This window comes from Pleurodeles waltl, chromosome 3_2, assembly GCF_031143425.1.
Source record: "Pleurodeles waltl isolate 20211129_DDA chromosome 3_2, aPleWal1.hap1.20221129, whole genome shotgun sequence".
NCBI lineage: Eukaryota > Metazoa > Chordata > Amphibia > Caudata > Salamandridae > Pleurodeles > Pleurodeles waltl.
The window spans coordinates 171,064,789-171,208,967 of NC_090441.1; the positions used below are offsets into that span (position 1 = coordinate 171,064,789).

A 144,179-nucleotide genomic window follows, 5' to 3' on the forward strand; every position below is an offset into this window, starting at 1 on the left:
GCCACTGAATAATGTATGATTGGGCCTTGGCCACCCCGTCCACGTCGCATCCCAGGCGTCTGTACCCCCCACAAGACTTCGAGGCGCTAGCCTGAGCTATGACCCCCTCCCATGCACCTGTACGGCTTCACCCATGCCACTGAATAATGTATGATTGGGCCTTGGCCACCCCCAGGCGTCTGTACCCCCCACAAGACTTCGAGGCGCTAGCCTCAGTCACGACCCCTATCCCATGCACCTGAGCCACGACTCCTACCATGCACCCGAATAATGAAGGATTGGGCCTTGGCCACACCGCCCACGTCGATTCCCAGACATCTGTACAGTTACTCCCCCACTCCAAGACTTCGAGGTGCTAGCCTCAGTTACGACCCTCCCATGCACCTGTACGGTTTCACCCCTGCCACCGAATAATGGATGATTTGGTCTTGGCCACTCCTTCCACGTCGCATCCCAGGAATTTATACAGGCTCCCCCCGAGACTTCGAGGTGCTAGTCTGACCTACAAACCCTCCCGTGCACCTGCACCGCATCTCGTAAGCCTTCAACCCCCTCCTTTGCACCTGAACATCCTCTCCCGAGGATTCGAGCCGCTAGCCTCAGCCGCGACTCCTACACTACGCCTGTCCGTCTCCGGCGCCTTAGCGCGCTAGCCTGATCCACGACCCCTCCCATGCACCTAACCACCCTCTCCCGAGCCTTGCGAGCCGCTAGACCTAGCCACGATTCCTACCATGCACCTTTCCACTCTCTCCCGAGTCCTCGAGCCGCTAGCCCGAGCCAGGACGCCTCCAGTGCACCTGTGCATCCTCCCCCGAGCCTTCGAGCCGCTACAGTTCCACGACACCTCCAGTGCACCAGAAGAGCCTCTCCCGGGCCTTCAAGTCGCTAGCCATGACACCTCCCGTGTACCTAACCACCCTCTCTCGAGACTTCGAACCGCTTCTGTTCCACAACACCTACAGTGCCCCAGAAGTGTCTCTCCCGGGTCTTCGAGTCTCTAGCCTCAGCCACGACCCCTCCCATGCACCCATCCACCCTCTCCCGAGCCTTCGAGACGCTAGCCTGTTCCACGACCCCTCCATTATTAGACCTTGTAAAGTCCGTGTTACACACACATCTCCGCAGCAGGTGCAGTAACCAGCAACACCTCCACCGACAAAGGGTCTCTTGTTGGGAAAGCGGCTAAATGTGAGGCGGCGGCGCTAGCCGAGGGCGCTAGCCTAGTAAAAGGCACCTTCCAGGCTCTGGTTTCCGGGAGGGGCCAATCGGGTATTGTCATTGGAACACAATATCTTTCTTTTCAGGGGAGGGATCCTCCTATCGGGCACTGAAGCAGCAGAGAAGGTCTATCTTCCTACCCCGGCTAGGCTGTGTGTGTCCCGCGCGGGGGGGGGGGCGAGGTGGGGTGTTGGAGAGGGCTCAAGCGTGTCGACACATGTGGGAAAGACGAAGGAAGAGAAAAACGAAAAAATGTCACGAAGGGAGAAAGTAGAAAGCTGCAAGAGTGAGCTAAAGGGGCAGGGAGTGGCCGTACATGGATTAAAGAGGAACGAGATGGCTTCAGGATTAAGGTGCCTCAGTTTTCCGTGTTCGCACATCTAAATGCAGCAGCCGCGTGTTTGAGAGGAGGGCTGTGGGCACCGGCACGTTTTCATTTACAAATTAACCACTGGTTTGAGGGATCCACGGAACGCCAACCACTGTCATGCCACCTCCTCGGGGAGGGCCCGAGATGAATATTCCACACACTCCTCCACGGGCGCGGCCTGTGCAGATCTGCCCAGGTGAGTCTGTCCTCTTACTGCCTGATTGGTCAGGTGCTGTTGCAGGTGTACCCTGGCACGCCCCGAGGCTCCAGAGACGCCCCCTCTCTTATGACCCCCCCCCCACCTGCAGCAGTCCTGCAGTCGGAGCTGCTCCGCCGTCCTTACTCCTGAGAGACGCCTGTTCTGAGACATTGTACCTCACCTGACAGGTGCCCCCTCGCACCGAGAAGCTGTACCTTACCTGACAGGTGCCCCACACACCAAGGAGCTGTACCTTACCTGACAGGAGCCCCACATACCGAGGAGCTGTACCTTACCTGACAGGTGCCCCACACACCGAGGAGCTGTACCTCACCTGACAGGTGCCCCCACACACCGAGAAGCTGTACCTTACCTGACAGGAGCCCCACATACCGAGGAGCTGTACCTTACCTGACAGGTGCCCCACACACAGAGGAGCTGTACCTGACCTGACAGGTGCCCCACACACCAAGAAGCTGTACCTTACCTGACAGGAGCCCCACAACCGAGTAGCTGTACCATACCTGACAGGTGCCCCCCGCCCCCACACACCGAGAAGCTGTACCTTACCTGACAGGTGCCCCACACACCGAGGAGCTGTACCTCACCTGACAGGTGCCCCCACACACCGAGAAGCTGTACCTTACCTGACAGGTGCCCCACACACCGAGGAGCTGTACCTCACCTGACAGGTGCCCCCACACACCGAGGAGCTGTACCTTACCTGACAGGTGCACCACACACCGAGGAGCTGTACCTTACCTGACAGGTGCCCCACACACCGAGGAGCTGTACCTCACCTGACAGGTGCCCCCTTCACAGAATATCTGTACCTCACCTGGCAGGTGCCTCCCACACCGAGGAGCTGTACCTCACCTGACAGGTGCCCCCCACACTGAAGAGCTGTACCTCACTTGACAGGTCCTGAGGTGGTACTCTGAGAGCTGCTCCCAGGCCCTTCCGGTGGCCCACTTCTAGGAGCTGCCCCACACCCACCACGAGTGCCCCCTCATTTTGAAGAGCTCGCACCGCTCCTGACAGGGCCCCAGCCCACCCAGCTCCCGGAGATGAGTATGTACGGAAGCCGCTATGGCGACGGGCGCGGCTTCAGCAGCAGCTCCCAGGGGTCCCTGTCGGGGCGCCCCTGGTCCAGCGGCGGGGTGGTGGGCTACCAGCCCGGCCTGCAGAGGACCACCAGCGCCCTGAGCCTGACTAGGAACGGGCCGGGTCTCACCCGGACCACCCCCGGCTTCCTGCTGTCCTCCCTGCCCACCCTGGACATAGACCCCCAGCTGCACCAGATCCGCTCCAGGGAGAAGGATCAGATCAAAGGCCTCAACAACCAGTTCGTCTCCTTCATCAACAAGGTAAGGCTGCGGCCTGTGGGGCTGGGGAGAGTCAGTCACATGTAAATATAGCGCCTCGGAAGGCTAGTAGCACTGGGGTGAAGCAGTCACATTTAAGCCTGGGGACGCAGAAAAGCCGATAAGGTCGGGGCTGGGTCAGACTCGTGTCAAAACTCTGCACCAGGAAGGAAAATGGGGCTGGGCAGGGTCGGTAGCGTGCACATCTGGCGTCTCTAAAAGCGTAGGGCTGCGTAGAGTTAGTCACGTATACGTAACTATGGCACCCCAGAGGGTCAGGCAGAAGCAGTGCTGTGCCTGATTTAACCATTCATCCTTCAGAGGCCATTAGAATTAGAACCTCTGAGTTGGCTGATAGAGTGGTCCGTTTCCAGGTAGACCACTAGTTCTTAAAGGATGGCGGGGATAGCTCAATGCTTGGCGTGGCCGACTCAGCCATTCATCCTCCTGAAAACTATAAAACGAGCGCTATTGACCGGAAATAACACAGGGCTGACAGTCCCCGCAGGCCAATGCATCTGAACCGAGCTGCAGAGATATTTGTGTGTTCAACAATTTTGAAGGGATTAATATAGCGGTAAGATGATATCAGTGGTTAATGCCGTTCTGGGAGAGTTCTCTCTTCGTCCAAGCACAGTCTGACTCAGGCAGCACCAACGAGGGTTAATGTGCCTGCTGCGAAGAACATTGTCCAACATGCTGATCAGAGATTTGTATTTTATGCAGGTAGGTGAGGCCTACTGGTTCTTCTGACACTGACATCATTTTGTTACTTCCAGTTCATAGGTCCCAATTCTTTTAGTATAGCACAGTGATCTATTTACCTGCATCAAGGCGCTACACGCAAACTGTAGGTTCTGGGTTTAGATACTCATTTTTTCTCAATTTGGTGTTACTCTAGGGTTGCAAAGGAGGGCTCGTCTGGAAATGGATAAACTCTTGTTAGCACAGATAACCCCAATCCCTGCATTACTTTCTATATCCGGACTTTGTGTTTCTCCCAGCTGTTCACTCTTAACATATAATGCCTACAAGTATGAACAATATGTGATCCTACACTGCCCTCATTGTCCTGGGTAACATTTTTTGCACATTGATTTGCACACTTGTGTGAGTTATTGTGTCTCTGTGTGATGCAAAGCGCTCTGACGCCTCACACTGAGATGAGTACTGCTACTAAAGAACTGAAGCAAAACTAAACTAGTAGGCGGCGTTTCATTCATTACTGGTGTCGTTACTCATATAGACAGACGCATCTTGCATTTTTACGGTACATACACATCTCTTCCATAGTGGATTCGAACAAAGTCAAAAACCTGCCTCCAGGACAGTTTCTCTACAGTGATCAGCTGCGTGGCTTTGTTTCCTTCCATGGCATTGGCGTCTAGGTTTAGGCTCCAGATGGCTCCCAGCCAGGATGATACTTGAATAAAAGAAGGGCTGATGAACCTTTAAATCAGACCTTTGTTTTGGGCCTAGCCGGAAGTGATAATAAGGAAGCCCTCTTGCTGCCCACAAGTCGCAGCATCACATGGAATGTGGAGGACGTGCGGGCGCTGCTACATTGTGTCCTGGTGTCAGAAAATGACACCAGGACAAATTCAGCATATTTCCCAGGGTCAGCCAGAACCCAGATCTGGCCCAGAAATAGTTGCTGGAACCAGGATCTGGTGCAATCCCCCTACTTTCCAGTAGTGGGTGCTTATCAAATGTCATTTGGGCTGGGGGTACAGCCAGTTCTGTGTCAGACTGGGGCCTACGAAGTATTGTTAAGGTTCGTGGAGAGACATTGCATCTGGAAGGTCGGGAGAGCTGGTTTACAATCAGTCTCATGTCAGGCCGGTGCCTTCCACAGGCTCTAAACGGTGCATAGTTCTCAGGTGGAGTTAGTCCCATGTCGGGCACATGGTATGTAGTTCTGTAACTAAGTCAGCCCCACACCGGGCCACTGCCCCCGAAAGGTCTGCGGCCGTCAGCTCCTCCTCAGGCTGGAACTCCTGAAAGATTCGTAGAGTTGGGGCTTTGAGCCAGGCTGGCTATAGAAGGTGTCTGAAGCTGTAGTAAAATCAATCCCATGGCTGGTGCTGCTGAAAGGCCTGGAGTGGTGGAGTCGAGTCAGTTCCACCAGTGCCACTGAACGTACTGTAGTGCTGGGACAGTCAGTCACAGACTAGCTGGTTCCATGGTAGCATTGTGCGGCAAGGGTATCTAAATTATGGCACAAAAAAGACAAATTATGCACCACACTTTCTGGCAGTATTATTTTTATCTGATTGAGCGAGAAACAATACTTTTTTGTGACATTTGAAAACTATGCAAATTGTGTTGCAAAAGTGATAAATCTATAATTCTGTGGTAAGTGCTGCTGGCAAAGAATCGCATAAATTCACTGACCCTCATCATTGTACATCGTTCAATAAATGTTTTATTTTTGGAAGGAAAACATAAAAAATATATTTCTAATCAACGCCCCATTGTTTCTCAAGCGAAAGAAGTTATATATAAATACATAATGGGTACGACGTGTAGTATGTTCCTATATTACCATCTCTGGGTTCAGGAGATCTTTACAAACCATTTAAGTAACTATAACTCACAAATGCCATGCGATGCTTATGACCTTGCATATTACATCACTCCTGACATATTCTGTGGCATGATAACACGGTATCTAAAATGACATAATTGACGACAACACTGTGCCTGGCGAAGGGAGTGAGTGATAGTTAATTTAGTTATGTATAACTGGGGAATCTAATTTTTTTTTAGTTTAAAATGTTATGTTAAAAGTGACCTTTTCACCTATTACATCAACTTAACCTTTGTTTTTTAGGGAACAAATATAATGGAAATAGCAAAAGTTAAAAGTAATGTGCTAATTAGATGTTCAAATAACAAAAACTAACATTTAGAAAAATATTGGAAATTTTCCATGACCCCGGAGCCTATACACAGTGCAGTGCTATGGCTCAGTTGGTAGATGCACCAATTCTTACCTGTGTGCATGTTTGCTATCTTGGAGGTTCTAATCCAAAGGTGACATATTTTTCTTATCTAAGTAATAAGTGGAACCTGTCAAAACAAATGACAGCATTAGTGTAGAAAACATTTGGAATATTTTAGATATATGCTATACACTGGCCTATAATGGCTTACTCACCGCCAAAGAGGTCTCCGTGCGGAGCCATGCGATGAAGTTTGGTAGCACACGCTATAGAAATGTAGCCTCTCTGTCACTCAGAGCAGATTTGCTAACATTTGATTAGCATTTGATGCAGCACAACACAGTAAGACAACTAGCTGAGCTGCGTGAAATGGAGAGAGCAGGAATGCACCATATCTACCAAGATGGCGCATTCCTGCCCTCTCTCTGCCCTGGCGCACTAGTGGCAGCCAATCGCCAATGCAGACACCCTTATGTCATGGTACAAGGTTTTTGCATTGCAGACAGGATTGTTTTTGCGCGGAAAGGGGCACCTTACTGCATAAAAATAATCTTCAAAGGCGTTTTTCTCTTTCTATGTGCTCTGCAGAATGCAGCACTCGTAGAAAGGAAAAAAATGTGGAGAAATAAACATGCTTCCCCTAGTTATACCTCACCTGGGATAAACCTACAAAACTGAAATAGCGTGGGTCCTTGTTTATTGAGGGGAGCTCTGTGTATGTGGTGGAAACTTATACATATCTGGGGTTTGGTTGGACCAAAGGAGCCACACTTCAGCTCATATCCGTGCCCAGCAAGCAGTTGCAAATTCATTGGCGTTGTCCTTTCGTAAACTACGGAAGTCATTGGTGAACCCTGACTTAGGACCAGTGCTAAAGGTGATGGGTTGTAAACTACTCCCAACTATAACATATGGTGCAATCATATTCAGACAGAGAATGGCAGATCGGCTGGCAGGACACAATCAATCTGCTACCGCAGAGTATTCTCTCTACCTAATTGCACGGCGCATGCTTAAATTCTTCAGCAGTTCTGTTTGATTTCCCAGCATTGGGCTCTCAAAGCCAATTTTTTAATTCACTGTGGGAAAGCTAAACAGGTAAAAGAAGGCACATTAAAAAGTGTAATTTGAGAAACAATAAAATCCCATCAAACTAATTGGCATAAGTACTTTAACCAAGCACTAGATACTCTTGAGGCTAGGGAGATCTGCGTAAGTGGTCCTCCAGTGCCAACAGTCTCTAGATAAATAACCAAGCAAGCAAAGGTAATATCCAGGGATCAGGACTTAAAGACAATTAAGAAACTCACTCACAGTACGCGGGCGTCCACTCTTTATGAACCAGGGGTTTTGTCGATTTATCTTTCCCTGCCTTTCAATTTGGCCCTAAAAAAGGAGTTAATAAGATTGCGTCTGGGGCTCATTCCACTAAAAATATACTGGTATGGCCGGAGACATTTTAAAGCCCAGTATAGGCATTGTAGATTCTGTGCCAGGCAGGAGGAATCACTCATCCACATCCTTTGTGCACGTGAGAAGCTGCTCCCACTTAGAGTACTCTGGCTTCGCCCAGTATGGCGCGCATTACATATTTGCACTTGCAACCCGGCCATGGAAGCATTCTTGAAAAGCGAGTATTCACAATTGGCAGCTAGATTTATAAAGTTCCTGAAAGTGGTGGGAACCCTATCATTAAACGCATCAGATACTATGGGGCATATTTACAAGAAATTGCGCATCATAATGATGTGCCACTTTTCGGGAGCCCCCCCTACCGACACCTAACGACACCATGGTTGTGCCATATACAGAATACGGCGCACCACTGCAGTAGTTAGCACAACAGCATCAACATTTTTGAAGCTATTGTGGCGCTTTGCACACTAGCGTAAAAAACTTGGAGGCCAGTCCAGCAAAGCACAGGGAGGTCCATTGAACATAATGGGTGCGTCATTTTAACGCCTGCTCTGAGTAGATGTTAAAAATGCTGCAAAAAACGTGGCGCAGTGTAATGTTATAAATTTCATTATGCCATTTTTTCAGGCTCCCCCAAAGAATGAGTAGTACAGGAATTAAGATAGATAGATAGATAGATGGATCCTAAGTACAATAGAATATTCAGTTTACCTTTGACAAAGATGGTGCTATTTATACAATATGCAACGATGGTGCTCTTCAGCATGTTCTGATGCTTCCATTACTTAATTTAATTGCTGTTCTGACTCACATAGGCGCCGATACATACGTTTATTTCTGTTTGTTACATCTGCGAATTATGGAAATTAAATCCGGATTTTGACATTTATGAGAGCTGGTTTTAGCCTAACAAATATGCATTTTGCTTTAGAAATGTGCTTGAAGATGTGTCAACTAGGTACCTCGTTAGGTTGAGCACTTGCTGCGTAGATCTCTTTACAGTCTGTATGTCATTGGTGCAAATCCTGGCAAGACTTGGACCTCTCCTTAAGTATAACATGAACGTATGCGTGACAATTTGATATTTCCCATTGCGTCAAACACAAAATTATACTTCTGCCTAATGGCGCCCTCGTGTGGTTGAAAGGCTGTACTTCAGTGCCAAATATATAAAAGTGCTTACAAAGCACACACCCGAACAGGCTGTGTGTAATCTGGAGGAGAGAGACTTGAACAGCTGGTGAGGTGTTCAGACATAGCTGATTTAAAAAAAAAACTATTCTACTACTAAAATTCCAAACCTGGTAAAAAAAAAAACACCTAAAAAAGCAAAGAAAATTTGTCTTTTGTGTTCCCGTTTTTTCATGCTATTTCGTTCATTCCATTAGCACAAACAAGAATCATCGTTGGCTCATGTCACTGGGTATAAATAAAACCAAAACATGCATTGAAATAGCAAGCCGGAAGCCTGGACCTAATCCGGCCTGGAGTCAGCAGTGGAAGAGAGACAGATGTGTGGAAAGCAGTAGACGTACATCAGATAAGATGGGAGCAGAGGGTGTAGCGTGGCTGGGCATGCTGGACAGAAGAAACCCAGGCTTCTGGTCTAAAAAAGCATTGGCTTAGCCAATAGGTCTCGCCTTTGGGACCTTACAAGTGTTTAGCCAGACCTATTGCATTGAAAATGACTTTAAACTCTGTTGTAAAGCAGCGCAGCATGTTGAAAAGTTATAATAAAAAAAGTGTTATAAACATTTTTGTTACCTGATATATAACCAATAAGACATTATGTACAACTGAACGGCCCTTTTTTTAGTAGCAAGAAAATGTGAAAAGTGTTGGCGGCAATCTCCAAAGGTAGTCGTGAATATTTTGCTAATTTACATTCTAGCTTGTGGACCGTTGAGCTATTAGAATTATTTAGTGTTTTTTTATGTGTGTGTGTGTGTGGGAGGGGGAGAGGGAGTCAGTGTTCTGAGGTATGCAGACTCTGCAGCTGGGGAGGTACTTCGAAATGTGCAGCCCTTATCCTGAAGGTTTGGGTTTCACTTTGTAATGGTAATCTGGAGTCCCTGTAGCTGGAGCCGCTGAATTACGGCTGGGATTTAAACAGCAGAACATGCCCAGGCATAACACACTGCAAGGAGGAGAAAATACCCCGAGACTGCTGGCACTTAAACTTAGGAATGTTTTACATTTGTGTTTTTAAGGCCCAATTAAACTTTATAGGATATGTAGAGTTAAAAATGGTATCTGTTAAATACATTCTTGCTGCCTTTGTAATGCGCTAACAATCGCCACCAGGTAGCTTCAAGGCACAGGTATATCTAACCAATTAAATGCAGATCATAAATATATTAAAAAAACAACATAAACAGCCTGACAAGATGAATAAAAAGAAATAAAACTGTGAGCAGAAATCCATTTAGAATTCAACGAGAATCTCAAAATGTCGTCAAATGGTAGTAGTTATTCAGAAAAATACTTTTAAGTGTCAATAAACAAATTGTTGGAGGTTCCACTGCCATGCAAAGGCCGGCAGAGACGGGGTGCCAGGGGCTTGGCATTGGCAGCGCAGGGGCCCCCATAGGCAGCCCCAACGCACTTTTCACTGCTTGAATTACAGGCAGTGAAAAGCGCAACGGGTGTTATCACACCCAATGCAGCACAACATTGCAGCCGGCTCGATTACGAGCTTGCATCAATGTTGTGGGTAGTTTCCCAATGGGCCAGAGGGAAACTCATAATAGGGCCAGCGAGCGGAAGACGGAACTGGCCGTCTTCCGACCTAACGAGTTTGGCGGCAGCCTCCTCCGCCGGCCAAACTCATAATGAGGTCCTTAGTGTGTGAAAGGGAGAAAGAGCAGAATGCCAGTACTCACACTGAAACTAGCCAATAGCTGAAGTGCACCGACCCACTGCCCCATTCTCTATGCTGCACTGGGTGGAAACAATGTGATTTAAACAACAACAGACCAATGGATGAAGAGGGCTGCCTGAAAGTCCCTATAAGAATGCATAAATGTATGTATTTTTATTTACAACATGTTTTATTACCTGAGGATTGTGAGGTGTATCTGTTTTTCTTTATTTCTTTATTTTATTCAGTTGTACAGTGCTCCACCAAGAAGGTCTCCTGACACTGGCTAGAAGAAAAGGGGTCGTTCAATTAAGGGACCAACCAAGTTATCAAGGTTTTTGTGAAAGCAAGCAGGGAGTCTTGAACCCTGAGATGGAGGGCAATGAATTACTCTAGAGCGTATCTGAAATACCACCTTTGCCTTCTGTCGGCAGCTTGCCAGGAGTGGCACCATGGCTGCAGCTCCCATGGCACGCTAGTCGCCAGGCTGCGGCAAGCACTGGCAGCAGAGCCACTTTCGAGAACCAGAGGGATTGGGCGGTCACCAGGGCTCGTATGAGCTACTGACAAGCAACTAACACAGCCCTTGCCTTCTGGTAATAGCTTATTGTTTCAGACAGCTCTAAAACGCCTTGATACGTTACCTTTGCAACGCCCCTTTGCATACATTATGCCTGGCACAGTCATAATGAAGCGCAAAGGGTTACAAAGTGGCACAGTGCATTAGTTGTGCCACTTTGTAAGTATGGCGCAGGGATTTTGGCCTCATTTGGCCACATTAGCATAAAATAATTACGTTTATGTGGTGCAAGGAGGCGCTAGGGGCTCTTGAATCAGCCCCTATATTTTCAGTTTTGAAACCCAGAGATAACAATGTGAGTTCATGCTCCTGATATGGCTCTGTCGGAGACCACCAACCCACGTCACAAATAAGCAAACCCAGGATTTCATTTTTTATGAGGCTGATAAAATGAGTTTTAGATTTTAATTAAGTCAGCAGTGTGTAAGAGATTATTCATAAATCATGCCAGAAAGGAATGTCCTGGCAGCTGTTTATGCTATGACAACAAAAATTAAATCTGTGAATTTACTGCAGAATTTATAACAAAAAAAACACCCAGGTCAGCGTGAAGTTCAAGATTCAAAACCACAACTAATAAATATTCTTAATAAATATTCTTTAAGGATCTTTGATACAAGATGTTTTTTTTCATTTTTAAGACAAGTTTTTGAGTCAGAAGTGCCACATTTTGAGTCTTGCGTTGATTCGTGTTCTGGGCAGTTAGATAGCCGAGATCGGAGTTATTTACAAAAAAAACCCACAAAAAATAGAAAAGGTAAAATTCTACAAGAGCTAAAACGTCGCGGACACAATTCAAGTGGCTCAGACACTTCAATCTTCGAACATTGGTCGGTGTAATTACAATAATGCAGGCTTCTCCCGGATGTTGCATCACTTATTAATGTGTGTGTCATGTTCCTCTTCTTGTACAGGTGGTTCTGTGACTTTGTCGTGATCCTATCTCCTCACAAGACACAAGTGCACGCCCTGTCCGGTGTCATTAATGCTTGTTATTCCTACTACAACCTGCTTTTGATAGTGGACACCTTCGGCAGAGGGAGGACGTACCTAGAAGAGTTGAGGGGGAGAGGAATAAAAGTATTAATGAACAAATTACATCCTGGTAATCTTCATTCTTGTGAGTCTTTGTACCCCTATCACAAGCTGCAATTTGTAGTATGTAAAGTTGCACTACATTTGTATTACTCACATACTACAAAATGTTGTTCACAAACGTAGGACCGAAGACCTCGGCCTATCGTCTTTCCTGTGCGTCGGGCTCCTCCGCGTGTAAGAAGTTCCCCACGTACATAGGTATACATTTTTGTGCGAGAGACAGGAGGAAGCAGCTGGAAAATAGAGAATACTTACTACTAAATCAGAGGGGCTTAAGAAGACGTAAGGAGGGGTTGTAAGTCTCCAGCAGCCCCGTCTTTAATTCATGAAGGTGAGAAGCTATCCTCACAAATTAAGAACTGTGGTGAGAAAAATGGCAGAGGTTGTAATTTGGGATGTGGAAAGTCCTAGTGTCCTTTCAATACTGAGTATTTCTTCCAAAATCAACCAAAAACTTGCAAAGGTTTTGTATGTGTAATTTGAATGAATAGCATGCAAGGCGTGCCCTTGTGGACAAAATGCATGGAGCTCAGTGGTGTGTCAAGGTTTCACAGTCCTTGCGAAGACCTCAACTTTCTGCACCAACCAACAGTTCTGTGAAGAAAACTCTGCTCGGAGCAGGCAGAAGAAAAGTGAGCAACTCTGAGAAATATATGAAGGCCATTAAGTGAGAACCATACAAAACCCGACTCACTTAACAAAGTTTAGGTTTATGCTTTATTGCGTAATTACTTAAAATAAATGCAACAGTGCAAGAGACATTAAAAGCACCATGTAATGATGTAACATGGCTCCATGCCAGAACACTGGGCATGGAACCAGCTTGTTCTGAGGTTCTGTCATGCAGGGTTCTCTGTATGACAGTTGATATGCTGGCTGTTGGTTGAGGCTGTAATAAATACCTCCTACCTTATATCTTCATCTGGTGTGGATTCACTTTATTACACTGGCGACGCTTGGGCGGAGAAAGGAACACAGAGGAAGGGACAGCCTCAACAACAACAAAGAAGGAAGAGCTTGGATTATTTAAGAGAAAAACGGAGATAACTTACAGAGACGTGCTGGGAGAGGATCGAGCGTCTTGCAGCATGTTCTAGCGGAGAAAAGTGTGAAATTGCAGTTGTAGGGGCTTTGTGGAAAGCTGTTTGAGCATTTACTGAGGATCAAAGTGGTCTCTGTATGCTTCACGACGTCAGAAGGTCAGTGAGCAATTGGAAAAGGACTGAAAGCTGTGGGAATTGTTGGCGGCCATCTTGAGTGTGGTGGAAGGAGAAAAACAAGCCAGATTGACTGAAGAAAATAGGCTGGATGTTTGGTTGCGGCCATTTTGAGTGAGGAAAACGATCCGAGATTGCTCAAAGAGAAAGCAAGCCCAACTGCCTGAAGAAAACGGACCAAATGTTTCGTGGCGGCCATCTTAGATGAGGAAGAAGGAATTTTTAATTTTTTTTTTTTTTTTTTTTTTACAGCGCAATTGTTGGAGGACATCGAAGAAGAACATCGACGGTCTATTGGAAGTTGAAACTTAGACGGAGACTGGATAAGGATCACTATATTGGTTTGTGGTCACGGGAATATACATTTCTTTGGAAACTTTATTGCACTTGTGGAATACAAGTATTGGGCGTTGTAAAATGAATTAAACTGAAAAGGTCGTCTCTGCGGTGACAAACACACCTGAAGACATAGCGGCATCGTGCTGGGACATACAGTGACTGGCACACCTTTTGGACTTTAAGTACTTTTAGCAACTAGTAGGGTTTGGAATATATTGTGGGGAAGAAGTGTTTTACACCTCTTGTGAGTATGCAGAATGTTACGGCGCCGCCGTTTTTCTTGTCAGATCCAGGAGAACCGGTTATTAAGTGGAAGAAATGGAAAAAGATTTTTGAGAATTATGCCAGGGTGTGTGGTACGAATTTGAGTGGTGAAAGGAAGCAGGCACTTTTGTTACATTGTTTAGGGGGTGATGGACAGGAGGTGTTGGAAAATCTACCTCCATTGTCGCAAGCTGATCAGAGGGGGTTGAATGAATATGAAATATGTGCAAGACAACTAGATTTGCATTACTTGCCAAAGATTAGTACTATTATGGAAAGGTACCATTTTGGTTTGCGGGAGCAAGGGAAAGAGGAGAGTGTTGAAGAATATATTACGGCTTTACGGAAGTTGGCTTCAAGTTGTAAATTTGGGGCGTTGGTAGAAGAAAGGATTAGAGATCAGTTTGTGCTGAGGTGTTGCAGTGATAAAGTGAGGGAAGAACTCTGGCTAAAGGACGAGCCACCGTTGGATGAGGTTGTTAGTATTGCAAAAAGGGTAGAGCATATGTTAAAGTGTGTTGGAGAACTAAGTAAAGCACATAAAGAAGACAAGGTCAGTGTAAAAGCACAAGAAGTGGAGTGTCAAGTCATAGAAAAAGATGAGAAGGAAAAAAAGTATGAGGGTGTCCGTGAGAAAGGTGTTGTAATAGAAAATAGCGCAGGAAAGACACAGGTGAATAGAAGGTTTGCAACACCTTTTCAAGGAAATTGCTACAGATGTGGAAGATTTGGACACATGGCTAATGCAAGTGAGTGTCCTGCTAATAGGATTACTTGTAATGTTTGCGGAAAAAGAGGACATTTTGGAAAAAATTGTAGGATGAGGAATAGGAGAGATTCTAGATCAGAAATAAAGGAAGTCAGTTTTCAAGTTAGTGAGAGTGAGGTGGAACATCCCTCTGAGTGGGTTTTGGTGGGGAATGTTAGAGTCAAAATGAAATTTGATTTGTGCTCTCACATCACGTTTCTCTCAAAGGATTTTTTTATGAAGAATTTTCAAGGAAGGAAGAAACTGTTAAAACCTAATATTAAACCTATGGGTTATGGTGGGTTGCCAATTAAGTTATTAGGTTATTTTGATGACTGCATTGAGTACAATGGTAGGTTCACTGATGCTAGGATTTATGTTGCTGAGAGGGGTGATAATTTGTTGAGCTGGAGTCATCAAGCACGCTTGGGTGTCATTCTCAATCCTAATGCACATCCATCTGTTCAGGTACAATCTATTGAGGGTGACGAAAACAAGTTTGTGAGAGCTTTTGGTGAATTGTTCAGTGACACCTTGGGGTGTTTAAAGGGGTACAATCACCATATTAAGTTGAAACAGGGCGCAGTACCAGTTGTGGCAAAAGTTAGACGCATTCCCATTTGTGTCCAAGACGCTGTACAAAAAGAGATAGATAAATTGTTGTCCACTGGTGTTATACAGCCTGTAGAGGCAACGGAGTGGTTAGCTCCCATTGTTGTGGCACGTAAACCAAATAATGAAATCCGTCTATGTGTGGATCTTCGTGCCTTAAATAAAGAAGTGGTGGTTGACAAGTTCCCACTTCCCAATATTGAGGAATTAGTAACATCGTTGGATGGTGCTTGCTATTTTACCACTCTGGATATGGCATCAGCATACCATCAGGTTCAGTTGAGTAAAGAGTGTCAAGAATTAACGGCTTTTATTACGCCAATGGGGGCCTTCAAGTTTTTGCGTATGCCGTTTGGGCTGGTTTCTGCGGCCTCAGTATTCCAGAGGATTATGGAAGATCTTTTTAAAGGCATTTCAGGCGTAAAGTGCTACCAGGATGATGTATTAATATGTGGGAGAAACGTGAGAGAACATGATGAGAGGGTGCATGCTGTGCTTAAAAGGATGCTTGATGCTGGGTTATCTCTTAGGCGAAGCAAATGTAAATTTGGAGTCACTGAACTGGACTATTTGGGTCATCATATTTCACGGCAGGGGGTGAGTCCTAAAAAGGATTTGGTGGACACTATCGAAATGTTAAAAGAACCGTGTACAAAAGATGAGGTTTCTTCATTCTTAGGTATGGCAGAATTTTATAACAAATTTATACTAAATTTTGCAGATAAGACAGTAAATCTAAGGAAGTTGATGTGTAAGAATGCAGAGTTTGTTTGGACGGAAGAGTGTGGTACAGAATTTAAACAAGTAAAAAATGATCTCAGGAATGCACCAAACTTACAAGCTTTTGTGCCTGGGAATCCCACTTTCATTGTTACTGATGCGAGTATAAAGGGGCTGGGTGCTCTTCTTTTTCAGATCAGGAAGGGCCAAGAGGTGCTAATAGCTTGTGCTTCAAGATGCTTGAAAGGGGCAGAGATATGTTATTCTGTTATAGAGAAGGAAGCGTTGGCAATATTCTGGGCCATAAACAAGTTCAGAAAATTTGTGTGGGGATCTTCTTTCGTAGTCAGGTCTGATCATAAACCCCTGAAAGAAATTTTTGAGAAGAAGGGTTGGACTTGATTTCCTCGAGGATCAGGAGATGGGTCATTTCCTTACAGGAGTATAACTTCATGTTTGAATACATTCCGGGAAAGACAAATGTAACGGCAGACTGTCTGTCGAGATTGGTGGAGGTGGTAGAGAATGATAAATCTCAGGATGAAAATGATCAATGTGATGCTGAGTGTGGCATAAGAGTTTGTGATGTTACGCTGGGGGCTGTAAAGGAAGATGAATGGAGGGATGAGTTGCAAAAGGATAGTGAATTGTGTTCTGTGATGTCTCTTTTGGATCAGCATAAGTCTCGAAGTCTGGTTAAACCTTGGTCGTTAGTTGCGAATGAGTTAGCCGTTGTTGATGGTGTTCTAATGAGGGGCACAAGAATGATTCCCCCATTGAGTTTGAGAGAAGTCATCGTGAACATGGCTCATGAAGGGCATATGGGCATTTCTAAAACCAAAGAGCGCATCCGTCAGGATTTCTGGTGGCCTGGATTAGATTTGATGGTGGAACGTACTGTTAGGGAGTGTACACCTTGTCAAGCTAGTGATAAGGTACTCAAACCAAGATGTTCACCTATGGTTTGTAGAAGTTTACCAAAAAGTCCATGGGATGAATTAGCTATCGATATTGTGGGGCCGTTGCATGGAGAACATCAGACTCCTTACCTGTTGGTGTTGCTGGATTTGTATTCACGATGGGTGGAGGTGAGTTTGGTGAGAGAGATCACTTCTCAATCTGTGATCAGTTTTTTAGAATCTGTGTTCAAACGCGAGAGTTTTCCTAACTCTATTCTTTCTGACAATGGTCCGCAGTTCTGTTCTGCTCAGATGGAGGAGTATTTTGTAGAATGTGGAATTGTACATAAAAAAATTGCGTTATATCATCGAGAGGTGAATGGTGCTTTGGAGAGATTTAACAGGACTTTAAAGGAGAGTATACAATTAGCAAAGGTAAACTGTTTAGATTGGAGAAAAGAACTGCAGGGTCGTATAACAGCTTACAGGTACACTCCTCATGCATCAACGGGGAAGACTCCTTTTGAACTGCTCAGGGGAAGGTCTCCAAATACTTGTTTGTGTCCTGGCTGGATGGTTGCTGGGAAGGGTTTGAAAAACAATGGTATTGGGGAATGGAGAGACAAAGAAGTGTCTCTGCAAAGCAAAAGGAAGATTTATGTTGATAAAAGGAATAATGCGAAAGTTACAAATTTTGAGGTTGGAGATAAAGTAAAGGTCAAAGCTCCTGTTGGGTGTCAAAATTGGTCAAAATATACCTCTCCAAAAACTATCATTAAGCTGTTTAAAAATGCTGTCAAGACGGATGATGGTCGCATCTGGAATCATAGTCGTGTAGCACATTTTGGGGGGTGTGGTGTGGCCGACAGGAGAGATGATACTTCTTATCGTTTTCCCTCTGACATTGATTTAAGGTCTGATAATACTCGTAGGAGTGTCAGAACACGCAGGTTTCCTTTACATTTGCGTGATTTTGTGTAGTTCTTTCTACCCTCTTTTTCTTTCTGTTCAAATGTGTTTTTTGTTCTCATGTTATTTCTGTTCTAATGTAAAGAGGAAGAAGTGTAATGATGTAACATGGCTCCATGCCAGAACACTGGGCATGGAACCAGCTTGTTCTGAGGTTCTGTCATGCAGGGTTCTCTGTATGACAGTTGATATGCTGGCTGTTGGTTGAGGCTGTAATAAATACCTCCTACCTTATATCTTCATCTGGTGTGGATTCACTTTATTACACACCATAAAACAATTAATACTTTCTTTGAGGTTTTTAGTCCAGGTAAGCCCTGTTTGTGTGTTAATCGTCTTGAGATGTATGATCTTGCTTACTGGAACACTGAGTTACCGACTGTTAAAATTAGACTTTTCACAAAGTGGATCCAGAGCTTTCCACACTCCTGGGGATAATGAGCTCGAGTGTATTGAGCTGAGCATCCTAAATGTAATCATTCACAGGGTGGCTACAGGCTCTCTAGAGAACACTTAGCTCTCCCTTTTGGTAGCCCGGCTGAGCGTCAGGCTTAATCCTGCAACAGGAGTTGAGAGATGCAGGCATCAGCATTTACAAAGTAAAACAGCGAAGTGATAAAGGTTGATAGGTCAAGACAAAGATAATTATACAAATTGTAAACACTTTGAGGTTGGAGCTCAATGGAAGTTTAGCTGTAGAAAAAAAACAATCTGGCTAGGAAGCATCTTAAGCACGCAACAGGGTTAGCGTATGCAGCATTCATCATAGGGTCCTATTAAAGTCTATAGAAGGTTACAAAAAAATCCTTTTTAATGGCACCGTAATTTTGAGGTAGACCTGATCATTCTGCCCCTGGAGGTTTGGCCTCGTGAAAAAGTTAGGAGTTAGAAGATATTATTGAGCTAAGTTCATTCAAGCTGGATCAGGCTGGACGTGGCTCCCAACACATAGTCGTTGGTCTTATAACGCTGCAAATGGACATTCTGTTGAAGCTGAAGGTGAGAAACAGCATCTTCCGACGCCAAGTCCGCGTCCAAGACTACCTGGTGGTCCATATGGCTGGTTGGCCCAAGTCGGTTCTTTTTTTGTCTTTTTGTAAACTTATAGGGATCAAATTTCTCTGCTGTGGAAGTTGGTTATGTTATGTAGCCAAAGAGGAAAGGTATGGCTTAATTCACTTGGCAAAACACATTGGAAAACATAAAAGTGTTTCTCATCAAGGAAAACAAAATACAAAATCCACATTAGATTCCCAGGACTTTTGCACGGTCCCTCACCAAGACCCAAAGGGGAGTTTGTGGCTACAATGTTCTTCTTTGCGAATTACCCCCATCTGAGCGACCTAGTTATTTCATGCATAATTTACACCTCATTAAAATGGCAAAATATACAAGTTAGAAAAATTATTTAAATTTGCGCATGGAGTTAGTTCTGAAAATTTCCATGAGTGTTTGGGTCTTTATTTGTTAACTTGCCAACCCCTACCAATAGGGGCTTGAGACGTGTCCATGGCATCGCCTTCAGAGCATGCAATCATTGCAGTGAAAGCAGTGGGTTACAAGGGACCGGAAGTGCTATTCTCGGGCTGCACTGCAGAGGAAGCTCTAGGACAAATAGTGAGGGGTCTAATTAACATATGTATTCACAATGACATCACAGAAAGTGACCTCACAGGAAGTAATGTCATACTCTTATATTATTCTTCGCCTAGATTGAATAAGCCTATTTTATGAAAACAAGTTTACATAATCACATATATACGTAGAAATAAAGTTTTTTGTTTTGTTTTACTTTTTATGAAGCACATCTGAGGCTTCCACACAGCAATGAGCAACTGAGCTCAGGAATGCCTAGACAACATTTTAAATAGTGGAGTCGAACTTGGTTTAACATCATTGAAGTGGTGTTAGAGATCAAGGACAATTTGCTGGATATATTGTCTTTAAACCGTTTTTATCCAGCTTCAAACCACAAAAGTCTGTGGATTTGGAATTTGTGCGGCCTAAAAGGGTTAATGGTGTGACGTGTGAGTACTCGGTTACATCTCAGCTAAGAGCAGAAGTTCCCCCTTTAGGGTTCCAGGGCTACGCCCCCTTGGTTTCTGGCCCATTTTTATTATACCAAGAGTAAATAATATTAAATAGTAAATAAAAAAAAAAAAAGTACATTCGGCAACAACCTGAGACAGCTCGTGGCAGGCGCAGACGCACAAAGATGCCTGCATCAGAGGTTGTCCGGGGCGTTGAAACCCCCCAGCCCTGGGCTCGGGCCCCTCGCAGGCCTCAGTGCCTCCCCACCTGTAACGTGGTCAAGTTTCACAGCTAAAGGTAACCACGGATGCTGCAGGCTTAAGCCCGGAAGTGCCTGTGGCCACACGTCAATCAGCCAAACACACCGCCCTTTCTCAACTCATCACTGAGGTGGGCGAAAGAGCAGAGACTGAAGCCTCGAATCAGTGACCAGACATGTTCGCAGTTTCAGTTTCAAGCACTAGAAGCAGGAGGCGGTAACAGGGGTCCAAGTGGGACCTACACAGACAGTGAGAGGAGTACAGATGTTTTTAAATGCTGTGTGTGCATGCGTGAGACTGAGTGTCTGTGAGAGAGCATGAGTATGTGTGAGCATGTCTGTGTCTATGTGTGTGCGAGTGAGAAAGTGTCAGTAAAGGAGTGAGCATGAGTAGTAGGAAGAGTGAGGACAAGTGAGAATGAATGATGGAGACAGAGAATGACAGTGAGGGTCATTGTGTGTTAGAATGAGTCAGTCATAGTAAGCCTTTGTGATCCAGAGAATGAGTGAGACAGTGAGTCAGAGAGAGTGTGTGACTCTGAGTAAGCCAGACTGAGTGAAAACGAATGAGGCTAAGCAAGAATGATTGAGTCTGAGTGAGTTAGAGTGGGGTTGAGTCAGAATGAGTGTGAATGAATGGGAAAGTACGAGTGAGTCAGACTGACAGTGAGTGTATCAGAATGAGCGGGTCTGAGTGAATCCACAAGAATGAGTAAAACTTAGTGAGAATGATCGAGACTGACTATGAATGAGTAAGAATGAGTGAGTCAGAGGGAGATAGAGTGTGAGAATCAATGGGATTAAGTGAGAATCAGTGAGAGTGGCTGAATATCAGTGAGTCAACGTGAGATTAAGTGAATTTGAATGAGTGGGACTGAGTGAGTCAGGAGAAGACTAAGGGAGACTTGGGGAGAATGAGTGAGACTAAGTGGGAATGAGGGAGACTGAGTGAAACTGAGTGAGAATGAGTGAATCAGAAGGAGTGAGAATGAATGGGCCTGAGTAAGAGTAAGTGAGATCGAGTGTGACTGTGTGAGTCAGTGAAACCGAGTGACTCAGAGTAAGAGTGGAATGAGAGTAAGTGACTAAAACTGAATGAGAATATCAGAGAAAGTAAAACTGAGTGCAAGCGAGTGTGAACGAACCCTGAACCCTCCGAGCAGAGGTCAGGCTCTCTCAATGGAATTCAAGCCAAGGATTATGCCCCACCACTTTTAAAGGCCACCAACCACCATTGGATAGGAGATTGAAAGATTGCTCCCTCTGCAACTCTCTCTAAAATACAAGGGATGCTACCAGTCGGGCGAGGGTTTCAAAAACACCCTGAGGCCTGGTTACAGCATAGAAGTGTGTATGCATGCAAACAGCTGCAGCTCTGGGCACGACGTGACACCTCCCAGTCACTAGTAAGGGGAACTGAGTCCCATTTCTAAAACTAGTGGGGGGGTCTATACACCCGCACCCACCTCCACCCTGTGCCTGCTGCAGATGCTGTTTTCTGTGCTGCATTTGCGTTCAGAAAAATTCAAACAATCGCTGTCCCATTAATATTATTGAGGTGGCATTTTTGCTCCAAATCAGACTGTCTGCAGATGCATTATTGGAACTGCAGCAGCAATACTTAATTGTGGCACTCCAGGCCATAAAAGTGCAAAGAAAGCAATCAATAACATTTACATAGATCAAGTCAATGTAAAACCATGCGCAATAAAATTAACGAGGATATCTAAAACCTTTTCCGTAAAAAAACAACAGCTGTTAAAAAACAGAGATCGAGGTTTACAATTAGGAGCAGCTGTAACATGCTACGTTGACCGCCTACTCCTGGAAAATTAATCTAAGCATGTAACAATTCCAAGACTAACATAAGTTCTGGAGACTATTTTCTAAAAGCCCAATATTCCAGCTCATTCTAAAGCCGGATGCATCATGCACCCACCTCCACCTCCATCCTGAAATAAAAAACAAATATTATGCATACCATAAAATCCGAATGCAACATGTACCATAATAATTTACCAGATAAGAACCAAAATGTTTGTACAAGCCATAGACATATATATATCAGAGTTCATATCAGCCCACCACCCTCTTGCTTATGCACCAAACCTTGAATAAATAACTAGAGGCAGCACAGACAATAGGCTGGTCAGTATTTGTCCTCAAACCTGTTAGTGCCTCAGAGCAGCGAGTAAATCCAAGAGTGCGACAGGCTTGGGATTATCCATGGAGAACAATACCTCCTACAGACTGGACAAAAGAAGAGAACATGCCCATCTGTCTCTCCCCGCGTCCACATGATGGGCACAGGCTGTCCACCATCAGCTGTCCCTTCTGACTCCACTTACTTATGAAGGAACTAATTGGGAGGATGCTGTGCCTAAATTGGAGATATTACTTTCTCGCCAGAGCCGGATGAATTACATCAAGGCATCTTTCCAAACAGTAAGAGTCCTTAAAACATAAGAATTGTGAGTTCAAGTTGCCTTGAGAATGCACCTTTAACAAGTCAAGAAATGTATAATCCCTGTAACATTTAGTGAGTTCAACTCATTAGAGGGCTTGACAAGCCTCTCCGAAGTTGTCCCACAGATGGCGCTTTCTCATCTGTTCCCAAGTGATCTTGACGCATCTCAGCCAAGGCAATCGATTCACCCCAACAATCCCTAGCACCTCCTCAAGGGCAGATCTATCGGAATTTAGATCCAGAGAAGCCCAGATTATCTGCCAAAAGAGTATAGGCCTAAATCTAATATCCTCTACTGGAGGTCTCATATCCAAATCTAATCCAAGGTGCAACAGAGGGCTACTGGCTGGGAGATTCAACAGCTGTCGCATAAACCTATTCTCAATACTCAAACTCTACCAGTGGTTTATGACCCCATAGCTCGACCCCATAGCTCTGCCCCATACATGGTCGCGCCTACAACTTACCTTCTATAGATCTCAATTACAGGGCTAACTGATTTGAACAGTGACCCCCCGTGCACCTTCGAGAGCCCACCCACAAACTGGCCCATCCTAAATCTTTGTCTTTCCATATGGAAAAGCCAGTCCATATGCTCACTGAGAGTAATCCCTAGATATTCAAAGATTGAGACCCTCTCTAGTGCAATCCTGTTCAAATTGGGATTGGAGCGTGTAGTCTTTGCAGCATTCAAAATTATAAATTTTATCTTGCTCCCATTAATTTCTAGACCCCTTTCCCTGCAAAAAAGAGTTGAAGCTATTGATTACCCATTGAATTCCCATAGAGGTCTTTGAGATTAAAAGGGTGTCATCGGCGAACATAAGAGCTGGTGCCTTAATGTTCGATAATTTAGGGACATCATTGAGTATGGCTGACAAGCAGTTAAATATCTCGTTAACATACAAAAACAATATTGTGGGTGCCAGCACACAACCTTGTCAAACCCCTTTTAAAACTGGGAAAGGATCTGAGAGTTCTCCTAGTTGGCAACAATGGACCTGCGCAAAGATCCCTCCCTGGAGACTTTGGAGAATGAGGCACAGATGGGGGGAACCCTAAGTTTGCCAAAATGTGCCAGAGCTTGTCCATAGGGACCTAGTCAAAGGCAGAGCGTAAATCAACACAAATCAAATACAGACTACCTCCCCCCAGAACGACGTACTTCCAATACAATAGCTGTGGCCTAAAAATTTGATCAATGATCGAGGTATGCTTGCGAAAACCTGTTTGAAATGGGCTAAGAACGGCCAGGTCCTCCATTCAGCCATGTAACCTCTCTAGAATTACTCAATTTGTTGCCGGACATAAATTAGACTAATAGGCCTGTAATTACTAGGTAACAGGGGTGAGCCTTTTAAAAAAAAATAGGAATAATCTCCGCTCCTAACCATGTATACAGAATAAGCATCCCCTCCATAATGGCATGATACGGTCCCCAAACTTCGGGGGCTGCCCGAAGGAGGTCCCCTGGAATTTTATCCATTCCTGGTGCCTTTCCTGGGGCAATTGAATTGATGGCCCTCTCAACCTTCTCAAGGGTTATAAAATTGAAGTACCCCGACCCTGCATGGGAGGACCCCCTCATGTCAAACTGCTTCAGTATCTCTTCCCCCACAATCTTCCAGCACCATTCCCTCTCCATACAGGGAACAAAAATGTTCTTTCCACAGGTCCGCCAATATGTTCTCAATCTGGGGACATGAGTCTGGGTGACCAGTGGCTACTATGCACCAGAATGCTTTAAAATTCTTATTTCTGAGAGCAGTAAGCAGAGACTCCCACTTGTCTTGTTCCAAATCTCTTTTGGCACAATCAACAGCATGTTTGTAGGCTGCCGTAGCTAAACTAATCACACCATTATCTTTAGATCTTAAAGCCTTTAGGAGAGAGAGCTTAGCTGCACGACCCTGGCTATTAAACCAGGTCAAGTTGCATTTCCTCCTGTCCCTGGGATTCAACAAAGAAGAAATTGCCCGGAGTGCTGTCAACTTCTGAGCTGTGGCCACTATTGCCCTTCGGCCTGTGTCACCTTCAGTTCCAGTAACCTTCCACAATTCATCAAGTGCAGCTCCTACTGAATTATACAGTGCTTTGATAGTGACAGATGATTGCTCCAATTCACTCCATTTAACTCTCCTCTGGTTTGGGACCAGTGTGAGTCGGTCATCCAGCGAGGCAGACTGCCCTCCTGTAGCCTTATCGAGAGGAAGCATTAGCTCTAGAGAGAGGACAGTGTGATCTCTGTCCTCTCTAAATTTAATCTCAACATCTATTAAACAAGACCACAACCTTATACCCACCAAAATATAATCTATCAAGGAGGTCTGCTCAGCACGATTGAAAGTGTGGGTCCCCTGGCGGTCAGACTTGGTACGCCCATTTCAGGTACGTAATGCAAAGTTTAGTGTTAGCGAATTAAGTTGTAAGGCCAGTGGAGCCCCCTTTTTGATTGGGAAGGTCAGAAGCCTTGGGATAGCCCAGATCTCATCTTCCATGCCCGATGTATCATCTCGCTCCATACCCAAAGGCTCATATTGGCATTTAAAATCACCTGACACTACCTTATATGCACTCACTGAGAGTGTGGTAAGAAGTTCTTCTAGATGTTCCACCACACCTGACTTGCGGTTCAAACTGACCGATCTCGAATAGACATTGATCAAATACAGTTCTACACTGGGAGGAAAAGTAAGTAAAAGACAAAGGATGACGTTGGAAGAGACTTCAAACTGGGGCTACCCTACATCCCAGATGGGTAGCAACCCAAATTGAAATACCCCGACGGTGTTCCTCGCCTTCCGCTACTGCTGCTTTCTGAGAAACCGCAAATCCTGGGTGCTGAAACTCCTGTGTCATCCAAGTTTCTTGTAAGAAACAGATATCATACTGTTCAATGAAGTTACCCCAATCTGGACAGGCCAGCTTGTTCCTCAGGCCTGCAACATTCCATGAGGCTATTTTGAGAGGCTTTGTAGGCTTGCTCCTGGCCTCCATACCATGCGACCTGCCGGATCGATGGGTAGGCCTTGAGCCTGGTTCAGCTTCTCAACCTCAGGATTCCTTCCACCATTTTTAATAAATTCCCCTAGGGTAAACTTTTTTCTCCACAACCAACTTATCTCCAACCGCCGATTTGGAACCCATGGTTGTTTTAGAGGCAGTTTCACAAGGTTTAAGTCACCCAACTAAACCAACAAGGGCGGTGTTGAGTGCCAAGGTAGAAAAACCAGGACACTTCTGTGCCCTGCCCTAAGAGTTAGGGCCCAGCCCACCACTATACTGATTGACCTCAGACAAGGCCAGCCCTTTCTTAGACCTGCCCAACTTAACACTTTCCTTCAACTTGTGGCCTAAAAGGGGAGCTGATGCCCAAAAGTCAATCCACTTCATCCAGAACTTCATACCGGTTAGAGGTAGGAATCATAAATTTGAAATGGTTTATCCGTATTGAGGGAGGGAAATTTCCCCTGTGAACTCTCCCTATGTGGGCAGGCCTATGAAAGTGACCCAAGGGAACTGCACAAATGGAGGAGCCTAACGCCTGCACCGTAGGGGCGACCAATAGAATATTATGGACCAGCCGCGGATCTCTGAAATTTACAATTACACAATCACCGGCCCAATCCAGTGGACTTTTCGGGTCATAATAATAGTACTGTCCAGGTCCAATGGAACGTTACCAGTCTTAGCAAACCAATGTAGGCATTTATTGTATAGCTCTTGCTGTGACTCCCCTTCAATCTGGGAACCCCAGCCACAACCACAATATAGGGACAAGAGGACGGCGGGAGGGTGATGCCTCCCTCATTCTTGGGCTCCAATTGGGCAACCACTGGCCTAGGCTAATCACCAACACTCCCCTGGTATTGAGCCATGCTCCCCTCCACTGCCCCTGATTGTCTAAAACTGGGTAACAAGCAACCAGACCCTCCCTCCTCTCCCTCCCCTTCTCATTAGTAGTCGGGGCTTAATCCCGTCTGTGTTAATAGCAGGGGTGAAATCTATCTGTGACCCCATATTCTTTTGCACCCTCCCCCTCGTAGAAGCAGAATTTATTGTGATCCTATTGGGAGGCTCCACTGATGACAACCGATCTACCAAACGTCAGAATCTCAGCCGCCAAAACAGCCCTGTCTTGGGCCAAAATGTCCCTCAGAAGTGCGTTACCCTCTGAGGTGACTGGACTTCCCCAGTGATCCCCTCTTCCTCACGGACATTCAGACCCACAGAATGATGATTTCTTGGGACCAGCATTTCCCTTTCTGCCTATCTGATAGGGATAGGCTGTCGTAAGCTTTCTTTTTCCCCCAGGACTCTGAGCTGAGCCGGAAGTCTTTAGAGACAGTCTATGGCAGTATCCAGTCTTGGAATGTCTGTGTCACTCTGAACCTCTTCCCGGAGTTCTACACTGTCCAAAATGGCTTAGGGACAAGCGCCTTTCTGTAAGTTCGATTTCAGAGGCAACCACCCCGATGGCCTTTTTTACCATCAATCAATTGATGTTGGTTTTGGCACAGGTAGCTGGGACTCCCCCTTGCTGGGACCCTTGCGCTTCCCCATTGCTAATAGCGTACCGGCCAACCCCCCCCCCCCACCAATTATAGGAAACGCTATTTAATGCAATTCCAAACAACTCCCCAATTCCGTTGCAGCTGTCTAATTACCCACAGAGACACCCCAAGGGTGAAAGGTAATAGCACTATCTTAGAAATTATACTAGAGCATGACCCACAGGACCCAAAACCCAAGACAACGATGGCTAGCAGGACCAAAGACGAAGAGCAAAAAAGAAACAGGGGAAGGAGATCGGGCCCAGCATCATCCGGGCTCTGACGGGCCCGCTTTTGGCCCCGTCTTTACCTGGGCGCCTCCCACGCACGTTCTGCACTGCGGGGGATAGGCAGAACTATGTAGCGCAATTTGGGCGCCTCCCCCTATCAGCAGCTGTGTCCAGTTGATGCACAGCGGAGGGCCCAGGGACACCGAGTCCCACCAGGGTAACCACCGGGCAATTCAATATAAGCAGGAATCCCCATGCTGCAGTGGAGAGGCAGTGCTATTTGCAATATGTGAGCACCTCCCCCTATCAGCAGCTGCGGCCAGTTGATGCACAGCAGAGGGCCCTGGGACACTGAGGGGCATATTTATACTCCATTTGCGCCGAATGTGCGTCAAACATTTTCACGCACATTCAGCGCAAAACGTGCACCATATTTATACTATGACGCCTGACCCTGCGGACGTCAAAATTCCTCCGTGTGCGTCATTTTTTGGATGCAGGAAACTGCCTTGCGTTAATGACATGCAAGGCAGGCGTTCCCACCCAAAAAATTACCTTAAGGCCTGTGCGCCTTATTTATACTCCTGCGTCATTTTGACGCACAGGAGGAGGTGGGCCTTAAAAAACAGCGCCGTTTTTTAACGCCTGGGTGAGGGCAGGCGTTAAGGGACCTGTGGGCTCACTTCCATGGTCTCTGACCATGGAAGCAGTCCAGAGGTGCTCGTCCCTGCCCCCAGGGACACCCCCTGCCACCCTCGCCCACCCCTGGAGGACACCCATGGATGGGGGGACTCATCCCGGGTAAGTTGAGGTAAGTATTAATTTTTTTTTAAAGTGGCATAGGGGGGCCTAATTTGGGCCCCCCTACATGCCACTGCTGCGGGGGAGAAGCAGCACGATGTAGCACGAAGTGGCGCCTCCCCCTATCAGCAGATGTGTCAAGTTGATGCACAGCAAAGGGCCCTGGGACACCGAGTCCCACCAGGGCAACCAGCGGCCAAGCCAAGAGAAGCAGGAATTGGAGTTGCAAAAATTGGTCCCCCCGGGGGAAGTAGAGCCCTTGACTTCCACAGCAGTGGTTGTTTCACTGAAACCCTTCAACTTGGTAAGGTTCATCAAGTATTTCATCCACTTTATTATACGTAACCAATTCCAAAATTATACAAGTCAAGCACACCCTCAATAGGGCAAAACTTATTAATATTAGGTGCTCCTAATAAGTGACAATGCAGTTCAAGTAAATCAAGTGAAATTAAAGTGCATTGATGTTATTTGCAAAATAATATATACAAATGTGGCTAAAAATCATGTAGTCTTCTTTACAACACCCCTGATACAGGTGTCTAGAATCCACTGACTGTTTCAAGACACAACCCACATTTAAATTTATGTTGAAGTTTCAACCCAACCTATGAAACGTTTTCAAAATGCAATCACTACTTCACCCACCTCATAGTGCAAGTTACAGAGTAGAGTTCATGCTGATGACGTGGCTCATGTTACTGAGAGCAGGAGGTCAAGGTGCCGGTCTAAGCCTTCTGTGGTAAGACACATTTGTACATCATGTGGTGGCATTCTGTAGGGTTTGTGAAACCTGGCATGTCACCCCATGCTGCACTGCAAAATTACTAGATGTAAGTCACATCTTTCCCAAAGCAGTAAGTATAATTGTGTGTGCGTACTTGTATGTGACAGATGTACATATAAGTGGTATGTTTAATGTACTCATTCATATATAAATTGCATACTTTGCATTGTGGGCATTCCAGGAGGTCGCCAGAGAAGATTTAAATAGATTCCCCTGAAAATACACGTTTAGTCTGGTAATGCACACAATGCTGAAAGCAAGAGTTCTAAAAGTAATACTTCTTAATTAGTAGTTGTTTAAGAATAAATGCTTCAGAAAAGGATCAGTTTGCACAGTATATCTTCCCAAAACTTTCAGAAACATAGGGGATCATTCCAACTTCGGCGGGCGGCGAATTGACAGTGTGCCACCTTAGTGATCCTTCTAAGTGATGGTTTGCCACTGTCTTGTCCGCAATACAGCACAGGTGCAGAGGCAAAGAGATTACCTCATTTGCATGAGACCACATAACCCATCCAAATGAAGACGTGCCCTCTGAAGATAGCACTGGCAGTACATGTGCCATCAGTATTACAGAAGGGGCTGCACAAGCACCTGCAGCCCCTTCTGTAATACCAAAGTGACCAATGGGCACATAAAGAAAGTGCACTTGCCCGTTACATGCCCAGGGGTACTTTTTATAATGCAGCCCCAGGAGAAGCGAAAAAAACGTAACACAAGATGTGATACTTTTTCCTGTAAGGCTCCAAGTGGAAATTCACCAGGCTCCTTCCATCCTGCTCTTCAGAAAACAACTCAAGACCCTTCTGCTCAAGAAACACCCTCAACAAAGTGTAATACAGTTCATTCTTCACCAACACACTTCACTCATGTTCCCTTCCTTCACTCACCCAGGAGTTCCTGCCCTCCTTCTCCACTTCCTCGTTGCATCCCCTTTCCACCTCTTTCTTCCTGCGCTTCATAGGTCCATGCTGCTACTACAGTGCCAGCATCACAATCCCTTGTACCAGTGTGGACCACTTTACAAGGGATGTTGATGTGAGTGATGCTAATGACATATGCATGAAGGGGCGTAAACTCAGGTGCCTGTGCGTCAATGCCATTCAGTTCTACCTACCCGAGGCCACCTTTTCCATTCTGCATAGGTTTGTTCTACAATACATGAAAGCTTCTCTGCTAAGTGGTTAGTCATCCCATCAAAATCATTTGCTAACCAGTATGTTGTTATTGATATATTGAACGGGTGTGTTTTAAAAAAAAAAATCGTACATTTTTTTTATTTTTCAGGTTCGTGATCTAGAGCGTCAGAATAAAATACTGGAAGCTCAGTTGAGCCTGCTGAAGGACAGTGACTCCTACAAGGCCAACATCGACCAGATCATGTATGTGTCCAGCAACAACCTGAAGCAACAGATCGACACGCTGCTGCACGAGAAGGAGAAGCTGGAGGCGGAGCTTGCAAACATGGAGGCCCTCCTCAAAGACCTGAAAAACAGGTGTGTGGACCAGCATCCTCTGCTTTCTTCCTCCTCTTTACATCTCTGAATGCCTGTTGCATCACCTCACCAATCATGCAAAGAACCTGACGCAAACTGACATTGCAACATGGTGCCGCACTACTAACTCATGCAAGGGGATTGGTCGATGTTATTGCAACAGTGCCCAATCTTCAGAATCAGTGCTGTATCTTCTGTAAATTTAACCCATCATCACATTAATAGCACCATAATAGTAGGTAGAGATACCGGCCCAAACAGCAGGGGTGTAGCTTCAGCGAGGGGTGTTTGGGGTGTTACACCACCCTAATATTTTTTTTTCTAATAAATAGCCGGGTACAGGTTCTTTCAGTCGGGTATGGTGAGGTGTCTGACAGATTCCACCAGGAATTTTTATACATAGGAGAGGATGTGGCATAATGGCCTGAGCTGCCAACTTCGGAGCTGGGGGAACCATGTTTTGAGTCTCATCGTCGACTCAACATCCTGTGATTCTGGGCAAGATCAGTTAGGACATGATTTAGATATTGGCGGATGGGTTACCCTGTCACAACGGTGACGGGATATCCCTTATGCCGAAATCTAAATCCCATAGTAAATAATAGGATCTAGATTTTGGCGGCCGGGATATCCGTCACCGTTGTGATGGGGTAACCCTTTCACCAATAAGTAAATCAAGCCCTATATCTCCCTGTGCCTACAATTCACCACCTTGAGACCTTCACGGGTGATTTGCAGTGCTTTACAAATCTTGGATTTATACATACACTGACACAAACACACACACTCTCTCCTGTATTGAAAGCCCTAAAAAATGTTGATTATTTTACAAAATAATGTGTATTCTCTCACTTAGTACCACTACCAATCCTCATTACTCTCCCTTTTCACTGTCCCTTAAGCCTATCTCATGTACCTTCCTTGATGTATAATGTTTTTTAACATTATGTGCCAGTGTGGAAAATTGTGACCTCCCCCTTCCCCCCCCACCCTAAACAATCTTACTGACCAAGCTACGTCCCTGCCAAAAAGAATTACGCTTCAAGGCTAGACACAAGAGTTCTGCAGAACAGCAACTTCTGAGACATGCTAAGGAAATGGTTGCAAACCTCAGAAAACGTAATGAACCTTGCACTGTTTAATTTTTAAAGTATTGGAGAAAAAAGGCTGCAAAACCAGTCATTGTGGGTGATGGTGTCCAAAATCGACATTTTCTTTTCAACAGAATAATTGAAGCAGCAAGACGAGGTGTTTCCTTCGTTTTACTGAACATAATCTTACAAATTGAATTTACCTGTAGAAATGAAAGAAATTCACTACAGGCATAATAAAAAAAATACAAATTTCCAATTTCCAGAAATTGCAAAATAGTGCATTTTTCCTATGGGTTAAGCTGGTGGAACTCACTCTTCTGGCTCCACCAGGTACAGGCTCCCAGACTGCCCGGCGGCCAATCCTAACGCTGCTCTCATGCTGTTGTCACAATTTGAGCAGTGTAAGGATTGGCCTGAGCGCCCTCACTTTGCACTTCCAGACAGGCTGGGAGCCTGTGCCTGCTGTCTCCAACCCGGCAACACATCTTGCGGTGGAGGGAGCTCAGTGCGCATGTATATTTGGCTGTCCTGAGATGGCCAGACAAACCCACATGCGCACTGACAGCACTGCACACCACTCTCCAGTTTCTGCCTGTCATCCCCCATGGCCTCGCCCCCTAGAAAAATGAAACGATAATAAACTTAATGCACTAGCATTTTATTTTTAAAGTTTTGCCGCTGCTCTTGCTGGCAGGAGTGTGATGCTCCTCCCCCATAGCGGAGGAACCGCCACTGGTGGAACTAAACCGCAAGCTCCTATTGTCACGACCACGGAAGGCGTACAAAAATACGCTATCTCACCACAGACGGTGCTTAACATTATCATGATATAAATTAAGAATGAAGTTCATTCACATTATTGTACGTGGGCAGAAATGTACCAAAATGGAGACACAGAAGAAAAGAAAAAACACTTGCAAAAGATGGCTGCTCCAGTGCATGTTTGGAAAGCAGGGCACAGAGGTTTCAGCCTCTTAGACCCGCGCCACTCCTGTCTGTGGTCACAAGGAATGATGCACCTCTGCAAGGCAGGTCATAGAGAACTCAAGCAGAATCAGAAGCAACCAGGAGGTGACATGGCACTAGCAAGACACAGCAAAATGTATGAGGTGTAAACAGGAAGCAAAGTAGAGCTGTGGATTACACTTATAGCAAACATCGATCAGTTCCTGTGATCCATAAGGTCTGATCGTCCCTTTGAAGTAAGTGTCACAAGGTCTACACTTACTGGTTAATGCAGTAGTCTTCAAACTTTTTAATGCCGTTTCCCCTCACCCCCAGTGGATAAAAAAAAATAATTGGAGCCCCCCTCAGAAGTTTTTACAATTATTTTATTACATTGTCAATGTTAAAAATGTCTAGACTTAATTATACATTGCAGTTAATTTCTGTTGGCTCTTTAAAAAATGCAATCAAATACATGTTTGCCAAACATACCATTCTATTTAGCTAGGCTTTATTAACATGTATAAATATCCACCGTCTGATTATCAGAAATGGCGGGGTAGGGAGGAGGGGGAGTTTGAGGAATATTTTGAGTCCCTTCTTCGGCACATACTCCCAGCCAGATATAAATGACAAAAGATGTTACTGATGGCCCATTACAGAGTGGCTTAGTGATGCTAATTTCTTTCAGTTTAAAGCAAAGCACTGCTTTTGGCCAGAGCCTGGTGCCCCCCGGATCAGTTAAAACTCCTTTACGAGGGCCCACCTCCTAGTTTGAAGACCCAGGGTTATTGGAAGACGGGAGCAGCTTCATGTGTCAGTAATCCTAAAACACCCACACAAGGAGTCAATGTTTACCTGAGGCAGAAGCCTTTAGTGGTCCACCAACACTGATATTCTGAACATTTATGTAGATTAGCCTGAACCACATACATTTCTAGATAGAGTTTACATATTTCCTCCCTTTAATTTTAGTAATATGTGAAGTGTGATATTTTATATTTGTAGTTAACTTGCCTGAAGAGGGCCCTGAAAGGTTACATCTGCCAGAAGCTGCTCTATCAATGAGGAAGTACATCACGCTTTTTGGAAAGTGGGAGTGAAGAATGTGGGGACTACATTTGGACTAAAAACCCTAACATTGACACCACAGCACAGTTGCATTGATCAGCTCCTGCTCAGCAAACTCTTACAGGGAAGCAAAACATGAAAAGAGGATGCTTTCCATGTCTGCATCATGGAGACAGATGCTCAGCTCATAACAGGAAATCTTGGCACAGAAGGCTTGAATTGCTGTTCCAAACCCTACATTTAAAACTATGTAAAAAGGACAGAGTGGTCTTTGTAGCTGAGATCCGTTGTTGGCCTGCTGTGGAACCTGGTTACTGAAAGCCTTGGCCCTTGTGACAGAGCCTCTGCCAGAGAAAGCTGGCAGGTGAAGGAACATCCAATTGGTAGTGGGTTACTCAGAAGACATAGGAGACACACGTTTGGAATAAGCAGCAACCTACAGACAGACATGGGGTCTGCTGTACGATTAAAGGATGTTTGGAATGCACAGGCCACTAAATTGGATCTTCCATGTAGGCTTCAGGACAGCAAAATGAGAGATCAGTCCAGTCTGACCACTTCACACTCCCCTCTGTGGTGTCTCGTGAGTCACAGATGACAAGACCCCTATGGTTCCTTATGGACTCCATAGAACTGTGATGTAAGTGTTCGGGTGTGGTAAAAAGATTTCATGGTTTAGAATGTTGACTTTGCAGTTACACACTGAGTAATAAAGAAATGCAATACCAAGCTCCATGTGTGGTGCAGTCATCTACAAGTAAGTAGGCTGGGGAGGACGCTACACCCCCTCCCTCCTTCACCTCTGTAGATCCTGTTGAAATCCTCTCTTCTGCCTCCTGAGGACTTGATGTCCTTTTGTGCTCTGTCATCTTCTGTAGCTTCAAGTGGTGTGCCATGAAAAATAACAAAATGTTGTACTTCAATGAAAGATTAATACTTTAAGTTCTTTGCAGCCGCTCTATATGACAAACAGATTGAAACACCCTCTTCTGTCTGTGACAGGTATGAAGATGAAATCAACCGGCGCAACCAGTTGGAGAATGACTTCGTTCTTACAAAAAAGGTAAGCCAAGTTAATAAAAATATTCTCACTTATCACAACAGCTTATGTAGCTGTGTCCAACAGTCTTTTATTTATAGAGAGCTGTGAAGAGAAGGTTCAAGGTAGACCTCCTCCAGCACTTGTCGCTTGTCTTAGGAATCAGTACTTTCACAGGTGAGACTGGACACTTGTTTTTCTGACCATGGATTCTGAAACCATCCTCTGCACAGCGGTGATAAGGAGCCTGCCTTTGAAGATGTCTTATAGTGCAAAGGACCTAATGGTATAGATTTAAGAATAGCACAGGGCTTCCAGATGTGAATAGCATGAACATTTCTAGATACTAAAATAACCAGTATGTGTAGATACCAACATTCTATCCTTAAACCATGAACGTAAGTCTTCCTGAATGCAAACAACATATTTTCTAGATACTAATAGGACATTAGCCTTTCTAGATATCAATACCATGTTGGCAGATATCCCCAAGTCTCACCTGGCTTCACTGAAGACACATGGGGAAGTGATGTGGTCTAGTGCTGACATTTGAACATAGGAACTGATCTGCTTTGCTTCAAACTAAGAAGGAACGAGGCTAAAGAATGCAAAGAATTCAACACTCTTAGTCTGAGTAATTAATTTATTTCATTTATTTTATGTATAAGTATACAAAAATATTAACGTGAACGTTTAACTTGAGTGCAGCTACTAAAATAATCACAGCAGTTAATAATAATAATCATAATGAAGGCAATATATCAACAATCGATATGTATTCAGTGAAATTACATATACTTAGGCATGCACACAGCAAAGCTAGATAATTAAGAATTAAAAATGCATCACTATGGGTATCGAATCCAACATCATCCTTGTCTTCGCCAAAGTCAAGCTGTGGAACCCTGGACAGCTGAGACAGGAGAAATTCTCCCTAATGGGCTTTTTCTGAGCAATGCGTCCACCCGCAGAAATGAGTTCCTTCTACCCCAGCGCCAAGTTTCGCCACCTTATATACTTTAAACAAACTTAAGAGGAAGGTTCTGGTAACCTCCCTCCCTTGGAGTAAGTTGTGAAATTCAAGCTCTGGCTGTACTTGGTCAGTGTTGAAAACACATGCAGAGGATTAGCCAGATCACAAGGTGTATTTCCAAGACAGAGTCGTAGCCTTCTCTAATTAAACGTTCTCATCCTTGTAAACTCTTATCAGCGTTGCGTCCCCCAATGTACGTTCCTTTCCTTGGTAAGAAACGCAAAAACATGTTAACAAGCTCTGTGTGGAAAAATACCTGCACCACCGATGTGATGGCATTTGATGCTAAGCTAAGCACAAAATAGAGTCAGTGGTCAAGATGGAATCTGATACTATTACAGAGACTTGAGTTCAAATCCAAGTTTTGCCACTTGAAAGTCTTGCGATTTTGTCATCAGGGACATAGCTTCCGGGGGAGTTGTTTGGGCTGTTACACCCCCCTAATAAATGTATTTTCTGATAAATAGTTGGGTACAGGTGCTCTCAGCTGGATATTGTGAGAAGTCAGCAGAGGCTAAGCCAGGAGATGAAAGATAAAACTATATTTGTTTATTATTTTATCTTTCAACTCCATGTGTAGGGAAGGGTGGGCTGTGCCACAGCAGGTGGGATGAATGAGAAGGAGAGAGTGCACCTAAGTGTGCATGTTTGACATACACACGTAGGTTTCTCCAGCCTGGTGGTGTTGTACAACCGGGCTGGAGAAACTGCAAAGACCCCCAGGGTTGTGTCTGAGCGGCAGTCCGAGCCGCTCAGACAAATCCTGACACTGCTTTCATGCTAGGTTTAGCAGGAAAGCAGCACCAAGATTGCTGGGAAGCCTGTGCTGGTATCCCAGTGAATGCTAGGGCACCACAAGAAGACCAGAGGAGCGAGGCAACAGGAGGTGGCGAAAGGAAAAGGACTTTTTTTAATGCTTAATTAGTTTTTTTATTTATCCTCCATCCCGCCACCTGCCACTCCTCAACCCCTCTTGAGATTTGTGGGTGCCCACCGATGGATGTCATTCAGATTTCAGCAGACATTTTTACATACACACAGACAAAATCACACGCATACTCTCTCACTCTCTGCTTTGAAAGCCCTCAAAATAATGGTGATTTTACAACATATTCTGTTTTCTATCTTAGTACCCCCTATACATTCACATTCCTCTTCCTTTCCTCCGCCCAATAGGCCCCTATAATGCACCCTGCTTGTTGTATAATGTATTTAAACATTATATGCCAGTCTCATTGTTGAAAACTCTGAGGCTCACACACCCTCAATCTTACTGAGTAAGCTAAGCCCCTGTCATCATGTTATCTTTCTGTCCTTAAAAATAAATGTAAAATTTAATAGTACCTATGTGAAACATAATTGTGTAACCCCACACATATGTCCAATATAGTATTGTCTCCAAGCACCCCCGTAATGAAAATTAGGTTTGCTCACTATAAATAACGTTGCATAGACAGAACCACAAGCCTTTCAAAATGGAGGGAATGCTTGCTGCACAAAAACATTCCTGCAAATCTGCAAATGATATGCCAGACATACCTTAGTTTAAATATAAATGGATAAATATAAATGGAAACTAAACACGTTTTTTTACTGCTTTTGTAATTGTTGTTTCTGTTTATCAACCTTGCATACATTAAACCGGTATTACCTTTAGTGATGTCACAACCTATGATGTCATCAGAGTAAAAGGTAGCTTGACATAACATCCTAGGATAACATCAGGTGAAGACGCATACCATGTCTCTTCCTATGGTGGAATTAGTGTCAAAGGGTGTGTTTGTTACTTCTGTTACCCCTTGCATTTTGGTGAATCGATGCCACTAGTAATTAGTTCTCCCTGAACATGTTTGTCTGATGAAAACTTCAGACCAGGGGATCGTGCTTTATGACCAAAGAGATGACTTCGTGGAACAACTTTCCACACAACCAAGAAAGAGAAATAGGTTATCCATGCAGCTTATTTATAAACTCAAAAATTGATACTCTGGGCCTCATCACGTGTTTGGTGGTCCATGGTCCTCCAAACTCGCAAAGGTGGTCAGACTGCTGCACTCCTGGTGGCCCGACCGCCAGATTATGATCCCAGCAGTTGGACTGCCAGGAGACTGTTGCCTTTGATCCTGACAGGTTGGTGGAAGTCAAAGTCGGGGTCAGCCACGGCGGTGCTGAGTTCACCACCGCCATGCTGATCACAACTATGCTTCCCTCCAGCCTTTTCATGGCAGGGCCAAAACTCATTATTTTCAAGATTTACCCTTAGAGCATTAATATGGTTAAATTAATTCAATCCAGTTAAGTGATTTTGGAGGCCAATGACTGTTAATGAGAGTAGTATGATGACACCAGCACAGGAAAAATAGACGACTAAGGTGATCCAGATATGATGTTAACTTAGATATGTAGAATGAAAAAAGAAGAGGTGCTAAAATACAAATTTCCTTATAGCCATTATTCATAGCGATTCTGGGGCAAAGAGTATTGTTGGGCTCTCAGACAGATTTATCAATTTCTTGAAAAATCAAATGACTTTTATTTATCACTGAATTTGAAATTGGGCCACAACATTTATGGCTCTTGGTGCGTTCTTTACTAAGATGTTGTGTGGACAATGCAAGGATGGGCAAAGCATTGAGTTGATGTACTAACTATTATAAAAGTTTCTGGGCAGAGTGCAAATTGCACAACACCACTTGAGGACACACTCATCCCTTAATTAATTTAGGCTAGAGCTGCAAGCCACATCTCATCATATCACTAAGCCTTTTTCTATTTAATGAATTTATATTAGCTTGGTACATCCAATACACTCCTAGTGATCACTTTTTCTTACTGCCATTATTTTCTTTATAAATAAATGTATCACGTTCAAGGTGTGGTCTATTCCCACCGGCAGAGGCATTTTAAGGCTATCCCCACAGAACATATGAGCTACATAACATTAGATTTTCCAAATGGAAGTTACCAAATCCCCAGTCGAGGGTCACTCCTTCCTGGGTAGAGGTGAAGTGCTTTGTACAACAAAACGTACAACAATGATTAAGAATCCTGCACTACTACGGATACACACAATCGCATGCCAGACTCAGTATCATAGGCATGCTTTCACACTGTGTAAATCCTGCCCAGACTTTAGACTAGGCTAGTGGATTGGATTCACAGATTAATGCTAAGATTAGGTTTAGCAAGGGGATTACAATTAGGTTAACGTTGTGACTAGAATTAAGAATATTTTAGGTTTGTGTTGGGCACTTTGGTTCTATAAACTTTTGTTTCTGCAGTTCTTTGATCGAAAGTATAATGTTTTGGCTTATTATATATTGGGTTAGTATAGGAGGCTTTCCTGGTGTAGGTATCAGGTCCAGGTATCCCTTATTAGTGTACTGTAGTCAGTTTCTAGGAGTCAGGCTCTCAAGAGGTAGCTGTGGATGAGCAGCCAAGGCTAATATAGGAGACATGCACAGCTCATGCAATACCACTGTAGTCACACTTAGCACTTACACACATGAAAGAAAACACTCAGGGGGTCATTATGAACACGGCGGGATTCCCCATTGAGACCCTGCCGGCCGTATAAAAAGCATTCCACTGGCCCGGCGGGTGAAAGTAGTGTTTCCGCTAGCTGGCCTAGCAGAATGCTGGGCCAGGACATTGCCGACGGCTCCACGTGGAACTGTTGTTAATGCCGCAGTGCGGCGGGTGCAGTAGCACCCATCGCGCAGATCACTGGCCATAAATCGAGCAGTGACCTGTGCGACGGTGCTGTGCACGGGGGGCCCGAGCACCCCTTCTGCCAGCCTTTTCCTGGTGGGTGAAACCGCCAGGGAATGGCTGGCTGAACAAGGGTTCTTTATCCACTGCAGCGCTGCCCTGTCGGATGAAAAATTCCACCATCGTCAGGCTGCCTGTCGGCGGTAGCCTGGCAGTGGTGGAAGACCACCTGTGGTGGTCTCCACTGTGTTCATTATGTGGCGGTCGAGACCGCCATGCTGGTGGTAAAAATATCCGCCGCCGCCGGCATGGCGGTCGAGACCACCAAGTTCATAATGGGGGCCTCCATGTTACATAAATAAAGCTACTTTATTTTGGTGACAGAAATACCAAAAATACCATAGAGGCTATACTCCCTTAGGAGGTAAGTAATACACAAGTTACATACATTTGTATGCAGAAATAGGCATAAAAACTGTTAGAAAACACTGCAATTAGTGAAAATCACATTAGTTAGAAATAGGCCTAGAGGGAGCACAAACCATATACTAAAAAAATGGAATGCGAAAGTCAGTCCCCCACCTAGGTAAATGTGTGTAAAGGGGAGCTGGGAGTACTAGGAAAGCCCAAAGGTAAGTACCACAACCCAACCCAGCGACCAGGAAAACAGGAGTAAATCACAGTAAGTTTCCCAGAACACACACAGAGAAGTAAAGAAGAATAATGCAAAACAAGAAGAGACTGCAAGACATCAACAGTGGATTCCTGGACAAGAAGACCTGTGGAAGAAGGGTACCAAGTCCAAGAAACACACCATAGTCGAGGAAGGGCAGGAGCCCCTACCCACCAGGATGAAGGTGCAGACGGTGAACCACCAGTCAAGACGAGTCAGCACTGCACCCAAGAAGACGAAGTCGGATTCCTAGAAGATGCAGGTGATGCCCTACACCAGAAGGAGGATTGGAGTTGGGTTTGCGTCTTCGGGTTCCACCAACAAGCCTTGGTACAAGCAAAACTCATGGTTAGCGGAAAGTGGAGCTGTCGGGGACCAGGAAGGAAAGGGTGGACTTCACCCAAGAGGGAGAGTCAGAGGGGGCCCTCAGCAACACAAAGAGCCCACAGAAGCCCAGGCAGCTCCCACAGGAGTCCCACAAGATAGGGACAGGAGGGTTGCAGAAGAGGCCCATGCAGCACTATGTGTAAGACCCCCACGCCGACGGAGAACCACTCAGGGAGCTATGCGTTGCAGAAAGGAGTGCTGGGGGCTGGAGCTTCAGGATACCCGAAGATTTTGTAGGAAGGATGCCAAAAAGCCTTGGCAGCTGCTAGGGACACAGTGCATGGGGGTCCTGTGTGGGCAGGCAAGGGCTTACCCTCACCCAAGTTGGAAAGTTGGAAGAGAGGACCGTCAGGACCACTTCAGTCCACCACTCAGGATTCAGAATCCATGCAACTCAACAGGAGTGGGGATCCACGCGATTGTCATCGCAGTTGGCACCTGCAGAAGCAGGGGAGTGACTCCTTCACTCTAAGGGAGATTCCTTCTTTCTTCTGATGCAGGCTGAAGATGGGTTGTACTCAGAGGATGCATGACTGGGGAAATGTTGCAGTTGCTGGAAGGAGCCGGAGATACAATGTTGCGGAAGGCATCTTGCTTCTTTGTTACAGCTTGTAGGGTCCTGAAGAGTCCAGATGCAGTTTCTTCATTCAGAAGTCGAAGTGGAGGGTGCAGAGGATTCTTGCAGTAGTCTTGCAATCCGAATCTGAGGAACCACCCAAAGGAGAAACCCTAAATAACACTGAAAGGGGGAATGGTCAGCTAGCTGGGTGACCACCTATCAGGAGGGGGCTCTGACATCACCTGCTGGCACTGGTCACTCAGATGATCACAGAGTTCCCTGCCAACCTTGAATCCAAGATGGCAAAACCCAGGGTCCTTCTGGAGGAGCGCTGAGCACCACCCCTGGGATGGTGATGGACAGGGGAGTGGTCCCTCCCCTTTCCTTTGTCCAGTTACACGCCAGAACAGGGATTGTGGTCCCTGAACTGGTGTAGACTGATTTATGCAAGGAGGGCACTAAATGTGCCCTTCAAAGCATTTCCAGTGGCTTGGGGAGGCTTCCCCTCTCAAGCCTGTAAGACCTGTTTCCAAAGGCAGAGGGTGTAACATCCCTCTCCCAAAGGAAATCCTTTGTTCTGGCTCCCTGGGCTCGAGCATTTCAAGCAACAGGAGGGCAGAAACCTGTCTGGGAGGTGGCAGCAGATTGGGCTGCCTGAAAACCCCCAGAAGGCTGAATTGACAATACTGGGGGGTCCTCTAAAGAGCTCCCAGAGTGCATGGAATCATACAACCAATGCTTGCTACCAAACATGCCTATGTTCGGAGTTACCATTATGTAGCTGGACATAGGTAGTGACCTATGTCCAGTACACACATAAAATGACGTCCCCACACTTATGAAATCTGGGAAAATGGACCTGGAGTTCATAGGGGCACCTCAGCTATTGCAGAGGTGCCCTCACACACAGGTACTTGGCACCCTGCCCTCTGGGATGGAAGGCCTTCCACATGGGTGACTTATAAGTGAGCTGATGTAGTGAAAAGTGGCAGTGAAAGGGTGCTTGCACCTTTTTACGCAGGCTGCAATGGCAGTCCTGCAGAACCATTTGCTTGTGCTCCCTATGGGTCGCACAATATGTGCTTCAGCCCATAGGGATCCCCTGGAACCCCAATGCCCTGGGTACCCAGGTACCATATACTAGGGACATATAATGGGGCAACAGTGAGCCAATTCTGGGTGAAATACAGTAATAACAGTTACTAACTACTAAATTTAAGGTAGAGAGCATAACTACTGGGGTCTTGGTTAGCAGGATCCCAGTAGACACAGTCAAACACACTGGCAAACAGGCCAAAAGTGGGGGTAGCCAAGCTAGAAAGAGGCTACTTTCCTTCAGTTAAGTCAAATGCACCACAGCTATCCAACCAGCAGATTATTAGAAGATATGATATGCAATGAATGCTGTCCTACTGCCTTTTACAGGGAGTAGTTTCATGATGATGCAACAAAAAATAATCAAGGTGGCTTTGCTTGGGGCAGCCATGGTATGGTAGGACTCTTGAAGGGACCAATATGTTCCTTATCAATGGCGGTGAAGATGCCCCTTGAAGATAAGTAATTTCAGAAGTGATTCTGATTTGTGGTGGGATACTATTCTGGAGCCTGAATTCTTGGTGCATGGATTTTCCTTCTGTTCCTTTCCTCTTTACATCTCATAATTTCCATTTTGGTGATGTTGAAGGTCTGTTTATCTTGTTGGCCTACTGAAAAGAAATTTGTTTAAGCAAGGTGAGTTGGTGTCTTGGATGTCACTGTACTATATAAGTCACAGCACCTCTTGAAGGTCATGCAGGCATGTTGTAGATGCCTTTGTAGTTCTATCACCAGGTGGTGGTCGGATCATACTTACTTCCTTATAAATTTAAATCAGACGGTAGGGGGCACAAAGCTCTTCAGTTAACCCAGGCAAGAGCCGGGGCGTTTGCTAGCATGGTGTTGCCAAGATAGAGGATAGAAAGGAACAAGGTATGTAGTATGTTCTGAAGTTCACCAAAGAAAGGTAAATAGGAGTGTGATGACTTTCTGTAATCTTGTTTTGTTGTTCAGGATCTTGATGACACTTACCTGCACAAGGTGGACATGGAGTCAAAGCTAGACAGCACGAGTGATGAGATTGAATACCTGAAGCAGCTCTACGAAGAGGTCAGTAGTAGAGAAAAGTATTGTTACTTGTACACCATGTAAACTTTTAATTGATGTATAACATGATTCCTGAGATCCATGTCAGTAGGTGGACACCCAATGGCTTGGCTCCTGCCCTGTGTTTTGCAATCAGCATTTCAAAGGGGATGAGTCTCAAAGGTGTCTTACAGGGCTTCTTCACCTGGAAGTGCAGCTAAAGATTTTTCATTTTGGTGTAACAGAGGTTGAAGAACATTGCCTGTTACACAGGAACAAATGGTGAGCTCGAATGTATTTAGCAGAACTGTAGCATCAACAAGTCAAGGGCTCTTCACTGTTTAGAGCTCGTCTTTTTCAGGGAATGGATCATAAAAACATTTTCTATTTGTACGTGCAACACATGCTCAGGAATACCATGATCTGCTCATGTACATTTCAGATCCTGATTCATTAAGTGCAAGAGTGTAGTTCAATTGTAGTTTTCTATGTTGAAAAGCAATTGGCTTTGTGAATTTGGTAAATCGTCGGGGTAGGCATACAGATGCATCTGTGAGGATTTTGACTTTCAGATTAAGAAACAAAGAAGTTCACTTTTAGTCCCTTTGTAACTTACTGAGAGACTAAGACAGTCTTATCATTGAATGAATGGTGTGTAACAAATAATTCTGGAAACTTAGGGGCATATTTACAAGCCCCTTGCACTGCTGGTGCATTACTTTTTGTATGGGAAAAAGTGACACACCGGCAGCACAAGAGGCTTGTAAAGAAGCCCCTTAGAGTTCTGTCTCATTTTAAAATTAATCTTCTTGATGTCAGAGATTGTAAAATCCTTTTACCATTGTATGTTTATTTCTAAATGTGTACCTTTTTTACCTAAATAAACTGTTCTGAAGGTAAGGCCATATCATAGTGTAACCAGCAGCTGGTTACAGGAAGATCTTTAAAAGAAGTTACTTGACTGCTTTTGAGCTGAGAGGTAATGAAAATTGTCAGGTGTCTGAAGATATTTTAAATGTGAACTATTTGCTGATGGAATTTCTTTCACCACACTATGCCTATGACTGAGAATGTTCCAAACTTGGATTCTGCTGCAGATTTTCTACTCTCTCTGGAAATCCGAATATTTTTCATTTCAAAACAGCTTGCAATCAGGGCTTAAATTTCAAATCTGGTTGAAACCTATTGTTGTGCAGCCATTTTAGCTATAGTTGTATACACATTATTTTAGCAAACTAGGCCTGCCGCTGTGCACTTTAACCAGATATATTTTATTTTTCTTTGTTATATTATTTTAACATTAGCCACATTTGCGGTCATGTTTCATTTTCTCTATCTAGCTGTTCTTCGCCTAGGTCACCACTGTGTTCTTAAACAAGACATTTCTTTCACTCTGTGTTTTTCTCAAGGCTGCAGTAAGATAGGTTGCCGGCAAAAGTGGTGCACTTTGTCACCAATGTTCACAGAAACATACACACTCTTACGTGGGGATCCTTTCTTGGAACATCAGCTGTTTTACTATAAAAACACTACTTTGACCCACGTAAGTTAGAGGGAGATTCCAGCCAGATGACCACGACTGTATGCTGATGGCTAATTGCTTTGCTACAGCTGCTTATGTAGACTACAGGCCTCTTGCTCAGGTATGAGGGATGATCTCTTCCCAGGGTGAACCTGAAAGGCAGAATTAGAGCTTAACATGCTGTGCTCTAACATAGCTTAGGTAGGAATCATCCCTACAAATCTTAGTGATAGTATGGTAGCGTTATTCTTGTGTTTTACTCTCCTTGTCACAATTGTAATCTTATTGTGCTTCATCGTCCTAGTTATTGCAATACATGCTTGTAAGGAAATGCCTCCTTGGCATGGTTACCCCCTGACTTTTTGCCTTTGCTGATGCTATGTTTTGAATTGAAAGTGTGCTGAGGCCTGCTAACCAGGCCCCAGCACCAGTGTTCTTTCCCTAACCTGTACTTTTGTTTTACACAATTGGCACACCCTGGCATCCAGGTAAGTCCCTTGTAACTGGTACCCCTGGTACCAAGGGTCCTGATGCCAGGGAAGGTCTCTAAGGGCTGCAGCATGTCTTATGCCACCCTGGGGACCCCTCACTCAGCACAGACACACTGCTTGCCAGCTTGTGTGTGCTGGTGAGAACAAAACGAGTAAGTCGACATGGCACTCCCCTCAGGGTGCCATGCCAACCTCACACTGCCTATGCAGTATAGATAAGTCACCCCTCTAGCAGGCCTTACAGCCCTAAGGCAGGGTGCACTATACCATAGGTGAGGGCACCAGTGCATGAGCACTGTGCCCCTACAGTGTCTAAGCAAAACCTTAGACATTGTAAGTGCAGGGTAGCCATAAGAGTATATGGTCTGGGAGTCTGTTTAACACAAACTCCACAGCACCATAATGGCTACACTGAAAACTGGTAAGTTTGGTATCAAACTTCTCAGCACAATAAATGCACACTGATGCCAGTGTACATTTTATTGTGAAATACACTCCAGAGGGCACCTTAGAGGTGCTCTCTGAAACCTTAACCGACTATCTGTGTAGGCTGACTGGTTCCAGCAGCCTGCCACAACCGAGACATGTTGCTGGCCCCATGGGGAGAGTGCCTTTGTCACTCTGAGGCCAGTAACAAAGCCTGCACTGGGTGGAGATGCTAACACCTCCCCCAGGCAGGAGCTGTAACACCTGGCGGTGAGCCTCAAAGGCTCACCCCTTTGTTCCAGCACCGCAGGACACTCCAGCTAGTGGAGTCACCCGCCCCTTCCGGCCACGGCCCCCACTTTTGGCGGCAAGGTCGGAGGAAATAATGAGAATAACAAGGAGGAATCACTGGCCAGTCAGGACAGCCCCTAAGGTGTCCTGAGCTGAAGTGACTCTAACTTTTAGAAATCCTCCATCTTGCAGATGGAGGATTCCCCCAATAGGGATAGGATTATGACCCCCTCCCCTTGGGAGGAGGCACAAAGAGGGTGTACCCACCCTCAGGGCTAGTAGCCATTGGCTACTAACCCCCCAGACCTAAACACGCCCTTAAATTTAGTATTTAAGGGCTTCCCTGAACCTAAAGATTTAGATTCCTGAAACTACAAGAAGAAGAGGACTGCTGAGCTGAAAGACCCCTGCAGAAGAAGAAAAGAAGACACCAACTGCTTTGGCCCCAGATCTACCGGCCTGTCTCCTGCCTTCTAAAGAAACCTGCTCCAGCGACGCTTTCCCCAGGACCAGCGACCTCTGAATCCTCAGAGGACTGCCCTGCTTCAAGAAAGACAAGAAACTCCCGAGGACAGCGGCCCTGCTCCAAAAAGACTGCAACTTTGTTACAGAGGAGCAGATTTAAAGACCCCTGCAATCCCCGCAAGAAGCGTGAGACTTGCAACACTGCACCCGGCGACCCCGACTCGACTGGTGGAGAAACAACGCTACAGGGAGGACCCTCCGGTGACTCCAAGACTGTGAGTAACCAAAGTTGTCCCCCCTGAGCCCCCACAGCGACGCCTGCAGAGGGAATCCCCAGGCTCCCCCTGACCGCGACTGCCTGACTCTGAAATCCCGACGGCTGGAAAAGACCCTGCACCCGCAGCCCCCAGCACCTGAAGGATCGGAACTCCAGTGCAGGAGTGACCCCCAGGAGGCCCTCTCCCTTGCCCAGGTGGTGGCTACCCCGAGGAGCCCCCCCTTGCCTGCCTGCACCGCTGAAGAGACCCCTTGGTCTCCCATTGACTCCCATTGGAAACCCGACGCTAGTTTGCACACTGCACCCGGCCGCCCCCGCGCTGCTGAGGGTGTACTTTTTGTGTGGACTTGTGTCCCCCCGGTGCCCTACAAAACCCCCTTCTCTCCATTGAAGCCTATGTGTTTTGGGCACCTCTTTGACCTCTGCACCTGACCGGCCCTGAGCTGCTGGTGTGGTAACTTTGGGGTTGCTCTGAACCCCCAACGGTGGGCTACCTTGGACCCAAAACTGAACCCTGTAGGTGGGTTACTTACCTGCAAAAACTAACAATACTTTACCTCCCCCAGGAACTGTGAAAATTGCACTGTGTACACTTTTAAAACAGCTATTTGTGTTTTATGTGAAAAGTATATATGCTACTGTAATTATTCAAAGTTCCTAAAGTACTTACCTGCAATACCTTTCAAATGAGATATTACATGTAGAAATTGAACCTGTGGTTCTTAAAATAAACTAAGAAAATATATATTTCTATACAAAAACCTATTGGCTGGAATTGTCTCTGAGTGTGTGTTCCTCATTTATTGCCTGTGTGTATGTACAACAAATGCTTAACACTACTCCTTTGATAAGCCTACTGCTCGACCACACTACCACAAAATAGAGCATTAGTATTATCTCTTTTTGCCACTACCTTACCTCTAAGGGGAACCCTTGGACTCTGTGCATGCTATTCCTTACTTTGAAATAGCACATACAGAGCCAACTTCCTACAATGCTTTACTATTTAAGATGTAGTTATGTCAATAAAACCTTATTGAAGTATACTCTGCCTCTGATTGTCCTTGCATGTGTGAGACTAATGTAACTGAGAGAAATGGGTGAGATCTGAGTGACCATGATTCCCCTGAGGAGCCATGTATGTAATGTGCCCAATTGCCCCAATCATCCCTGCTCTTGGGTGGAGATGAGGCACTGCTAGTTAGCCCGAACAAACCAGAATTAGGCCGACAGGTGTCACATGGTGCGGACCAGACTCAGCCCCCGCAGTACAGGTGATTCTGCCGCCCGAATCCACTAGTCTCATTAGGATAATGAGAACCTACGTGAACCTATCAGTGAGTATTTTTGTGAATTAATGGAGCTGTAGCTGTAGCAGTTATTTGTGATGCCTTGTGTCTACTATGGTTGGGTTGTTTCAACTTTTCTCCAGTCTATCCATCATCCCTTAAGGAAGGCTAGATTGTGGAAGCCCAAACACAGCTGTAGTACTGGATCTCTAAAGAGAAAAGAAGAGATGACTCCATACTGTGTCCATGTTCAGTGCTGCGTGTCCGGAGCATACGCCCATTTCAAGACAAATGATGGTCTACTGTTATCTGAGCTCTTGCACTTTGCTTTGTTCTCTTCCATAGGAGATTAAGGAGCTTCAGTCTCAGATTCACAACACCCAGATCACGGTTGAGGTGGACAACAGCCGCGAGCTGGAGATGAAGCACATCATGGCGGACGTGAAGATCCAGTACCAGACCATGGCTGACAGGAGCCAGCAGGAGGCTGAGCATTGGTACAAAAGCAAGGTGTGTGTCATTGTCGTGCACCAACTAGAATTTTGCAAATTAAATCTTATCATCCTGCCAAAATAGAAGCAATTCATCATTTGCAACTGAAGCGCGTTGCAAAGTTTTAAAGCAGTTTAACACCTGAACAAAGCTGGAGCCTGCAGCTGTGAGTAAGCAAACAATCTGGTGTTACCAAGAAGGCGCCAAATCAAATAATGCTGACTCAGCATCGAACAGGTAGAACCTAAAATCCTTATTATAATTAGCCTACCTTTCTCTTCCTTAAACATTTTCCTTATTAGGTTCTTTAACTGTCATCCTTCCTATGGCTACAGCCTTTTACTCTATACATTCTCCTTAATCATATTTTCCCAATGTCTCTCTCTCTTTTTCTCTGTTGCTCACTGTACCTTTTCTGTTTTGTTCTTTCGTTCTGACTTGGGGACACATTCCCTACTCCTTCATTATCTCACCCAGTCACTCTTTTCCTCTGCATCAGATTCCTTAAGTTCTTTCTCTCCTCAACATCCTGGTCCTTTTTCTCCTTTGTCTACATTATTTCCTCATGCTTCTTCTTCACTTCATCTTCTTACTCCTGATAAATCTAATTTTCAGTGGGAAGCAGTCACTCAGTTTTAGAAGATCTCTAAAATGCTCCACCAATGCCCACAACATATCTTCCCATGCATACTCAAACTAAAGTCAATGCATCCTACACAAAAGAACACCTCACTGCTTCTTGAAACCTCGCTCACCAAGGAGACACCCAATCTCTGTTCTGGTCAATGCTAGAATTTGGTGACTCTACACTACCCCCCAAATCAGTCCCACACATTCTTTCATGGATGAAAAGCTCTAAACCCTGAATTTCAGGTTATTTCTAAAGCTCAGGTGCTAGCAACCAACCTCTCTTAGTCAGTGGCCACCCATCTCATGTCCTCCTGCCTCTAATACCTACCCCCTGAACCTAACATTGCTTGTACTGTCATTCTAGTATTTGGAACCAACCAAGGGTCTAGTGTAAAAAGCCAGTTTTGAGCCATCATACCTGCCATTCGCACAATCACAGGGTTTGCAATAGCAAAATGGCTTTTTGTTATGTACTAAACCCATTTTGCATTTCAGTAACGGGTAACTGAATCACAAAATAGGTTAAGAAACCCAAGAGTCACGTTTAGCTCATCCCTTCCAAACAGTGATATTTTGTATTGTGTATCACTGGCAAATTACCTCCTTTGTAAATGTTAAAAAAACAGTTTGTTGGGCAGTAGTAAGAGGTCCAAAGGAACTCTCAAAGAAAAAAACACATATTTTAAATGCAGTCTGTTCATTTAAAGGAAAATTGGGTTGCAATGAAAAAAAGACAACTGTATTTAAGACGTGATCACAAACTTGGTGGTCTGCTGACCCTAGCGTGCCACCATGCCTGTGATGGCATCCAATCATAGTGAGTTGCAATTTATGACCGACCTCATGGATAGTGATGTGGTAGGTCAGATTACGAACTACTACTACATCTGAATTTTGTAAACAGACCTACAGTACATAGGAAGGTTTACTAAGTTCCTTTCCATTCGCAAACAGTTGTGCACAATTTTCAAAAACATTTTGAGAATGGAAAGTTTGTACATTGGGCCCCATGTTCCTAAAATGTGAAATGTTTTGGCCGTCATTTTCTGACTCATCCAGTTAGACCTGAGTTAGAAGAAATATTTCCTGTGATCATCTTCTGTTTCACTCTGCAGTACAGGACTTTATCACAGACCTTTGCCTACAGTAAAATCTGTGGACTTGCAGGTGTACTCTAAAAGGCACAAACTATTTATCTGCAATAATTCTTAGAAAAGCCGCATCATAAGGTGTAATTTAGAGTTGATTATTAACAGGAAATCTCCATATTTCAGGAGGAAGTGCTGGATTTGAAGGACAATCCACTGGTGGACTTCTACCATAATACCCTTGTAGTGGAGGAAATTCAGATTTAGCACTTCCTCCAGAAATCTGAGGACTTCACAGTACCACCACCTCTAAATTAAGTCCATGGAGTCACAGTCTGAAAAGACTTCCTTTTAAATGTAACTTTGTGGACCAAAGAGACACATCTGTCAAAGACGTTCAAAGGTTCAGAGATTCAAAGACAATTCACCAATGTGATGTCTTTGACCTTCATTTAGATTTTGAACAATAAAGTTGTTTGGAAGAGCAAAGCTGCCAACCAGCCCATGCCATGAGGATCAGTGACTTTCAGCTAGTCTTAGGGGATGCCTAGGGTTCACCAATTTAGAGTTGGCGATATTGTTAATTGACAAATGGTGGAGCACTCTCCTGCTCTGCATTGATTAATCACTGGCAGAGGCCCATCTGCCATGGGGGTGTCACCTTTGATGTATCCAGTGGCCCAACCTACTTAGTGTAGTGCACCCATCAAAGATTGTCCTATCCACATGCATACACATAGAACCCAAGAAGGGAAAACCAACAATAGCCCTCATATGCAGGGAGATAACAACCTGCGTCTCAGGGACATTGTTTTTTTGTTTCTCAGAAACAACCCTTCACTTTGGGGACTTATTTGTGAGACATAAAAAATGGTGAATGTACCACGGCAAGATGGCTGCCTACCTGACATTAATTTCTCCCAAAAGGGCTTCCAGTGAGTCAGTGGGTGGACTTTCATCAGGAATGATATACCAATGGGCCGGAAAACTTTAAATAGTGTTGGCAGTCAGTCACAGGGTGGGCAGAGGCAGGTCTCCACCTTCACCCCCGGCAACATAAGTGGACCACCGTTTGTAATTTAAACAACCCCATTCGTTTTGAGCTAATCACCCTCAGCATTGTGGGACTTTCAATTTCATCTTTCCAAGGATAACTACAAATCTACACGATATTGGCTGGAAAACCAGAACTATGTAACTAGCATCCACAATATTTCCCAAAAATGCCCCTGCTCTCATGAACTCACAATGTTATATAATACCACGACTAAACAAGGGAATATAGAGGACATTTTCATTGTCTGTCCATTTCTCAAATATGCCATCTTCCGCTACATAAAGAAACCACTTTGGAAAAGATTGTACGAAAGACATCGATTGGGTCTCCTCCAGCTAGACACATTTGGTTCAGTGCTACATACAGACATATGATTACTAAATAACCTTGCTGTATGTGTTTTCTAGCTTGATGACTTAGCCAACCAGACCAAACGGCACAATGATGAACTTAAAAATGTCAAGAATGAGATTACCGACCTTACCCGCCAAATTCAGAGGACAAACGGAGACATTGAAGTCTTGAAAAATCAGGTAAGAGCAAGAGATGGTCAGAGGAGTAAAAGAAATCAGAGATCGTTTGCAGGTTGGAAACAGTGGAGGACATCAATGCACTGGAGCTGAGGAGGTAGGAAAGAGATTCAGATGTGCTGACGATGCTGTATCCGAGGAGACCGGAGATGACAGGAGTTGGGAAGTAGACAGTCATTCAGGATTGTGGACCGGTGGAAGGGCAGAGACACATTGAGTATACAAAATAAAAGAAGGGCAGAAATGCAGTGGTGCTACGGGAGGAGAAAAGTGGCAGAGATGCTTTGGAGCTAGTGGAGGAGAAGAGGGCTAGAAATATATTGAGGATAAACGGAATAGACTAAGGGTAGTGATGAATTTATTTAATTTGTTTTGTGATATGCCAGCATGGTGGGTTACTACCAGTTTATATTTAGAGCACATTGCTGATGAAGGAGCAGAGGTGAGTACAAAGATGAAGGCGAGTGATTGTTACTGTTACTTGCCATTGGTTTAGCACATCTCTAGTACTGGTGTGGCCTTGTGGAGTTGTAGCCCTGTCTAAATATTTCAGCTGACGCGAGCATGCTTGCCCCTACCTGATTGGGTGCAGCTGAAGCAAGCATGCCTTGGCCTTGTCTGATTAGTTCAAGCTGAAGTAAACATACCTAGGCCCTGTCTGATTGGAAGCAGTTGAAGTGAGCATGCTTTTGCTTTTGCTCTAACTGATTAGTTGCAGCTGAAGCAAGAATGCCATAGTCACATCTGATTGGATGCAGCTGAAGAGAGCAAACCATAGCTCTTTCTGATTAGGTACAGCTGCCACAAAAATGCCTTAGCCTTATTTGATTGGGTGCAGCTGAAGTTAGCATACCTTAGCCTTGTCTGATTAGTTGCAGATTAAGCTAGCATGCCTTATCCTGGTCTGACTGAGTACAGCTGGAGTGAGCATGTCATAGCCCTGGCCCTGTCTGATTGGGTGCAGCTGAAGTGAGCATGCTTTAGCACTGCCTGATTAGTTGCAGCTGAAGTAAGCATGCTATAGTCTTGTCTAATTAGTTGTAGCTGAATATTGCCAAAACCCCATGAATAAGGAGGAGTAAAGCGTAGTGAACACAGCACTATGTGCAGATGATGCTGCTGTATACATAAAGCATTGTCAGGAAATGAGGGAAATGTTAGTTTAGTGACACAGTGTCTAGAGTATTTGTTCACAAGCTCTAGAGCCTATGCATATAAAGTATGGGGGGGCATTGAATTGGGGCTTAAAAATATTATATGCATTATAAATGTTCTGATATCTTGGCTGATAATTCAATAACTCAAATAGACGTCTTTTTTTACACAGTCTTTCATTTGAAAGGAAAAAATATAGAGAAAGGCAAGGGGCAATAACACTTGTTCTTCGATTCTGTGTTCCCCCAAGTCTCCTAATAAAAAATGGTACCTCACTTGTGTGGGTAAGCCTAATGCCTGCCACAGGAAAAGCAACATGGACACATCACATTTTAGCTTAGCTGGGGATTTCGGCATCTAGCTCAGCCGGCATCTAAGGAAACCTACCAAACCTGTGCATTTTTTAAAAACTAGACATACAGGGTAATCCAGGATAGGGTGACTTGTGGGGCTCTCACCAGGTTCTGTTACCCAGAATCCTTTGCAAACCTCAAAATTTGGCCCAAAATACACTTTTTCCTCACATTTCGGTGACAGAAAGTTCTGGAATCTGAGAGTAGCCACAAATTTCCTTCCACCCAGCATTCCCCCAAGTCTCCCGATAAAAATGGTACCTCACTTGTGTGGGTAGACCTAGTGCCCGGGACAGGAAATGCCCCAAAACACAATGTGGACACATCACATTTTCCCAAAGAAAACAGAGCTGTTTTTTGCAAAGTGCCTAGCTGTGGATTTTGGCCCCTAGCTCAGCCGGCACCTAGGGAAACCTACCAAACGTGTGCATTTTTGAAAACTAGACACATAGGGGAATCCAAAATGGGGTGACTTGTGGGGCTCCAGCCAGGTTCTGTTACCCAGCATCCTTTGCAAACCTAAAAATATTGCAAAAAAATACTTTTTCCTTACATTTTGGTGATAGAAAGTTCTGGAATCTAAGAGGAGCCACACATTTCCTTCCACCCAGCATTCCCCTAAATCTCCAGGTAAAAATGGTACCTCACTTATGTGGGTAGGCCTAGTGCCCATGAAAGGAAATGCCCCAAAACACTATGTGGACACATCAAAATTATCAAATACAAAACTATCTGTTTTTGCGGGGGGCACCTGCGTTTTTGGTCCTAGGCTCAGCAGCCATATAGGGAAACCTACCAAACCCAAACATTTCTGAAAACTAGACACCCGAGGGAGTCCAGGGAGGTGTAACTTGCGTGGATCCCCCAGTGTTTTCGTACCCAGAATCCTCAGCAAACCCCAAATTTAGCTAAATTTTTTTATTTTTCCCACATTTCTGTGTGGGATGACCGCACCGGGACAAATTTCCTACCATCCAACGTTCCCCCTCAGTCTCTGGGTAAAAATAATACCTCACTTGTGTAGGTGGGCCAAGTGCCTGTGACAGGGAAGGCCAAAAACATGTCAAAAATGAGGGGGAACCAAAGCGGGTCCAAAAGGGCAGTTTGAAAAAAAAAATTTTTAGGCTGCCAAGTGGGGCAGAATTTTTATCAGTATAGATGCGGCAATGCTGGGTGGTAAGAATTTTGTGGATTCCTGCAAATTCCGGAAGGTTCCATCACAAAAATGTGGGAAAAATGTGTCATTTCCAGCAAAGTTGGCGATTTGAAGGGCATTGTGGGTAAGAAAATGGTGTGGGGTGCATGTAAAGCACACCACCCTGGACTCACCCAGATGTTTAGTTTTCAGATGTGTCTAGGTCTTGTGGATTTTTCTACATAGCAGTGTCCCAAAGTCCAAAAAGTGCAGCCCTCACCATTCCAAGTTGGACGATTTTGAGAGTTAGACAAGCTCTCATGGCCCAGAAGGAAAACCAAAACCCAAAATAATCAAATGTCCTCTTGCTTGCCGTGGGATAAGATGTTTTAGTGTGCAGGGGAGAGCTGAAAGACTGTTACCCCCCTCAGCTGGGGGGGAAGGGGGCATAACCATGCCCATACTGGATGGTAGCCACCACCCCACTATTTTTTTTTTAATGCCCTGGCATCTACTAGGCTTTCTACCCCCCTGGGGAGTGGATCAGGGGTAATTGTCCCATCTGCCCACCGGTGGGGCAGATGGGACAATAGAAATAGGCTGATCTGCCCCCAAGTGGGGCAGAAATGGCCTAAGATAAATTTGCCCCCACAGGGGAGCGACCCTTGCCTAAGGGGTGGCTCCCCATGCGTGAAATTGGCGCAAGAAAAACAAATCCCTGGTGCCTAGTGGTTTCTGCCCACCTTGGGGGCAGATCAGCCTAATAAAAATAGGCCTTTCTGCCCCCAAAGGGGGCAGAAATGGGCTAAAATAAATTTGCCCCCCATGGGAACGACCCTTGCCTAAGGGGTTGCTCCCCTTGCGTGAAATGGATGCAAAAAATAAAAATCCCTTGTGTCTAGTGGTTTCTGCCCCCCCCCCCCTTGGAGGAAGATTGGCCTAATTTGATGTGTGGGGTGAGTTGCTTCGCTACATATCTTTCAATGATTTTGCAAGATTAGGCAGGTTAGAGATTGGGCAATAGTTGTTGAGGTCATAAGTGTCTATGGAAGGTTTTCTGAGGGGAGCAGTGACATGCCCAGTTTTGAGGCAGTCAGGAAATGTTTCTTGGCTAAGAAAGTTGTTCACCAGTTTTGCTGAGCAGGAAAGCATGTGAGTAACTGAGTATAAAGGACTTTGGAAATGTCACCTGGGATTGGGTCTATAAAGTGCTTTGAGGATTAGGTGTTCATGGTAATTAGTTGCCAAATGTCTTCGGATATGCACACCGGTGGAGGGGTAGGATAGATGTGATGACATAGAAGCTATTAAACTTTGGAGTCAAAGAATTGTAGAAACTCCTCTGCTTTAATGGTGGGTTTTCAAATTTGATGGATGAGGGGGGGATGTTGGCATTTTTGAGCAGGTCAAAGAGTTGCTTCAATCTGTTCTTGGCTGAGTCCAAGAGGGGTCTAAAGTGGTTGGAATTCTCCCATAAGATGTGATTTTTGTACATGGACCTACATTTTCTGAGGCAAGTGAGGTTAGTGATGGATGGCAACCATGTCCATTTCTTCTCTAAGACTCTTAAGGTATCCCTTTCCTCATGTAGGTCCTTGTTGAGCCATGGTGTTGATGGTTTAGGTAGTTTATTTTTGTTTTGGAGTAGAGCTACATCATCAAGCAGATATGAAAGCTATTCAAAGCTGTGGGAGGTCAAGTCATTCACATCAATGATGGGACGGAAGGGGGGTTGTACGTTCTCAGGAGTATTGCTAGGTATACCGATGTCCATGTTTCTGGGGTCTCAAAACCAGGTAGTTGCTCTTTATAGTTGGCCCATTATCACCATCTAAGAGAGTCACAAGGTGAAAGGAATAAGGGAGTGATCAGACCAGTCTATCAAGATGAGGTATTTCACTAAGACTCTATTTCCAGTCTATCGAGATGAGATAATCTTCAAAGGGAATACAATCTCAGTGAATTATTAGGTCTAGTATGGAGCCTTCTGTGTATGCGGGTTCCAGGTTGTTTTGGATCAGATTATTGTTGAGGAGAGTGGCAACGAGGTGGTTCACTGTAGAGTCTTCTGCGGAGCTCCAGTGAAGCCCACCAGAAAGATCACTCTGCCACTTTGGGTTGTTTGGTCAAATACGAGGTCCATGCGCTCCTCTACAAAGACCTGGTGGGTGATAAATTGCATTTATTCTGAAAGTAGAACTGGGTTGAGTATGTAGGTCCAGAGTGAGACAATGGAGTGTGGAGAAAGACCCATTTGCTATATCTTTGCAGTGTAGTGAATCTCTGTAAAAGGCTGCAATACCTTCCCCGTATCTGCCTACCCAATCCTTTCTGATGATGGAGTAATTTTGGAGGATGTAGAGGGTCAAAAGTGTTGTGGGTTGTGTCACCGAAGCAGGTCTTTGCAAGAATTAAGAGGTCATGGTTGTATTGAGGAGTGGTGTCAAAAATTTCCAGTTTGTGCTTCATAGCAGACCTACAACCATGAAGCATTCAGCGTTCAGCATACAGATGAGGTAACTGATTTGGTTTGAGGGGTGTCAGGGATTTTGGTTATAATAGAAATGTTGTTCCAGTTAGTCGGAATTCTGTGCTATTTGGAGTTTTGACAGGATGAAAGTAAAACAAATGAAATGTTTACAGATGAACGGATGTGGGGGGTTGGTGAAGTGAAGGAGATACAGGGAGGTACATTCAGAAGGAGAGAGTGAGGAGAGAAAAGATGAGATGTGAAATATGAAAATTGGACATTTCAGAAAGATGTGGGTAGAAAAGGTCTATAAGTATCTCACAGAGAGTGTGCAAGAGATTGGGGTGCAGGAGAGAACAAGGTGACTGCGACACGGAATATTGTAACTCATTTATCTGATACTGTTAACAAATACTGGCAAAGCCAATATGCCTGGCTTATTTTAGGCATGGATTTCCTATTGTGTGATATGTGTGGGTGCAATAACAGAAAAATCACAGAAAGGCATTCGGGCATTAGTCAGGTACAACACTCTGTGATGGACATGGTTTTGGTTTGTATGTTACTTGTATTACACACAAAGAGAGAAAAGGGGGTGTATGTTCCCCATACAAAATCCCTAAGACAAGCAACAACAACACAACATGTATGGGGAAAACTGTGAACAGGCAAGTCTGGCCTGATCAGTTCATCATCAGATCACCAACGTGGTGATCTAGTTAAGGCCATCGGATATGGTAATGGTGACCGTGTACTCAATGGAGGATGGGGGTGTTCCCCTTATGGAATAGGTGGTCTCACATACATTATAGTGTCATGCTTCATCATTTGACCACCTATCCCCACCCAGGTAGGATGGCACCTCCTGGGTGGACTCAACCTCTTTGTTTAAAGAACTCTGAGGGAGTGCTGAATGGGAAGAAAAATCTAAAATTACCAAACAAATCACCGGTATATCCTATTACTTTAATGGCAGTGTTTGTTGGTAAGATTAAAAACCATTGAGACACTCCTGAATATAATGGTTCAAGGTGTCATCTAAAATTATATGGCCGACATGTTTCTGCCCTCTCATATAGCCAAAATGGTCTGGGGCATTCGTCAGGGCCTAGGATCCCTCATAAAAATGGGGGTAGCTAGATAAGCTATTAAGTGAGCAATTATGGTAAAGTGCACACTGGGCCTACCTGAAAGGAATTACAGTAAAGGAAGGCCTAAGAAGAAAAAAAAGGTAAATAGGATTAAGAACACAGCATGCATATGGTGTGTGTGCATAAACCCTGCAATTCACTGCACACAAGTGTGAAAAAAATACATACTATGGGTGACTCATAAAAACATGCTGTAAAGGTGATACTATACGTGGTTTATATCATGGCCCTAAAACACTCGCATAGGGCTGGGTCTCTTACCCTATTATGGTAGGGCAATTAGCCCCAGGTCTGGGAGCTGGGGGGGTTTGCCCCTTGTAGTCACCCTCTATGAAGGGATGAAATTCAGTATCAAAAAAGGGGAAGGGAAATCCTAATAGGTGTCAAGGCAGAGGAACAGGTATGGGATCAAGAAATAAGAAATACTATAATTGAGACACAGTAACCTGTATAAATCTTAGATGATAGGACATCTGGTAGTTGTCACTGTCAGTGTAAGTATTATACGATAAAATGTAACATGACATAGGCAAAAGCCAGGAAATCACAGCACACATACACAAATAGCACCCGTACGATGAAAGAGTCTAGTGACCAATAACATAGACAACATAAAAGGGAACATAAATCTTATCTGCAGTGGAGAAGATTCCGGAGCGTCAACTCGATAATGTCTCTCAAGGTGAGGCCAAAGGACCTACTCCCTCAAAGATGGCAGTCTCTAATGCAACATTGGCGGTTTGCACGCCTGCAGTGCGCGTCCTGATTGTCTCACCAACACAAAGGGGGGGCTCATGGGAAATGTAGTCCCATGAGCCCAAAGACTGCTAGGTCGCGGAGGCGAATATTAATCAAAACAATGCTGACTAAAGGGTGGCAGGGTAGAAAGGGAACAAAAAGTGCGGGGGGAGGGTAGAAAGAATAAAAGAGAAAGTAAGAAGAGAGAAAAAAAAATGTAAAAAGGAAAGTGGAGGAAGAAAAGGAAAAAGGGCATAAAGGGAGGGGAGATTTGAGAGTGTAGTGTTCCCCGAAGAGGGAGAAAGGGAACGGGAAAAGTGAGCGTTGAGAAGAAGAGCGGACCCAAGGTCTGGAAAAATGAAAATCTCAAGGTGTGGACCTCTATTCAGGTCTCATTAGCCGTATAGTGCTGACCATTGGATTTCATCATTAAGTCCTGTAGTGTCTGTTCGTAATCTCAAGACCCATCTTTGTTTGTATCGTGAGAGTTTCTGTGTCATGTTAGTGGTGGTTTGATTGAGTTTGTCTATGACGAACCATTCCGTCTCATCACGGGAGTGATTGTTCCTAATATAATGGTTAGTGAGTTTGGCTGCATCATGTCTACAACGGATAGTACTTCTGTGTTCGCAGATACGTGTTACAACTCTTCTTGTTGTCTTGCCAATGTACTTAAGCTGGCATGGACATCTAATCATGAAAATGACATTTCTGCTATTGCAATTAGAAAGTGTTCTTAGTTCTCAAGGGGTCCAATGCAGTAGTTTTTTTCGTAAACTGACATACACAGCAATTGCCACAGGGGTGGTGCCCTGATGGTGGTGGCATATGCCACAGAATCGTTTGTTTATTCATTGGTGTCCTCGCTCTGAGGTGGGTGTGAACAATCATATTGCGTATGCTCCTCCCTCTTTTGAATTCATTGAGTGGTTGGTTGAACGGTAGCCCACCTGAAATCAGGATCTTCCAGTCCTCTTTTATCTTTTGCACCTTGTTGGATAGTGGATTGAAAAGTAGTCACGCAGATTAATTTATCTTCATTCTTGGTGTGTTGGGAAGGTTGTAACAGCTGGTCCCTATGGTTGTGGTGTGCCCTCTTATCAGTTCTTCTGATGAGGTGGGCAGGGTAGTCTTTAACAAGGAGTTTATTTGTGAGTCTCTTGGCATGTTTCGTATAATCTGTGATCTGGGAGTAATTCCACCTAAATCGAAGAAATTGGCCCCCTGGTAGGTTCTCTCTCAGGGAACGAGGATGGAAGCTCTGGAACTGGAGGAGGTTGTTACGATCTGTAGGTTTGTTATACACTTCAGTCCTCAAGAAGACATTTTTTTCGTATATAAGGAGGTCAAGGTAAGGTGGTTCTATGCCTCCTATAGTTATAGTAAATCTCAGGCAGGGGTTCAGGGCATTCAGCCATTCAGCAAAATGATAGGGCTTCTTTCCTTGTCCCTGTCCAAATCAAGAGGACATCATCAATATATCGTTTTCATAATCTAATATGTTTTTGGAATGGGTTGCCTACATGAAAGATGAATTGTCTTTCAAATGAGTCAACATACAGACAGGCTAAGCTCGGGTCAAATGTACTGCCCATTGATGGCCCATGGACTTGTAGGTAATAAGTGTTGTTGAATTCAAAGTAATTCCTAGTCAGTGCTAGGTGAGCTAGGTCTAGTACGAATTCTGGTGGGGTTATTGATTCCCATGTGGTGCTAACAAGCAATTGACTAATTACTTCTAGGGGAGCCTCCTGAGATATATTAGTATACAAGGATTCAACGTCCAAAGTAATCAAAAGTTCAGTGTCTCTATCAAACTCCATGCCCTCAAGTAAATTCAGGACATCTTTAGTGTCTTTTAGATAAGTGGGTATTCGTTTAACTAAGGGTTGCAGGAAAGTATTACAGAATTGAGAGAGTGGCTCTAAAACTGACCCTATCCCAGAGACGATAGGTCTACCAGGGGTGGATGTTTGTTTTTGTATATTTTTGGGAGGATGTAAAAATATTGTATTTTTGGATTTACGTGGGTCAGAAAAGCTGCCTCATGTTTAGACAACCACTCATTCCCCAGTCCTTTCGACTCTAGGAAGGCTATCTCTTCTTGGATCTCAGGGGTGGGGTATTTAGACATTCATCCTTGTACATAGGTGTTGGCATTATCACAATAGGTCCACCTTTGTCTCCTGGTTTGATTACTTTTGTTGTGTCCGAAGAGAGACCTTGTAATACAGACAATTCATGGGTGCTGATGTTGTGAAATGTCTCAATAGGTGTCAGTCGCAATCCTGCTGCTTGTGTTGTGCCTGTTCTGTGTGTGAAGGAAGCCTGCAAAGCTGCTGGCTCAGCAATGGTTATTTTGCATAAGGGAAGCTTGCATTATAGCCCTGTGTGCTATTGCTCTTCTGCGTGAATGAATCTTAGTGTGCATGCGTGTGTGTGTGAGTGTCGATGTGTGTCTGTGTGTGGGTGTGCGGTACCTGTTCTGGGTTTGCAAGTGAATGTTTCTCTGCTGCTGTCACATGACATGTTCCTGCCTGCACTCTACCCCTTCATTGAGACTCATGCTCTGTTACTGATTTTGCTACTGAAATCAGTCACACATGATAAAATGAATCCTAGGCGCAGAGAGTCATAAATAACCCAGTGAGGATACAGACTTTATAGAACTGAGGCTTTAGGGGCTGAAGGAGAGTTAGGGTTCAGCATGGTGACAGAAAGACGAATAACACAAGAGGGAAAAGAAGGGAGAGTGAAGCAAAGCAACACCAAACGAGAAGAAGCAATTCAGTGAGAGCAAAGTGAGAGAATTAGGGCAAAACGTTAGAGGGAGATGGAAGAAAGAAAAGGGACAAAATGAAAGGGATGGGACTATACAGAAGTAGGAAGAAATTGGGTGACAGAATGAAAAAGCAGGTTGTGTGGTAATTGCAAAGAGATGTAACACAGGGGAAAACTCAGCAAGAATTGCTGGTGGGGAATTAACAAGAAAGGATAATGGAAGGGACAGGAAAAAAGCTACATAGAAACAAACTGGTTTCAAGATAACAGAAGAGTTTAAAAAAAAAGTAGGAGGAAGAGTTTTTAAGTGGTCAAGGAGTACTGAATGTCAAAGGGAGAGTGGAGGTATTAAATGAGAGAAAATGATGCATGCATGTTGAATTAAAACTGGAGGATGAAATGGAGAATGAGAGGTGGGGTGGGAGTGAAACTGTGAAGTACAGAGGTTAGAGGACGAAAGCTTGAGCGTTGGAAGGTAAGCAGCAAATTGAAAGATATAGGGTTAACTAAAGAGAGATTGAGGTGCAAAGAAACCCAAAGAAATAGAGGAGAGGTGCAAAAATATTTACCAGAGATGCAGGAGAAGAAGAAGAGGAGGTATGAGGGAACATAGTAGAAGCATGAGATTGAAATGGAAACTAGAATAAATTGATTTAATAGGTGGAAAGAAGTGGAGTTAAGAGGGAAACTGGGAGAGGGAGAATATGGTGCCGAGGGAGGAAAACTGGGAAAACTGGGAAAGTTAGAAATGAGAATCATTGCAGTAGATATCAGCAGGAGGGCGTGGCCAAGCCGGCGATCATGGCGGACGCGAGCTAAGTGAGCTCCGCGTCTCGCCCGGCTCATCCGGCAGCACACGGGGGTCTGGAGGCCGGCGGCGCCTTGTGTACAGTGGTGCCGGGCAGCAGCGGCTCCCGAGAGCGGCGCAGAGAAGAATCGGGCCGGCCGCACGTGGATCCGCGGCCTGCTGGGCTCCGGTGAGTGGCGGGCGTGGTCCTACTGCGGTGCGTGGCCGCGGCGTGGTGGAGCCCGGCTGCGGGAATCTGCCTAGGGGGGGCCCCCTGGAGAGTCAGCACCTTGTTAGACTTTGAGAGGAGCCTGAGGAGCTTGAAAGCGTGCAGAGGCGCTGCGGCGCTGAGGGGAAGGGCTGGGCCCTCCGACCATGTGGACTGGATTGCTGGCCTGCCCCTGACCGTTAAGCTGGATTGAGGCCTTAAAGGCCTGGAGTTGGTACCCGGTGGCCCAGTGGCAGGAGGCAGGAGGAAGGCTGCGGCGCAATCGTGGGCTGGGCTGCTCGTGCTGCTGCGTGGTGCCATCCTGGGGACGCAGGCAAGCGGGCTCAGCCCTGTTTGGAGAGCTGGAGAGGTGCCAGGCCGGTCGGCATTGGAGGCGACTGGGTGGCAGATTTATTGCTGGGGACGAAGTTGGAGGCGGGGAGTCGGTCCCCCCTGGTACCCGGTGCTGTGGGATCGGGCCAGGGTGGTGGCTGTCTACGAGAAGCTAGAGGCTGCCCTGGAGGGCCCACTTTGCTGCGTGACTGCCGCACTGGCTGCAACAATATTCCGGCCTGGTCCCCCCGTGTGGGCTAGGTGCGCCGGACGACCCTAGGCTATCGAGGCTGGTGGTGCATTGGCTGGCAAACGGAGTGGTGCTGGCGGGAGCCTGCATCGACGCTGCTCATGGCGGGGACGGGGCGCCTTCGCTCTGGTACCGGAGCTGGGAGATCGCAGGATGCTGCGGCGCAAGACAGACAGAAGTTAGACACTGTGCTGGCTACGGTGGAACGCATCGGAGACTCGCTGGAGCGGGCGCGCACATCTTTGGAAGCAAAGATCGACAAGGTGGCCAGCGACCTTGTCTTGCTGCATGCTGACCACCGCAATTTGGCGGATAAAACAGGTATGATAGAGGCGTGAGTGGAAGAGCTGACACGGGTGGCGTCTCACTTGGAGTCTACGATGGGGGATGTCCTAGCACGTGTGGCGGAGCTGGAGCATCACGTGGAGGACACGGAGGGCCGCACCAGGAGAAATAATATATGGGTGGTTGGACTGCCGGTAGGCGCGGAGGGCCGGGACGCAGTGACCTACTCTGAGAGCTGGCTTCGGGGACTGGTACCGGCTGGTGCACTAACCCCCTTTTTTCAGTGGAGCGGGCTCATCGAATCCCCACGCAGCCAAGGCCTCTGGGAAGTGGCCCTCATCTCTTTATAATTCATCTGCTCCACTATGCGGATCGAGATATTATACTCAAAACTGTGAGATCATCTCCGCCGCCTCGAGTGGACGATGCGCAAATAATGCTGTTCCCGAACTACACTCTGGTGGTACAAAAGGACCGGGCACCTTACATACGAGCCCTGAGCCTGGAATACTCTCTACTATTCCCTGCCAAACTCCGCATTGTGGCTGAGAATAAATCCCACTTCTTCACCATGCCAGAAGCGGCGTGGGAGTGGCTGGAGTCAACAGGTCGCGTCTCGGGCCGTGAAGTGGAGAGGAACCCGCATGCACTGAAGGGCAGGCGTAGCTGGGCGAGACGTGGCCGAAAGGGAGGTGGTGTGATCACGGACCCAAGCTCCTGACTTGCAACAGCTTATACAGGAGCGGCGTGAGGCAATACAATCGGCTGCAGCTATGAGCGCCTCTCCAGTGGCTTCGGAATCAGAAACTGAAATTTCCAGGACTCCCAGTGACCGACCTGCCACATTGGATCGGCTCTCGGAGCTGGGCTTTCCAGAGTGCCCACCTGTGACGCCTGCCACTGCGGACGACCTCTTCTAGGCCCTGTAGGGGCCTATTTGGATGGTCTGGCAATGCTGTAGCCTTCTGCTTGGAGTAAATGGGGCATATGAGGCATATGGAGTACACAGATGCTATGTCACTTAATATGTGCTGATAGTTAGCCCGGCTGCCAGGTGTGGGCAATTCTTATGGGCAGATTGAGCAAGTTATTGCTGGTACTGTAGCTGTCTCTGATTGCTGGTCAAAACTGCAGATGAGCGCTTGCTTCCTTGTGTGGTTTGGCCTACCCCACTCTCCTGCTAGCGGAGAATTAGGATGTGTGATTATGTCGTTGAATGCCCAAGTTGTTGGGTTTGGGCGGAGACCGGTTGTCTATCTGCTCTGATGGTATTGGTTTTGTTCTGGTTATGTTGGAGGCTATACATAGGGCGTCTGACCGGGTGCTGGGAGTCTCCTACTGTGCGTGGAGCATTACGGTTTCGGGCGGGATGGGTGGCGAGAGGGCGTGCCCAGCTGTTGCAGCCATGAATCCATATATCGCGATCACTTGGAATGTGCGCGGCATACATACGCCTAGGCGCAGGTACTCCATATATTCACATCTCAAAAGGCACTCAGTCACCTCGCTTTTTTGCAAGAGACCCATTTGATGCTCTCAGAGCTCCCTCGCTTGAAGCGGCATTGGAGGGGGCCGCTATATGCAACAGGTCACTCCGCTTATGCCAGGGGTGCCCTGATCTGGATCAAAGCAGGTGTCCCCTTTGTGGCAGAGGAGCAGATCATCGATACACAAGGGAGATTCGCCCTGGTTCATGCACGGCTTGTGGGCTGAACCATAGTACTTGGCTCTGTATACGCCCCAAATGTAGATCGGACTTCCTTTCTGCACAATTTGTCCCACCACTTGGCAGGTTGAGTGACTACCCCTGGTTACTGGGAGGGGACTTTAATAGTGTGCTAGATATTTACTTAGATTGTTCCTTCCCTCCATTGACTAAATCCCCTGCTGTGGCGGCCACGCGTGGGTTAGTAAATTGGACACAACACTGGCACCTGGTAGATATATGACGGCAGCGGAATGCTGCAGACAGAGTTTACTCGTACTATTCTGTGCCACACTCCTTTCATGTGCGCCTGGACAGAGTGCTCTGCATGCAGAACTTGGCCTCTGCGGTCGTGGGGGTGGATTATCTGGGACGCACGCACTCAGATCACAACCCACAGATTATGCGTTTGGGTTGGGATCTCTACCCCGCGGCGATCCCTACCTGGAAACTCAGACCTGAGCTCTTGGAGGATGCTGCATTTAAAGCATCACTAGACGCGGCGATTCCTGAATTGTTTTAGCATAATGATGGAGCTGGGCTGGATCAAAACGGGTTTGTGCCGGCGAGGGATACATCACATAACATTAGGCGGCTGTTTTGCACCATGCAATACGCGAGACAGGACTGGCCACGGGCGGGATGTCTTGTCCTCGACCTGGAGAAGGCCTTTGATTCCCTAGAGGAGCCCTATCTTTTCATGGTCTTGCGGCGGTTTGGCATTGGGCCCCACTTTACTTGCATGGTTAAGTTGCTATACACTCATCCTCAGGTCGGGGTCAAGATGGGGGGCATTATATCAGATTCAGTCAATGTGTGCAGAGGTACGAGGCAAGGTTACCCCCTTTCCCTCCTTCTGTTTTCCCTTGCCATGGAACCATTGGCAGCGGTTTTGCGTGACAGGGGTTCTGGCTGGGGTATTATCCTTGGGGGCGGCCTACACATGGCATCGCTGTACGATGATGACCTTTTGTTGTATTTAAGAGATATTACCCGAATCCCCTCAGAGGTGGGGATCCTGTTGCAACAATTTGCTGCAATATCTGGCCTCAAGGTCAATTGGTCCAAATCATGCCTCTTCCCTTTTAACTCTATGCTTTCGAACCCAGAGCTTTGCCTTGCTGGGAGCATTGTCCCATGGCAACCACACTCATTCCGGTACCTAGGCATTCGTATTTACCCCTGTGAGGGAGACCTAGTTGACGGAAACTTAAGAGAGTGGTGTCTTCGATCAAATCCCAGATGGCTTTTTGGCAGACGCTGCCGCTGTCGGTGGCAGGTAGGATAGTGCTGCTAAAAATTATAGTCTTACTGCGACTATTATATTACTTTTCTAATCTCCCACACTATATCTCCTGCAGCTTCTTCAGGAATCTCAAGTCCACGTTATGAGAATTCATCTGGAATGGGGGTGGCTGTAGAGTCGCACTGAAAAAACTGTATTTGCCGCTGGAGAGGGGCGGCCTGTCGGTCCCTAATCTGGAACACTACTCTCTGGCCTCTCAGCTCCAGTGGGTGTCCAAGTGGCTGACAGGCCTTCATCTCACAGACACGGCGACCATGGAGGTCCCTTGGTCGCTCATGTAAGTGTCGCACCTGTTTCACCCGCTTGCGCGCGTGGCATTGCCAGGACAGATATTCCTCAAGGTGGCTTATAACTGTTATCGTAGGTCCCGGCGCCTTCCCGGGGGAATAGTCCCATTTGCTCCAGCTTTAGCGTTGTTGGGAACTCCTCGTGGCCCTAAGATTACATCAGGTCCTGAGTCACGTGCGTGGCATGCAGTGGAGCTATATACGCTGGGCGACCTCTATGATGATAGTAAGCTGATTCCTTTTCCTACACTGGATTAGGAGTCAGGACTGCCTGCAGGACAGTTTCTGTTATATAGCTCACTGTTGAGGTCTTTAACATCTAGGTGGGATGACGTGTCAGTAGCCCCCTCCACGCATCTGCTGGTACAGTACATACAGGTAATGGGGAAAGGACGGCACCTGATTAGATGGTTCACTGATGGGCTGCGCATACACACAGCCTTAGAATGCGATGCACTGCGTGCGGCCTGGGACAGGGATGCGACCACATCGGTTACCGATGCACAGTGGAGGTCTGCTTTCTCTGGCCACGTTAATGTACCCCGTAATTCTAGATTTCGCTTGATCCAATTCTACATCATTCACAGGGCCTACCTCACTCCAGCTTGAGTGAACAGATATTTTGCTTGTCAAGATGCAGCCTGCCCCCATTGTTCTTACATAGATGCAGACATGATACACATGCTGTGGTCCTGCCCATCCTTGCACCTGTTTTGGAGGGCAGTAGTGGGTTGTCTGATGGAGTGCACGACATGTTCGGTTCCATTCACCTGGGAGGTTTTTGTGCTGGGTCTCTTCCCCAGGAGCATGCAGAATAGAGCTGCTGCGCGATTTCTGGACCTAGGCCTGATATCGGCTAAGTGGCTGATAACACGCAGATGGAAATCGGCCGACCCACCAGCTGCGCAAGCCTGTAAATATTCATTTGAGGTGTGGGTGAATGCAGAGGGAGTGGCGTTGGGCAGGGAAGACGCGCTGGGGCTGCACAAATATCCGTTATCAGACAGCTGGGAAGAGATGTTGGCATGTCTGCAGGGTATGGGGCAGGGCCCTGATGCGGAGGAATCAATCTAACTGCTGAGGTGGACGTGCATCTGCTCCCGGTGTGGGAACGTGAGGGGGGGTGCTTGTGCCTGGGTGGCCGGTCCGATCTCAGTTTTAAGGATGGGGCTCGATGTTATCCAGGCGGCAGATGTCTGTGGTTTGCATGTACTCCCGTCCTATATTGGCGCAAATGGTTGGCTCAGGAGGGTTCCTGCACCTACGGTGGCGTGCTTTAATCACAACCTATTATCTGTACAAATAGCACTCCAACGGTTGTTCGTATTCTTATTGTTATCTGTGATTTGCTTAAAGATTTATACCTGCCAGCAAAACATTGTACAAACATGCTGCTCCTTTGATGTGGTTTGAAGTGTTATGAAGGTATTTGTCATCCTTCAAACTGTTTGCCGGCTTCAGAACTCTGATGTATGAACCTCTGTTGTGAATTTGTATGTCATTTATTCCTGAATTATGTGAACACGGGTAAACTGTGGTTAGGTATTCTAGCTGGAAGTCTAGCTATCGATTATTTTGACGTCTACCTTCTTCTGATGTGCTTATACAATCAACTAGTAAATGCACAAAATTGTTATCCTAATGCTGATGTAAGTCAAAATGATGCAGTACGCTGAAAATAATAACAGATTTTTTAAAAGAATTGCAGTAGAGATGAGCAGTGCAAGCGAGGTGGCTTAATGTGGTGGAAGAATGAAAGAGTGGGTGGTATGCTTGAAGCAGAAATGGTGATGAAAGAGTGGGAGTTAGAAATCAAAGGTAGACTGGGAATGATGAAACTGAGACATATGAAAGGTAAAATACCGGTAACAACATTCATTGGTGCACTGCAAATTGACTTTTGAATAGTTCAAATGCTTATGATCCTATGTCAGTACCCTGGGATCACTCCATTTCACCAGGAATTTCTAGTTCTGGAACCCAGAAACCCTGATTTTGTAAATTAATAACAGCTAAGATATTTGTGACATGTCCTGATGTCTCCATGTCTCCATAACACGTTGATCTAACTGAAGCTATTGGTATTACTGAATATCCTGCTGATATCTTGGAGGTACGATGCAAGGGCAAGATGAAGAAAATGATGGGTGACTGGGTGATTGTAGTGGGGGCCTCCTCACAGCACCTAGCGGGGGGTGGTTAAGCTTTCATTACACCTCCAAACACACCATACTGCTGCACTCCTGCAAGGTCATAGCCCCCCTGCAAGTGCAGACTCATGACTTTTTTCTGAATTATGCCCAATGTGTCTTACATGTGCATGCATGGTTAAAGTATTTTCTTTTCTCCATTCCCAGCGAACCAATCTGGAGAACGCTGTTGGGACGGCAGAGGAACAAGGAGAGCAGGCAATTAGTAACACCAAGAATAATATCCAGGACCTGGAGAAGGCCCTCACAAGGGCCAAGCAGGACATGGCAGGCAAAGTGCGTGATTACCAGGACCTGATGAACACCAAGCTGGCTTTGGACATTGAGATTGCCACCTACCGGAAACTGCTGGAAGGGGAGGAGCTCCGGTGAGTGGGTTTGCCAAGGGAAAGACCACCACAGTGTCAAACACACCAGGAGGAAACGCTTAACCTACGTGTGTAGGAGTCATGACGTTGCCTTCAATTTCTATTCCTACATATTCCTCTTATACAAACATATCCATATATGCACACAGACAGTTGATTTTATGAGATATCATCCCTTGCTTGATCTTTTAATAGGAAATACATTCACAAGAAATGTATTTCCACAGAATAAGAAGTGCTATTTTCATGTATCGTATATATTGTACCCATGCACAGTCCCAGAACGAAGAAATGGAACATGAACCCTAAGTTATTATGAGTGGTTGAGATCAGCACAAGCATTCAGTCAATTCTTTTTTCTTGTTCACTGACATGACATAACTCTGTATCACCTCTCTCTGTACCACCTCTCTGTTTTCGATACAGGGTTTGCTTACTCCTTTATCGGAATTACATCTTCTAGGTGGGCAATTTCTCCAAAATAGAATTGACTGGTGAGGTCTAGCAGGTCAAATTCACTCAAGTACTTAGTTGGATTGTTGGGCCCAGGCATGGGTTCAGAAAGTACCTTGAAGCAACTTAGTTCATGGAGCTGAGCTATTCAAGTTCCTTAATGATGTATGTATTAACTGTTGAATACTTTGGAATTTCACACTACAATGTATGCTCTGATCCTCAACAACACCACAGAACACCAAACTGCTTCCCTTTAGCAGTGCCTTGATTTTTGCTGGATATTCTGTTCTTCTGCTGTCAGACATCACCTGCCATATTAAGTGATCTTTGGAAATTGGCCGATCGTTGTCCCTTGGCTGCAGCCCTGGAAATTCAGTTTGCATGCCCTCTATTCGGCTTGCCTTTGAGCTGTGAAAAAATCTTCACTTATTTCTGTTTCTCTTGTCTCTTCCCTAGTTTGAATGATCCAAGTCCAGTGCAATCTCAAGTGTACAGCGCCATCGACAGGCTGGGTGAGTCTCTGCCCTCTCTGTGCTGTGGTGCCAAATGAAACTTTAGACTGTGCACCTCTTGATTTTGACCTACAGGTGATGCTAGAAATGGTGTTTGAAAGAGAGGCTCAGTGGTTCTGAGTGGATGAAAAATGGCAGCAACCTCTGTTGTGTGTCCTCTTTCAAAAAAGGTTATTTAGGTCATAAAACCAATTAAAATATTATAGCAACATAATACAAAATGAAGCTAAAAATATAAATAAAGATTAAAAACATCCATCTCGACTGGTATATGAGTAGCCACGGTTAAGACAAATTGGGCCTCATGACAAACCTGGTGGCCCGAAGACCGCCAGGGCCGCTGTGGCAGTGTCAGCACCAACGGGCCTGTGGTGAATACGCCAAATTAAGAGTATGGCGGTTTGGCTCAAGCCAAACCGCTGAGCCTCCACCCGTCCCACCCATTACCACATTCTGTCAGGCTGAAGGTGAGCACCTCCAGCACAGCGGATGGCGTGATACCGCTAGTGGTATCACGAGGTGGGAGTCTGCCAGCCTTTTGCTGGTGGTTGCACCACAAGAAAAAGCTGGGGGTCTTGCGCCCTGGCGACAGGAATAAGCATTCCTGTCGCCAGGATACATACGCACACATGCACTCGCACACTTCTACACACAAACAAACACATCCCCACTCACCCATGCAAAGGCGACATACACACCTATTCACACTGACAAACATATAGAAACACCGCACTCATGCACGCATTCACTCACCCCTCCCCCATGTGCATACATACATTCACACACAACCCCCCTGCACCACATACATGCACTCACCCGCTCTCTCCCATCCACTCACACAAACACTCGCCCACCTCCCCCGTTCACAATCACTCACACACGCAGACATACACCCACAAACTTCCGCCCTCCCACTGCATTCATGACTTTCACACACACACACAGCCTCCCCTGTCGGACGATCCACTTACCTTGTATGTCGAAGAGGTCCTCCGGGAAGGGGTGGGTCCTGGCGCTTCCACAGCTGGCAGCGCCTCGCCATTCGGACATCACCAAACCATAAAACGGGTTGTAATACGGTGTGCGGTCTCTTTTTGGCATGGCAGTAGCGGTGGTGGTACTGCCTTTGCACCGCCGACCGCCAGCATAACTATTTTCGGAATTCCACACGATTTCAGGCGGAAGTCAGAGATCAGTCGTATTAGGGCGGCCTTAAGACCGGCAGCACTGGTGGTATTTCAGCACCCGCGGCTTCGATGGTCTTTGTAAACGACCGCCGAAGTCGTCATGAGGGCCAGTGTCTTATTTATTGATGTTTCATATGTGTTTGTTGAAGTTCAAGGGCAATGGGAACCTCAGTGAGCCAACCAGGCTACCTGCAAAGGCTGGGCTTAATCTTATTCCTTTAAACAATCATCCTCATCTCTGTCACATTAGCATCGGATACCTAGATACAACAAAAATTGATGGATCATTACTGCTCAACATAGCCTCTTTTACCTCTGTCACCGCTAACTGCTGGTATATCGGCGAGAGATATTTCTCCTCAGGTCAGCATAAGCAACTTATTCCAATTTACCATGAATTTTTCCAACAGCAATGCACCTATTACCAGTTTTAAGCAGAGGCTGTTAGCCAGCTCTGGCTAGATTTTATATAAGTACATTTCCAAATCTCCAATTCCACTTGAAATGGCCATACTGCATGCCTGTTCCACTGTGGCCAATATCTCCAAGGTTTCTCTTACATGCATGAAGCATGGCAGCGTTAATGATCCAGGTTGTTGCATTAGATCAATAAGTATCGCTCTTTCTATTCTTCGAAGAGCTAAGCCGAAGTGCTGCAGGATGTAATATGGCCTTACTTACAATGCCGCAGAGGCCCATATGAAATTGTAGTGCGACCATAAGAGAGTTTGAAAGAAGATGGCTTACCCAAGAATGGGAAAAATGTTCAGTGTTGCTGTGAGATTATATACCCCCAGAGTACGGACCCATATAAAACTTCAGCTTTCGTCTGGTATGCTGTAATTGTTGATGACATAGTGCTCCCTCTGAACTTTATAGTTAATTTCTGGTATGCCAATACAATTGCGAGTTGGGCTTTCCAGCTTGGGTTTTTATAAAAATGAACACCCATATAGGGGCATATTTACAAGCACCGAGTGCCACTGGATCGTCACTTTTTTGTGATGTCCCTGTGGTTCTGTGCACTGTGCCATGTTTACAGGGTGGCGCTAAGCGACTTTAGGTGGCTTAATGCCACCTTGTAAATATGGGCCCCTCCGACACAGTTTTCTGCGGCACAGAGGCGTGCAATGGGTGTTGCTGTGGGCGTTCCAACGCAATACCCATTGCTTTCCACACTGCCCCAGATTTATAAGGAATTGTAAATCTAAGGCAGCGTTAAAACCTAACGCGTTAGCAGGGTGCCACGAAGAGAAATACTTTTATTTCTCCTCGTTTTTGCTTTTTCCATGTGTGTTGCATTCTGCAGCAGACACAGAAAGAACAAAACGCTATGAATGATTTCTGATGTGCAGGAAGGTGTCCCTCAATATTGACGATTTACTACTTCTATGTGTGCTGAAGTCTGCAAAACACACAGAAGTGCCAAATCGCAATTGTAGATTGTTTATGTGCAGAAATGGACACCTTCCTATACATAAACAATCATTCCCTTCAATGCATACACTCTTGCACTATGGTGCAAGGATGCCTGCGTTGGCGCTGGAAGCTAAATTTAGTGTCAGTGATAGGAGAAACACAGGGGTGAGCCGCATTTTTGTAAATACCAAGCATCCTTTGTTTCAGAACTGACCAGTGCGGCGCAGCCAATTATAAATCTGGCCCATAGTTCTATAAAGCCACTCACTCTAACGGTTGAGCCATATATTTCTCTTCATATTATAACCTCCATAGACCATGTACTATGCATATAGTTATAGCTAGCTAACTAGCTATAGTTAGCCCATTTTCCTTGCCAAAGTTATAGAAACCACATAACCTACCATTAGCTATCAATCACCTCCTCTATGTAATGACAAAAGAGATCTGGGAACCCCACATCTCGTTCTTGCTTAGTTTCAGTACAAATAAGGTTGATGGGTGACAGGAAGTAAGGGGGGAGGCTATGTCAAACACCTTCCACAGTTCTTTCCTGGGGACACTGATTAAGGCAGTTTAAGGTTAATATAGGTCACAGAAAGCAGCTGTTCATGCACCTAAACATATTTCATTAGTATCAGCATAAGTTTAAGGGCCAGATGTATCAAAAAAAGCCTTTTGCGAATCCGTAATAGCGAATTTTAAGAAATCGCTATTTTTGATTCACACATTGCTATGTATCATATTTGCGATTCGGTAATAGCGATTTCTTAAAAATCTAAAATGCTATTACCGAATCGCAAATAGCAATACAGCCCCATTCGCACCTATGGGCCTGGAGGCCCATATTTGCGATTTTTTTGCATTTCCCAAATAGCTAATTCCTAACTGGAATTCAACCCCAGGGTGCTGGGGGCCTAAGGCCCCCTCTGCTGCACCCCAAAAAGTTTTTGGGGACATGTAAGGCACACACATGCCAAAGGGGCATGTGTGCGTTACATGCCACTTTTAAAAATGCATTTTTAATGCATTTTTAAAATTTGCACATGGTTACCACCAAGTTTTACTTGGTGGTAATTGCGATTCCTTAATGCCAAATTCGCATTAAGGAAAAGCTTGATACATGTGGTTTAGAAATAGAAAATAAGGATTCCTTATTTGCGATTTCTTATTTAGAGAGTCGCAATTTGCGTTTCTCTAAACGGGGTCGCAGATTTAAGGAATCGCTATTTTAGTGATTCCTTAAATTTGCGTTGCGAATGCCTTTCATAAATACTGAAAGGCATTTTCACATTCGCAAACGGGCATTCGCACCATTTGCGAATGGAAAAAAGCTTGATACATCTGGCCTTAAATACTCAATGTACAGTTTCCATCCTTTGCTAGAAATGTGGTTCTAAATGGGAGAAAATCTTGTTTTCTTTGACAGAGTCTTCAAGTCTTAACTAGAGTAATTTCCCAGTAATTTCAGGGTTGAGGCTTATGGTATAATAGTTCAGAAGGCTATCACACACACCTCAGCCACGAAACCTAATAGTGGGTGGTTTCCTAATCTCCCAAATTTAAGTTGACAGCATGTGAAAATAAGACCCCCAAACATTAGTATTCGCATGAAGAAGTCAATCGGCGACCTATCAATCTTGGGAGCTTTCCCAAGTTTTTGAGATACATTGCCTGAGGCATGTGGTACTAGGCTCTGAATTCAAAGACATCCATCACCAAAATGGAGGTGCGCTTAGAGCATCCCATGATGACTATACACTGCCACTAAATGCATCCTTGCTCTTTTCTGATGTGCATCTTCGGTTTACATTTGGCGTCTTCACTTACTTTCACCATCAGTTCCTTAGGACCTAACATTGCCTTATTTTATCATCTCGAAGAGGGACTCCCAGTTGGTCAGTTCCCGTGAACGCTTTTTCTCTCGCACATTTCCTTTGTCATTTTTCTAGAACAATCATCTATTGGTCAGTATCGCGATAATGTTTAATTTCCTGAGAGGATGAGATTTAAAGACTTGGCATTCCTTATACATGAAAGTAACATTCTTGTTTACATTAAGATGTTTTTTTTTAAATCTTATGACGGACAAAGAGGTACTTTAAAGAAGTGCAGTGTGGACAGCGCTTGTGGTTCTCCCTGGAGTGGAGAGCTGCTGATTGGCCACTGGTGGAGCGCACTCAGGCTCTGACTTGGGAGAATAAATTGCGGCTGCCCGCTCGCCTTAGGGTGGCCATTTCTGTAGCATCCAGATGTCCTATTCACGACAGACCTCCTAAGACCGATTTTACCTTCCAGGATCCGCCAGGAAGGGAATGATGGACATGGGATGGAAAACATATCAATGACCCCCAAGAACAGCAAGGAAACTCCCTCAGCAACAGGACCAGAAACAAACAAAGGCTAGGTTTGGTGCCTTTTTCTAAGAAGATAAAAAAATGTAAATAGGCTTCCACAGCATGGTGACCTGGGTGGTACTGAAATTGTGGCAAAACTAATTCACACTGACAGAGCAGGAATCCACGGTGGGTGGATCTCTGTCCAGAGTGTGATGACATGGACTCTACTGAGCCCACAAAGCCAGTGGGCTGCCCCCGAGGCATTACCAAATGGCTCGGGTGTTTTAATTTGCTTTTTAATTATCTTTGAAATAGAACCGATAAAATGACATAACGCACAGAGGCAAGCAGCTTTCCTGTGCCAAGCTCTTAATGGAGGCATGCAAAGTGTGGCATGGGAGAAACTGCATGTTTCTTATATAATTATATTTGAGAAATTAAATGGGCTTTTTATATCCAATGTTGGCTTTTGGCACTACTCACACAGGTAGCAATCCACTAAAGACTAAAATGAGCATAGGCAATTAATTAGAGAAAAGTTGCAAAAAGTGGATGATAACTGCACACTGACCTATTGCAACCTGTCTCTGATTTTGCTGTGCGATCTCTAGCCTAAAAGGTCACCTCACAAAATCCCAAGTCATAATGAATATTAATTAAGTAGCAACACAAAAAGATGAAATATACGGAATGCAGAACATTCACCCCCAGTCATAGATCTGGGTTGAATCAATCTTTTTTGGCTCAACATGCCACCCCAGTTTGGACCCAGCCATTTGCAAATCAGTCTTGACCCTGCTCCCAGCAGGAACAGTCCACCCTGAACTGCCAAACCAGGTACTCCCTGGACTAGAAACAGGCATCCTGGGACCGGTTTGGGGTATCACCCCTCATCAGCCAGGCCAGCTTGAATCAGGTAGATCTCAATTTATGGTCTTGTGTAGTTGGATGCAAACACATGATGAAGGCTCAGAACAGCAGACCACCATCCCTGTGTTCACGTTTAAAAAAAAAAAAAATGTTCTTGAAGCAGCCCATGTTCCTTAACCATGCTGCTTTAAAATAAAATACTATTTGGGAAAACTTTCCCTGAGGTTAACAGACAACCTTCACCAAGCAGAATGTGTGCTCCTTTTTAGGTCGAGCGGGCAAGCGCTCTGGCCTGTTGTAATCTATCTGTGGGCTTTTAACCACACCCACCACTATCACTAGTTTATGGGCTTGCCTTGAAATAAATCCTTTGTTCCCATTGGTAAATGCTTTCCGTTTGTCCGTCCTTGGAGCAGTTTTGTTACCGCCTTGGCATCAACCCTGTTAGATGGATAATTGCACTTTTGTCGATACGTTTGACTGTGAGCGAACTTCTTTTTCCTTTTGTGTATCTCCTTTGCACTTATGCTCATGATGGCCGTGGCGCTTTGACTCGGCTCGCTTATATCAACTGTTTTACTTTTCATATACAATGGCAATAGCTCTAACTTGAGAAAACGCGAGATCCATTGCATTGCAAATGCTTGTTGAATTAGTTATCACCTCCTTTGAGGTGCTGGTAACTGATCAATAGTTTGTGACTTCAGTCACAATCATAAGAAGTTGACACTTGCCAATCTGAATCACAATTACAAGGGGACACTCCTTTCACATCCTTTCCTAATTAATGTTTAGTAGGGGTCACTAACCTCATTTTGCAAGTCAGAAAGGTATTTACATCTTACAAAATGAGTTTTATACATACATAAATACATCCCTAAAAGCCATTTCTGGTCACAAACTCAGTGATTTTGCAAACCATGGGATGTGCTTTTGCAAAATGGCTTTGTACATCTGGCCCATAGTTACAAAAAGAGAAAAGGGATGTGCAAAAAACATATCCCTTCTATCTGTTATGGGTCTCTGGTAAGGCATCCCGGCTTAAACGACAAAACTCAAACACATGTGAGCGATGTTCATTACTCAGGGAAAGTGATAACTGTCCATCATTCAAATCAAAGCATACTTCACCCTCAAGAGTTTTATTAAGTTACAGTTTATTTGTACACTACTTTCTGGAGGCTTTAAAGCTATTTAACAGTGGAATTGTGTCAATAATTTCATATATAATATGTGAAACTCGGTAAATGGCAAAAATGAATACTAATGTATTTGTCATTTGAATTTCACATATTTATATCTATCTGTGTAGCTTTAAATGAATCCATGAGGAACGAGCTGTGTGAAAATGTTTCCAAAATAAAGTGCCAAAGACACTTGGAGCAAGATCACAAATAGATTAAAATATGTAAATAGCTGTCCATTTGCCTACAAACAACAGAAACGCAGTCATCAATGTTCTCACTACAATGCCTATTTTTTGTGAATATTGGTCCTGTTCCTGCAATCTAGCACAGACGTTTCGGTGCGCTTTACAGCATATTGCTAGGGCCAGCCTCAGGATAGACATGTGAAATTATCTTAATCAGGCGTTTAGTATTCCAAAAACAACAATAGGTGGTGAGCTTTCACACCCAAACGTAATATGGACATTAAAGTAACCGAGCCCAGACATCACCAAAACGGGCTTACCCAGTCCTCAGGTGCAAGAATCCAAATTGTATATGAGCTTTAAATTGATTGACTAGTAGATTGTTCACTTCTGCAATTTAATCTCTACAACTTTAAAGAAATGAATACAAACATAACGGATCCCATAGAGTAAAAAAAGAACCTCAATAAGTCAGCACCAGTTTTTACCAAACCATCCATTAATTGTGGAGGAATTTGGATAGTAAGTGCCAGGACTTCCTGGTTTCCATTTTAAAGCACCTTCTATAGCTGACTTATGAGGCAGTACGTTTGATTAGTTATGTATGTGGGAGTTTTGTATACTTTTGCCTGTTGTCTTTTGATAACTTCAAAGCAATTATATCCGTAAAGGAGAGTTAACTGTTGAAAGAGAAAGTTAGCATCCAACCGGGGTGGTGTACAACCGTTTCCACCATCCACCATAGTTTACAGTCATCTACTGCTCAAACCCAGGATGCCTGTGTGAGGTGTGCTGGGCCTGTTCTTGTAAGGTTCTAGAGAATGCCTTTTTTGTGGTTGTCATGAGGCACTCTCCCTAGTGGTTAGCGCTGCTTCTATGAAAGGATGTGGTTTCTACTGTAAGTAGTGACAGGAACTATAAGTGATGGGCGAATGTAGCATCGCAGGTAGTCCCCCCCCCCCCCCCCACCCCACACAGACATTTCACATGCTCGGAGGTGGTAAAGTCTCTGAAAAAAGCAGAATTACAATTGAATCTGGAGCAGCAGCTATGACTACCGTGTTAATCTCCCCTTTCTGAGGGTACCCTCTGGGCATAAGTCAAAAAATGGTTGTATTCTTGCATAGCAGAAGTACCGTCCACATTCTATATAGAAAGTCCACAACTGTCAACTTTACCACTGCTTGTTTGTATTGTCCTGCATAGCAGTCCTTTTGTATGTTCATGAGCTCCATTAAGGAGCTGTCCCTTTTCTGATCTGCAAGCCTGCATGAAAATATTACCCTCTTAAAAGGACACACACATTGGACGGTGGCATGTTTGCTTGTTGCTCATGTACCCGAATGTGAAAACATGTATTTCCCAATTACACTGAAAGCACAGTTGTTTTATTTTACTAAGGCAATTAACAACAAAAAGTATATGGTAGAAGAAAAAAGCTTCACACTCAGAGTATATTTCAAACAGAGTGTACATTCCCCGATTTGCCGTGAATGTTCCCTCTCTGCATCCTAAACATGGATAGTTTCTTCAATTTTTCAACCTAAAATGAGCACCGTTGCCATTGAAAATACCAAAATAGATTTGGAAACTGCAAGGACTAGACACAGAATGGTCAAGCATGAAATTAGTTCAGATCCCAGCAGGAAAACCCACTCTCAAGAGAACCACATGAAATTCATTTATTTGTTTGTAGAGTAGACTGTCACCATCCAAGTCTTTTTGGTGTAGTTACAAGGAGAATATACATACCCACATAATAGTATGATACCTTCTTCTATGACAGTTTTATTTTCCAAACAATTTAATTAGTAAAACATGGGCTTTAGTTTACCTGCTATCAGGTTTTAATATAAAACATTAAGACAGTTTGCCATATCTTAACATTTTCTACATTATGCTCTGCTAATGTTCAATACACATGTAGATATGGGATCTTCCTCTGCACTTTCCTACTTTACGCCGGTAGCAATAATAGAGGTAAAAATAAGGCAGTCATGCTTTGTGGCCTTGCTAAATAATTAAGGTGTCTGAGACAATCTAAGGTCTCCTGTCATGGATACGTAAGCATGTACTTAGATAAACGTTGGGCTACCCTTGAAGAGAGGCTAAAATATTGATGACGTTTTAGTTCTCCAAGTACTAAGAAAGCAGACTCCTTGTGAAGTAGAGATTATTTTTTATTTTGAAGAGCTCTGACATTTGAAACTCCCTGGTAGGGACATCAAACATAAAAGCATAGCTAATTCACTGAAACATTATCTGTGTTTTAAGGCCAGGGCAAAAAACAAACTGAAATTGAGATTGAAGCCTCCTAATTTTGAATTTGGGGTCTGCAGTCTTTGGGTAAGGTTCTAAAAATTTGAACTTTGTGGAGCTTGCTGAGTGTACAAACTTTGGGGGTCATTCTAACTCTGGCGGGCGGCGGAGGCCGCCCGCCGAGTTCCCCCTCCAGAACACCGCTCCGCGGTCCGAAGACCACCGCAGTGATTCTGTGTTTCCCGCTGGGCTGGCGGACGACCGCCAGGAGGCCGCCCGCCAGCCCAGCGGGAAACCCCTTCCCACGAGGAAGCCGGCTCCAAATGGAGCCGGCGGAGTGGGAAGGGTGCGACGGGTGCAGTTGCACCCGTCGCGAATTTCAGTGTCTGCTAAGCAGACACTGAAATTCTTTGTGGGGCCCTCTTACGGGGGCCCCTGTAGTGCCCATGCCATTGGCATGGGCACTGCAGGGGCCCCCAGGGGCCCCACGACACCCCATACCGCCATCCTGTTCCTGGCGGCCGAACCGCCAGGAACAGGATGGTGGTATGGGGTGTCGGAATCCCCATGGCGGCGCAGCAAGCTGCGCCGCCATGGAGGATTCCTAAGGGCAGCGGAAAACCGGCGGGAGACCGCCGGTTTTCCCTTTCTGACCGCGGCCAAACCGCCGTGGTCAGAATGCCCTTGAGAGCACCGCCAGCCTGTTGGCGGTGCTCTCGCGGTCGTTGGGTCAGAATGACCCCCTTTGTCCAGCTTCATTACAGAATAAGGGGCCAGATGTAGCAATGTTTTTTACCCATTCTGTGTCTATGGGAAAAAGTGTTTGTACATATGGCCCAAGATGTCTACACAAGAAAACATTTTTCTAAGAGGATTTCATATCAATCTTTTTATAAGAAGAATCTTCTGCTAAACATATTTTTTTACAGATTTATTTTCTCCTACATCCCTTCTTTTAGCTGGTATTGCTATGTTTAGCCACTTCATGCATGGAACAAAGCATTGAAGAGGAGCACTTTGTTATAGAGAAATGCTTCCCCAGTGGGTAGTAGTTGTCCAAATTGAGAAATAAAATCCACTTATATAAGGAAAATTCCTTCTTATCCAGTTCATCAAATCCATTAGCCAAGTATTAGGATGGAGCCATGATGTAATGTCACATTCCCATTTTATTAGATTCTCTTTGTTACATACAGCAGCCCAGCCAACAGGTTTTGTCCAAAGACAGACTTCATCAGGGTCATTGTATTGCTATATTCCTATTGCTTGTATTCTTCCTGTCAGATTGATTCCCCACAATCCAATACACAGGAGAAATAGTGGCTTGCCTAGTTAAGATCTGTATCAGCTGACCGGCACCAAGTGAAAAGATCAAGCATCGGCTGAAAAACTGACCCACACTGCTTTGCACTTCATGCATGGGTTGGTGTCTGCAAGTAGAGAGAAAATTGTTCCAAAAACCGTCCATACCTAGTAACTCACACTCGCCCTCTTGTTCTCCCATCCTCCATTCAAACCTTTGAATACTGTTTGCGGTATGAGTGTGGTCCCTTCTTTCTTGGGTCTTGTCTTCACCATTGTTTCCGTTCTACTGGTACCACTTCCATGTGAGTGCCCAGTACCTGCTGTCTCTTTATTTACCATACACTTATCAGATTTCCACTATTAAACATCAAGACTTATTGATGGACATTTGCTGGGCCTTTTGCGTCGTGTGTATTTGTGAGTCTAATTCTTGGCATCCCTCATTCGTTAGTCGCAGCAACAACATTCACAGAAGACATCGCACAACTTATTTTCTCATACTGTCCCCTAGATTACAACATATACAAAGGTTTTCAGATTGGCACAGATATATGGTTTTGATCTGTGCAATGTCACAAATAGGCTTGTAAAGTTTGCCATTGTCTGAATCCTTGCTTCCCTCTGTCACACATCATGTCATAATTGTAGAGAAAGGCGGGGATCCCACCGTTCCTGGAGGCCGGCATACCGGGAAATAACGCTGTGACATGGTGGACACATGGAAGGATTTCTAGGTCTTCTGTTAACTTTCAAGAAGAGAAGGCAAGTAATGGAGAGTTTGGGAGTGATTTAGATTTTTGTGGCAGGTTACTCCGGCATAGCTGTGATAGATATTGCGTCTACCAAAATCTAAATCCCATAGGATATAATGGATTTATATTTTGGCGGACATTATTTCCATTACCATTGTGACGGAGTAACTCGTCCAACAAAATCTAAATCAGGCCCTTAGTCATTGAGGTGTTAAAGTAAGAGGTTCATTACAAAATCCACGACGGAGGAGTCAAAATTGGGCACCAGGGAAAGATGGATACATTTTGCCCATTTTAGAGCATTAAGAGCCATATATTCAGTCATTAGTGCTGTAGTAATACACAACATAAGACATAAGTCCTGCACAAGCCGGAGCAGATGGGGGGTTGGTGCAGTGGACCTAGTTCGGAGCCCAATAAAAATGGGTTATACCAAAGATGCCCTTTTCCACCACAACAGAGTGCTTGGTTCCATTGCTGGGTGGGTCCTGTGTTTGGCAAGTCAGCCTGTTAGTGTAAAGAAACATGGGCTGTAAAGTAGAATATTAAACTTGTGCGTGGTTGAGCACAGCGAGTGTTTTTTTGTGATGGGCAACCACGGACGTCGAACCACCAAAATGACAGTGGTAGTAAAATTGACATCACGCATTCTTTGACCTTAATGATATCATAGACAGTGACATCATATGACCTATAAACCTGGATCCCAGGAAGTGACGCCAAGAGAAGACTCTAATCATGAAGACATCACAATAATTGATGTCACTGAAGCTTAGTGTATGCTTCAAAGAGAAAATGTATTGCCAAATCAGATGGAGATGAACATAAAAAGACAAAAAAACACAAGAGTGGTCGCGCCCAGCTGTACTAATTTGTATGGACCATATATTGCATATGTACTATGTGATTGGCTTGATTTACTAATTTTAATTGTTAATAAGTTTTGATTTATGATCCCTTTTAATGAACTATCACACTTGCGGATCTCAGACATGACAGTTCATGTAGTCACAATAATGAAACATGGCAACAAGTTTAAATAATGTGTATGCTTTTTAATATTTTTAATTTTATACTATATTCTAAAGTATGCTTGGACTTTTAGAATATTTATTTTACTTAACTGGAAGTATCATCTTCCAGTGGGAGCTGGAGAAATTAAATAGTGCTTATTAGAACAACGTTTACCTTCAGTTCAGTGCACTCCCTTTGTCACCTCTGTGGCCATGGGTCACAAGGGGCGAGCCAGGGGTCGCAGCTGCAACCTCTGGCAATTCCTAAATGACATGCATGGGTGCAACCATTTAATAAGAACAGTGATGTCTGCTGTGCTTGCTACATTTGCATTTCTTCCACTTTCCTCTATCTAATTGAATGTTAAATGTAATGGTCATTGCTTTTGCAGCGGGAACACTGCAGGACGCGCAGCCCATCACCCCGGCGGCGAGCATCAAGGTCTCTTCCAGCTATTCTGCCCCATTCAACACCAGTGCCTCTACTGGCTACTCGGCCCCATCGAAGAAGCCCGTCCTGATTAAGACCATTGAGACAGTGAATGGCCAGAGACTATCCGAGGCCAGTCACTACTCCGAGGACTAGCCACAACGAGTAGGAACTAGTCCAAGGGGGAGCTACGTCACAATGGAGGAAGCACCCAAGAGTCTACAGCATAGGTGTCTCCTACATCGCAACCTATCATTGGATGCCAGCTTTTGATCTGATCTATGTGGATGGAGGTTCAACATCTTACGCGTAGTATGCAGTACAATGAATCTGTAATTTACTCATTTAAGGTTCTTCATCATGCCACCTACTTTTTTGTACTTTTTTATAAACAAGGTGGCTAGACTTCCAGTGGTACATTTTGAAAGATTTTCTGCTTTCTGATTATGTCAGTCTTACATTTCAACGTTGTAATAAAGAAGGCAGTACATATTCAGTCTTTGTAGACTCGCTCTGTCATGTAGACTCACTCTGAAATTTTTTCCAAACCCATTTGCTGCAGCAGTCAGAAAATCCATCAATTTAGAAATAAATCAAAATCTGGCTTTCACCAAAGTTCTGTCTTTCTCTCTTGGTATGAGCCATGAATATTGATTATGGGATATCGCTATACCACCACGGCTTCTTGGCTAGGTTTGCATTATAAAAATACCATATACATACGTTCCTTAATATCAAATCCAAAATATCAAGGATAAGCATATGGACATGTTAGTATGTCGTGCTATTGTATCCTCAACTCCACATATATGTATCAATATGTATGTCATCACCATTTTGGTTCTGATATTAAGGTATAGCAATATTCCTTGTTCAACATTGCAGGCCAAAACAACCTCTGTGTAAAATCCTCGTGACCCCGGTACCCTGAAAAGCATGTGGGCATCTTGCAAAAGAATGTAAGGTGCTAGCTAACTTTTAGCTCAAAGTACGCAGGCTAAGTGGGCACCTCCAAATATTACTGCATAAGGGTTGTTTCTGAGGTTTCAGCATATAGATATGTATCTCACTTTGTGTTGTTGCTCTTCTGTTACAGTCAAGCGTAGACCCTTTCTGAAATACTTAATATGATTATGCCTTACAGCTCATTACAGAATGTTCAACTCTCTTAGGGTTTAGAGGCTTTGCTCTATGATTGAAAATACAACATTATGAATGAAGGCAACTGCAACCCATTCATTCATGTAAAAATCAATGTTCTGTGCAAACAAATTAATTTCAAATAAACGCGTACGTTTCAAGTCCCGGGTGTTGTCTATAACAGTATAAAGATTTTATATTATTTTGGAACAATTTACATTAAATGTATGTTTTTCATACAATATGTATCACACAAGAAAGAAGGAAGTTAAAAATAAGAAAATGAGGGAGCAGCAACGTTTTTAGTGGCAGGTGGTAGAAAAAGAAGGAAGCAAGGACAATAGAACAAAATAATGAAAAGAAGAAAAAGATCAATTAAAGGCAGAAGTGAGGCAGGAAGAAAGAAAGAAAGAAAGGATGATTTTGTTCCCATCATGCATCTGCACAGGAAGTGACTTCACTGGATCTCTCATCATACAGCTGCAGAAAAAGTGACATCACTGAAATCCCATCTTCCATCTGACCAGGAAGTGACAGCTCTGGTTTCCTGCCAAACCCCTCTTTAAAAGAAAACACTAACAAAGTGGACATCATTTCCCATCACTCATCTGCACAGGTTGAGAAATCACTGAATTTACCATCATCCATCTGCATAGGAAGTGAAATCGCTGGTTTCTTGCCCAAAGCACCCTGCGCTTGTACAACCTCCTAGATACAACTTAATAGCATGTGCAGCATTGACATGTACATCGGGTGGACCCCTTCCATGCCAAAGTCAAGCAAATCGGCATACGTGTTTGCCAAGCGCTAGGAACCCTGGATCTACCACTCCCTCACCCAGCACGCAACTTGCTCAGACTCACACAAAACAGCCACCTGCTCATGCGCACAAAGATCAAACACCACTCATACAACACGCCACACTTGATGCATGCTCCTAAACACATGTTCACTCACCAAACATGCAATGGAACCAAGGGACCTATTGCATGATCAGGCCATGGACCTGCTCCTTCTCATGGAAACATGGCTAAACTCAACAGCTGCACTGGACATTGCTGCATCTATGCCTGCCAGCTACAAGATTGGAAGGCAGGACAGTCAGCACAAGCCAGTGGTGTAGTTGCCATTATATTCAAAGATACCTTCAATTGCATCACCTACACGGACACCCTCACCAGCTACATGGAACACCTCATGGTCAAGATATGCATTGCAGGCAACTTCTACCTGGGAAGAACTCTATCATACAGACCACCAGGACCCTGCACCAATTAAAGACTTCATCGCACTCCCCATCATCTGTGCCAGCATCTTCATCCTCCATGGAGACCTTCACTTGCACTTGGAAGACCACACAAATTGAAACTCAAAGACCCTTCTAGAAAAACTTGCAAACCTAGTCACAGACGATAAGCCAGCAAAAATGACAGACCGAGTCATTGTTGGTTTCACCATACCCCTACCGCACACCACAGACCTACCACCAACAGAAACACCTGCCGCAGCTGGAAAAGCATTTCTGAAGACGAGTGGGATTATGCCCTGCCTGCGCATCAGACAGAGCACACCAGTAACTTAGCGAAAGCAATCAAGAACCTCAATAGCTGGATGACCACCTAAGCCAACATCTTGGCTCCCCTCAAGTGTAACCTACCAGCAAGAGCCTAACCACAGGCCAATTGGTAGACAGAGCAATGCAGGCTGATGAAACACAACTGGTGTGCAAACGGAGAACAAGTCAAGATACCATAGATAAAAAGAATCTTCAATTCAGCCCTAAGATGCTACCACCACCAGGTAGGGAACACTCAGTGCACAGCTCTTGCAGATCTCACTGATACAAGCAAGGACATTTTCACCATCTTCAAAGATTTCACCACACCACCTGCTGCCTCCAGCAGCATCACCCATTCACAAGACCTTGGTAACAAGCTCTCACAATTTTTCTGTAACAAAAATCACCTCAATGTACAGCACCTTCAACCCTCAACTGGACCCCATCACAACTCAACTTCTCATCAGGGCTCTAGAATGAAACCTGGCCTAGTGGCCTGCGTCACCACTGTAGAAGTCATTGCTACCATGAAGACCATTCACTCGGGGGGCCCCATCTGATCCTTGCTCCCACCACACCTTCACCAAAGGATATCTGCAGATCAGAGAAACACAAGCACCCATCCTCAATCGACTAAACCACATTCCCTGACACCTGAGACATCCACTAACCCAACCACGCTGTCCAACTACAGACCCATCTCCCTTCTACCATACCAGGCAAAGGTCTTGAAGAAACTAATCATCTGATGTCTCATTGTTCACCTCAGCAACCACCAGCTCCTCAAAACCACACAGTCTGGATTCAGGCTCAACCACAGAACAGAAACAGCACTCATCCCTGCCACAGATGCATGATCCTTGACAGAGGAGACACAGCAGCCCTCATTTTCCTGGACCTTTCTTCAGCATTTGAAACAGTCTTACAACACTTCTTCATCAGGTACCTGCAGGAGATTGACATCCAAGGACCTGCTCTCCACTTCATCTGCTCATTCTTAAAAGAGAGAACACAAGCTGTCAGCCTGGCACCTTACTCCCCCGAAGCCCACAAACTCATCTGGGGAGTGCCTCAAGGTTCACTGCTCAGCCCCACCGTCTTCAATGCATACATGTTCCCCCTGGCCAAAATAATGTGTGCACACATCAATATCCTCTCCTGTGCTGATGACACAACTTACTCTCTCCCTCTTGGAAAAGACCCCCAACACAAGAAATAATTTCAACGTCTGCCAAGGTTGCTAACTGGATGAAAGCCAAATGTCTCAAGCTCACTTCTGAAGTAGTGATCTTTTCCAAAAATACCTGAATGTGGTACTCCAACTAGTGGCCCGTCGACCTTGGACCCACACCCAGCACTCACAGCAGGAACCTCGGACACATCATTGACTGCTAACTGGACATGACTGCACAAGTCAAGAGTGTCACTCCATCCTGCTTCTACTCCCTGAAGATGTTGAGGAAGATTGTTAAATGCCTCACAAGCATAAATTGTCACCCACACCGCACTCACCAGCAAGTTGGACTATGGGAACACCTTCTATGCCGGGAAGATGAAAGCAACTCACTAGAAGACTACAAACCATCCACAACTTGTCAGCCAGACTCATCCTCCGTCACAAAACTAACATTACACCACATCCCAGGGCACTCAACTGGCCAACTGGCTCCCAATACACAAAAGTGCTAATTTCAAACTCCTCACACACACATTAAGGACACTACACAACTTACTGCCCACTTACTGAACAGTCATATCTCCTTTCACCAACCTCCCAGACACCTCCGCTTTGCAGGAATCCCACTTGTACACATCCCACTCGTGTGCAGCACCAGACCAGGAGGATGGGCATTCTATTAAATTGCTCCTAACGCATCAAACCGTCTCCCACTCCACATCAGAGCTTCCTCCTCTCTTGAATTCCACAAGAAGCTGAACATCAGGCTTTTCAATTAACCCACTTATCACAGGCGGGGTGTTCCATTTGCATTGCAGTGGGTTTTCCCTCGCAGCACTCAAGGTTTTTGGCACATTCCAAGATTTACAAGGACATGTAAGTCCGGGAATGTGTCAAAATCACTACTCCTTGCAAGGGGAGGCGCAACGAGGAGAAATATATGTATTTCTCCTCGTTTTTTCCTCTTTCCATGTTTGCTACATTTTGCAGCACACATAGAAAGAGGAAAACGCCTCCCTGGATTGTTTTTATGCAGAAAGGTCCCCCTTCCTGCACAAAAACAATCCTGCATGCAGCGCAGGCACTCTTGCGCTGCAGACATTTTAGCTTTGTAGGCATGTATGATTTCATCTGGGATGCAAAAGAAGATAGGAAATTAATAACTGTGGTATCATATGCCAGCATAGGATTAGGACTTCTTTCCATGAACCAATGAGACCAAAATCACCAAACTGACTTGTTGGCTTTGGAAGTTGCCTGGGCCATGATGACTGAATAAGGTTAGTAGCTGAAGCCAAAAGTACTATGAAAGTCCAGGTTGCCCAGAAGGATTCTGAGCCAACAAAAATGGCCTGTCAGGCAGAATCAGCTCAGAAGTGACTCTCTGGGGCATCCGTAACAACACTGTGTGAAAAAAAAGAAACACAGGTGCAGAGGCAGAGCCTCCATTAATGCTCAGGAGCGTAGCCCACTCTGCTGCCAGTGCTGCAAAAATGAAAAGTAAAATAGTAATAAAATGATTTTATTACTGTTTTTTATTTTTCTGTGCAACCAGCCAGCTTGGGCCAAATACTAGGGCTGTGGGGTCACTGCTGACTGGCAGCACAGGAGTGGTACACACAAAGTTTAAAGTGCGCATGTCACTTTGGCCGGCTGTCTTCCAACGGCCAGCCGGACATGTTCACTTTAAACCTCTCCACCCGAGCTGTCTTAGGCAGCTGGGTGGAGAGCAGGCACAGGACTCCAGTGCTCTTGTGAGTGCTGAGAGAGGCCTCTCCCTCCAATACAGGTGCTTCCCTCATGGTTAACGGCATGAGAGCAGCATTTTTATTGCTTAGGAGAGTTGGCTCAGAGATCCCTTGCTGACAAACTTTTTTCCAAAATGAAGATCACTGTTTAATTTATTTTTATAGACTTGGACTACCTTTAAGCTCAACTCCAGAGGTCTTAATCATGGCCCATTATAAACACATTGTAATGGACCACGATTGAGAGCTTTGGGGTTGCACCTAAAAGCATCCCTGGAGTGTCCCCCAGGTTGCCCCATCAATATAAAAAGGAATGAGCCACCACTGTAGACGTGTGTCTGTTAATATCCATAGGGACCAAAGGAACCAGAGCTGAGCCCTCCATGAAAGAGTGAAAATAACTACCCATGAATTCTGTCTGAAAAACCAAGTACTTGGGGGTCATAACAAAATAAAAAAAGGCATAAAGACAACCAGTTGACTAATCCTGCAGAAAAGCATCTGAGGCCAGGGTCCACAGGTCCGGTCTCCAATTGTGAAACTGATGTAGCTGAGAATTCAGATGAGAAGCGACAATACCTAAACAGTCTAAGTTCGGAAAGACCCATGAATGTAATCACCAGCCGCTGTAATCTTTCAGATGTCTAGAGTATCAATCCGCACACCAAGGTAGGGCAAGTGTATGGCTTGCACTCTAAATTTCCAAAGTCATAATCTCCTATATCCTAATCCTCCACTATAACCCCTATGTGGACAAATGTTGTTTATGGACAGAAAGGTCTCACCCACTTAATAGTGGCATGCTTCATCCTTAGTCGGTCTGCTCCGTCAGCTTAAGATGGTACTACCCTGGCAGTTTACCTTAACCCCCAAAAAAGGTTTTGGTAGGAAAAGGAAGCTTGAATAAAGTTTGTCCTGGTAAATGTAGGGAACCAGATCTTGCTATAATAAAAATGCATCTGTGCGCATCTTGGATGTCTCCTTTCTGAGTTGGATTGCACAGGGTAGGATTAATTATTGGTTGTTCCAATCTCAGGAGCGACCTTAGAGGTGTGCCTAGATATGATAAGGATTCACCAAATCCCCAAGTCAATTCATGCCAACATGTTTCAGACCACTAAAAGAGAAGATACCCACCTGGAGAAAAAATGTTGCTCCCAGGGACAGGGTCCTCAACCTTCTTTAGGGCACGTCAATCACAAGAACCCTACTGTCTGTCATACATGCAAAAATCATGCATAGAAGTAAGACTATTTTTTATGTAGTCCTTGCTGATACACCTAGTGATAAAACAACAGAACATTATATATCATAAGTCCAGAAAACTATAGTAGAAAATAGGAGATTATGTAAAAAACACACTGATGTGAGTCACTCATAAAAACATGCAGTGAAAAAAATCAAACAGTGAAAAATCACACAGTGGAAAAATCTTGTGTGATCCACATCTAAAGTACTTATTTGTATTTTTTTGGGATTGCACAGCATTGTGTCAAACATGCAACAATACGTGTATATGCAAACTTACCCTGCAGTCGTCAGGGACAAACCTCATCAGTCACTATGAGGGGGGACCTTGCCTGTAGTCACACACTGAGGACCAGAAGTAAACAATAAAAATGCATATAAGCCAGTTGCTATTGGCAAAGCATGTTTCAGTTTTAGGTCATCATCCTCAAAAACATATTGATAACACTAGATCTAGGAATAGACAATCAGCAGCAGCCAATGAACTTAACATCTGGGCACTCCAGGGGCCGTAGCCGTTGCGTTCTGCCACAGCGCCTCCTTTTCTCATTCTCTCACGGCCTGCTCATTATTGTTCTTGTTTAACATACAAAGTCTTGGTGCTCTGGCTGGGAGCTGGGTTGGGCCGGTGCCTGATGAATGGCTTCAACCTTCTTTGGATCCACTTTCAACCCATCCTTCAAAAAGATGTAACCGAAGAAGTCAATCGAAGTTCGGTAGAAAGCACACTTTTTCTTATGAAGGGCGAGACCCCCATCCAAAAGTCTCTGCAGAGTGGCCTTCAGACAGTGGTGATTTTCTTCACTCGTCTCCGAGAAGATCAGGATATCGTCGCTGAGGTTGATCACCCCGCCAAACCTGACGCGTTTCCCTGATGGCGTTTTGGAATACTTCCTCCAAAACTCAGTCTTCGGAATTGTCGGAGTCCCACATGGGTGGAGAATGTGGTAATGTTCCGACTGTCAGAGTCCAATTCTAACTGGTAATAGCCAGAAGTCAAGTCCAGCTCTGAGAACCACTGTGCCCCATTCAGGTCTGCGATGATATCGTCCATTGGAATTGGATTGCCCGATTGGGTAGGCGCATATCCACACAGAGGCGGATAGCCCCCGTTGTTTCGGCTTCAGTGCAATAACCAATGGCGAGACCCAGGGAGTGGGCCCGTCTACTTTCTCAATGACCCCTTGGCTCTCCAGCATTTGTAGTTCTTTATTGACTTACTGCCTTAGATGGAAGGGCACTCTCCGATGCCACAGCGCCACTGGTGTCACGTCCATATCGATGTGTAGCTTGACTTGTTTGTCTTTGAGCTTTCCCAGCCCGGTAAACAGCTGGGGAAACTCCCTGAGGAGGGATCCTGCGTGCGACTCGTACACTTGGTGTGCAAAGAAGACGAGCTCCGGATCCTCCGCAGTGTGCGGTGTGGCATTCTATTAGAGTGCCATGGTCTCCCTTGACTACGTAAAATTTTGCTTGTGTGCTGTGCTCTTCGTTGGTGGTGGATACCTCAATCATGCCTTGCAGCAGAAGAGGATCGCGTCCTCCATACGTGTATATTTTTGTGTTACTTGGGGGCAGTCGGGGTTTGGGAGATAGTTGCTGGTAAAGTGTATTGTCCATCACATTGACTGAAGCACCCGTGTCGATGAGCACGGTGGCTGGGGTGTTATTGATCCTGACGGTGCTCATAGGGGGTGGTCGCCATTTATTTTGTCTCCCTCCTGTGAATGAAATAACAGAAATGTCCTCTTTTTCATCATATATTGGCATTTTTGAGTCCTCTTGGGCCTCGAGGGTGCGTTCATCTTTTTCTATGTTCTTGACTGTGACCGTCTTCCCTCCGGAATCTCGTACTCTGCGTCTCCCCATCCGGCACACTTTGGCGAAATGGTTCCCCCAGCCGCACTTGTTGCACACTTTGCCCCTCGCAGGGCAGCCGCCTGGCATCTTGTGTTCGTACCCGCAGCTGCTACAGACCCCATCTCCTTGTTTTGAGGTGCACGGCTGCCGCCCCGGGCCTTGGCGGGTGTGTATGGCGTCCACCTGCTCTTCTTTTATGGCGAGTTGCCGCGGGGATGGTGCCGCTGACATGGTTTGTCCCCTTACAGCCGCCATGGCGTCCGCCCGGACGGCGGAGAGCTCATGAGAGCATGCTAGGATGAGGATCTCGTCGAGGGATATACCAGGCTGCCGCATTATAAGTTTACGCAACATGTTGGAATGGCACCCTTGGATGATTTGTGCCCTTATTTCTTCATGCTGGTTGAGTCCTACGCACGTTCTGGCAAGCTTTTGCAGTCTGGCATAGAACATGTCAACAGATTCCGTCTCCGTTTGCTGAGATTGGCACAGTGTAAACCTTTCATAATCGGGATTCAGTTGGGGGTCAAAGTGTTTGTTCAGTGCCGCCACCGTGGCATCAAAATCTGTTGCGTCCCCCGTGTGGGGTAAAGAGTCAAACAACTCGTGAAGCTCTTTGCCTCCCATGTGCAGCATTAGCGATCTGCAGACTGCGCCATCCTTCTCCCTTGTTGCACAGAAATAGTTCTCTAGGCGGCCCAGCCAAAGGCGCTGCTGTGGCGGGGTCTGCTAGCTGGCTGAAGGGGGGCAGTGCAGCCACTGACGAATGGGCTCCTGCAGGAGCAGGCGCAGGCTGTTGCTCTTCATCCCTCATCATATATATCTCTTTTCCTTGTCTTTTAACCTGTAGATGTGTCTACTTTCATGCTGTCTCTAGTGCTGCACCTGCTGCACACTCAGCAGGGTCAAGCCTCTCACACCCCCTGAAGTATATCACATGTCTCTGTGGTGAATTGTAAACTCAGTCTCTAATCAGCCCTGTGATGGAAATGCAGCCCATGTGAAGAGGCTCCCCCTGGCATGGGACGTGAGAATCTGGAGTGCCTAGAGAGTCTTTAAGGGAGAAGGCCTCTCACCTGGTGCACACGCTGAGGGATGTGTGTTGCCACGGTGATCGGTTCGTTCCTCGGCGTTTCGTTTTTTTTTTTTTTTTGTAGCTTGTTGACGTTCTTGCAGGCACCGTAGTGGCCGCATTTGGGGTCCTCGCAGTCAGGGCCTCCGATTGTTACAGCTGTGTAGCTTGTCGGGGCCTCACGCTGGGATCAACATTTACCACGCGCTTCGCATGCCTTGGTGAACGCGATTCCTGCAGGGCTAACACCAGGCTTGCGCTGGGCCCCGACGGCCGCCGTCTTCCAATGAGGGGAGTAGACGCGCGGTGCAGACGTGCCTCAGCGCGGTGTTCGATGAGGTCGGAACAAGGCGTGCGTTTTGTGTTTTTTTTTTTTTGTTTTTTTATGTGTGCGGATCCCGCCTCGTCGCCACTGTGGAGTCAGGTCCGGGTCTACACAACCACTCAACACTGCTGTAGTAGCCACAGGACTGCCAGGTCAGCTGCCCTGATCTTTATTTAAACACTCCGGCGAAAGCCCGTCCCCGCGACCTCACGGGGCAACAAAGTATGGTAGAGCCCACGTGGCTCTCTACAAACAGGAGCAGAAAACAGGCCGAAGCACCAACATAAAGGTGACTCCCACTAGTGAATCAAATTGCTAAAAAAATGATACACATTCGCAAATCAGGGTGTGAGAGACTGTATGCATTTGTGCTTGATGTAGGCAATGTTTGGGATAATATCGGGGAAATCAACAGCAAAAACTGGCCCACCAGACCAAAAATAATGTGCTACAAACAGCCCAAGAAAAAGCTCATGCACCAACCTGTTAGAGAAGCCCTACATGCCCTGACAAATTTCCTTATAGGCTAGTCTGACCCTGCACACTTCTTATAGCAGACCCCAGTGGCCCTGAAGAACAGTGAGCGGTCTTAGCCCTGATAACACCTAGGCCCTCATTACGAGTCTGACGGCCTACTGACCGCCAGACTCGTGGTAGTGAAGACCGCCATATTACAAGTGTGGTGGTTTGGCCTGTGCCAAACCATGACTTTCCTGTTCCTACCGCCAGGGTGGTCAGACTGCCGGGCCGGAGATAAGCACCTTCAACCCGGCAGTCCACGAAAGACTGCTGGAGGTATTACGGGTCCCCTTTCCGCCAGGGATTTTGTGGCAGTAGCACCGCGCTGGTAGACGACTCCCCCACCCCACCATCTACACAACAGCCCCCACCCCCTTCCCTTACAACTCCCCACTCCTGAACCCCCCAGTAACACCTCCCCCCCCACTCCCAGTAGTAACCCACCACGCCACTCGCATACACGTACTAACCCCCACCTGATCCCCATACTAACCTCCTGCATACACGCACGCACCGACAGACACGCACATCCTGACACTCACTCACTCTCAGAACACTCTTACACTCACGCATACACACTCACAACACCCTTACACTCACATGCACACACACACACCACCCCAAATCTGTACACACATTCATGCACAATACCCTCACTCACACACGCACTCACTACATTCACCCCCATTGACATGCATACACACTCCATCCCCCTCTACTTTCCTCAACATACGTACACACACAACCCCCACCCCTGTCTACATGCATGCACATACGCACCCCGATCCAGCATTCACATACACCCACACACGCATTGCCATCACCACATTTACACACAAGCACGCACAAACACACCTCCTCCCTCCCCCATTCATGATACGCATACACACACTCAAACATCCATTCACTGACCCCGCCCTCTCCCCTTGCGGAGGACACTTACCTCGTTTGACGAGGTTCTTCTTCCTGAGGGGCCGGAACCCAGTGCTCCCACCGCCGGCAGCACCAGGCCATATTACAGGGCGTAATACGGCAGGCAAAATCCTTTTGGTGGGGCGGGGCCGGCAGTGGAACTGCCTCTGCACCGCCAGCATGACTGCTTGTGACCTTTCACCTAAAGAATGGCGGAGAGCTGTCAGCTGTCGTAATATGGCGGTCTAGTGGCAGCTTTGGGGTCTTGGAAAAAGACCGCCAAAGTCATAATGAGGGCCCTAATGTTTAATTTTCAAAAAATAAATAAGGGCTCAGATTTTTTCTTGCAAGGCCCCACACACTTTCATCACTGGCACCAAGCACATCCACCATAGCAGTGGGCTGGTAACCTATAGGATCGCCATATTTTTGGACAGACGCTGTGCTTTGGTTGTTTGCTTACTTCAGGGCACTTTACTCAATTAGACACATCCAAAGTAACGTTTCGGTGACAATACTTGGGGACTGCATCTCATTCTTTAAGGTTAATGCTTTGTTTCTGCCATTACCTTTTTAACAGGCTGCACTTCCAAATTCTGCCACAGGGTGAAGGTAGTCTCTCACTTGTCGATAAGTCCCCTGGCACAGCAGAACCATATCTCCAGGGGACGATACGTCCAAGGGTGGACACCAAAATTAATGTTGCCCCTATTACCAAATCAAATAGCTTAAAAAGTGGTCCACATCTGCAAATTGGGGCAGTTTGTGAACCTCTAAGGACATATTATGTAGGTGCTTTACAAGGTATGGAAGATTACATGGATTTGAACTTTCTGCAGGCAATGTTTGTGGTAATATACATGCAATAAACACTAATAAGCATTTGCAATACAATAGGTCTCGCAATAGGTAGCGCCCATGAGCAAAAAAAAAAAGAAAACATGAGAAGAAACCGAGAAAAGACAACATGGCACAATAAAATTGTTAGCTTTAAAATATAAAAACTTTTTTGTTTGTCCTGCTGGGACGTGTTTGCCAGTCACAAACCTTCTGTTTGCGGGGCACTCGAAGTTAAAAACAACAAATAGTACCTCAATTGGGCACTAATTAAGTTGCATCAATTAGTGCTTGATCCCTGCGCCACACAGAGAAACAGAAATGATGCCAGACGTGCCTTGACGAATTACGAGGCTGTAAAGAAGAGTGCTACGCAAACCAACAAATGGTGACTGGCAGGCCGGCTCCAAACCCTTTATTGAACACAACAGAGTCTTGCAAGTGAGACGCATGCGCTAGCTCATGCACTTCCAAGCTCGACACTAAAAACTGGCACACCAGACCATGGAACAGGCCAACACAATGCCCTGCCAGAACAGCCCATTGAGCCCTGCCAGATTACCCCATAGGCCAGTTCGACCCTGCATACAACATGCGGGTTAACACTTACACACCTCTGCTTCATTAAATGAGAAGGGACTGGTCATGCTAATTGAGGGAAAATACATCTGGAACCGACAGAATTGCAACAAGCACTCATTTTCCACAGACGTACACAAGGTCTGCGTAATGCAACACTGTAGCAGTGATGATGGAACAATTTTCCAGAGCAGGGGCGCTCCGTCAGTGTTAACCCTCACCGAAGTATAGGGATTGTGAAAAGAATCCAAGTGTCACACAAAGAAGTGTAGCAAATGAGCCATGCCCATTCAGCAGGAGAGTGCTAGGGGCGTGGTATACAGGAGGGGGTGCATTTTGGAGCACACTGCTTCAAATATATTAATATGCCATGGAGTGGTTATTAAAAGACACCACATTTTCCACTGAAATGGACACATTTTCACAGATTTAGAGTTTTACATATAAAAGTACATTGTGCATAAATGTCAATGGGTGGGTCCTGCAGCAATGTCAGTGTGTTGATGCCACTGGAGTCTTGGAGCAATATGTGAGTATTTCTGTCACTGAAGTCTTGAAGCAATGTTGGTGTGTATCTTTAGCAACGTTGGTGTGTTTCTCTCAATGAAAACTTAGAGGAATGTCAGTGTGTGTCTGCCACTGAAGTCTTGCAGCAATGTCAGTGTATTCCTGGCCTGAAGACTTGAAGCAACGTCTGTCTGTTTCTTTAGCAATGCTAGTGTGTTTCTCTCGCTGAAGTCTTGCAGCAGTGATGTGTGTTTCTCTCGCAGTGTCAGAGTGTTTCTCTCACTGAAGTCTAGTAGCAGTGTTGGTGTGCTTCTCTCACTGAAGTCTTGCAGCAGTGATGTGAGTTTCTCTTGCAGTGTCAGAGTGTTTCTCTTACTGAAGTCTTGCAGCAATCTGTGGGTGTTTCTTTCACTGAAGTCTTGAAGCAGTGACAGTGTGTTCCTTTAACAATGTTGGTGTGTTTCTCTCAATGAGGACTTGCAGCAATGTCAGTATGCTTCTCTAGCAATGTCAGTTTGTTACTTTAGCAAAGTCGGTGTGCTTCTCTCACTGAAATCTTGCAGCAATGTTGGTGTGTTTTGTCACTGGAGCCTTACAGCAATGTTAGTATGTTTTTTTAGCAATGTTGGTGTGTTTCTGTCAGTGACGTTTTGCAGCAGTGTTGGTGTGTTTCTGTCACTTAAGTCTTGCAACAATGTTGATGTGTTTCTGTTGCTGAAGTCGTCCAGGAATGTCAGTGTGTTTCTGTTGCTGAAGTCATGCAGCAATGTCCATTTGTTTCTGTCACACTGCCAATGAACGTGACCACTGGATAATTTATGCCCGTTGCCACTGCTGTCCTTGGACATGGCGCCTTGTAATATTATGTTGGACTAAGGTGGCCACCTGTCTGAATTTTAAGTGCCCTTTTGTACATTGCTGGATCTGGTCATGTACATGTGAACTATTTTGTCCACTCTATAGTCCATCCCAGGGTACCTCAGGTAAGTTTTGCTTTAAAATAGAAACACAATTAAAGGAATAAAAAAAAAGAAAGATTGTAGCGCTTCTTCCTTTAAAGGCAATCAATATTGTTTTATCTTTTTTGAGTTGGTTATTGAAGTAAGTGAGATAAGGGTCTTATGCAGTGCTCCGCAGCTGGCAAATTAACTAAGACTATTTTATCATGATTTGCCATCTGATTACACACTTATCACTGTACCAAATGCATTAAAAAGTCCAACCTGAGCTGCGGTATACCACCATGTGAGGTGCTGGAAACATGTACATCTCTGCAGCAAGTGGCTTAACCTCCTTAGCTATCTTACCAGCAGATACATTTTGCGGAGGCTATCACTGACAAGATATCACCATAGTTAATGCTGCTATCGCAGTAATCAGAAGGCGTCTAGAGGATTACATCTTGGTCTGACCAACTTAGTCCTTTATTCTTCATGCTATTATCATTGCTGCTAAACCAGTGGCATCTCGCCCTTGGGGGCATCGGGGCTCCGGCCCCTTCTCTTCCGTCATATCTTATACCAATGAATATTAGCATAGTATTAGCTAGTGGTATAATTAGAAAATGCAGATCCTCCTTGTGAGGGTCCAGCAGTAGTTTGAAGAAGATATTGAATATGTCTGATCGCTGGAGCAGCCGCGTAGAGCAGCCTGTACCAGCCAACACCGAGGGTCCAGGGCTAGCAAAGTCCCAGCTCTGGCCTCACGGGCCTGCAACGCCTCTGTGCCCCCCCATGTGCTGTAGCATCACTGGTGTAGCTAATCACAGGCAGTTTAGGCGTAAGCCTTGTAATGCCCAGGGCTATCCATCAATCACTCTGGTACTTGTTGTAATGTAGGTAATGTATGTAATTCTTTACACTTATGTAAATTGATTGGTTAGCACAGTCTTGTGCTATGATGTAACCTTAGAACCTCTGGTGTGGGGAATTCCATGGGTGGCGGCTGGAGTGAAGGAAGCTGGTGGTGAAGGATCCTCTGCCTGTACGATGTGTCTGGGGCTGCTAAATAAAGAACCTACATCAACGTAATACTGTAGTGGCTACTACAGAAATTGGAGACGAAGGTGACGCAGTCCCAGACGTGGCAAAGCAGATTGTCATGATGGAGAGGCAGTGACACTACTCTGCCAGTCGCAATGATGCTGTAGGCGCTACCGTAATCAAGCTTGGCAGTAGAATCGGACGCAGTGCAGGATTGGGGAGGACCAAGGAAACTGTTCATTAATGACCCACAGAATACTTGTTTGTTCCCAAATGCGTCCTCTAAACATACAAGGAATGCACTTCGACAGTCTCAGAGCACTGGTTCAACTGTGGCAAGTATGGGCTTAATTCAGCATGAACGTGAGTACATTTAAAATACATTACCTACTTTATGCATCTCCCAGCCAGCCTTCAACTGCCGGATCTCGAGGATTGTGTGCGCACAAGCATATCCTCATTACGATATCATATGACAGTACTGTGAGTTTACCCACAGTGTTTCTTCATGGCAGCCATATCTCAGGTACATTTGCTCTTCCACACAGCTTGCTGGTTAAATGACAGCATTACAAAGATTCGCTGATCAGCACAGCTTACATTGTTGACAGATTAGTCAATCATCCTCCGCTGATCATCACAGCTGATTACGAACACCAAGGTTCGAACATTTTGACTGTGGGATCAATTTGGAGACTTTAATACCATTAAAATGTTATACAACTGTGCCACCTACTGGGTTTTTAAGTAATAACAGCATTTTACACAATTGTATTATCACAAGCAACTGGTCGCATGTTAGTTGATCTCTATCACTAATACAGTTTTGATCTTTTAGGTAGCTTTTTGCTGTTTATTGTCAAATTTAACCGATATATTGTGCACTTGCATTATTTTCTTTGTCTTCAGCCATCTCATTACAAGCAGTGAAACGTGTGATTACACTCATTGAATTTAACCAATCCTCAATCATTTATTCCTGCAAAAGGAGAGCGCACTATGCCTTGGAAGGAATGGAAAGAGTACTTTTGTAATTATATAGACACTTTTGATGAAGAGGATTTTTCAATGGAGAAAAAAAAAAAGGTATTGCTGTATTTCTTAGCTCCAGGAGGGCTTAAAACATACAATCATATTGAAAAGAAACCCAGAGAAGGAGGAAATGTATTTACGCATGCTTTGGAGGATCTTGATGCACATTTCTCACCTACTGTGTGTGTTGCGGTAGATAGGTTTAAGTTTTTCCAGAGGAAACAAGGAAAAACTGAGAATGTTGATGACTACGTTGCTGCATTGCATGCTCTGGCGTTAACATGTAGTTTTGGTCCACTCCACGAAGAATTTATTCGTGATCAAATTATTATGCATGCAAGCAACCCAAATATTCAGGATAAACTGTGGGTCAATGGTGAAGCACCCCTAAAGGAAGTGATTGCTCTGGTAAAGAAAGCAGAACTTACAGGTAGATGTGACAAAGCGGTAATGGATGAAGTACAAGAAATAAAAGAAGTTAACAAAATATCTAATACAAAACACTGGAAAGGTGGTGAAGCTAAAAAAAAGTTTCAAGAAGCAATGGATTATAATTGTAAACATATAAATTTGGAACAAAAGAAGTGTTACAGGTGTGGGAGCACTGACCACTTAGCATTTTTCAAAAAATGCCCTGCAAGAAATCAAAAGTGTTCTCATTGTGGTGTTGTGAAGGTTTGCAGGAGGAAATCTATTAACTCAAAAGTGAATGTTAAATACAATAGAGAGGACAGTGACTCTAATTCCGATGATTTGGAGAATACAAATGTTCATCAGGTGTTTTGTATAGATTACGACATTTTAGGTGTATATATCAAGTTAAAAGGATGAAACCATGGTGTGAATTGGCAGTAGGAGGGGTGATGATTAAGGTGATTGCAGATTCAGGTTCACCCTTTACCATAGTGAATGAAGATGCATGGAAGGATAAATTGGTGGAAAAATTAGGCACACACCTTGACAAATCTGAGGTTGTTGCCAAGAGTTATACTGGAGACAAAATTGAATTTGTGGGTTTCTGGGAGTTCGAATTTCAGTTTAAAGAAAGGAAAGCACAGTGCAAATTGTACGTTTCCAAAACGGGACCCTCAGTCTTAGGTTGGATGGACCAGGGTGAATTAGGAATAATTTTGAACCCCAACAGTCCAGAGCCGATGTTGACAATTAAAGAAAATCATGAGGGAAAGGAAGAAATATTAGATTCTTGCCCAGAAATATTTTCTGGTAACGTGGGGTTGTTGAATGATTTTCAGCACAAAATGGAATTAAAATCATCAGCAATTCCACGTGTTCATAAGGTGAGACACATATCTATCTCTGTTAAGGAGGAAGTTCATGATGAATTGAAAAAACTGGTGGAGGATAGCATTATTGAGCAAGTTGAGTCAGCAGAATGGGTTTCTCCATTAGTAGTTGTAAGGCGACCCAATGGTAAAGTAAGATTATGTGTGGACCTTAGGGAGCTGAATAAAAACATGTTAGTTGACCAGTATCTGTTACCAAGCATAAACTAAATGTTTTCCACAACAAAGGATATGTGTTGGTTTTTAACTATCGATCTAAAATCCGCTTACCATCAGGTGCTGTTACACCAGGATAGTAAGAAATACACAACGTTCATAACGCCTTTTGGATGCTATCAATATACCCAAGTGCCTTTTGGACTAGCATCAGCTGCAGCGATGTTTCAAAGGATTATGAGTAATATATTTAGTGGAATCTCTGGGGTGATGTTTTTCCAAGATGAAATCCTAGTCATAGGTAAAAATAGAGAGGAACATGACAATAAGTTGAAACAGGTTCTAGAAATCCTCAAGAGGAAAGGTTTGACAGTAGAGTATAGTAAATGTAAATTGGCTCGAGAGGAAGTGGTATACTTGAGTCATAGTATCAGCAAGAATGGCATTAAACCGAAACAAGCTTTAGTGGAAGCCATCAAAGATGCTCCTTGTCCTGCTGGGAAAGAGGATGTGAGAGTTTTCTAGGTTTAATTGAATTTTATTCCTAGTTCATTAGGAACTCTTCTGAAAAAAGCATATCATATCCGACAATTACTCAAGAACAAATCCAAATTTATTTGGTCAAATGAGTGTCATAGTGTGTTTCAGGATTTAAAAATTGAAATTTGGAAGGCCCCATTTCTAAAGGGATTTGATCCCAAATGCAAATCCATTGTGAAAACAGATGCAAGTAATAAAGGGTTGGGGGCGGTACTAACACAGTGAGATGATGAGGACAATGAATAGGTTGTTGCCTTTGCATCACGGTCTTTGACCCCAGCTGAAGAGAGATACTCAGTCATAGAGCGAGAATCATTAGCCTGTGTGTGGGCATTGAACCATTTTCATCAATTTGTGTGGGGACTTCATGTCTTGTTGAGGTCTGATCATAAACCTTTAACAAAGGTTTTAACGACTGCTGGATTACAAAATGCATCTCAGCGATTGAGCAGGATGTCAGTAAAATTGTTGGATTTTACCTATGATGTACAGTATTGGCCTGGAGGCAAGAACAAAGTAGCTGATTTTCTAAGTAGAATGTCATTACCAATTAAAAATGTACATGAACTAATGTGTGATGAGAGTTGTGTGGCTGGATTATTAGGGAATGGAAGGTATTGATATTACTGAATGGAAGGAAGGATGGAATAAAGATGACAGCTTAAAAAGAATAGCCGGTCACATAAATGGAGGTTGGCCTGTGAAAAAAAATCTTGGGGCAGATGGAAACATTTTCAGGAAGGTGAGAAATTAACTTTATTTAGAAAACAATATGATGTACAGAGGTGGAAGAGCTGTACCTCCAGTTTCTCTTAGGAGAAAGATCCTAGATTTATGTCATGAAGGTTATCTTGGAATATCCAAAACTAAACAAAGAGTCAAAAGCAGGTATTGGTGGCCTGGTCTTGAGAAGCAAATTGAAAAAAAAATAAAGGAATTGCATGGACTGCAATAGTTCTGATGAGTGTCAGAAAACTTTTAAACCACCTTTATTACCCAATGCATGCCCCAATATGTCCTGGGAAAAGATAGGTTTAGATGTGGTGGGACTGGTGGAATGCAATAATGGTGAATACAAATATATTCAGGTCGCAATTGTCAACACCAGGACAGTGCACGCTCTACAGGCATCTAGAATGCAAAAACCCAACACTCGCAAGATAATGTAATTTATGCATTGTGATGATATGTTATTGTTTAACCTTTTGCATTGCAGAATTCCATCCAAAAGATTCATTTTAAGGTGCTTATAAATACTGTACATTTGTAATGTATTGCTGCAGACATTCAGAGTGTGTTAGGGTGTGGTCCCTTTCCAGGGCCTTCTAGAGACTTTCTCTGCAACATGCCTGGGCGTGGTTCTAGGCTGGGCCAAGACTCTATAAAAGAGAGTCAGCCCAACTTCCAGTGCTCACTATTCAGAGGTCCTGGTGCAGAGCAGCAGCTTCTTCCTGAGCTCCTGTCCCGGCGGCCTATTTGGATTTTCCAGTCTTCTGCACTCATCTCTCATTGGTGATCACTGTTTCCAGGCGGTAAGACGGTGTTTGGACATTTCCCAACACCGTAATTGAGAATTTTCATATTCTTGATTTTAATTCTTAAATGAATAACAGATTACTTGTGCGCTGCCATTTTTTGACATTTGTATGGTGGTTTGCAAATAGGGAGGACGCGCAATTTATTCCATAAAGATTTGACTTCGTTATTACATGGTTGTTCATTGCGCGCTGATATTTCTTCACATTTACATAATGTTTTACGAGTTGGCAAGACGTGCAACTCGTTTCATGAGCATTTAACTTTGTTGTTCATTGCGCGCTACCTTTTCTTGACATTTACATGGTGGCATTCGAATATGCGAAACGCGCGATTCACTTCTCGTGTGTAATTCATGCTGTTCATTGTGCGCTACCATTTTCTGGCATTTACATGGTGGCATTCGAATCGGCAACACGCGCGATTCTTTCCTTGAGTGTTTTTTCATGTTATTCATTGTGCGCTACCATTTCTTGTCATTTGCATGGTGGCATTTGAATCGACAAGACGCACGATTCTTTCCCTGAGTGCTTTTCATGTTGTTCATTGTGCGCTACCATTTCTTGATATTTGTATGGTGGCATTTGAATCGGCAAGACGCGCAATTCTTTCCTCGTGTATAAATAATGTAAATTACTGTGCGCTACTATTCTAAGACATTTTCTTGGTAGCATTTCAAGTTGACACGTTGCATGATTTATTCCTTGAATCTACGTTGTGTGATTTCATGGTGCACAATCCTTTATGGTGTTTAATACTCATATAAAAATCTGCAATGTGCGCAATTCACTTCCCAATGTTTTTTCTGAGATGAACACAACAATACCAGAATTCTAGATGTAATGCTGTGTGTTCCTGATATGTATTCTTAAAAGGAGATTCATATGGTTGTTTAGAAATTGCTCAGAGTGTTTCCTGATTCTCATGCTCAAGAAAGTACTCGAATCTGAAAGTCCTATTTAACTTTTCCTGTTTCCTCCTCAGGTATTCGGTCATCTAAAGCCTAGTCAGTTTTAGGACTATTCTAGGGTTGTTCATGTTTTTTGGAAAAGACGAAGCTTAGAGTTGTAGCATGGTACTGAATTCATGAGATGTAATTTTGATGTTGTGTTTTAACCTTATGCTTCCTACAGGTCTCCTTCCCAGCTGTTCCCGTCCTAATCCCCTTTTCCCCACTTGGACTCTCTTAGACTCTGTGATAAATCTAATCAGAGTATTGGAGCTGTCTTGTGGTGGAAGTGTTGGGAACGTGCACAGACCCCGAGGATCTGGTGACTCTGACAGAATAGTGAGCCCACGAATAATTATCCTCCTGGTTTGTGTATGTTCTCAGCATGGCCACACTGGACGAGCTAGTCAAGGCTATCACCCAGCTCCAGTCAGAAGTGGTATCATCAAAGGATTTGACAAATAGTCTAGCCGAGAGGGTGAGTCAGTTCCAGAATAAGGTTGAGAAGAAAGAACAAAGTCCCACAGGTGTGTCTTGGCCAGGTACTTCTTCTCAGACCTCTGGAGGTAATCCGACTAACATTTCCCTCAATTTTCTTTCAGCCATTCCTTTAGCTCCCCCAGAACGCTTCTCAGGTGATCCCTTGAAAGCACAATCTTTTCTGGTTCAAGTGGAACTTCACTTCACCTGCAGACCACATACTTTCCCCGATGCCCAGTTTAAAGTAGCTTTCTTGTTGTCATATCTGTCTGGAGATGCAGCTACCTGGGCTATTCCTCTTGTGCGTAAAAATAGTCCCCTGTTGTACAACTGGAAAAATTTTGTTCGTGAATTTGAGAGAGTTTTCGATCGTAGAACTGTAACACAGTCAGCAGATTAGACTTACGCCAAGGGAATCAGGACTTAGTGTCATATTTGGCCAACTTTAATCGGCTGGTCGCTGAGACATCCTGGCCTGAAGAAAAACAAGAGGCCTTGTTTTACAGGGGACTCAAAGAGGAGCTAAAAGACATCTCAGCGCAAATCGACCCACAACCTGCAAACTGTCAAGATTTAATAAACCTTGTCTTGAGGCTTGATCATCGTTTAAATGAACGAAAAGGAACGCGTAAAAAGACTGAAAAACATTCTTGGCATGCTCATGATAACAAAGACTCAAGAACTCCGAGAGAAAGAACGCCGGAACCGATGGAAATTGGAACCATCAGGAGACCTTTGACCAAAGATGAAAAGGACCTACGCAGAAAAAATGGGCAATGTCTCTATTGTGGACGGAAAGGTCATTTCACCAAAGATTGTCCAATCAAAACAAAGAGCAAGCGAGGCCCAGTTCAGAAAGTTGCAACCAATGCATCAGTCGAGTCGGAAAATCTAAAGCACCCAAGTTGTAGAGAAGGGTTGCACTTAGGAGTCACCGTGGATCCTTCATAATCCAAACATCTAAAATTGGGAATAAGAGTTCAGGTCAAGAAAAAGACCTATTTCAAGAAGGCTCTAGTCGACTCTGGGGCTACCGGAAACTTTGTTGACGCCCAATTGGTTCGTGCATGGGGGATCCCATGTATTGAAAAGAAGACCCCAGAAACCATCCAGGCAGTTGATGGAAAACTCTTGACTGGAGGTCCGATAACTCTTCAGACTGTCCCCTTGACAATAATTTGTGAAGGTAAAAATCAAAGAAAGAAACATAAAGAGGAACTCATCCTTGACGTGATCCATGCTCCCCAGTATGGGATCATCCTTGGGTTGCCATGGTTAACTCATCACAATCCAGAGATTAATTGGGCAGAACGAAAGATCGTGTTCTCATCAGTGCTATGTAAAGAACATTGTCTCCAAAGGACTCAAGAATCGGAAGTTCACCATTCTTACATAGCTACCACCGCAGAGAAAGAAGTTCAGTTGCCCAAACAGTATACGTCTTATGAAGATGTATTTGATGAGAAGGAAGCAGAGAACTTACCTCCTCATAGATCTTATGACTGTCAAATTGATCTAGTCCCAGGGGGGATACTTCCCAACTGTCGTGTGTATGCCCTGTCAGAACATGAAAATCAACATTTACGAAAATACTTGGATCAATTCTTAGAGAATGGTTTCATCCGCCCCTCTAAGTCTCCCACAGCTTCTCCTTTGTTTTTTGTTCCAAAAGCGAACGGAGAGCTTCGAACTTGTATCGACTATAGGGGCTTGAATAAAATCACCATCAAGAACAAATATCCTTTGCCTCTAATTCCGGTCTTACTGGAACAAGTAAAGAAAGCAAAAATCTACACGAAGCTTGATCTTCGAGGTGCTTACCATTTGGTCAGAATGAGAGAGGGTGACGAATGGAAAACTGCATTCAAAACAAGATATGGCCTTTTTGAATACACCGTCATGCCTTTTGGTCTGTGCAATGCTCCAGCAGCATTTCAATTTTTCTTAAATGACGTTCTTAGAGAGTACCTCGATATCTTTGCCATAGTTTAAATTGATGACATTTTGATCTACTCAGACAATGAGAATGAACACGTTTAACATGTCAAGAAAATTTTGGCAGCCCTTCGTAAACACCATTTATATTGCAAGCTAACCAAGTGTGAGTTTCATGTTACCACAGTTGAGTTTTTAGGGGTTATCCTTACCCCTCAAGGTATGGTGATGGCAGAAAGGAAAGTAAAAGCCGTATCTGAATGGCCCATCCCAAAGACTGTTCGTGATGTACAATGTTTCCTGGGCTTTGCAAATTTTTACCGGAGGTTCATCAATCATTTCTCCCAGACAGTGGCTCCAATTACTAAGTTATTAAGAAAGAAAGAAAAATTTGTATGGTCCCCAGAAGCAGACCAAGCCTTTTCAACTTTGAAAGAAGCTTTCTCCACTGCCCCAGTCTTGACTCATCCAGATGCGGATCGACCTTTCATAGTGGAAGCTGATGCTTCAGATGTGGCGATAGGAGCAGTCTTGTCACAACGAAACAAAGACACTGGTCAGCTTCATCCTGTAGCTTACATGTCTCGGAAGTTGAACGAAGCCGAACAGAACTATGTCATTGCTGAAAAAGAGCTTCTGGCGATTCGTGACGCCTTTAAAGAATGGAGACATAATTTGTTGGGAGCTAAATATACTGTCACAGTATATACTGATCATCGCAATCTTCAATTCATGAGTTCTGCCAGACTTTTGACTCCTCGGCAATTACGCTGGATGCTGTTTTTTGCCGAGTTTGATTTTGTGGTAACCTTCCGTCCTGGTAAATATAATTGCAAAGCTGACGCCTTGTCCTGCCAAGAGTCTACCACATTGCCTGCAGTTCAAACCTCCAGAGCTATCATTGCTCCTGACAAGGTCCTATGTATCATAAAAACAGAAGATTTCTTTGAAGACATCCTCAATTCATTCACTGTTGAAAAATGGCAGGCGTGGGCCCAAGCAGATCCGAAAAGATCAATCAAGCAAGGATTACCCTTTCACGATGCTCGTTTGTTCGTGCCCACTACCAAACTTCGCAAGATAGTGTTTCATTGGTTGCATGTTATACCTACAGCAGGTCACCCTGGTACTCCTAAAACTCTTGAATTAATCCAACGCTATTTTTGGTGGCCTACCTTAACAAAGGATGTAAAAACAATGGTAAACAACTGCGAAGTCGGTGCTCGCACTAAAACAAGTCATTCAAAACCGAAAGGGTTGTTACACCCACTCCCAACCTCAAGTCGTCCGTGGGAACACATCTCTTTAGACTTTATTAGAGGCCTGCCAGTGGTTCAACAGCATTCAGTAATTCTGGTGGTAGTAGATAGTCTCACGAAATATGGACATTTAGGGGGTCATTCTGACCCCGGCGGTCTAAGACCGCCGGGGCCAGGGTCGGCGGGAGCACCGCCGACAGGCCGGCGGTGCCCCGCAGGCCATTCTGACCGCGGCGGTTCGGCCGCGATCAGAAGAGGCAAACCTCCGGTTTACCGCTGCCCTTAGAATCCCCATGGCGGCGCAGCTTGCTGCGCCGCCATGGGGGATTCTGACACCCCCTACCGCCATCCTGTTCCTGGCGGTTCGCCCGCCAGGAACAGGATGGCGGTAGGGGGTGCCGCGGGGCCCCTGGGGGCCCCTGCCATGCCCATGCCAATGGCATGGGCACGGCAGGGGCCCCCGTAAGAGGGCCCCGAAAAGTATTTCAGTGTCTGCTAAGCAGACACTGAAATACGCGACGGGTGCAACTGCACCCGTCGCACTTCTGCAACTACGCCGGCTCAATTCTGAGCCGGCGTCCTCGTTGCAGGGGCATTTCCTCTGGGCCGGCGGGCGCTCTTTTGGAGAGCGCCCGCCGGCCCAGAGGAAATGTCTGAATGGCCGCCGCGGTCTTTTGACCGCGGTGCGGTCATTCAGCGGCGGTACCCTGGCGGACGGCCTCCGCCGTCCGCCAGGGTCAGAATGAGGCCCTTAATTGCCTGTAAGAAATTACCCACCTCTAGTGAACTGGCAACTATCTTACTGAATAGAGTGGTTCGTTATCATGGACTGCCAAAAGTGATCCTCTCCGATCGGGGATCGCAATTTGCCTCCAACTTCTGGAAGACATGGTGTAAAAACACTCCAAGTGACATCTACCCTAACTACTAGCCACCATCCTTAAACAGATGGTCAAACGGAGAGAATAAATCAGACTTTGAAGCAATACCTACGTGCTTACGCTGAAAAAGCACTTAATTCATGGACATCAATGCTCTGGTTAGCTGAGTTAGCCTACAACAACTCCTTCCACACTTCTACTGGAGTTACACCCTTCTTTGGTTTGTTTGGCTATCATCCTGACACCTTGCCCATCACAATTCCTCAAGAAAGTTCTCTCACTCCAGCTGTGTCAGAAATCATTCAACATTTGCATCAAACTCAGAAATCGATTCAACAACATTTAGAAAAAGCCCCCAAAAAATACAAAAAGCATTATGACAAGAAACATTGTGAGGGACCGCAGTATCAACCTGGTGACAAAGTGTGGCTTTCCACAAAACATATAGGGGGTGATTCTAACCCTGGCGGTCGGTGATAAAGCGGCGGCCAACCCGCCAACAGGCTGGCGGAACAAAAAATGGAATTCTGACCCTGGCGGGAACCGCCAACACAGCCCGCCACATTAACACTCCGACCGCCACGGCGGTACAGACAAACAGCCCGGCGGTCACCGCCAACAGACAGGCGGCAGACAATGTACCGCCCACAGTATCATAACTCACCAATCCGCCACCTTTTCCGGGGCAGGAGCCCCGCCGATAAAAACACGGCGGAAACAGACTACGAACGGGAAAACGCTCACCTCTACGCACTCCACGAGGAAGGAGGACAGCATGGAACCCGAATTAAACATCCTACCTGCTCTCGTCTACCTGCTCATCTTCCACGAGTACGAACGCCGGCGCAGACGACAACGGTGAGTACTGCACCTACGACACACGGGAGGGGGGAGGAGGAAAGCTTACGGCACACACATATGCGACCCCCACCCCCCCAAACTATGTACACACCAATGCAGAGCAACAAGTCACAGTGACACCACCCAAACCCCCCTGAAAAATGCAAAGACATAATTAAATTGTGAATAAAAATTTATGTACAAAATAGGCTGTGAAAAGTATTGGTCAACTAGCCAAAAAATCAATATCAAAATAATTCTATATACAGTGCAATGGATAACCGAGGCAATTAGTCCTGCACATCAAAAGAAAATCGAAGTGTCCGTGGGCCAAAGTGTAACAACACAAGGGCAAAGCCCACACAGGAGACCTGAGTCCTTTGGAGAGAACACTGCAGGGGCATCTGATGAAAAAACTACAGGCACCTCAGGGGGAAGGGAAGGGGGGGACACCACAGCCACATGAGTCCACGACGCCAGATCCACGAAGGGGCCACCATGCCTGCTGTGCCATCCTGGGGAGTGCAAAGCCACAGTCTCTCAAGTCTCTACAGTAGGTGGGTTGCCCACTGTTACATCCTGGGGAGTGCAAAGCCACAGTCTCTCAAGTCTCTACAGTAGTTGGTTTGCCCACTGTACCATCCTGGGGAGTGCAAAGCCACAGTCTCTCAAGTCTCTACAGTTGGTGGGTTGCCCACTGTGCCATCCTGGGGAGTGCAAAGCCACAGTCTCTCAAGTCTATACAGTAGGTGGGTTGCCCACTGTTCCATCCAGGGGAGTGCAAAGCCACTGTCCATCAGGTGGATTACAGTCTCCACTGGTCAAGGAGGAGGCATGGTGGGCACAGTGAACCGTTAACAGTGCATGCAGGAAGGGCCCAGCGGAGCGGTGCCTGAGACGGCGGGGCCCAGCGGAGCGGTGCTTGAGATGGCGGGGCCCAGCGGAGCGGTGCTTGACAGGAAGGGCCCAGCGGAGCGGTGCTTGAGACGGCGGGGCCCAGCGGAGCGGTGCTTGAGAGGGCGGGGCCCAGTGGAGCGGTGCTTGACAGGAAGGGCCCAGCGGAGCGGTGCTTGACAGGAAGGGCCCAGCGGAGCGGTGCTTGAGACGGCGGGGCCCAGCGGAGCGGTGCTTGACAGGAAGGGCCCAGCGGAGCGGTGCTTGAGACGGCGGGGCCCAGCGGAGCGGTGCTTGAGACGGCAGGGCCCAGCGGAGCGGTGCTTGACAGGAAGGGCCCAGCGGAGCGGTGCTTGAGACGGCGGGGCCCAGCGGAGCGGTGCTTGACAGGAAGGGCCCAGCGGAGCGTGTTTGACAGGAAGGGCCCAGCGGAGCGTGCTTGACAGAAAGGGCCCAGCGGAGCGGTGCTTGAGACGGCGGGGCCCAGCGGAGCGGTGCTTGAGACGGTGGGGCCCAGCGGAGCGGTGCTTGACAGGAAGGGCCCAGCGGAGCGGTGCTTGACAGGAAGGGCCCAGCGGAGCGGTGCTTGAGATGGCGGGGCCCAGCGGAGCGGTGCTTGACAGGAAGGGCCCAGCGGAGCGGTGCTTGACAGGAAGGGCCCAGCGGAGCGGTGCTTGAGACGGCGGGGCCCAGCGGAGCGGTGCTTGACAGGAAGGGCCCAGCGGAGCGGTGCTTGAGCCGGCGGGGCCCAGCGGAGCGGTGCTTGAGACGGCGGGGCCCAGCGGAGCGGTGCTTGAGACGGCAGGGCCCAGCGGAGCGGTGCTTGACAGGAAGGGCCCAGCGGAGCGGTGCTTGAGACGGCGGGGCCCAGCGAGCGGTGCTTGACAGGAAGGGCCCAGCGGAGCGGTGCTTGACAGGAAGGGCCCTGTTCAGCGGTGCTCTTCTGCACGGCGGGGCCCTCTTCAGCGGTGCTCTTCTGCACGGCGGGGCCCTGTTCAGCGGTGCTCTTCTGCACGGCGGGGCCCTGTTCAGCGGTGCTCTTGTTCACGGCGGGGCCCTCTTCAGCGGTGCTCTTCTGCACGGCGGGGCCCTGTTCAGCGGTGCTCTTCTTCACGGCGGGGCCCTGTTCAGCGGTGCTCTTCTTCACGGCGGGGCCCTCTTCAGCGGTGCTCTTCTGCACGGCGGGGCCCTCTTCAGCGGTGCTCTTCTGCACGGCGGGACCCTGTTCAGCGGTGCTCTTCTGCACGGCGTGGCCCTGTTCAGCGGTGCTCTTCTGCACGGCGGGGCCCTCTTCAGCGGTGCTCTTCTGCACAGCGGGGCCCTGTTCAGCGGTGCTCTTCTTCACGGCGGGCCCTCTTCAGCGGTGCTCTTCTTCACGGCGGGGTCCTCTTCAGCGGTGTTATTCTGCACGGCGGGGCCCTGTTCAGCGGTGCTCTTCTGCACGGCAGGGCCCTGTTCAGCGGTGCTCTTCTGCACGGCGGGGCCCTCTTCAGCGGTGCTCTTCTTCACGGCGGGGCCCTCTTCAGCGGTGCTCTTCTTCACGGCGGGGCCCTCTTCAGCAGTGCTCTTCTGCACGGCGGGGCCCTCTTCAGCGGTGCTCTTCTGCACGGCGGGGCCCTCTTCAGCGGTGCTCTTCTGCACGGCGGGGCCCTGTTCAGCGGTGCTCTTCTGCACGGCGGGGCCCTGTTAGGCAGTGCTCTTCTGCACGGCGGGGCCCTGTTCAGCGGTGCTCTTCTTCACGGCGGGGCCCTCTTCAGCGGTGCTCTTCTGCACGGCGGGGCCCTGTTCAGCGGTGCTCTTCTGCACGGCGGGGCCCTGTTTAGCGGTGCTCTTCTGCACGGCGGGGCCCTGTTCAGCGGTGCTCGTCCAGTAAGTCAAGGGAGCCAGACCTGGCCTGGACTCCCTGCTCAGTCGCCCTCCGACCGTGCTGTCGCTGGACCCTTCGGTGACGGAGTCCTGGGCCCTTTGGTGTCCTCCCTAACACCCGGGATGGGGCTTGTGGGGCCCTCCTGCTCCGCGCTCCTGCTGGCTGACTTCTCCGCCCTGCTGCCCTTTCGCTCCTTAGATGGGGCTCTCGGGCCCTTGCCTCCCCTAGATGTTGTGGCTGGTGAAGTGGGCGAACTCTGCTCCTTGGGGGCAGCCGTGTCAGTCCTCTCACTGCGGCCCTTTAGTTTCCTGGTCCTCTTGCCTGGGGGGGGCTGGCTGTCCCCTTGCTGCTGATTGAAGTGTCACTGCTGGCAAAGGGTGGACTCCAGAACCCATGCACCACAGTGACACTCGAAGCTGGGCTGGTGGTGGCTGAGGTGCTCTTGGGACTCTTTGCAGATGGAGGGGGTGGGTCATGGGAGGGAAAGAGGTTAAGATTAGCGAGGAAAAGTTTTTTAGGACCAAGGTAAAGGGTAGGAGAAGTGGTGATGGGAGTGGAGGAAGAGGATGTGGTTGTAGGAGAGTCAGGTGTGCTGTCTTTGGGTGCAGGTGCTTGTGCTGGAGGCTGTCGTGAGGTGGATGGCTGTTGGGTGGGTGTCTGCCTGCGTTTGTGTGTCTTGGAAGAGGGGGTGACAGACACAGTGGGAGAGGACACAGGGGACGTGTAAATGGTAGTGGGGGTGGTGACTGCACGTGTGCGGACTGTACTGGAGGGTGTGCTGGTGATGGAAGCACTGGCTGATGGTGGTGTGCATGCAGGTGTGAGTGTAGACGTCACAGGGAGGGAGGAGGGAGACGAGGAGGAGGGGGACACAGAGGTGGTAGTGACTGTTGGAATGTCTGCATCTGGGTGTTGCTTGCGTGAATGCTTGTGGGTTCTGTGGTGCTTGTGTCTGGATGAGCTGCCCTTGGGTGTTGAGGTGTGTGCAGGCTGGTCTGATGTTGTGGATGGGATAGGCTGAGGAACAGGAGACAGAGACAGGGTGGAGGCAGTCAGAAGAGGGAGGCTTGAAACAGGGACAATGGCTGCCGTCAGTGCTGAGGCCAGAGCATTGAACGATCGTTGATGGGCAGCCTGACCCGAATGAATGCCCTCCAGGTAGGCATTGCTCTGATGCACCTCCCTTTCTACCCCCTGGATGGCATTCAAAAGGGTAGTCTGCCCAACAATGATGGTCTGAAGGAGGTCAATGACCTCCTCACTGAGGGCAGCAGGGGTGACAGGGGCAGGGGCTGAGGTGCCTGGGGCGAAGGAGACGCCCGCCTTCCTGGGCGAGCAGGCACGGAGCGTAGGCTGAGGGGCTGCTGGGAGGGCGGGGCTGGTGCGCTGGGTGGCGGCTGTACCTGTAGAGGCGGGGGACCCGGATGTTGCCGCCACCGCTAGGGAGCTCCCATCCGAGGACGTGTCGGTGTCGCTGGTGTCACCACCGGTCCCCGTTGTGGTGCTCCCCTCGCCCTCCGGATCACTGGTGCCCTCGGTGTCTGTTCCTGGGCCCACCGGGGCCTTGTGACTTGCAGCTCCCTCGTGCTCCGATGCCAATTCTCCTCCGCCTGATGATGCTAATGCACACATGCACAAGAAGATGAAGAAGAAGGGTGGGGGGAGAAAAACGAAGACCAGGTTGAGTGCATGCAATGTCAACACCGTTGGCGGAGAGGACAGACACAGGAGCCTCATGCACTAAGCCGCGCATTCGGGGTACACTACTCAGTACTTCTGACTAGGACAACAGGTCTAGAGACGACAAACGCGCACATGTGTGATGCTGGACCATCGATAGCTGTACTTGTCACCCTACAGAGGTGGGGGCCGGGAGCACAGGGCCATGCCTAAAGGAGAGGACTACACTACAGAAAGCGCCCTGGCCTAATGTCACCCACAACCCTCCTCCCCCACCCAGACGCCTCCACTGCGCAGAAAGATAGCAGAATGTGCTGATACTCACCCCCTTGTGTCTGCTGTGATGTCCTCAAGCGCCCATCCAAATCAGGGTAGGCCACCGCCAGGATCCGGGACATCAGGGGGGTCAGGGTACGACTGGCACCCCTCCTAGGTTGGGAGGCCATCCCCAGCAGTGACTCGGCGGTCTTCCTGGTCCCGCGGCGGATGTCCTCCCACCTCTTGCGGCAGTGGGTGCCCCGTCTGACGTGGACCCCCAGGGCCCGGACTTCCTTGGCGATGGCACGCCAAATGTCCACTTTCTGATGGGCGCTGACCTATTTGACATGTACAGGGTGGGAAGGAAAAATTCATCAATTTTCTGCATGTTAGATGTGATTGGCCCCCCCTCCCCAACCTTGCCATATGGCACATGCTCTCATCTGTCGTGCGTTGCACTCCTCATTCGCCCCCCACCCCACCAACTTACATCCACCCCACTCCACACAGGCATAGGCCATTCAATGTGCACCCAGTGTACTTACCTGTTGGTCTGGAGGACCGTAGAGTAACGCATACTGGGGGAGGACCCCATCCACAAGTTTCTCCAACTCCTCAGACGTGAAGGCAGGGGCCCTTTCCCCAGTCGCAGCAGCCATTGTCACTTCCAGACCGAGGTCACAGCAGCACTTGCAGTATAGGTCCTCTCCTGTGGATGATCAGGTCTCGAGTGATTAAGCAGATAGAAAATGGCGGTCACGCCCGCGGCGGTGCGTACCGCGACCGCCGGCGCACCTCGTCATTGGCTCCTGAAACCCATAGGCTTCAATGTTAACCAATGCGGCTTCGTATAGCGGTCTTCGACCGCCTACCGCCATGGTGTGCCACGCCAGCGCATTGACCTCACATCCCATTGTCCCACTTCACAGGTCAGGCAGCCGCCATTTCAAGGGCCCACATGGCATAATTTGTACTGCGTCACACAGGCCTAGGCCTTGCATTGCCACACATACACGCCTTTCAATACATAGATAATCGTGTGCTCAGCATGCTGTGGTGAACGTACCTATGATTTGCTTGACTCTGTGCTCCATGTTGTCCTTCCTAGGCACCGTCTGCTGCGACTTGCGAGGAGAAGGATGAATCCTCGCGTGTACCGACCGCTGGTGGACCTGTCGACAATGGAAGAACGCCATATCATACTACGATACCGACTTGACCGAGCCACTATACATGAACTGTGTGCCCAGCTGGAGCCAGCCCTGATGTCCCCCATCCGCCAACCCACAGGAATTCCCCCTCTAGTGCAGGTTCTGTCAGTCCTCCATTTTTTGGCAATTGGCTCATTCCAGACAACAGTGGCCATGTCATCTGGAATGTCTCAGCCTATGTTTTCAAAAATTTTGTCTAGAGTGTTGTCTGCCCTGACGAAACACATGCGGAGCTACATTGTATTCCCTGAGGAGGTTGATTTGGCCACTGTGAAGGGTGATTTTTATGCCCTTGGACATATCCCCAACATAATTGGTGCCATTGATGGGACCCATGTGGCTTTAGTACCCCCAAAAGACGATGAACAGGTGTACAGAAACAGGAAAAGTTACCATTCTATGAACGTCCAGGTGGTCTGTTTGGCTGACCAGTACATCTCCCATGTGAATGCCAAGTTCCCTTGGTCAGTGCATGACGCGTATGTGATGCGTAATAGAAGCATCCCTTATGTGATGGAACAGCTACAGAGACAACGTGTGTGGCTAATTGGTGACTCTGGTTACCCCAACCTGCCTTGGCTATTGACCCCAGTGAGGAATCCCCGGACCAGGGCAGAGGAACGGTACAATGAGGCCCATGGGCGAACTAGGAGGATCATAGAAAGAACCTTTGGCCTCCTGAAGGCCAGGTTTAGGTGCCTGCATATGACAGGGGGATCCCTGATGTACTCACCAAAGAAAGTGTGCCAGATCATCGTGGCCTGCTGTATGCTTCACAATCTGGCATTGCGACGTCAGGTGCCTTTCCTGCAGGAGGATTGTCCAGATGGTGGTGTTGAAGCAGCTGTGGAGCCTGCGGAGAGTGAAGAGGAGGAAGACGAAGAGGACGACACAGACAACAGGGCAGAGTTATCCAACAGTATTTTCATTAGCACACAGGTAAGAATCACCCACGCCATTTAACATTTACTGAAAGCCCCCTGCATCTTTACTTTGTGTATTTCCCCCCAGTTCTTTTAAACTGATGTTTGATTTTCCCTTCCCTTTTCAGTGCTGTATGACCCACTGCGTGACTTCTGCTTGGTTAGCCCATGGACTAATGCTTATTGACATCGGTATGTTGTCATCACAAAAATAACAGAACATTATTGATCAGTAATGTGTTATACATTTGTAAATAATACAGGCTGACTCCTGAATGATTTCAGTGCAATGAGTGATTTATTTTTAGTGCTAGATATTGGTACATGATATTAAAACGGTGATGGGTGAGGGTGGAGTTATGTCCATGGCAGAGTCCAGTTCTCAGTTTCACAGGTGCATTTTCCATATGCCTGTGGAAGGATGGAGCAGGGGCAGTTCAAGGTTGGACAGGGTGACACTGTGGGACAGTGGGATGACATCAGGGGGTATCTTATGCTGGCGGGGGTCTTGGCATCCTACTCTGTCTTCCTGTGAGATCTCAGGTTCCTCTTGCGGGGTGGTTGTTCTTCAGCAGGAGGTGGGGTTCTGGTGGGCCGTCGTTCTGTGGGGGCCTCCTGACCACTAGCGCCGGCGGAGGTGGTAGGCTGTTCCTGGCTAGTGACAGGGGCCCTTTGTGGTGCCACATGGTCCCACAATGTGGTTTCTATCCGGTTGAGGGCCTGGACTATGGTCCCCATAGCGGTAGCGATGTTCCTGAGTTCATTGCTGAACCCCATGTAGCGTTCCTCCTGCTGTGCCTGGATCTCGGTGAACCTGGCCAGTACCGTCGCCATCGTCTCCTGGGAGTGATGGTATGCTCCCATGATGGTGGTGAGGGCCTCTTGGAGAGTGGGTTCCCTGGGCCTGTCCTCCCCCCCTGTCGCACAGCAGCCCTCCCAGTTGCCCTGTTTCCCCGGGCCTCTGTCCCCTGGACGGTGTGCCCACTACCACTGCCCCCAGGTCCCTGTTGTTGTTGGAGTGTTGGGTCAGCCTGGGTGCCCTGTAGTGGCGGACACACCGCTGCTTGACGCGTCCTGGAGACAGAGGCATGGGCCCGCTGGGTGGGAGCTGTGCTGGTGTTCCCAGAGGGGGTTGGGTCTGCTGTGGCCTGTGTCTGTGTGTGGGGAACCGACTGTCCAGAGGTCCCCGATGGTCCGGGCTGGTCATCAGGTTCTAGGTCGACAGAGCTGCTGTCCTCGCTGGGGGCCTGTTCTGGGGGTGGAATGGACAAATCTGGACCCTCCGTGGCGGTGTGTTGGCGTTCGGGCCCTGCAGGGGTAAAGGAGTATGGTTATTGTTTCTGTGTGTGCCATGGCGTGCATTTTGAGTGCCCTTGTCCCCCAGTGCTGGCATTCCCTTGTGGGAGGTGTTGTGAGGGTGGTGGGGGGGGGTGTATGGGTATGTGCAATGGTCATGCTTTGGTGGTGGCTGTCTATGGTTTGTGTTGGCATTCAGGGGTTGGTGTTGTTTAGGGTGGGTTGTGCTGGTGAGACATTGGCAGGGAGGTTGTGTGCTGGGGGGTTGAGATTGGGGGTGAGGGGGGGGTTGGCATGCTGGTGGTTGGGGGGGGTGAAGTAGTTGAGATTCGACTTACCAGAGTCCATTCCTCCGTGTACTCCAGCGAGGCCATCAGGATGCAGGATGTTTACTACCTCTTGCTCCCATGCTGTGAATTGGGGTGGAGTGGGTGGGGGTCCGCCGCCAGTCTTCTGCACAGCGATGTTGTGTCGCGACACCATCGAGCGCACCTTCCCCCGTAGGTCGTTCCATCGCTTTCTGATATCTTCCCGATTTCTGGGATGCTGTCCCACAGCGTTGACCCTGTCTACGATCCTTTGCCATAGCTCAGCCTTCCTTGCTATAGTGGTGTGCTGCACCTGTGTGCCGAAGAGCTGGGGCTCAACCCTTATAATTTCCTCCACCATGACCCTGAGTTCTTGGACCGAGAACCTGGGGTGTCTTTGGGGTGCCATGGGGTGGTGTGGATGAGGTGTGGGGTGGTGTTTGTGGTGATGTGCGTGGTGATATGTGGTGATGTGTGCGTAAATGTGGTGTGGGTGATGAAGTTGGGTTCCTGTGTGTGTTGGGGTTTTCGATTGCTGTGCTCGCTCTCTCTATCTCTATCTCTATCGCCTTCTCTCCGATTTCCAACTAGTGGGGGTTTGTGGGTGATGTGGGTGTGTGTTTTATAGTTGATTGGATGTGTGGGAGTGTTGTTTGTATGTGTGTCAGGTGTGTGTATTTCAAATTGTCCAATGTGGCTGTGTTTTGGAGCTGTGTGTGTATTTTGAGCGCGGCGGTGTGTACCGCCAATGGAATACCGCGGTTGAAAGACCGCCGCGTGGATTCGTGGGTCAGAATGGCATGGGCGTGTTTGTGTTGGCGTGACGGTGGAGGTTTGGTCATCTCCAGTTTTCCGCGGCCCGCTGATGCGGCGGCCTTCCTTGGATGTCGGGTTTTTGGCGGTTTCACAGTTGGTGGTCAGAATGACCGTGGCGGTTTACCGCGGCCGCGGCGGTAGAATGGCGGACTTCTCACCGGCGGTAAGGGCCTTTTACCGCCGAGGTCAGAATGACCCCCATAGACTTCAAGAAGAAGCACATGTTCAACCACAAATTTATAGGTCCTTACACTGTTCTTCAGCAAATCAATCCTGTGACCTATAAACTACAATTGCCAAAATCATTACGGATTCATCCAGTGTTCCATACTTCCCTCTTAAAAAGGGCAGTCCAAAAGGTCCACCCTCATCCAGCTCCTGTTCTAGTACAGGGGGAAGAAGAATATGAAGTCAAGAAAGTGTTGGACTCTAAACTGAGAGGGCGTAACCTATGGTACTTAATCTCATGGAAAGGTTATGGCCCTGAAAGTAATTCATGGGTTTCCGCATCTGATGTTCATGCTCCAGTACTTGTGAGACGCTTTCATTGTCTCAATCCAGATAAACCAGGCCCTAGAGCACGCCTGGGAGAGGGGAGTACTGTCAACACCAGGACAGAGCGAGCTCTACGGGCATCTAGAATGCAAAAACCCAAGACTCGCAAGATAATGTAATTTATGCATTGTGATGATATGTTATTGTTTAACCTTTTGCATTGCAGAATTCCATCCAAAAGATTCATTTTTAAGGTGCTTATAAATACTGTACATTTGCAATGTATTGCTGCAGACATTCAGAGTGTGTTAGGGTGTGGTCCCTTTCCAGGGCCTTTTAGAGACTTTCCCTGCAACGTGCCTGGGCGTGGTTCTAGGCTGGGCCAAGACTCTATAAAAGAGAGTCAGCCCAACTTCCAGTGCTCACTATTCAGAGGTCCCGGTGCAGAGCAGCAGCTTCTTCCTGAGCTCCTGTCCCGGCGGCCTATTTGGATTTTCCAGTCTTCTGCACTCATCTCTCATTGGTGATCACTGTTTCCAGGCGGTAAGACGGTGTTTGGACATTTCCCAACACCGTAATTGAGAATTTTCATATTCTTGATTTTAATTCTTAAATGAATAACAGATTACTTGTGCGCTGCCATTTTTTGACATGTGTATGGTGTGAGAAGGTAGCCTCTTTCTAGCCTTGTTACCCCCACTTTTGGCCTGTTTGTGAGTGTATGTCAGGGTGTTTGTCACTGTTTTCACTGTCTCACTGGGATCCTGATAGCCAGGCCTCAGTGCTCATAGTGAAAACACCATGTTTTCAGTATGGTTGTTATGTGTCACTGGGATCCTGCTAGTCAGGACCCCAGTGCTCATAGGTTTGTGGCCTATATGTATGTGTCACTGGGACCCTGTCACACAGGGCCCCAGTGCTCATAGGTGTGCATGTATATGTTCCCTGTGTGGTGCCTAACTGTCTCACTGAGGCTCTGCTAACCAGAACCTCAGTGGTTATGCTCTCTCATTACTTTTAAATTGTCACTAACAGGCTAGTGACCATTTTTACCAATTTACATTGGCTTACTGGAACACCCTTATAATTCCCTAGTATATGGTACTGAGGTACCCAGGGTATTGGGGTTCCAGGAGATCCCTATGGGCTGCAGCATTTCTTTTGCCACCCATAGGGAGCTCTGACAATTCTTACACAGGCCTGCCACTGCAGCCTGAGTGAAATAACGTCCACGTTATTTCACAGCCATTTTACACTGCACTTAAGTAACTTATAAGTCACCTATATGTCTAACCTTTACCTGGTAAAGGTTAGGTGCAAAGTTACTTAGTGTGAGGGCACCCTGGCACTAGCCAAGGTGCCCCCACATTGTTCAGAGCCAATTCACTGAACTTTGTGAGTGCGGGGACACCATTACACGCGTGCACTACATATAGGTCACTACCTATATGTAGCTTCACCATGGTAACTCCGAATATGGCCATGTAACATGTCTATGATCATGGAATTGCCCCCTCTATGCCATCCTGGCATTGTTGGTACAATTCCATGATCCCAGTGGTCTGTAGCACAGACCCTGGTACTGCCAGACTGCCCTTCCTGGGGTTTCTCTGCAGCTGCTGCTGCTGCCAACCCCTCAGACAGGCAGCTGCCCTCCTGGGGTCCAGCCAGGCCTGGCCCAGGATGGCAGAACAAAGAACTTCCTCTGAGAGAGGGTGTGACACCCTCTCCCTTTGGAAAATGGTGTGAAGGCAGGGGAGGAGTAGCCTCCCCCAGCCTCTGGAAATGCATTGTTGGGCACAGATGTGCCCAATTCTGCATAAGCCAGTCTACACCGGTTCAGGGACCCCTTAGCCCCTGCTCTGGCGCGAAACTGGACAAAGGAAAGGGGAGTGACCACTCCCCTGACCTGCACCTCCCCTGGGAGGTGTCCAGAGCTCCTCCAGTGTGCTCCAGACCTCTGCCATCTTGGAAACAGAGGTGCTGCTGGCACACTAGACTGCTCTGAGTGGCCAGTGCCACCAGGTGACGTCAGAGACTCCTTGTGATAGGCTCCTTCAGGTGTTAGTAGCCTTTCCTCTCTCCTAGGTAGCCAAACCCTCTTTTCTGGCTATTTAGGGTCTCTGTCTCTGGGGAAACTTCAGATAACGAATGCATGAGCTCAGCCGAGTTCCTCTGCATCTCCCTCTTCACCTTCTGATAAGGAATCGACCGCTGACCGCGCTGGAAGCCTGCAAACCTGCAACATAGTAGCAAAGACGACTACTGCAACTCTGTAACGCTGATCCTGCCGCCTTCTCGACTGTTTTCCTGCTTGTGCATGCTGTGGGGGTAGTCTGCCTCCTCTCTGCACCAGAAGCTCCGAAGAAATCTCCCGTGGGTCGACGGAATCTTCCCCCTGCAACCGCAGGCACCAAAAAGCTGCATCTCCGGTCCCTTGGGTCTCCTCTCAGCACGACGAGCGAGGTCCCTCGAATCCAGCGACACCGTCCAAGTGACCCCCACAGTCCAGTGACTCTTCAGCCCAAGTTTGGTGGAGGTAAGTCCTTGCCTCACCTCGCTGGGCTGCATTGCTGGGAACCGCGACTTTGCAAACTTCTCCGGCCCCTGTGCACTTCCGGCGGAAATCCTCCGTGCACAGCCAAGCCTGGGTCCACGGCACTCTAACCTGCATTGCACGACTTTCTAAGTTGGTCTCCGGCGACGTGGGACTCCTTTGTGCAACTTCGGCGAGCACCGTTTCACGCATCCTCGTAGTGCCTGTTTCTGGCACTTCTCCGGGTGCTACCTGCTTCAGTGAGGGCTCTTTGTCTTGCTCGACGTCCCCTCTCTCTGCAGTTCCAATTTGCGACCTCCTGGTCCCTCCTGGGCCCCAGCAGCGTCCAAAAACGCCAAACGCACTATTTGCGTGTAGCAAGGCTTGTTGGCGTCCATCCGGCGGGAAAACACTTCTGCACGACTCTCCAAGGCGTGGGGGATCCATCCTCCAAAGGGGAAGTCTCTAGCCCTTGTCGTTCCTGCAGTATTCACAGTTCTTCAGCCTAGTAAGAGCTTCTTTGCACCAACCGCTGGCATTTCTTGGGCATCTGCCCATCTCCGAGCTGCTTGTGACTTTTGGACTTGGTCCCCTTGTTCCACAGGTACCTTCAGACAGGAATCCATCGTTGTTGCATTGCTGATTTGTGTTTTCCTTGCATTTTCCCTCTAACACGACTATTTTGTCCTTAGGGGAACTTTGGTGCACTTTGCACTCACTTTTCAGGGTCTTGGGGAGGGTTATTTTTCTAACTCTCACTATTTTCTAATAGTCCCAGCGACCCTCTACAAGGTCACATAGGTTTGGGGTCCATTCGTGGTTCACATTCCACTTTTGGAGTATATGGTTTGTGTTGCCCCTATCCCTATGTTTCCCCATTGCATCCTATTGTAATTATACATTGTTTGCACTGTTTTCTAAGACTATACTGCATATTTTTGCTATTGTGTATATATATCTTGTGTATATTTCCTATCCTCTCACTGAGGGTACACTCTAAGATACTTTGGCATATTGTCATAAAAATAAAGTACCTTTATTTTTAGTATAACTGTGTATTGTGTTTTCTTATGATATTGTGCATATGACACTAAGTGGTACTGTAGTAGCTTCACACGTCTCCTAGTTCAGCCTGAGCTGCTTTGCTAAGCTACCATTATCTATCAGCCTAAGCTGCTAGACACCCTATACACTAATAAGGGATAACTGGGCCTGGTGCAAGGTGCAAGTACCCCTTGGTACTCACTACAAGCCAGTCCAGCCTCCTACATTGGTTGTGCAGTGGTGGGATAAGTGCTTTGAGACTACTTACCACTCTTGTCATTGTACTTTTCATAAGAGAAAAATATACAAAACAAGGTCAGTGTATATACACATAGCCAAAAAGTTTTGCATTTCCTCTTTTCACTCTTTTCTAAGTGCTGAAAAGTACTTCTAAACTTTCAAAAAGTTCTTAAAAGTTTAAAAAGTTTTTTTCTGTCTTTCCAAAAAGTTCTGAAAACTTTTTTCTCTTTGTCTATCACTTTAACTCTCTCTAAAAATGTCTGGCACAGGCCAAAAAGTTGAACTGTCCAAACTTGCATATGATCACCTTAGCTGGAAAGGAGCAAGGAGTCTCTGCATAGAGAGAGGTTTGAGTGTAGGGAAGAATCCTTCTTTAGAACTGTTAATTAATATGCTTAGAGTACAGGATAAGGCCATAAGTGCCCAATCTGTAGAAAAAGTAGCTAATGGTTCTCAATCTGATCCAGGGACTCCCCCAGGAAAAGGTTCAGGAAAGAAACTTCTCAGCCTGCCCATTACTAGACAGTCTAGCATAGTTGGTACAGAGGTTGAATCACATCATACTGATGATGTGCTCTCACATTATACCGGTAGCCAAGCTGTTAGGGTGCCCTCTGTAAGGGACAGGTCTCCTTCTGTTCATTCCCATCATACCTCTGTATCTAGAAATGTCCCTCCCACCCACCCTGATGACAGATTGTTAGAAAGGGAGCTCAATAGATTGAGAGTGGAACAAACCAGACTGAAGCTCAAGAAGCAACAGCTGGATTTGGATAGACAATCTTTAGAAATAGAGAGGGAAAGACAGAAGTTGGGTTTAGATACCCATGGTGGCAGCAGCAGTATTCCCCATAGTCATCCTGCAAAAGAGCATGATTCCAGGAATCTGCACAAGATAGTTCCCCCTTATAAGGAGGGGGATGACATTAACAAGTGGTTTGCTGCCCTTGAGAGGGCCTGTGCTGTACAGGATGTCCCTCAAAGGCAGTGGGCTGCTATCCTATGGCTATCATTTAGTGGAAAGGGTAGGGATAGACTCCTTACTGTGAAAGAAAGTGATGCCAATAATTTTACAGTTCTTAAGAATGCACTCCTGGATGGTTATGGCTTAACCACTGAACAGTACAGGATAAAGTTCAGAGAGACCAAAAAGGAGTCTTCACAAGACTGGGTTGATTTCATTGACCATTCAGTGAAGGCCTTGGAGGGGTGGTTACATGGCAGTAAAGTTACTGATTATGAAAGCCTGTATAACACAATCCTGAGAGAGCATATACTTAATAATTGTGTGTCTGATTTGTTGCACCAGTACCTGGTAGACTCTGATCTGACCTCTCCCCAAGAATTGGGAAAGAAGGCAGACAAATGGGTCAGAACAAGGGTGAACAGAAAAGTTCATACAGGGGGTGACAAATATGGCAATAAGAAGAAAGATGGTGAAAAATCTCACGATAAGCATGGGGATAAGGGTAAAACCAAAGATCCCACTTCAAATCTTAAACACTCTTCAGAGGGTGGGGATAAAACAAATTCTTCCTCTTCTTCTCAACCTGCACACATTAAAAAGCCTTGGTGCTTTGTGTGTAAAAACAGAGGCCATAGGCCAGGGGATAAGTCCTGTCCAGGTAAACCCCCTGAGCCTACCACCACTAATACATCAAGCTCTAGTGCCCCTAGCAGTAGTGGTACTAGTGGTGGGACTGCTGGCAACAGTCAAGCAAAGGGTGTAGTTGGGTTCACTTATGGGTCCATAGTGGAAACTGATGTAATCAGTCCCAAGACAGTTTCTGTCACACCTAGTGGCATTGGCCTTGCCACACTGGCTGCTTGTCCCCTTACAATGGATAAGTACAGGCAGACAGTTTCAATAAATGGTGTTGAGGCCTTGGCCTACAGGGACACAGGTGCCAGTTTCACTTTGGTGACTGAAAACCTAGTGCCTCCTGAACAACACATCATTGGACAACAGTATAAGATTATTGATGTCCATAACTCCACTAAGTTCCTTCCCTTAGCTATAATTCAGTTTAGTTGGGGTGGAGTTACTGGCCCTAAGCAGGTGGTGGTATCACCTAGCTTACCTGTAGACTGTCTCTTAGGTAATGACCTAGAGGCCTCAGGTTGGGCTGATGTAGAGTTTTATGCCCATGCAGCCATGCTGGGCATCCCTGAGGAATTGTTCCCTCTCATTTCAAGTGAAATGAAAAAGCAAAGGAGAGAAGGCCTGAAAACTCAGGATCCCTCTCCATCAACAGGTAAAAAGGGTATCACAGTATCCCCTAACCACCCTACCATTCAGGATACTATTCCTGTGGTGGGAGAAACCTCTCCTGGGGTGGCACCTGTTCCAAGGGAATCATCAGCTGGCAAAGCTAGACTCCCTGAGGTGGAAGTACCTCTCTGTGGGATAACTAACATTGGTGAGAAAAACAGCACCATTTTAGTTAACATGGAGCATCCCTCCAACCCTCCCAGAGAAACTTTAGTGCAGAAACCCTGCACTACCTCACAACACTTAGGACAGCATCCCTGCCCTAGTGTGGAGCTCATAGGACAGCATCCCTGCCCTGCTCCAACTCAAGAGAAACAGCATCCCTGTTCTCTCTTCCAGCCAGATGGACAAAGTTTTTGCCCAGCTATGGCTTTTCTGAGACAGCATCCCTGTCTGGCATTTCCATCACTACAAATAGGTTCAGTGGACAATTCCCACTGCTCTAAACTAAAACTTACTGATAGAAACTCTGAAAATACATCTTCACATTGTTGCTTAGCTAAAAAACTTCAAACAGGGTGGTTTACATCCCCACAGGGAAGTAACCATATAGTGGATGATAAAGGGAGTAACCAGTCTATTGCAGAGCTACTCTCTACTTATCACCACTTAGACAATAAAGTCTCAACTGGCCAAGGTTAGCCTTATTGTCCTTCGTTTGGGGGGGGGTTGTGTGAGAAGGTAGCCTCTTTCTAGCCTTGTTACCCCCACTTTTGGCCTGTTTGTGAGTGTATGTCAGGGTGTTTGTCACTGTTTTCACTGTCTCACTGGGATCCTGATAGCCAGGCCTCAGTGCTCATAGTGAAAACACCATGTTTTCAGTATGGTTGTTATGTGTCACTGGGATCCTGCTAGTCAGGACCCCAGTGCTCATAGGTTTGTGGCCTATATGTATGTGTCACTGGGACCCTGTCACACAGGGCCCCAGTGCTCATAGGTGTGCATGTATATGTTCCCTGTGTGGTGCCTAACTGTCTCACTGAGGCTCTGCTAACCAGAACCTCAGTGGTTATGCTCTCTCATTACTTTTAAATTGTCACTAACAGGCTAGTGACCATTTTTACCAATTTACATTGGCTTACTGGAACACCCTTATAATTCCCTAGTATATGGTACTGAGGTACCCAGGGTATTGGGGTTCCAGGAGATCCCTATGGGCTGCAGCATTTCTTTTGCCACCCATAGGGAGCTCTGACAATTCTTACACAGGCCTGCCACTGCAGCCTGAGTGAAATAACGTCCACGTTATTTCACAGCCATTTTACACTGCACTTAAGTAACTTATAAGTCACCTATATGTCTAACCTTTACCTGGTAAAGGTTAGGTGCAAAGTTACTTAGTGTGAGGGCACCCTGGCACTAGCCAAGGTGCCCCCACATTGTTCAGAGCCAATTCACTGAACTTTGTGAGTGCGGGGACACCATTACACGCGTGCACTACATATAGGTCACTACCTATATGTAGCTTCACCATGGTAACTCCGAATATGGCCATGTAACATGTCTATGATCATGGAATTGCCCCCTCTATGCCATCCTGGCATTGTTGGTACAATTCCATGATCCCAGTGGTCTGTAGCACAGACCCTGGTACTGCCAGACTGCCCTTCCTGGGGTTTCTCTGCAGCTGCTGCTGCTGCCAACCCCTCAGACAGGCAGCTGCCCTCCTGGGGTCCAGCCAGGCCTGGCCCAGGATGGCAGAACAAAGAACTTCCTCTGAGAGAGGGTGTGACACCCTCTCCCTTTGGAAAATGGTGTGAAGGCAGGGGAGGAGTAGCCTCCCCCAGCCTCTGGAAATGCATTGTTGGGCACAGATGTGCCCAATTCTGCATAAGCCAGTCTACACCGGTTCAGGGACCCCTTAGCCCCTGCTCTGGCGCGAAACTGGACAAAGGAAAGGGGAGTGACCACTCCCCTGACCTGCACCTCCCCTGGGAGGTGTCCAGAGCTCCTCCAGTGTGCTCCAGACCTCTGCCATCTTGGAAACAGAGGTGCTGCTGGCACACTAGACTGCTCTGAGTGGCCAGTGCCACCAGGTGACGTCAGAGACTCCTTGTGATAGGCTCCTTCAGGTGTTAGTAGCCTTTCCTCTCTCCTAGGTAGCCAAACCCTCTTTTCTGGCTATTTAGGGTCTCTGTCTCTGGGGAAACTTCAGATAACGAATGCATGAGCTCAGCCGAGTTCCTCTGCATCTCCCTCTTCACCTTCTGATAAGGAATCGACCGCTGACCGCGCTGGAAGCCTGCAAACCTGCAACATAGTAGCAAAGACGACTACTGCAACTCTGTAACGCTGATCCTGCCGCCTTCTCGACTGTTTTCCTGCTTGTGCATGCTGTGGGGGTAGTCTGCCTCCTCTCTGCACCAGAAGCTCCGAAGAAATCTCCCGTGGGTCGACGGAATCTTCCCCCTGCAACCGCAGGCACCAAAAAGCTGCATCTCCGGTCCCTTGGGTCTCCTCTCAGCACGACGAGCGAGGTCCCTCGAATCCAGCGACACCGTCCAAGTGACCCCCACAGTCCAGTGACTCTTCAGCCCAAGTTTGGTGGAGGTAAGTCCTTGCCTCACCTCGCTGGGCTGCATTGCTGGGAACCGCGACTTTGCAAACTTCTCCGGCCCCTGTGCACTTCCGGCGGAAATCCTCCGTGCACAGCCAAGCCTGGGTCCACGGCACTCTAACCTGCATTGCACGACTTTCTAAGTTGGTCTCCGGCGACGTGGGACTCCTTTGTGCAACTTCGGCGAGCACCGTTTCACGCATCCTCGTAGTGCCTGTTTCTGGCACTTCTCCGGGTGCTACCTGCTTCAGTGAGGGCTCTTTGTCTTGCTCGACGTCCCCTCTCTCTGCAGTTCCAATTTGCGACCTCCTGGTCCCTCCTGGGCCCCAGCAGCGTCCAAAAACGCCAAACGCACTATTTGCGTGTAGCAAGGCTTGTTGGCGTCCATCCGGCGGGAAAACACTTCTGCACGACTCTCCAAGGCGTGGGGGATCCATCCTCCAAAGGGGAAGTCTCTAGCCCTTGTCGTTCCTGCAGTATTCACAGTTCTTCAGCCTAGTAAGAGCTTCTTTGCACCAACCGCTGGCATTTCTTGGGCATCTGCCCATCTCCGAGCTGCTTGTGACTTTTGGACTTGGTCCCCTTGTTCCACAGGTACCTTCAGACAGGAATCCATCGTTGTTGCATTGCTGATTTGTGTTTTCCTTGCATTTTCCCTCTAACACGACTATTTTGTCCTTAGGGGAACTTTGGTGCACTTTGCACTCACTTTTCAGGGTCTTGGGGAGGGTTATTTTTCTAACTCTCACTATTTTCTAATAGTCCCAGCGACCCTCTACAAGGTCACATAGGTTTGGGGTCCATTCGTGGTTCACATTCCACTTTTGGAGTATATGGTTTGTGTTGCCCCTATCCCTATGTTTCCCCATTGCATCCTATTGTAATTATACATTGTTTGCACTGTTTTCTAAGACTATACTGCATATTTTTGCTATTGTGTATATATATCTTGTGTATATTTCCTATCCTCTCACTGAGGGTACACTCTAAGATACTTTGGCATATTGTCATAAAAATAAAGTACCTTTATTTTTAGTATAACTGTGTATTGTGTTTTCTTATGATATTGTGCATATGACACTAAGTGGTACTGTAGTAGCTTCACACGTCTCCTAGTTCAGCCTGAGCTGCTTTGCTAAGCTACCATTATCTATCAGCCTAAGCTGCTAGACACCCTATACACTAATAAGGGATAACTGGGCCTGGTGCAAGGTGCAAGTACCCCTTGGTACTCACTACAAGCCAGTCCAGCCTCCTACATATGGTGGTTTGCAAATAGGGAGGACGCGCAATTTATTCCATAAAGATTTGACTTCGTTATTACATGGTTGTTCATTGCGCGCTGATATTTCTTGACAATTACATGATGTTTTACGAGTTGGCAAGATGTGCAACTCGTTTCATGAGCATTTAACTTTGTTGTTCATTGCGCGCTACCTTTTCTTGACATTTACATGGTGGGATTCGAATCTGCGAAACGCGCGATTCACTTCTCGTGTGTAATTCATGCTGTTCATTGTGCGCTACCATTTTCTGGCATTTACATGGTGACATTCGAATCGGCAACACGCGCAATTCTTTCCCTGAGTGCTTTTCATGTTGTTCATTGTGCGCTACCATTTCTTGATATTTGTATGGTGGCATTTGAATCGGCAAGACGCGCAATTCTTTCCTCGTGTATAAATAATGTAAATTACTGTGTACTACTATTCTAAGACATTTTATTGGTAGCATTTCAAGTTGACACGTTGCATGATTTATTCCTTGAATCTACGTTGTGTGATTTCATGGTGCACAATCCTTTATGGTGTTTAATACTCATATAAAAATCTGCAATGTGCGCAATTCACTTCCCAATGTTTTTTCTGAGATGAACACAACAATACCAGAATTCTAGATGTAATGCTGTGTGTTCCTGATATGTATTCTTAAAAGGAGATTCATATAGTTGTTTAGAAATTGATATTTAACTTTTCCTGTTTCCTCCTCAGGTATTCGGTCATCTAAAGCCTAGTCAGTTTTAGGACTATTCTAGGGTTGTTCATGTTTTTTGGAAAAGACGAAGCTTAGAGTTGTAGCATGGCACTGAATTCATGAGATGTAATTTTGATGTTGTGTTTTAGCCTTTTGCTTCCTACAGGTCTCCTTCCCAGCTGTTCCCGTCCTAATCCCCTTTTCCGCACTTGGACTCTCTTAGACTCTGTGATAAATCTAAACGTGCACAGACCCCGAGGATCTGGTGACTCTGACAGCAATGGACCATTTTTCAAATTGGCCAGAGATTGAAAAAGTTCATAAGGCAGAATGGGAACGAATTATTACATTTTAGACCAAATCTTTACAAGAGAAGGTCTACCTACAACTATGATTACTGACAATGGTCCTCAATTTGTGGCTGAGAAATTCAAAATAAATTTGAAGATAAATGGTGTAATCTATAACACTACCTCACTATATCATCCAGAAGGAAACAGTTTAGTGGAACGATTCAACAGGGTCATTAAAGGGAGTACCCAGTTGGCCAAGAGTAGTGGTTTGAATTGGGAAAGTGAGCTATGTAAGTTAATTTGGGCTTATAGAATTACTCCCAGTAGTGTCACTGAGGAAAGTCCATTTTCCTTGATGAGAGGCCGTGAACCTATCAGCAAGGATCTTGGTTGGTTATCATCTGGTAAGTGAGTTGAATGGTCACCTGATCAAGCAAGATTGAAAATCAACAAGGCACAACAAGCATATAAGGAGTTGTATGACAAGAAAATCGGAACAAGAGAATCCAAAGTAAAATGTGGAGATTGGGTTAACGTGTAAAAAGAAAGAAAATTCAGAAAAGGAGAAAGCAGATATTCAGAGCCTCTGAAAGTATATGAAGTATTCCGTAACTCAGTTAAATTAAGTGATGAGAAAGTGTGGCGTTTGGGCAGGGTTTCCAAGTGTAGGAATGTTAAGCAAGCTGAAATGGAGAATGTCAAGAGTTATGATTGGTTGGAAACAGATAAAAAGGCGAGTAGGGAAGAGGCAAATTTACACAGTAGATTGGTGAGGAGTGACAGCAAAACGCGTGCTCTTGAAACACCCGTGCATGATAGAATTCAGTATTGACTGCATGATAGTGAAACGACAGGTACACAAAACTTTCAAACAGTATGAACAATGACAGCCAAATCAACACTGGAAAGTTTGGTAGGATTATTTCCAAACCAAAGAGGTTTGATGACTTTGTATGTGTTAATACAGTTTAATCGGAAAACAATAATGTTTGTTTCTGTAAGATTTTTATTTTATTTTGTTTTATCAACCTGTATTTATTTTTAAATTTTTTTTTAACTTGCTTGTAGTGTATTTATGTGATATGATATAAGTGTATGGAAGTTCTACTATTATTTTAGTTTTTTTTTTTAAACATAAAGGGGGATGATGTGTTGTAACGTAGGTAATGTATGTAATTCTTTACACATATGTAAATTGATTGGTTAGCACAGTCTTGTGCTATGATGTAACCTTAGAACCTCTGGTGTGGGGAATTCTTTGTGTGGCGGCTGGAGTGAAGGAAGCTGGTGGTGAAGGATCCTCTGCCTGTACGATGTGTCTGGGGCTGCTAAATAAAGAACGTACATCAACGTAATACTGTAGTGGTTACTACAAACCTCACTCTCTTCCATCTAGTCAAAGGTTTTGGTGAGGTCAGAAGCCTCATTGACCAATGTCACCCTGTGACAAGATGGGAGATGATAAATTGAAAGCAAAAAGATGAAAACTGAAGACTCTACAGTGCACAGTCTATTCACTGCACCAGCATCAACTTTCAGTTTCTTACTGCAGTGCCTGGGGTAGGAGGAAGCTGTGTGCCTGCATGAGGGTCCATGTCCCAGCAGCTGTGAAACTGAAGTAGATCTACACGGGCAGCTGAATAGAGGTAACTACAAACAATGTTAAATGTCTGCATGTGTGTGAGTGATGGACTGAATGTGTGAGAAAGAGTGTGTATGCATGGTTGTGTGATTGTGTGTGTAGGTGTGAGTGTGAGAGTGAGCAACAGGTAAGGGAGTGAGAATGAGTGACAGTAGGTGAAAATGTGAGTGAAAATTAGTGAATCCAGGTCAATGGGTATAGGCGAGTGAATGAAACTGAAACTGTGAGACAGAGTGAGTGAGAGTGTGAATGAGAATTAATGTGTTTGACTGACTGTGTGAATGAATGAGAGAGAATGAGAGTGAGTGAGTGACTATGAGTGAGTGTGACTGACAGTGTGTGTGTGTCTTGGTGTGAAAGTGAGTGAGAATGACAGTGAAATGAGTGAGAATAAGTTAGTGTGAATTAACCTGTCAGTGACAATGTGTGAGCTTGAGTTAGTGAGAATAAGGGAGACTGAGTGGGATTGACACAGTGAGACTGAGAGTGAGTGAGAATAACTGAGTGATTGAAAATGCATGAGTGTGAGGGAGTGAGTTTGAGTAAGCATGAGTGTGAGTGGGTTAATGTACATAAACATGAGTGTGTATGTGTGTGTGTGTGCACAAGTGTATAAGGCTTGCAAGTCTGCTGCTGACTCAGCATACTGAAGGTAATTCTTTGCATGTGTGTTACTCAAGGCAAAATGTAGAAGCTGGCATAATTGAGGTAATCCTTGGCATATCGGTTAATCACAGCAAAATGCTAGAGTTGGCATATAGGAAGTAATTGTTAGCATAAGTGGTACCCGTGGAAAATAACAGGCGCACTAACAGATATGCTGCGATATAAGGTACATGTGGCAACTTTTTGGGGCTTGCTTATTGGATGTAATCCTTGGGTTCATGTGAGACAACCTTGGCATATAGGGTGGGACGGGGAGCAGATAACCATGACAAAATGCTGGCCCTGACATACTAGAGGTAATTTTTGCCATCTGGGTCATCCATTATTTATCAATGGCATCAGTGGGAAAAGTCTGGCACTGGCCTATTGTATGTAATTCTTGGCGTAAAAAGGGCACATATTTCATATGGGTGAGGCCACTCATAAAAAAATGTTGGCCCTAGCATAATGGTGATAATTATTGAGATATGGGGGCACTCACTACACTGTTTGTAAAGAAGATGGGTTCAACTCTAGGATGAGGCTTCATTTGCTTGGTGCACAATTAAAGTATTTGGAAATATAATATATGCCCTTTTAGAACCTATGGCTTTTGTAAACATTTACATGAAAATTGTGCTAAGACATTTGAAGCGATTTTTTTTATAAAAATGTCAGCATGCCTCTAGAAGAAGTAAGGATTACTTATTTGGGTTGAGTGTAATTTTTAAATATCACTGTACATCACTGTACTAAAAAAGTATGTGGTAATAAGGGCCATGTAAAAACACACAAAAGTGTATCTGCATATGCCTATACATGTACAAACAAGCATTGGTAAACCATACAAGTCTGGGTTTCATTTTGAGCCCAAGTAAAACATTAAAAAGCCTGCTGCAAACTAAAAAAACTAGCAACAATATTGCTTTCTGTATAAAATGCAGCCATGAGACACATCATTTCATGTATTATGATTCAAAGTGCTTTGGGGAGGTAAAATAGCCACTAATGCATTGAAAGACAGTATTCCTCTGGCTGCCGTTGCCATTAAAAGAGGTGATAAATGTATATTCCACTGGGGGGAGCCAAAGTCCATTCTACAAATATTATAAAGCCCTGGTAACAATAGGTCCCGCAGTCAGCTAGGATATCAAGCCAGAAATTAAAACAAGCATCTGAAATGCAATAGGTCTTGCATTTGCGAGAGTTAGAGCTGTTGGTGTTGTAAATGCATAACTGGACTTTTCTTGCCACATAAATTGGTCAACCCTGCCACATAATTTGGTCCTCTCGGCCACATAATTCAAGTGGCCTTGCATATAACTAAAGCACCTCCATTTACTCACTCTCTGGAAGGAAGAAACTCCACTTTGTGTCTGTATTGTGGTCTGTACTCGGTGTTTGGTAAAGAACAGAAGTCTTGTCCTTCATCTATGTTTACTCACGAGGACCCAGTTGTTGCCTGGCAGAAGAATGCCAGCTTGGAGGAGAGGTTGTGGCACTATAGAAAGTAAAGCAGGGCTAATCCCAGCAGTTCCGCCTACTTGTGCTGGAGTAGCGAATATGGCATCCATCTGGGAATAAACAAACAAGTGTAGTTGACACATATCTGCGGCAAAGTACACATTTGTAATACATTAATCAATTGTTCCTTTATTTCTCTAATTCCTTAACTTGGAACTGAAGGTGTGGAAGTGGAATAGGGTGGGGGGATTTGGGGGAGGACACAATGGGCGGAGCTTGAAAAAGCAGAGTATGGTGGTCAACTTGTACATCTATTTAAAAAAAACACTAGTTTTACGCCATCTTCAAAAAAAAATTCTTTAAAAACATAAAACGTGGGCTTCCCTGAAATCTGTTGTCTAATTTTGGCCTGATTGCTTAGTTCACTACATGTTCACTGCTCTTCTAAAGTGGCCACCAAATGACCCAAAGGAGGGGAACAAGCGGCTGCCAAATCTGCTAGTCCACGTCTACACATCCCACGTCCTCAATTCAGTATAACAACATAATGCTTTACTGACACAATGGAGAGGATGTGGCATAATATTTAGGGGGTTATTCTAACTTTGGAGGAGTGTTAATCCGTCCCAAAAGTGACGGTAAAGTGACGGATATACCACCAGCCGTATTACGAGTTCCATAGGATATAATGGACTCGTAATACGGCTGGTGGTAAATCCGTCACTTTTCCGTCACTTTGGGGACGGATTAACACCTCCTCCAAAGTTAGAATAACCCCCTTAGTGCTGCTGACTTTGGAACTGAGAATCCAGGTTCGAGTCTCAGCGCCAGCAGTTTAAAAAAAAAGCTAAAAAACTCAAGTTTCAATCCAAGGAGCAGTTAATTGAAAAAGAACAATAATATGGAACACGAAGCATGGAACAGAGCTGCGTGGGCTCCAAAAGCGTATCAGGAAGTATAGTTTCTTTACACACGCATACATTGCTACATTCTGGTTGGCAAAAGGCCTCAGCTGAGCACATTCCGTGAACATGAGCTGAGTGCCCCGAAACAAAGAGCAGAACACGGGCAGGAAACTAACAAAACAAGACAAAGCATATCGTCTCTCCAGCCGCCATGGAGCGCAAAGGGGAGTGACAAAAAAAAAAGTCATGCACCCACACTAAAGTATATGGCCGATTGTGCAATAATCCATGTAACAGGGTCAGTCTGCAAGGCATAACAAAACAGTCTCAAGGTGGGACAAATGTAAACCATTTAGCTAGGCAATCAAGGGAGTTTTGAAAGGCAGGCCCAGGAACGAATGAAAGTGATGGGTGTGACATGGGGGTAGTTAAAGCCCACAGAGTAGATTATAACAAGTTGAGAGAGCAGCACATGCGCACTGCTAGGCTCAACCTAAAAATGTGCTTCACAGGGGCATGCAGATGCACCTGCATTACTTTGCTGGATAAAAAGTAAAATATTACATTACAAAATGGCAGTGGCGGTTTCTCTTCGAGGGTGGGGGCATCAACCCCCACCCACCCACTGCGAGCCGAGCAGGAAGAAATAGAATGGAAATGAAAAGATTTAATTGCCATTTTATTTCTTCCTACGCAGCGCGCACCAGCCCAGACACATGCTGAGCATGCCCTCTGCTGCCAGAGGGAGAGGTAGCACAGGACTGCCTCTGCTTCCGGCAGCAGAGGGCCTTTGCAGTGCTTGGACTGAGTGCTCCAAAGTGCGCATTTCATTTTTGGCAGGCTGCTTTGCGCTGGCCAAAGTGACATGTGCACTTTGAAGTTCTCCTCCCACCTGTCTTAAGACAGCTGGCTGGAGACCAGGCACAGGCCTCCAGGGCCTGAAGAGCATCCAGCCAGGACGCCCCATCCAATCCAGGTGCTTCTTTCATGCTGGTTAACAGCATGAGAGCAGCATCTGGATTGGTTAGGGGCGCTCCTTCTCTATCAGAGAGCAGAAGCACAGGAGCAGGACGTGCAGCCCGTGGGTAAGTACATTTTGGCCCTCATTATGACCCTGGCGGTTGGCGGAGAAGTGGCGGTCTTACCGCCAACAGGCTGGCGGTAAAAAAATTGGAATCACGACCATGGCGGTTACCACCATGGTCATCTGCCACTTCTCCGAACCGACCGCCAGGGCATAGATGACCGCTGGGCTGGAGACTTGGGTCTCCAGCCTGGCGGCCGTCACAAGACCGCCAGTGGTATCATGACCCAGCTGACCACCATGGATTTCATGGGGTTGGGCACCGCCAAGAAATCCATGGCGGTAAGCACTATCAGTGCCAGGGAATCCCTTCCCTGGCACTGATAAGGGTCTCCCCCACCCGAGTCCTTCCCTGACGCCCCCCTGCCACCTCCCAAAGGTGGCAGGACCCCCCTCCCCACCCCTACCCCTGACATCACTACAAAGACACACACCCAACACGCATGCAGACACCACCAACACATACCCGCACACACACGAACAAACATGCCAACAGACACACATACAGTCATACACGCACACCCACATTCAGACATACACGCACACATCCATACAGACATACATACAGGCAGACACGCACACATTTCCAAACACACTACACCCCCTGCATGCATACACGCACTCACACACCCCCTCTTCATACTCACACACACACCCCCATGCATGCACACAACACACAACACCCCCGCACCCCCTCCCCTAACGGACGATCAACTTACCTGGTCCGTTGTGGTTTACTTTAGGGTTTTGGAGGGAGGGGGTGCTTTGTTTTTGCGTATTTGTGGGGCACTTTACTCCCCTCACCACTTTAAAAGGGTACAGGCCACTGCTGCAAAATGGTAACGTTTGCTGGAAATAATCCTAATGAAGTGCACACAGGCACTAAGGGCCTGCTATTACAGAGATTTGTGGTTGCAAAGGCTGCAATTCGCAAAATCCAGGGCTTTGCAGCTGCAAAATACTAAGGGCCTGATTTAGAGTTTAGTGGTCAATGTATACAGGAAAGAGGCGCTCGTTAAAAATAACTCATACATAAATTGATAAGTGTCAGTATATCAAAGTCTCTACAAATGCTCTCCAAAGAAATTTCAATGGCACCAAAATAATAGGGTGGTATAAAGTAAAGTCCAATAGTAAAAAGGCGTCAATAATCTCCAGCGTGGTTCCACAATCTTGAAATTTGTCCTTTCTGTCCCATATTTCAAGGTTCCAACATATGGATATACATGAATTCAATCCAATAAGTCAGTCAATAATTTTGTAATGAAAAAAGTGAGCAACCCCTTTCCATACAAACTACAGCATCGTACATCAATGCTTTGCAACTGAAAGTATGGTGTTATAACATTAAAACCATACAGACTACTCAAAGTGAGTGGTTTTGGATTCCTAAAATGGAAACTCCATGAGGGACAACTTCCACTTTGTGAATAATCTTGACATCGTGTTCTTTCTCTCTGTTGGAGCCCCTGGTCCTTATCTGACAAACGCTGCAATCAAAACTATTAAATTGACATATTTTAGAATAATGAATGCAAGGATGGAGGCCGGCTGTCTCTTGCAGACCTCAGTAGGCTTCCACTCCTGAATTCCCCACCCTTTAGCTCCAAAGGAAACCTACCTCATGAACACTAGTGGTACAGAGCCCTGCCAAGACAGATGAAGGGTCATTTGTGACTTATGACATTTTTGCACATCTGTAGTCCCATAAAAATATTCTCAAGTAGCAAAATGGTTGCTGTCTTTGTACAGCAAGTGCTTTGCGGACTGCAAACACAATATCAGGTCTTGAATGTATAAATTCCATCATTAGCATCCTTGACTGACACTTCTGAATGAAAAGAACCAGTTGCAGAAAGAGTTGTTTCCAAAACAAGAAATGACTGGAGTCATATATCCAAAACTGTCAGTGGTTGATTGTCCGTGTTAATTAAAATGTAAAAAAGAAGTGTAAAATGTGGATTTCTGCCTTTTTTAGCATTTCTGATATTGAGACATTTAAATAGAAAAAAATGTTTTTGTTGACATCTCAAAAGTTCTACAAGATGTAGAGTCTGTTCTGAGGCACAATCTGTGAGTGTGATTTCCAGAGCAGAGTCTGTTCTAATGTGCACTCAGGGGCTTATTTATGAGACTTTTTCTGATGCTCTGGTGGCTCAAACCTCTCAACCACATCTATGAGGACACGCAAAGCCACTTTGCACAGCTTTTCATGGCGTCATAGATATGGAGTAAGACAAAGCAGTGCAAGGCGATGTGTTCCATTTCTCTGCACCAGGGAGGCATTCCGTGGGCATTGCACTGGGTTTCCCATACAACTCCCATGGATTTTGATGCCGCCCCATATTTACTTAATCACGTAAACATGGGGCAGCACCAAAACCTTACGCCTCCCGAGGTCAGACATAAAGAGGAAAAATATTTGTATTTCTTAGTTTTTTACTCTTTCCATGTGTGCTGCATTCTGCAGCACACATGGAAAGAGGAAAATACCTCTTGGGTTGATTTTGTGTATGAAGGTGTCCCTTCCTGCACAAAAACAATCCTGCCGACAATGCAGGCACCCTTGCACCACGGTGCAAGGGTGCCTCCATTGATGCTAGGCTGCTGAAATGGCACCAGCGCAGGGGGCAAGGATAGGAAAGCACCATATTGCATCAATACGGTGCATTCCTGTCTTTTCACTTTGCGCAGCAAGATGACTAGTGGAACTGCTCTACGCCAAAAACACGTAAATAAGGGCCTCAGTGAGTGTGATCCTTGGCGCAGAGTCTGTTCTGCAGTTCACACAATGAGTGTGATTTCTAGAGCTATTTGCGCATCTTTCGGTTTGAAGAGGAAACTGCCTTTTCTACAAATATAAACCACTGATGCAATCCACAAATGAGAATTAAGGGCATAAATAACTGTGTGCAGATAGGGCTATAAACTGCCTGGGTGCTCCACCAAGTTCTCCTGCCCAACATGCTTCCACTGCTGCCGCAGCAGCACTTCTGACAAAACTACAATGCCAACCTGAAAGCAGCCCATTCAATATTTATTTCAAGTTCAAAAGCAAGCCCCAAAAAGCTGGTGTTTGTTTCAGAAAAAACAAAAAAACACTACCCATGAGGTGCTGGGAGTTCTCACTCAGTCCATCAAGGACAACAGTAATTTCCTGGCCAGGTGTAATCCCTTACATGGCAGCCCCAGGCAGGAAAAGTCAGAATTAGGAGCCTGTCCCTAAAAAGGGGGAACGTTTCCCATTACTGCTGCAATGTAAACAAGCCTTCACTTACAGAAAGTAAATCTATTATAAGCTGTGAGGTGGGGTTGGTGTATGAACGTCACCCGGGGTCGCAGCTGCGACCTCTGGCTTTCTCCTTGCGACCCCTGGTGCTGCATTTGCGACCCCCGGCCTCAGAGGTGGCAAAACCAGTGCCAGGAATACAAGGGCAGCAGTTAAAGCTTCATGTTCCTAGATTTCTGTCAGAGTTTTTACTACACAAATAGTGTATGGTATAATTCACTACTATTGTGTAACAAAGGAGTATAAAAGGGAGGAACATGGCCCTACCTGGCAGCTAAGGTACGTACAAACCACCTTTAAATGTATGTTGTGTGTGTGCCTGCGGGTGAGGGTGTTTATGTGAGAGAGTGTGTGAATGTGTGTGTATTTGTGAGCATATGTGTGTGAGTCAATGTGAAGGTCAAACAGTGTGTGATGTCACTTCCGCTACCCCTGGTATTTTGATGAATTGACCTCCATGGCCTCAATGGCTGAAATCACTGCTTAAAAGGTAATGCATACCCACCAATGGATGTGTTTGTGGGCGTTCACAGGGTTTCTCTAAGATGCTGCAGGCTGGTAATGGTATAAGCTGTTCTCCTGTCAAGCGAGATGGAGCACTAATCTCAGAAACCAGTGGGTTCAGTTAAAGATCTTCCAGAAGTGATAGAACCCACGTCAGGGCACCCACAGCTCACATTGGAAAGTACAGTGGCCTGTTGACTACTGACCTGGCCATATGGGTCTGATCTGAACTTTAAACCACAATGGGCCAAATGTACAAAAATTCAATTTTGCATTTCTTAAATAGCAACTTCATAGAAATCGCTATTTAAGATATGCAAAACGCTATGTACAAAGTTACCGATTTCCTAATAGCAATTCCTACAAAGTAGGAATCACTATTTGGAAATCAATATTAGGAAATCCTATTGCATTTGGGTCAATGGGCTGGTTTTGCATTTCCTAAATAGCGATTTCTTATTAAGAGATCACTATTCAGGAAATGCAAAACCAGGGATAGCAGTGGGAAAAAGGCCCCCCTTGGTGAACCTCAAAATTAAGGGTGCACCTGTAGAGCACAAATATGCCTAAGGGGCATGTGTATGCTCTATTGCAATTTAAAAAAAAGCACCTTGGGGTGCTTTTATTAAATTGCACCTGGTTACCACAGACTTCAAATCGGTGGTAATTGCATCTCCAAAATGCCTAAATTGCATTTTGGAAATGCATGGTACATCAGAATAGGAAATGCAAATAGGAAATCCCGGTTTGCATTTCCTACTCTGGGAATCGCAAATTGTGATTTCTACAGGGTAGAAATTGCAATTTGCGATTCCTTAAAGGGCTTTGTACATTGGAAAAGCCCAGTTTGTATTTCTTAATGGCCTGAAATACAGATTCAGATCGTTAACAAATGCAAACAAGCTTCATACATCTGGCCCAATATCTCTGGATCCACTGCATCAGGGATGAAGATTTCAGTGGTTTCTGTCGTGACCTCTGACAGTCGATGACAGGACCGTGCAGGCCATAGTCTGAAGTCATGATTTATCCATACCTATAGAGCCAGCTTAAGGGGTGGTACGTAGAGGCGCTCTACAGGTATGGCAGGGTCAGGGTTAATGAAGGCTCACCCATCTGAATTGTTAGGGTGATGGAGCATCAGCATGACCCAGACGTCTGGATGGTTTCTGGCTCCTCTCTGGGGTGAGCCTATGGGTCCAGGACAGTCTCGGTCTCTGTGAAGATGTACAACATACAGGATCACGCACATCAGCTGAGCATCGATTGTCATCAGTGGATGTCACTTAACTCTGGAATGAACACCCCAGCTCACCTGCAGGCAGGTAAGTTACTCCCTCTCTCTCCAGGTCCAACAGTAATGCCATTTCACAGAATTCCCAGATAGAGCCGCAGCCTGGAAGTAGAGTTTTGATGCAGTTTTGTCTCCCCAGCATGAGATGGGATATTTAATCACTGAACAAAGTACTGGCTGAGGAGTCCAGTACATTTGCTCCCCTTGACACCAAGCTTATCCAAACAGGATCTGCTGCCAATGAGACCTCTGGGTGCATCTACAATCCTGGAGGTGAATGCTCCCAGTGTGCCATCCTTGTGGGTGGACCTGGAGCCCTGTCGTATCTCCTGAGAAAGCTTAGTCTGGTGCATGTGGTTGAGAAATGGCAATTTTGGAAGGGGGTGGGGATTATAAACAGGAAAATGGAGGGTTTGGCTTAGCTCTAGCAGGCGAGCTGCCTGCAGCTAAATAACAGTTACCTGCCTGGCCCCCTCATGTGCATCTTCTAGCAGTTCACAGGGACAGCAATGCACAGGCAAGGTCAGAAAGCACAGAAGAGCAGGGAGGCACAGCACCATCAAGATATGGAGGGGACTTTCATCCAGCATACACTAAGTACAATTACACATATGATAATGCCTCGCGTGGCCATATGTTGAAATTCGCAAACGTCTTTTAGAAGCAAGCATAGTAACCTCCAACAATACAAAAGTTTATGCCTCCATTGGCAAATCTTTGTGGAGTTCCAGATTACTAAGGGCCTGATTACAACTTTGGCGAAGGGGGTTAATCCGTCCCAAATGGGACGAATATCCCGCCCGCCGTATTACGAGTCCATTATATCCTATGGAACTCGTAATACCGTGGGCGGGATATCCATCACATTTGAGACGGATTAACCCCCTCTGCCAAAGTTGTAATCAGGCCCAAAGTGTTTGAAGAATCCAACCTTCGGCTGAAAAGAAGAGGAAGAGGAAAATGTTGGTGAACATGCCAGTGAGATCAGAAAATATAAATGTTCTAAACTATTTCCATTATTTGATCCCATGTTCCTTGTGTCACCAGGCAGTTGCCCTGGGATTCTCTGTGCAGCCCTATGTCTACTCATTCTTAATCTCTCTGAAATTACTGTTTGATGCTGATAACATATAACATCTCTCTCACTCAACCCTAACCTACTGAGATAAGAAGTGACAAAGATAACCGTCAAAAAATATCAGCTGCTCAGTGGCACCAGAAGGCACCTGGCAGAAGTCAAGCTGCTCGTTCTAGGATGCAGTATGCACACGAGATGCAGGCTCAATATGCACAAGAAAAATAATGCCTCACATACAAACGTCATTGAGTTTATAGAAGAACGAAAACGGCATTTAGTTAGTTCCCGCAAAATAAATTGCAAACAAACGATAGTTTTTCTTTTGTTATGAGCTAATTATGAAAAACATAGAGCAGAGAACCATAAAAAAAAAAAAGAGTACAGTATTAAAATTAAAATACTTGGGAATGCAAATTGTTCATCAGTCATAAAATGTGTGCTTACATCCGAGTGAGTAACAGTGCATGGATCCAAAAGACAAAGATTTAGACAAAGGGTCCAAATGAAGTGAAGCATTGCTGTGTAGATCATAGACATCTAAAATATATCAAAACGTATATGCTGGGACAAAGGTAAAAATGATTCTATGTACACATGTGATGGGGACAAATCAAGGAACCTATAACACCACAATAAATGTATGAACACGCAAAGACTGGACAGGTAAGTAAGAGAGGACCTGGAAACTCAACACTTGCCCTTTCAACAAAGTCCACCCACGGGAATTTTGTAAGTCCAAATGTTCTTGGGCCGGATGCTGTTGACACATTTCGACCTCTGATTCTTTAGAGGGAGCACTGGTACGACCATCCTACAAGGTGATGTAATAACATCTTTCAGTGCAAGGGGCATTATTAAATTAGATCAAACTGCACTCGTTTAGAATCTCTTACTTATTTTGGGTCTTAGTCACTTTGAGGACAACCATATCAGATATTGGAGATGGGGTGGTGGAACTATGTTCAGACAGTACACTAGTTGTAGCCTTGTGTGCTCAGTGTAGGAGAGAAGAAGAACTGTTGTGACTAAATCCTGGAAACATGTAGAAATCATTTGTTGATTGAGCTTATTCTTAACAGCAAACCTTGTGACCATCTGGCCAGGCACCACAGAGTAACTGACATTTACAAAAATCCACCAGCCTGGAACACTCCCAACAATGACCAATAAATAGTGAACATTCCGGAAACATCATCAGCTACACTGATACATTTAGAGTGACCTTACTACACGCACACACCCTTCTGTCCCAAAGACACCACAAACAGAACAACAACAGTCACACCAAATGTTCACACAACAAAAATCGTACAACTCCATCTAAACATACTGTAGTGAATCCTAGTTCGTTTTAATGGGTAACAGGAGTTAGCTTAGCCTCTGGCTTGCAGACTCGTGCCCCCGTCACCTAGTGACTTTTAACCTACTTAGCTTGCTCTGTCTTAGCCCATTTAATTATTTAATTCTTCTAAGATGGCTGCCTTGTTTATAGTTAGGCCACTTGTCATGCTTTGCATTATCAGTGCCATCGTGTTAAGGCGTCAAGATCAAGTAACAAAGACAAACAAACAGTAGGTGTTCACACTTAGGGACTTTCCCTCTCTATACTTTCAAGGGAATTGTTTATAATAACTGCCGCCCCAAGCATATCTGTTATCTATTTTTTGGGAACACACCTACGTCAGGGGTCCAAGTAGATCTGTATAAATACATCACACTTTAGACAGATAATCAGAGGGATTCCGACCAGAGGGCACCGCCACCATCGCTGATATCGATGCTGCAGTCGTCTTGACGCTGACCCAGTCTTCGTGTCCCTGCGGAGTCTGAGATAGAGACCTCATTCGAAGGTAACGAGGTTTGGGGGCTCCTCTCATGGACATGACATTGGCAGATTAGGTTTAACATACCCAGCTCTCCTTTAGGTAGGAGGTTAGGCCTATCATATTAGGGAATTAGGACATATTACACACCTTATGTCTTTTCATGCTATTGCAAGATGGTGGGGGTCTTTGTAATAATGACTCTTGTCTTTACAATTCTGGTCCTTGCACTGTTCATTATCCTAATCATTGCAGCCCATGCAACTTATTGCAGATTGCAGTTGTGTTAAATAAAAACTATTGAAACTTTACTGCATCTTTGTTATTGCCTGTGTTTGG

The 144,179-nt window shown here is 46.0% G+C and overlaps 1 protein-coding gene across 1 annotated transcript; it reads left to right on the plus strand.

Moving 5' to 3' along the window:
* Positions 1–1,893: 1,893 nt before the first annotated feature.
* On the plus strand, positions 1,894–84,373 carry LOC138286634 (keratin, type II cytoskeletal 8-like). Its single transcript, XM_069227085.1, has 9 exons — positions 1,894–3,157; positions 30,237–30,445; positions 34,558–34,618; positions 43,007–43,102; positions 48,185–48,349; positions 51,514–51,639; positions 68,938–69,158; positions 70,071–70,126; positions 83,035–84,373. Exons 1-9 carry the CDS (start codon positions 2,858–2,860, stop codon positions 83,226–83,228), a joined length of 1,428 nt encoding a protein of 475 aa, XP_069083186.1. The 5' UTR covers positions 1,894–2,857; the 3' UTR covers positions 83,229–84,373.
* Positions 84,374–144,179: the final 59,806 nt, after the last annotated feature.

Excerpts from the sequence above, each read along its gene's own strand:
- LOC138286634 (XM_069227085.1), top strand. The coding sequence starts at position 2,858 with ATGAGTATGTACGGAAGCCGCTATGGCGACGGGCGCGGCTTCAGCAGC. Across the intron at positions 3,158-30,236 it reads TCGTCTCCTTCATCAACAAG|GTTCGTGATCTAGAGCGTCA; the intron begins GTAAGGCTGCGG and ends TTTATTTTTCAG. Across the intron at positions 30,446-34,557 it reads CTCAAAGACCTGAAAAACAG|GTATGAAGATGAAATCAACC; the intron begins GTGTGTGGACCA and ends TGTCTGTGACAG.